Source organism: Leptosomus discolor, chromosome 20 (assembly GCF_034619465.1).
Source record: "Leptosomus discolor isolate bLepDis1 chromosome 20, bLepDis1.hap2, whole genome shotgun sequence".
NCBI lineage: Eukaryota > Metazoa > Chordata > Aves > Leptosomiformes > Leptosomidae > Leptosomus > Leptosomus discolor.
Window position 1 is genome coordinate 5,357,690 of NC_141410.1, and position 140,670 is coordinate 5,498,359.

Sequence of the window (140,670 nt, forward strand, 5' to 3'; positions counted from 1 at the left end):
AGGAGCTCATAAAAAGGTGGCAAATGAACTTCTACATCGATTCACACAAGACAATACATTTAGGGAAAAATACTCTAAACCAGGCGTACACAGTGCCGAATTCACATCTAGCAGCCATCACCTGGAAAAGCAATCCTAGAGCCCTGTCTGATGGTTCTCTGAAATCATCTGCTTAGTGTGCAGGGGCAGCCAAAAAGAGCAAACAAAACGGTGGGCATCATCTAGAGGGGTATTGAGAACAAAATAGAAAGTAACATTTTGCCACTATTTAAGACCTTGGCCCACCCCTCTTCTTCAGTGCAGTGCGTGGTTCTGGCCTCCAGATGTCCAGAGGAATGTAGTGAAATTAGGGAAGATGCACAAGAGGTCAACTAAAATGACCAAGGCAGTGGAGCATCTAACTGACATGAGAAATACAAAAAGATGGGAACTCAGCTTGGAGGCTGAGGCGGAAACAATCAGGAATTGTAAAAGCAACTCAGTATTGCACTAAATTCTGTAATACAAGAACTAGTGGCACTCACTGAAATAAGAGGTCGGTTTAGAAGTGGTAAAAGTACTTCTTTACGCAGTGAATGGCAGCTCTCTGTAAGCTGTTGCCACAGGTGCTTATGGAGGCAGATTGTACCAGGAAATTCAAAAGAGAGAAGAAAAATTAACGGCAATATGAATGAACACTAAAGGCTGGGACAACGTTTTAACATCCTCAATCCAACTACAGCTGATGCTGCAGAGCTATGAGGAATGCCAGCTGCAGATATTAACCAGGCTTATGTGCTCTTTCTACATAACATCTCCTACTGCGACTGTCAGAGACAAAATGTGGGGCTTGTACTACTAGTCTGGCCCAAGAAGGTGTTTTTTATGCCCTTATGTTCCTTTTGTGTGTTCTAAGAGAAAAGACGCTGAAGTTGCACAGCTGCTATTACAGTACTCTGTCCAGGGTAAAACTGCAAAGCAAGTAACTGGTTTTGTGGTTCTGTTTTTTGACTATTAAGGCACACTTTGTCATCTTGTTTTCCATTGTCCTGTGCAAAAATATAGTCAGCACTATTACATTTACAGCTATCGACATGAAAGACTGAGAAATAGTGTAACACAAGTTGACCACAAAAGAGATTATTTTTAAAAGAATAGATATGCAAATCAGTGTTACCCTGATGATTATGAGTGATTCTAAGACAAGCAGATATTAACAATGCTATAGGAAATAACTGCTGTGCCTGTTTTTCTGTCCTTTCTTTTTTGTAGAAAACTAGTTTATTTTCTTCTTTTCCCTTTTTAGAGAGTCCACTCTGGGCTAAACCCAGTTCATCCAATATCCAAATGTTCAGCCAGTCTGACTTCCACCAGAAGAGGCCATTTTGTACACTTGCCAATGATCTGAAGTAGTCAAAACCCATGAATCAGACTTCAAAACCTAGCAACAATGGCCTAAAGTAGGGTGGACTTCAAGTACTTTTATTTGCTTATTTTCTGAGACTGTGTGGCACCTTTTGATCCTATTTCCTCAAGAAGCATGAAGTCCACAAACTTTAAGAGTTCCGTTTGTGTTGGGGAAAAATGAAATTGTCATTTCAGTCAAGACCTGAGGCCTTAAGATTTTGCAAAATATATGACAAAATTGGAAGTACTGGTAATACTGGAATAGAAACAACATATGAAACATGGTTGAGTATCAAGCTTAACTCTGAATTCTAGCCAGAATTTTCATAGCTAATAGAAATAATAGGACATAGTTTTCAATCCATCCCTTCACGCAGAGAAAGCAAGCTGTGAAACTTGAGTTGGCATCCAGATGTCCTTTGGATTTTGTAGCTCTGATTCAAATTTGTTTCCAGCGTGACACTGGGAGAGAGAAGGAAAGAGAAACCTTTGACATCAGCTATGAAGGCCAACGGTTTGGATGATCCTCTCATTTGGCAGACGAAATAGGTCTGGCACTCCTTGTTTGGATGCGTTTCAGTGTTCTATGGGTTTTCAGATGCTCTGAGGCACTATGTGTTTACCTCCCTTGTCACAGATTCAGCCTTAGTGTCACACTGGATGTTTCTGTTGCTTCACACATCTGCTCCGTGGGTTATCACTTTTCAGTGGCAGTGGTGGGGTGATGAAATTCCTTTCCCTCCTCTTCCACAGGAACCATTACATCATTCCCTGGAAAAGACTCTGTCTCCTGCTCCGGATAGTGCATTGCCAGTTCCTCTTCCATGTTTTCCTGGGCATCAACATTACTTTCACATCCTCTAGCAGCACAGTTCTTGCCACCAGGCACTTCTGAAATGGACCCCACAATAACAGTGTCGGCCTTCATGATGTATATTTTTTCTGAGGAAGGAAAAAATAGTGCTGAGCGTAGTTAACAATCACTGCTGACCCTAGAGATGGTTGCTTTTCCTGCAAAATTTTTCTTTGATACTCATTTTTTCTTTTTTTTTTCTTCCCCCTGTTTTTTTTTTAATCAGAGGCATGCAGATCAAGCCCATCACTGTGAAAACACAGAATTCACTAACCCACAAAGCTTTTGGAATCCACACATTATACATTGTCTATGTCATGTTTATTTATAAGGTGCTTTTAATTTTGAAATCAAAGCACTGAATATACTAAGTGACAAATAAGGCCTGCACATTTCATACTACACTGGTCTGGTTTTGGACCACTGTCAGTGGGACTCAGGGCATTTTAGGTCAAGCAGATCCATGGTGAAGCCACTGTGCTATAGCCAGGACTAGAGGAGAAAGGCAAGTTAGGAAAGGCAGTAAGATATTCACAAGAGTCTGGTTAGATGAAGCAATTAATTGAGACCTGGGGAAGACAGATATAGAGAATCCAAAGTTTATGCTCCTGCTGAGAAGCAACAATACCCGCATTAAAAGCAGCCTTTGGGCACGGATCAGCACTGTACAGAAATTGTGGGTGTTATCTGGGGTCTTAGGACCAGCAAAAAACCTAGTTTCTTTCTGGCAGAGAATCAAATACAAAATTTTCTGGGATAGACTTGAACCTTGTGTCCAACTTGTTGACCCTACTCCTTTACAAGAGGTAAACAAGGCCTTTGCTACAGCTCGCACCACTACATTTTATTCAGAAGGATGCTGCAGATCAGGTACTGTAGGTTATTGTTCACCATTGCTTGGAGATGTTGGGTATGGTAAGTCAAACCATGACATTCATCCCAAGTCCACCACTCACAGAAAAAACTTAAAAGTCATTTAGTAAGGAAAGATCAGCTCCAGTAACACCAAAAAAAGCCCTTCAAATAACCTCAGAATTGGGTTTGGACATGTTGTCAGAATGTCTCATGCAGACTGTGCCTCAGGTAACGATTCTCCCTGCTGTGAGTAAGCTTCCTTGCCTGACTTTATCTCCTACCCTGTGCCATGGCCAAAGACTTTATGCGAACATACAGGAGACACATTTCAAGCTGTGAAACCAAGAGAAGAAAATGATAGCTTGAGACATGTGAAGTACAACTCTCATTAAGTATTATAGCATCATTTCCCAGTTGACATATTTTGGATTTTAAATTTCTTCTGCAAATTTTCATCTTCTGGAATGAAAAAGAGGAAGAAGAGCATTTGTCTGTCAGGTTCGTAAGTGACTAAGACAAATGTGAAAATAAGAAAGCATTGCATTCAAATGAATAGATATACCAGAATTTGTATGTCAAAGGTTCTGGAGATTCAGCTCCACCCTTTGTTAGAAAATTTGGACACTTTGCAGCTTACTAATAATCTCAGCATGACTTAGGTGCCCACGGCTGAGAAATGGAAAAGGCGAGAGGAAAAAAAAAAGAAGCAAGACTCACCAATTCGATTATTTGTGTGGTCTCTCACTCGAGAATCGATAGGGCAATCTGGGGCATTTCCACTGCTCTGTGTCACATCAGCCAGACTCAGATCAGGACTATGTGCTTTTTCTGTGCTGGAGACCAAGTTATTGTTGGTTTCCAAAGGGAGGGTTCTCTCAATTAACTCCTTCTCTTCTGGCCCACTGTCCGTAGTCAGTATGATCTTCTGCCAAGCAAAGAGGAGAGCAGAAGTGAGGTGAACGTAAAAACAACACTGTGATGATTGCAATAGGTCTACAGAATCCTTCTGTGCACTCAGAATAACACAATGTACTTCATAGCACCACTGTCACAGGGGGTAAAAAATTCCAAAGTGCCTAAGTGATACAGGAACTTCATTGTCTTTGAACTAGGTTCCTGCATCACTTAAGGCCATGCTTAAAAATAGCATTTCTGAGCTATTCATAGACTTTTTAATGACATTTGCAAGAATGTACCTCACTTCCATTGAAATCCAGTTTCCTTGGACCTGGATGCTTTGGTAAATTCCACTGCCTGTCCGCAATTTAGATGCCAATGAACCCTTGTAAATCCACCTTTTTGTCATTTTGACTTTTTGTCACAGGTCTTACACCGTATGCTGTGTTGCAGGGTCTGCTATCCCGCAATAGAGCAGCAGCTGCATTCTGTGGGGCTGAAGGTCAGTAGCACTTTTCAGCAGAGTATAACATCAGCAAAAGAGAGAGATGCTGGGGGTAAGAATTTGAAGGGATTTGCTCAGAAAGAACTTTAACAAGGTATTTTTCATATTCAGCTGTGAGGTAAGTATCAGGGGACAAACCTGTACAGATGTGTAGTCATATGGTGAGAGAGTCAAACAGTCAAAACTGAAAATACATGGTTTAACTTCCTCTTAGATTTTGCAAAGACCTACCACGCTTCTATGGAAGAACAAAACAAGCCAGAGGTCGAACTGGTTGAACTTCAAAATGGAATTGCCTCAGCAGAACCTCAGGTAGGAGAAACACACTCAGACTAGCTATAATGTGAAGAATTAACTACAACCAGTCATTTAAAAGAGGAGCCAGAATCTAAGCGAGGCTAAAGGTTCTGCATCACCAATTTCTAATGGTTCCTATCTCTGTTTCTGCTTCCACAAGGATGGAAAAGAAAAAAACCCAACGCAGTAAGATTTTGAAATGTGCTGTTTAAAACTCTTCCTCATGTCTGACTCACTGTGAAAACAAGAGTGGAAGCTCCCCCAATTCTGGAATTAGCAATGACACACTGATGGCAGCCGGATTTATTAGAATAGCTAGTATTTTGTATGTGTGCAGATGTACAACATTTAAAATCAAACTGTTTTTTTTTAAAAAATAGGAACAGTCTAAAGAGTGTTTTAGCAGATACGGACATTTAAAGAAAACAAGCCTAATAAACCGAGACGTTGCTGTAATTTCAGTGGAAGTGGGGGAATTAAACAGAGAGGTGATGATTTCAGCAGCTGGGGAGCTGTTGTAACCACATTGACTGATGTTTGTCTTGTTCATCTGCAAACTATACTGTTAAACCAGAAGCTGGTCCTGGTGGAAAGTCTTCCAGACAAACAATACCCATTGTGTGCCCATATTACAGTCGTGCCAAATCCTGCAAAGAGGGAAGGTGACACAGAAGGAGAAGAAGAAGAGTACAAATCGCACTTGTGTGACTGGAGCAGTAAGATGAAAAGGGACTGACAGACAAAGTTCTCCCAGAAGGCAGAAAAGGCATGTTCCTCCAATGATTTTGGATCTTGTCCCATAGAATGCAACATGAATGGCAGAAAACCAAACCAAATACTCCCTTCACAAGCAAGACTGGCAGCATCACATTAGTTAACACCACATTAAACAGCCCAAGACACGAAAGCAGCCAGCTGTAGTACATCTCATCACTGCATCTAGAGGATCACATGTGGCAGAGGAAAGTCAAAACAAAAAGACTGGCAGTCTTTAACAGGACATTTAAAAACACCATCATTTACACTGGAATGGAAAGTGATCGGTTTTGGAATATCGTTCACACTTACTGCACATTTGTTCACTAGGTCAGAACCTGCAATGGAGAGAGGAAAAAATATCAGCACAAAATTCACAGCAATCACAAGGATGTTAATGTTTGCTCTGAAAGATCACCCAGCCATGTCCTAAACTACTCTACTGTCCAACCCACCCGCGTTATGCTTTTTTTACCACGGAGGGCACACTTACATGACATGGCTGAGGTGAACCAGCAACATGTTGCTGCCAAGACTGTGAGGTCCTGCTCTCCCCAAAGCCTTTTGTGGCCATCCCTATTGCTCTCCCCATACCACAACTGGTATTCATCTAATGAAACAATGAATGATTAAACTTTCCAGATAAGCAGAAGACAGGCTTATTAAAAAAAAAAAAGTAAGAAAATGTTAGTAACTTGTTACTGGATTAACAAGTTCGATCAGTTCAGCAAGTGGTCAGACGAATATTAAGGGGATGGGATTTTATGCAAGGATGGAGGAAGGGAACACTGGGGAAAGAAGAGAGGTGAGAAGAAGGGAGTGTGCAGCATCCTTACGTGGTACCATGAAGCTAGATGGGCTAGGCCAATTATATAATTTCACCCTGACATGCAGCCACGTTTATTTTCAATGTGTCAGCTCTGTAACGCTGCACAGTAACAGCTTCTATTACGTAAGGCAAGTGAGGAACCAAAACCTCCATTTTGAGAAAATTAAGCTGCACACGAGAGGTTTTAAATCATATTCCTGAATAAATGAGTATAAAAAGCTCTGATGTATAGTGATTAGGAGAACCTAACATGACAGAAGAGAATAGATTGGTCGATGGAAATGGAAGTGCTGAGAGGGGACTAGTTACTTGGGCAGAATGTGTGTACTCTAGGGGATCCGTACAGGTTGCTACGGCTAACACCCGCTTTTTTTGGAACATGTCTCCCACATTTGAGTGCCCAGAAATTAATGGGGCGTTTTTTCAGTAGAGCCTCCCTGCACTGACACATGGCCCAACCATTCAGGTGCAGTGGGTGACAAGTGCCATCTAGTGGCTTGTCACAGCCAGAGCGTCACCTGCCTGCGCAGGACAGGCAACAGGACTGGCCTTTTGTACGTCAGCAGAGACATACATTTGACATGAAAAAGTTCCATGTTTTAAATTAAAATTCCATGAAATAAAGTTCTGTATTAAAACTATCCACTTATTCTTTAGACATATGGATTACAATTCCTGGTCCATCAGTCACTCACCTTGAGATTTGAGCCTGGATTTGTGTGAAGTGATGGAATGCAGATGCGCTGATAAAAGAAACCATTAATTTAGCAAAACTCATCATGGAGTGTACAGGCTTTAACAGCTTTACCACACCCACAGGTCTACAACCAACGTACAACGTGCACATCCTGCTTTCTCTAGCAGTGGGAATGTGGTTCTGCAGGCACACCCCACCTGTAACTCTAGGCGAAGCTACAGAAAGCCAGTATCAGTAACAATCACTCTTCCTCTCATGCTCGAAGTCCAACTCCACTCCTGGAACCAACAAATACTTACAAAACACTTCAGGTATCATTTAATATTAGTGTCTGTGCAGAGAAGAAATCACTGGTTACCCTTTCCCCACCCAGCTTGTAGTATCTTCACAAATTCACAGCTGCTTCAGTCTTTCATGTTCTCGAACATGCTGCACAAAATTTGCCTAGAACCCTTGTCTGGCCCACCTTCACCAGGCAGTAGTGAACATTCTCTTCCCCAACGACCTCCAAAAATTCTAGGGTATTTGTGTTCCCAGTTGGCATCTACTTGGAGATCAAATAGCATGCTATGTATTACAGCTTTAAAAACTCACGCTTTCCTTTGAGGATGAGGATCCGCTTCTTGCAAATCTTCCATTTCCAAAATAACAGCATGCCCACAAGCAGCACTATCACAGAGAGAACCACTCCCCAAAGAACTAGACCTGTAACACAGAAAGGGAAAGAAGTACAGGAAAGGCTAAGAAAAGGCAGGGGGGGAACTATTAGTACATCTATATGTTTGGACATCAGTCCATGGACATCATTTCACAAGTCGTAGGGGATTTGCAGGAAGCTCCCACATGAAAACTGCATTTACCAAAGATATATCCAAACAAAACATGCTAAACAGAGTAAACGCTTTATCTTTGTTACCTCCCGTTGTCATCTTCCCCTTAGCTGAGGTGGGAAAAGTGTCAGCCTCAGCTTTCTCCTCAGGAGTTGAACTGGGGTTTTCAGCTGTTGTGGCACTTAAAAGGATATTGTCAATGGTCACCAGGTTCTCCTCAAACCTCCTTAGGTCAGAGTTATTTGTTTCATTGCTGAATCTCATGGACAAAGTGCTTGGGGTGAGGTAGGTGGGCCGTCGGTCCAGACAAACCTGATCGTGTGTGGCATTTCCTTTGCTTAGTGCTACTTTGTTTAACCGGGCACAGCTAGGGAACCAAAGAGAACAGTGTATCAGCATCAGAGGAAACTGCCATGGTAAAAGATAAGAGTATTTTCCACGTGACAAACATCCCTTCGGTCATTTTTGTACAAACTGCATCTATTGCTTTCAGTGAAAAGGTCATTAACCTTCTTCTCAGCCCTGTGGCACTAGTTCTTGACCTGGATGCAAACCTGATACTCACATGCGTGTGAGTAATTCCACTGTACTTCGTAAACTAAAAACAAGGGGATTCCTTCCTTCCTCCAGTACAGAGCTGTGCAACAGGTATACAGAGGCCTTCTAAATTCTGCACTAGGCCCGAAGCTATCCCATTGCTTCCAAGATAAACGTGTATACTTTGCACTAGAAGTGACAGGTGTCCCTTTTTGTCCTTTATTAACTTTAATTAATTAGCTAGTCACTTTAAAGAACTGTGGACTTACTTTGTGTGGGGCTTGCAGATGTCAGTGCTGGAGTTTTGATCAGAGAAGGTCCCAGAAGGGCACTCTTCACAAGTAACATCATTTGTGGAGGTGCCTGCACAAAAATAATGGCTGAGGACCGACCAACCAAAATGCATCAGGTCCAGGCCTATGGCCAAGATCGGGAAAGGTAAGGTAGAAGGCAGGAATTCCTACCTCTGACTTTGACTCCAAAACCAGGTTTGCAAAGAGTGTGCTGCTGGCATCGCATGCAGGTGTTCACAACAGGGGTTTGACAGAACAGGCCTGGTCGGCACTCACACACGCGGCTAGAATTGAAGGAGCAGGGTTCTTTCTCCACAAGGTCAGACTCTGTGAGGAAGAAACAGATGTGGTAACAAAGGATCACCCTGCAAGCAAAACACAAAGCAGGGGCCAAAGCTGAGCCATATCGGTTCAAAGGCTCAGGAAGCAGAACAGGCTGCTGGCACTGTTTGCGATGGCAACTTAAGTCATAGATAATCAGAGAAGCCTGTAGGCAATGGCTTGTAGTATAAGACAGAAAGCAGAAATCAGACTGGGGTAGCATTGGATGAGAGAATTTGTAGGTAGTCCCAGGTCACACGGGAAGCGATATTGATTATGTGCAAGGTAGCATTCGGCTCTAAATCAATAACCAAGGATGGGTAGTTTTGCTGCTGGAAATTCTAAGTGAATTAAATATAAATAAAGTGTAAATAAAACATAGAGCGAGACCATAACTGAGAGGTACAGGTGAGGGAAAGCAAACCTTTTGTGCATGATACACAAGCATCACATCGTGGCTTTTGGAAGTCTTCATTCACATATTGTTCAGGTCCACATCTCATGCAGTCTTCATCTGGGTCTCTAGGACAGGCTTTCTTTTTAACATAGCCTGGAGAAAGAGAAACAAAATACGCAGGATACCTGTTCAGAATCACAGGAGACAACCATCCTGAAGTGTTCTTGTATGCTCATTTACCTGACACAACACCACTCTTTGTACCTGTCATTTGGTTTCTTTAGCACGTTTTTGCCTCTCCCAGGATCACAGCTGTCCTATTACAGCACCACTAGGCACGGTATTATCAGTCTGCATGGATTGCTGCAGAACGGGCATGTGGCAAGTCATTTGCTGACAGTTAGAAACGCCTGCCAAGTCTGCAGTGAAGGCAATATTGTCCTGCCATTACTAAGTACCCAGGCAATTGTTTTTCAAGTTTTCTTCTTGACTATAGCAACTGACTCCTGATATTTTGCTACCTAAGGCATCACTTTTCCTTTCAAAAGCTGTCAGAACGTGACAAGGATCCCGGCAGGGACAACACCACCTTGTGTGTTCAGAACGGGAGGTTACAAGATGGTACTTGAGCTGTGCCCTACACACCCCTAGCAGGGTTGCAGTAGGTTGCTTTCTGAGCAGTCCTGCTAGTTTTACAGTTGCCTTGACTGTTGTGGGTTTAATTTTCCAATCGTTTTCTTTTAAACAAATCAAGTTACATATGGATGTCTTTCTGATGCTGGATGTATATGCTATACACTTTCTTTACTCAACACTTCCAACTCACCTGGACTCATTGCTCACAGTTTGCAAGCAAACTACCCTGGATCTCACAGACCTTCTGGGTATATGCAGCATGCATGAAGTTGAGCAGCTGGCTGGATTAGACGACCTCTGGAGGTCTTTGTAAAACTTAAGCTATTCTATGACTCTGTGTTTATGTCTGGTAATCATTTTCTCCTGAGTAGCTTTTAAAAGCCTCCATCTGGCAAGCTAGGTACAATAACCAGCTAGGAGTGTTAAGAGATACTAGCTGTTTAGCTTAAATAAGTAAGTTTCAAATAGAATTAATCACTTAGAGTTATAATGTTGCATGATTCAGTATGCTGTTTGCATAGCTTTACTGACTTAGCATGAGTAGCTAAATATGCTGAAGCCTTAGGCCGCAAGCTGTGAACTTTCACCTAGATCTACTGAATGTGTACAGAACTTGTATCTATTCAAGCAAGACAAGGCCTCCAGAACTAGGGTAAATCAGAAGATAAGGAGGCTTCAAGGCTACAACCATGAACAGCAGCTGCAACTAGTCAAGACTATGGCCTGCCTGGAGACAGTGAAGGAATCCAATACGGAGTCAGAAGGTGTCAGAGGATCTGAGGCCAGAATCACCATCGGACCAAGGGCATGAAGGGCAGATGCACAGTCTGTAAGGGTATAAATGCCCAAGGATTTCTTTGTTCAGGGTCACTCTCTGGAGGCACCCAGCTTGAGCTGACCCTGCTGCTGTACTATTCTATTAAATTATTTATTTTTTGTAAGATTCGATGCCTCAAACTCTGCTTTGGGAAACGTAGGGTTTGGACTGCAAGGAGTATGAGAAAGGCTTGGGCAGAAGCACTCCTAATGTTTCAGCTCCTGAAGCAACATATGAGGTATTCTACCACTGGCCATAGTGCCAAAGAAACAGGAAGGTGCTGTGGTCAACTGTGAACTTGTAGCCTTGCCAGGGGGTAGAAATAACCACCAGAGGGTAAGGAACAGCAGCAGTTGCAGGAGCAAAAGGAAAAGCTAAAGCAGCAACACAAAGATACGAAGAGTTGAATGTTTCACAGGTGGAAAACAGGAGAGAAACAAATCCCAGTTTCAAGCATCCAGCTTGCATCACCCAATCACAAGGAGTTAACCACAGGGAGGGGGAACCTGGCAGGGAAATAACTCACTTACTATGCATTTTGGCAAGCATGATGTAGGACTGCAGGTAAAAAACAGCTGTGCTATATCTGGCCCACTAAATATCACCAGACAAGCCTGAACCACGTCACTCCCACCTCCTCAAAACTACCCATCTTAGACCATTCTTTTCAAGGTGGGGCTGATTGCTGAACCTCAGCACTCAAGCTGAACACATGTGTACCTGCACATGCGTGTCTTTTTTTCCCTTCTTCCCTCAACGACCCAAAAGCTTTAACTTGAGTTATTTGAGATTTCCTGTACACACGGGTCCCTCCCTTGGAGGATGTGTGCCCAGGTGCAGTAGCTTTGAAGCTTGCCTAACAGTGTCTTCTGGTGCTGTCCTCCACTGACTGTGTTCCTAGCTCAACAACCAGATGAAAGCCTGAGCAGGAATACCAACTGCAATCACCTGTACAGAAAAATGCACTGAAAGGAAGTAGATGAAATAAGTGTTTTAAGTGTTTATCTTTTGTGAATATGTGCACTCATTCACTCTCAAGGATCTGCTGTTAACTGTGGTTGGGAAAGTATGTTGAGTGTTGACTGCAGCGCTATCTTGTGGAGCTGGATATTTGATTTAGAGTCTAAAACGAAAAAAAAACCCCAACCAACCAACCAAAAAACCCCAACTAAACAAAAAAGGTAAAAAACCATACACAGAATAAACAGAAGTGGAATATCAACTTCTGCATAACACGAGCTGTAGCATATACCATTATTTCCCATGAAAGTCTCTGTTCCTCCCCTTGACAGAAGGGAAATATCTTGTTCTGTGATGAGAGAAAGAAAATATTCTTCTGGTATCCCAGGTATGAAGTTTTATTTTACTTGCACAAAAATTAAGTACATGAGAAGAGATGAGGCAACCGCAGAAATTGATTAGAATGATCTTTTGAGGTTTGGTTTGAAGGTTATCTTGAAATTGAACTTGAAATTAACTTCGAAACAGAGGATGGCTTGTATGTGGGCCAGTGTGCTCAGTTTGAAAGCTGTACATCTTGGGCTGGAACACCAAGGAAAGTAAAGCCAGGCTGCATCAAGAGTTCAATATGCTCCACTTTGATTAAACGGAATTTTAGAAAAGCTTCTCTTTCTTTGCCGTGAGCAGTTGAGTTAGTAGTGGATATGAACAGGTTATTGCTGGAAGGAGTAGGGGAAGATTAAAATAAGAAAGGATTCTTATGAGTTTCTGTCGTGAAGGAAGCCCTGGAAGATGTGAAGAGATGTCCAAGACTGACATAAGGATGTGGCAACAAAATGACTTTCACGAATAAGCAGAGGTGAAGTGACAGTGACTGGTGGCTCATTACAGCCAGATGTAAATCAGATCTCTGCTTTTCACTATGACGTCTGTCATTATGGGAGCTTTTGCAAAGTAGTTTTGAAGGAGAAAAGAGCTTTTCTTAACACTGGCTCAGAGTCAGATCCCCACCCCTTTTTTTCTTTTATGGGACCAGTTTCTCCATCCCTTGGTCTCGTTTACTTACGCAACTTCTGAACGATTCTAGTGGTGTGGCCAGCAGTACCAGATGTCCCAGTGGGAACCCTGATGCCACTGCATGCAAATGCTAGCAACCAAGTGCTAAACCCCTCTTTATCACTGAAGCACAAATAAATGTCAAAAATTTCCTTTAAAAAAAATATAGAGAAAAAGAAAACATTTCTATAAGAAGAGGTTGATGATGGTGAAGTACCCTAAAATGCCCCAAGCACTGAGGGGTTTTTTGGCCAATAGGGGGAGTTTCAGACATTTCCAGAACTCTTGTCTCACCGAGGTGTTTCCTGCTTCTGACTTCATGAGCCTCTGAGTCACAACTAGCTTGCGGCAAAGCTCACTGGGTCCCCTGACAAGGGGCTGTTCTCTTTCTCATGTGAGACACTCTAAACTGTTTAGACTATGAGGACAATGACAGATTTTCCACACTTTGATTTTATATTTTTTGTCTCTGATCAGAAACTTTTTTAGCCTAATCTCACTGAGCTATTTCACACCCTGAGGCAAGTTGAAATGAACTCTTAGACCTGTCTACTTCCAGCTACTTCAGAATGTCAAGCCAACCGATGAAAATACATTAAAAATTCTAGCAAGTTATCTTGTTTGCAATTTACAGATTGTTTGCATGCAGACTGAACAGGAGCAGGGCAGTAGAGAACAGGTTCACATCTGGACCCACGCTAGATAGCGATTCACAAAATTGCACTTTTCTTCAGGGACAAAATGCAATTCCATAGATAGACATGGCTCCTACTATCTCTACAAGAATGGCCCTATGTTAATTTGACTGAATTAGAAACATACTGACCTGAGGGACACTGGTAACAGCAGCTTCGTGAAGTTTCATCATAAAACCAATTCTCAAGTGTATCACAGGAATGAGATGGGGTTAATGATGTCTGGTAATTGAAACAGACAAAAGTCACAATTAGAAAACAATTAGTTCTGTACTAGAGCAGATCCCAATATCTGTCTCAAGGGATGGTAGTTGCTGACGGTAAGGGAAACCCCGTGGCTTTTTGAAAGTTCAGGTATCCCCAAAGCAACTAAATTACCGTTGCCTGTATGCTTAAGCAAAAATTGCAATATTCAGTGTATTTAGCAATAATTCAAGATGTAGCTTCGCTCAGCAGGCTCTTTTACCTGAAAGTCATTTAAACCTAGGAGTGGAATACTGTAAGCCCAACCCGTGTGTCAAGCATTTCAGTGCTCAGAAACTAACTCCTTGTTTCATTCCATGAAAAGCATACTGGCACTGCCCTACAAAAATGTTTTTCAGCCAATGTTTTTTTCACCCTTTAAAACCTAGCTGCAGGGTCACTAAGATCACTAAGAAAAGCTTGTCTATTTGTCTGCATCTCCTTTAGAATTCTCGTAGCAGTTAGCAAATAAAAAAAAAAGGCTAAAAATCAGTCCTGTAATGATCCCACATTAATTTGAGACGAAGCTTTTTTTAGAAAAGAAAAAAAAAAGAATCCCTCACATCTGTAATAGATTCCCAGCTCTGTGTGCACTGGAATAGGAGGTGAAGTCACGGTCAGCATCATCTAAATCTAGCTAGATTGGCTGTAATCCATAAAGAGAATTCTTCTTTGCAGCAAACAAGTCTTTCTGTTCAGTTATTTATGCAATCATAATGCTTGAATTTAGGACCTAAAGATGTTTTTATTATAAACCAATAAATAGTTTTACTTATCATTTAGGGACAAATCCTACTCTGAGAACAAGAGGTTTTCGCCTTGAAAAGAATGCTGAAAATACTCACACAACGAAGCCCTTATTCAAATAACTAATCCCACTTCTATTGTGAGTGAAGGTTTTCAGGAACAACCTTTGGTTTGACTACAAAGCTGATACTTGTTTAGTTAAAAAACTCCCCACAAAAGTTCTAATATTAGCTTAGAAAATGAGATTCAGCTATGAATTGTATCAAGAAGCACATAATAAGACTTCATTTTTGTATGGCAGGGCCACTACGTGCTCTGGGAAATTACAGTGCTACAAGTTTTCTGATGAGAAAATCTAATTTTTTAATTTGGCATCTCCCTTAACAATCCCCTAAAAATGTTATCTGAATTTCATTTTCGATATTTGCTAGAAGGTAAAAATGGCAATTCTTTGTAAAGACTCAATCAGCAGATTCCCCAGAGATTTTCCCACATGATACTGGTAGAGCAGTCAAATATTTCAGAAAACCTACATCTCACTTTGTGCAGATGGATTTCCCATTGGCCTTTGAAATAATACCTACTGTCTCCTACTGCCTTTGTATGCAGTGCAGAATCTTACTACCTAACAAATTTCACAGCCATATTCTCCCGTTTAATACGCTGCTCTTTTCACAACAGGACCATAAAACACACAAGTTATTTAACTCGCCCCCGGGCTACATCAGAAAACAGGAAGTTTCAGTCAAGGAGGAAATTAACAAAAGCACAAGAAATAGAAACATACTGAAACCATTAAATTTCATCGAGCTCCAATACTAGAACTGAGAAATCCTGCCTGACACATTTCTGCACTAACCACTGGGCCACACAGCCTCCCTACACGCTTTTTTCTAGCTTATTGTAGAGAGGAAATAGCAGATCTCTGTTTGCTCAGCCTGACTCAAATCAAGTTTACAAATGTGAACCCTGCATTTTGCTTTTCTGAAGAGGAAGCCCTAGGCTGCAGGAAAAGGAAGCGGAATCTCCTTGCCTCTGCGTGGAGAAGCACCCTGGTTAGGCAGGCGCTTGGAGGCCAAGCTGAATAACAGGATATGACACAACGAGACCAGGCACTAGACAAAGGGTCATGCAGGAGTCATGTCCGTGATATGAAGTGAATTAACTAGTTTTATAAAGAAAATTTAAGAAACAAGAGCATCCTGGCTGTAGCTAAATCATCCTGGTTTAGTTTCTCTGTAGGAGCTACGGGAAGTCACCACAAAAAGCTGATCTTCTCTTCCTGGTTCTCCCGGGCGAACAGCTCTGCCTGCAAACGACGTTGAATTTTAAATCCAGGAGGGAACAAAATTCTTGAATGATTTCTGCAGCACGTAAGCTTACAGCTTATTAAATTATCTCTTTTGGAATTTAAGTAAAGGAATAGTGTCTGTGTAAAAATGTGAGGGAAGGGCTGCTTTTTAAAGAGTTACCTTCTCTAAAATACTGAAATCAGGAGTTTAGGATTAAATTCTACTCTTAGTTACAGCAATGCAAATTCTGATTATTAATTTGACCTGATGCTAGTGTTGCAATAAATGATTGCATGAACTATGCATACATGCTACAAAAATTATGAAAACAGACATATGAAGGAGAGTACTCAACCTTTTTTTTTTGGACTTTCCACAAGAGGGCAGCTATATACTACAGCCAGCTACATAATACATGACATCCGTAGCTTCTCAACACATGCTGCTTGCAAGTACCCAGTTACGAGCACAGCTTTGTAGCCACCTTTACTGTTTACCGAGCCTAGCCCAGGGTGCTCTGCATTTTAACACATCGTGACACAATTTCTACGGCTGAGAAACCACCTTCTGAAGACCCCACCACTTCTAATCCGTAGCTACTGGCAAAACGTCTTTAAGAGTTGCCAACAGTTCAGTAGAGGTGTTTCGTGACTACAAACCTTTCTGTAGATCCTTTCAGTGATAAATAATCTACATATCTGCTCAGCACCAGTCATCATCTCCCGATTCTTGTAACTTTTTTCCCCTCTCAATCCTAAAGATGTTTGATTGCTAATGTGACCTGTAACAGCAACGCAATGATGCAAAGTTCTGCTCTTAAACTAAGCAGAAAGGTTGGCCCTTTGTAGACAGCATACGCTAAGGTAAGAACCTGAGTTTAAACTAAGTCCCCATACCTCTACCATTTCAGGCTTAAAAGCTCAAAATGAATTGCACAAGCAAAACCAGCAGTGTGGAAAGGCAAGTGCGACTAAAAATTATATGGGCTCTGCTTCTTAACTTATGCAAGGTATTTCGTAACCTGAATGTCAAGTTTTCATGCATCTGGAATAAAAAATCTTGTACTAAGAATCCACCAAAACTTCCATGAGTTTTTGAGGGACTGAAACAAATTGGTGCCTAAAAGCGAAGAATGTGCCTTGAAGAAACGGCAGAGGTGAAAGGCCAAGGTCTCAAAATGTTTTAAGTCTTCCATAAAATGATGGTGCCAACCCATTTTCTGCAGAGGTTTGACTACACTTCTTTGGGGAAAAGGGTGAAGGGAAGTCAGCCATACAAGGATAAAGTAATTTTCATTTTTCTGTCTATGTGTAACGAATATCAGGGTAACGAGTTAACTAAAAAACCAGCCAAAGATATGAAGTGAAAAAGGAACAAAAAATGTGCATCATTAGTGGGCAGCAAAAGGCTTGAACTGAGGTAATTTATCCACTCAGTGACTGAACATGTGAATTATCTCAGTTTCACCACCTGTAACTACTCTTCCCACATGTAAAATACCACCTCTGACATCTCATCTGCAATTAGGGAAATTAGGGTGCAAGTTTGCAGTAAAATATTGGCTTGTTTGATCTTTCATTTTGATGAGCTCGGTATTTGTAATTAGGAAGAGATCACTGGAACCAATCCACCAAGAAATGGAATTCTGCATTTCATATTTTCCAGTCCCACTCCCTTCACGACTCAGAGCTTCTGGAAAGACACTTTATGCATTTTCTTGATTTCACCAGTATCTTAGATCTCTGTGTGCAAGAAGACTCCAAGTGATATGATTGATGTGTTTGGCGGGTTTTTTTTTTTTCCTCAGCTGTTGGCTACTCCTTTTTAACAGCAGAAATCTAGAAACCAAGCATCAAATCCATCCAAATTTGGAGTGACTGCAAAATACTCAATGCACATTTGTCTTGCTGTTCCTGGACAGAATGACAACTGAGTGCTGGTGTTACGAAATATGTTAATGCTGATTAACCAATACTGTTAAAAAGCAAAAAATATTTCAGTGTCTTGGCCAAAAAAAACATTAGATTTCCACAGAATTATGGAAGCAACATATGTGCATAACTTCTCAGAAATTAAGGCTGTTGAAGCAGCATGTCTATTTTCAACAGCAACGCATCATTTCTATATAGTGGTAAGCCTGTTACAAACTGCAGCTGGAACACAAACCGGATTTCTAATCCTCACCTGGTAAATATCAAAATGACTTGGGTGAACTCCTGTTGTCTGAGAAGTCCAGTACTGAGCTTGGATCTCCAGGCTCCACTCTGTATAAACCCACAGCAACGTGACAGTGAGGCCACCACAAGGCTGAGGGCAGGAAAAGGTCCTGTGGCTTAATGTTCAAGATTGGTGGTTCCGTTCCCGGCTCTATCATTTCTCAGGCTTAGATGTGTTACTTTGAAGTCCTGGCTGTACTGGTCCAATGTCTATGTACAATTAGGGGTATTTTTGTGGTGGTAGCACCAGGGAACCCCAGACAGGCTCTGTAAGGGCACACAGGACATACAGCACTCCAGTCCCTCTGGGTCCTCAACTTGAGATTTGCTTGCTTTTACCAAATCTTGTCCAAACTGTCACCAATGGTGCTGTTAACACTTCTTATCCTGCCAACACTCGCAGTTCAATTGCTAAGGAGGGGACAACTGCTACCAGGATAAGTCAATCTGCTACAGCAGAACTTACAGTTCACGTTCTCTCTAGCTTTTCCAGTGAAACGTAAAAGCATCTTTCCACTCAAAAACTTGGACAAGCAGTTTGTTCAGGAGGACATCACATGCTGTTTGCAACCCAAACAGGCAGGGGAAAAAACTAGTTGTCTTCTAACGCTGTGGCTACAAAGGAATCTGGTGACAGCACAGAACAATCCTGTTTAGATGAGGGAAATTCTGAGAAAAATTCCCACCAAGAGTAGCAGCATTGATCTCCCCAGCACAGACACATACTGTTTTGAGCTGCATAGACCTGTTTTGAGCCGTGTTACCAACGGCTGCAAGTGTGGGAGCCTGCTACGTTCTGGTTTCCAGTATTGTGACCGAGATGATGGTAACCAACAGTGGAAGCTTTTAAAGAAAATGTCCTTCTTGTCACACCTTAATCACAACAGAGATCACCCAAAAGAAGGGAGGGAATCACAAGGGCAGCGAGGAGAAAAAGGAAAAATCCATGTAAAAAGCTGTACTTTACCATATGAGGGCTCAAAAAGAACAGAAAGAAGGAAAAACATGTGCTCTTACTGCTCTCACTGTCAACAAAAATCTCAGCATTAAGACATTTCTAATATATTTCTGGTTGTGAGTACTTGGACAAAATTAAGCATTATAAAATACTGAATAAGACACATAAGGTTTAACTGCAAAATAGTGAAAGTCTTCTGCCTTGGACCATTATCCCATTTGTTAGTATGAACTTAAAGAGAAAGAATCCTTTTTTAATACGTTCTAGTATGACAGTGGAAATTTAACCCTTTCTCAGAAAAAAAAACACCCAACTTAATTACTTTGACTCAGGATTGTGTGAATATCACTAATAAAACTCATTCTTCCAGACCAAAACCAGTTCCCCTAAATTAGGACTCTATTAGGCTGAAGCTGAGGGTTAAGGTTTGACTTAGCAGGTCCTAGTTGCTCATAAATAGCTCTTAAAATGAAAGGAAGGGATAAAGCAAAGGAGACAGAAAAAAGTTTCAGCCTTTCATTACAAAACTCAACACTATCACCTTCTTACAAAAAAGCATCAGCTGTGTGCGTTGAGGTGGGCTGGGGGGTTCTCCTGCTTGATTCCATGGTACCTGTGTGTAGAGGCCAACAAAAAAAGACAGCGATAAATTCTACACTTACAGTGTTGGCCATTTCTCCTGGCTCCAGCACGCTTACAGAAAATGTCAATTAGCCAGTGAGAGAAGATTCACTTCATTTTTGCCTCTTACTACTTATTTTGTAGGGAAGGATTTGTGTGTAAGAGGTTTCACTTCTGCCCATTCCCTCCTCTTCTTCCTGGAGTGCCTAGAAACACTGGAGTGTGGTATAATTCATACTCAGCAGCAACTATCATGTGGTTTTGCTTCGTCAAAGATATCTCCAATAAGTTTTACAGACCAAACTCTCCTCATCTCTGCAAGGAACAGAATGAAACGCAGTAACCTCAAAATGCTGTTTAATTAACATTCAAATTATTTTTCTCTCTCCTATTTTGACTGTCCCTCCTCCTTATCCACTCTTGTCTGACTCTCAAGACATACAGAGACAGAACTTAGGTTCTGACAGGGAAGTTCAAAATTCTAGCACAATTCCACTTTTTAAGGCATAATTTCCTAGTGTTTCCTGAAGAAAAGAGGAGACATCGTACATTTCCCTTCCCCCTCTCCAAATGAAAATCCAGTCTCAATGAAGAAATACCAATTTTACCCCAATGACATACAGTATTGTCCATTAGTACTTACAGTTCTGTTCATTAACATGTATTATAAAAAAACCTTTAAAATTCAAGGAAGATCAAAGAAGTATTGGTGAGTAGGGGCAAGGAACCAGGCTGAGGTGGACGTTAGGTCTTTGTCCTTCCCTCTGATTCTGAAGAAACTTGAAATGGTTAAGTCTGTACTAAGAATGGATTAGCAAAGTGGGAATATGTGTCTATCATAGCTATCCTAATCCTGTGGCTTTTTGCCATCCAAAGGTGCAATCCCGTCTCCCCTCTCTTTCCTGTAACCACGTTTTCCTTCCCCTCTAACTCCTTGATTGTTTAAGACAGAGCAATTGTGTTTCCAGAGGATGAATCAGTTCTAGGAGTTCATTGGACTGAAATCTCTGCTTTCTGAATTTGTGAAGCTGGTTTCCAGGGGGTTACTACACTGAAAGAGCTCACCCTGTGCCTGCACAGACACTTGCACTAAATCCAATGCAAGAAAGCTGGTGGCACTGTGTGGCCAGGAGCAGGCCCTGCCCTTGGTGCGACAGGTCTTGGCTGATGGGCACAGCTGTAACGGGAAACCTCATAGACGTTATTTCTGCATCTGTGCTAGAATCGATTTGATCTGGATCGGACATGAGGACACAACAGAGAGTTAATGCTGCTTTATGCCAGCTGCAGAGGAACACATAAATATTTAAACGATCAAGAAGGTAAACTGGTGGAGTAAACAACCACCAGTGGAGCAGAAAGCCTGCCACTACAAAGTTAATCTCTCTACATTTTTTAAACAAATTCGAACAAGTTGAACGAGTCTGTTTCTGACTAGCAATTTGCATCTGGTTTTGCTCTAACACACGGAGTTCTCAAATTGGATTCAGTGTTCTGTTCAACTGGAGGGAGATACAGACTGACTTTCACTAATCTTCTCCTGCCTGCACTTTAATATAAAGGATGGGTGTCAAGAGGATGGGGCCAGGCTCTTTTCAGTGGCACCCAGGAGAAGGGGCAATGGGAACAAACGGCAGCACAGGAAGTTCTGCCTCAACATGAGGAAAAACTTCTTTACATTAAGGGTGCCAAAGCACTGGAACAGGCTGCCCGGGGAGGTTGTGGAGTCTCCTCCCCCGGAGATACTCAAAACCCGCCTGGATGCAGTCCTGTGCAACCTGCTGTAGGTGAACCTGCTTTAGCAGGGCGTTGGACTAGATGATCTCCAGAGGTCCCTTCCAACTCCTACCGTCCTGTGACTCTGTGCTTCTGGTTTTGATTTATGAGGAACTGGAATCTTGTGAAAGAAAAGACCACAGTTCGTATCCTGTTTAGACTGCTCTGTAACAGGATGGCCAGGAATCCCTTGGCTTAGTGCTTTCATTGACCTATCCGGTCAACTATTTTTTCCTTTTTTTAAAGTGTTGCAGATCAAGGCCAAATTAAATAAAGCAAACATTTTATGCAAAGCAAAGTGCTTGCTTTTGAGAATTTCTTTTAGAAAATAGGCTTTTTATAGCTCTTTTCACTTTCCTTGTATCTACAAACACATCAGCTACTCAATTAACATAATGGCAATTATAAAGATGGTGCTGAATTCAGTGAGCTACTCTGCAATTCAGTCAGGGCAAGGTTTGACTCATTTATTTATGGTCTTCTGAGCTCATAGAGAAAAAGTGATGGTGAGGCAGAGGAAGAAATAAGCTTGCTACAAATGAGCTGTAAGTCAGGAAGAAAGCATATTACGGTAAAAAAAAAAGTCTTCTACCAGCATTGGCTATTCTAGAACTGACTAGTCTAGAACTGACTGTAGCAAAACAGTTGACTCCTTTTCAAGCTTCTATCCAAATTCTGACAGTACAAAAGAAGCTGTTAATCTAGGACTTCAAGTAGTAAAATTCCATCTGCTTGATAGTAAAGACATTATTAACAATTCAGTTAACTGAAACAAAACCCAAACTGCGGACTCAAATGAGGTGGAATATGGTTTAAAATACGACCAGTAAGCTGTGACTTGCTCACATTAAACAGTACCACTTGTACTCCAGTAGCAGTAAAAGCAAATGTTGCTGTGATAGAGACAATACAGAAAGACAGTGAAAAGCCAGTTGCTTATCCCAGCAAGATCTATATATTCATTCCAGGTAACTGATGATTTTGTATCAGAAAATATTCTCTCTATCCCTTTCATTTTGTGAACAAAACACCAAAAGCGATGTCAAAGAGCAAAAATACCATCTTTTTTTCTATTGCCTTTCTCCTAAAGCAGTTTGCATTCAGCAGACCAGACAAGCTTACCTGAATGCCCTCCTAAGTACTTCTCAGGTGTGTAAGGACTACAGACTCCAATCCTATAGAACAGTGATCCTTCCTGATTCAGGAAGGAAACAGTGGCAGGACAGATAACCAGGGCAAGCAGAGCAAACTTGCAACGTGGGAGGGGAGTTTACAACTACAGACACAAGGGCAAACTCCTACTCTTATCAAAAGAGCCAGGAGGATCTTTTTCAAATGTCAATGGAGAAGATGCAGGACTTGGTTATTCTCAAAGACGTAATCAGAGTCAGTTTCTTGTAAAAAAATCTCCTGACAGCCCAAGTGATGTGCTCTATCATTCAGTTGCAATGTACAGACAGGTGTCTTAGGCTGATATATGCTCATATTTCCACTGCAAGGGAAAATGGCCAATTTCAGGATCCAACAGTGTGCAGTTACTGACCTATTCGACTTTACCTATCCAAAGAGCCTCTGTGAGTGACCTTTTTTTTTTTTTTTAACGTGTGTGCACCAGTGTCAGCAAGGGAAATTACCTGGATTTACGCCAGGTGCTGAGGGCTCGTTGCCACGTGATCCACTATGGAGGAGGGTGTAAGTGGGGGGGTGTGGGGGGGAAGCAAACCCACAAGAGACGATACAATCTGAGCAGGGAGCTAGCTTGCATCCACAGCATCAGCTGAGTGCAACTAGTGGGCTATGTCTATTTTAAGTCAATTTGATGCAGAAATAACAGCCCATTCATGAGGAAGTCAGACGGGTGGGCGGTTGTAAAGAAGAAGGTATTTTATTGTTCTGTTTGCCTTTACACCTTTCAGTTTGCCAGCCCTGACTCGCATCAGCAGAGCGAGCAGAAGCCCTCTGAACCAAGCTCTGCAGGGCATGTGCCTGTCATAGAGCACCTGGCCATCCAGGCAAAAATAAAAGCCACTCACCCAAACAAATGAAACAGTCCCCCACTCCTGTCAAATATTTCCTCATTCCTTGGCTATGATGTGCCTGGAGGTGCAGTAACACTATCAATGTCAACAAAAAGATGCAGATTATAGCTCCTATTCCCTCCTTCTGCCTGCAAAGTTTTCAGAGAGTGCAAGCTCTTCTGGCTGCTCTGCTTTATACCTTTATCACCCTGTGTTGCACAAAGCCAGTTTCTGTGGACACCCACTACCCAGCACCCAGTCTATGGGCAGGGTAGCCCTGCACCCCAGGGTGCCCCCAGACCTCTCCAGGCTCCTGTGTCCTGAGAGCCTGCAGGATCCTGGTGCCACCCTGCCTTACCTGCGGGGCTGTCTGGATGTCCTGGAGAAGTAGCAGGAGCCACAGTCCTAGTGCCAGGCTGCAGGTAGCCATCTGCAGTGGTGTTAAACCTCCCGATCTCCCAGCATCGCAGGTTAGACAGCCAGGTTGCTCCTCCTGGAGGCTGAGATCCTCCCAGGGTCCAGTCCAGTCTTGCTCTGTGTCTGTTCATTCAGTCCAGAGCCATTCCAGCTGCTCAAGACAAGCAGGAGACAGGCTTTGAGACTCAAGCAAGCTGAGAAAATGATTTAGAAGGAAGGGGGAGGGGGGGCTGCTCAAAAAAGAAAAGTAAAAAAAGAACAAAACCATGTCAATCACTAGTCCCGGACCTGTCAGGTTTCTGTGAGTCAGTTGCACGCATCAAGGTTGTCACCCGAAGTACACGGCTGGCTGTGCAGAAGTGCAGGCTCCTGAGTCATCTAGGCTGCCCTCAGAGAGCACTTCACCACCCCAAAGCCTTGGCCAGGCATGAGTCCAAGCCCTGCCCCATCCATCCGCCACTCTCTCAAGAGCTGCAACCAAGCATCAAGAGAGTTCCCAGTAAGAAACACTCATTTTTTCAGTACAGTCATTTTACTCCTGTTTGGATGAGTGTGTGAAAACTCACAACCAACCAGGGTGACTCTATGAAGGTTTAGGCTTTACACATTGCCATTTAAACACAAACATACCACAGAGCATCCTCTTAAGAATCCTTCTCTTTCCTCCAATGCCACTAGAAATCTAGCCCTGTTGCTGACAATCATCCCTTGGACTGCTACTTGTCATTTCACTCCCTTTCATTTGTCACTCTGGATAACGTTTTTCGGCTCTGGTGCCTGGAAAGAGTTCAGTTGGTTTAAGGTGTCACAAAGCTTTCTTATCTGCCCAAAAAGTTTTGTCAAAAGTAAAAGTTAGCCACTTCAAAAAAGGGCAGACTGCCTTGAAAATCTCTCTGAGGTGCTCAAGAAAGTAATGAGAATTTGAATTCTCACACCCATGGTTTTTTACTTCTCACCCTTATCAGCAAGAAGAAAAAGAAGAACAAAAGAAATGAGAAAAGACTGAAAGTCAGATAGTTGATTATTTTATTAAAGACCGACAGCTACCTCACTGCCATCCCAACAGAGCACCCTGTGATGATGTAAATATCTTCTTTAACTCACCGCTGTAACTCTTTTCTTTTTAACTAACTGCCTCTATTTCTTGCTCCAAAATACTATCTTATAAAAACCAGGAATTTTCAGAACGTTGCACACTGTGTATTTGACACATAAATCTAACCTTCTTTCTTCACGCTGTCAGTTCACTTCTCAGTTACTAAACTCTTAGCTATAAAAGCTGATTGTGGTAGGTATGCCTTTAAGGTCTAGAGACAACTAAGTCATTTGAATGTCCAAATATTACATTCTCGGTTTTCCTAGTTAAATGATGGGCTAGAAAACATCTTAATCTTGTGTAATAATATACCATTAGGCAATTCTCCCAATTCATGAGTGCAGTTTCAAATTACACAGTAGTCAGGGCAATCGGTGAGCAATGTTTGACTTTTTTTTTGTTGGTTTTTTTTTTTCCCCTGATCAGGTCCTATCTAAGCTTTTCTAGCATAAGGACAGGAACAAACATAAGACACAGCCTGGAAAGTTTTAGCATCTGTAAGTTATCCTGCTGAGGTCAACATAACTGAATACAAAAAGTAAGTAACCGCATATAAAAAAATCCTGTGTGACAGACTTTCTCAAGACTGGCAACAGGGAGAGTTTTCTGGCCTGTTTTCCAGGAAAAACAAGACTGAAATTAGCATACTGAGTGTTTTGTATATATATGTATGTCAGTTCCTTTTTAATCAATAATGTCAACAAATTTTTTAACCCATTGGGTAATTTCAATCGAATTTGGCTGAGGATGCAATGGCGTTAAGTTTTACAAAGTTTCACTGAAGGAGACGACTTGGATAAACAGGAGAGATTGTAGTAGCACTCACTGAGGGAAAGCCTGTGGTGGGAGACCAGTGTTCCTCAGAAGTAAGAATACATCTCACATGTCCAAAGTGAAACCAGGCTTCCCAGCTGCCAGCATTCTTAGAACTTCTTATTCTTAAATTAATTCTTGATTGAACTAGATAGTCAAAAAAGGATGAGAAGTGGAAATTGCTTATTGTTGTTGCTGGCTTTTCGGAAAGGCTATTACATCACACAATTTTATTACAAGTCTGTAATAAAAGCAACAGTAATGAAAAGGGTGAAGAGGTTGCGTTTAATAGGAATGTTCCAACCTGCATGCATTTTAAACTGAACACATTAATTTCAGACTTTGTGTGTTTTGATTTCAAATACAATGAAAGGGGCTTTCCAAAAGAAGCCTTATCAGTAACTGGAAGAAGCACCTCCATTTTATAACAAACCCACACTACTGTTCTCTAAACGTTGCCTGTATTTCCTAGAAAATAATCCTCTATGTTAATATGAAAAAAAAATTAAAGCTGAAAAAATAGAAGGAAACAACCATCCCCCCTATTTCTCTATTCTCCCATCAGAGAACAATGTCTATCAGAAAAAAAGGGGAAAGCCCCTATGAGCATGCTATTATTATTTACAATGCTCATTTGATTGCACACATCTGTCTCTAACATCTGAATCTCCTTTTGGTTTAGGTGTTAAAGGTAGCAATGCCCAAAGACAAGGTTGCTTGGCATTTTCTATTTTAACAAATTTAGTTAATGCTGAGCTTAGCTAATGCTTAGGTAATTTTTACACTGGGCATCTGATCTGTGCTCATCATCCCTGTGTGCTGCATGAAGTTGAGGTGGAGAGGATTAGAGAAGGTCCACTAAGTCAGGGGGTTATTCAAGTGTCACTTGATACCTGGAGCAAAAGAATGCAGAGACCCAGCTAAGCCATGAGGGAAAGTCTCTTTCAGAGGTGCCCAAGGCAATTCCTTCAGCATTGTCTATTCGTTGTGCTGCTAACAGTGATTGCTTAGTAAAGGAAGTAGTAACAGAATGCTGTAGAAGTAGCATTGCACACACACGCTCAAGCAAAAGTACTCACGACATTTTCTAATTCTGCAGTGGCTGATTTTAGTCTCATATTGCACTTTTAGCACGGTTCCTCATGTTTTTAAATATGCATGCTCAGTTCATATATATCTAGCTGTATCGGTGAAAAAACACACTGAGAGAAGTGTCATCTCTAAACATCTGTCAAACAGATAAAGGAGACCATGAAATTTAAAAGGATACATACTAAAATAACCTTGTCTAAAATCTGTATTTCAGTGTCTGTCAGTGTTGCTATTCAGAGCATTGCAGTATACTGATGAAAAATCACTGAACTCTTGCTACTTAGCTAGATGAAACAACACTAGACACTAAAACTTCACTACGAGTCTCAGCAGTACCAAAGGCAGTACTCATTGGGATACATGCTACATACTACGGAAGGTACAAATAAAAGGTGGAATTCTTAACAAATTAAAAAAGAAAAGAAAAATGAAGTCATTTACTGTAATAAAACCCAAAAACCTCACAGTTAAAGGAAGGAACGCAAGTAGTCCCCAAGAATGACCTTCTTGACACTTTCTTGATCTCTTGATCTACTTATGCATTTTAGCCATTGAAGAGCTCTCTTCCTGGGGATCTTGGAAAGTGACACTGTGGTAAAAACAGACAGGGAGAGCATTCAGGATCCCAGCGACTTTAGGCTTTGTAAGTGAAGCCAACATACTGAACTTCCCTGGAAATCTTTCAGTAGCCCAAAGAGAAGAGACGGGAGGGAGTGCAACATCTCACTGAGAAACATCACTTAGTGAGCAAGCAATCAGAGTTCGAACTAGCTGTAGCTGACAAAGTATTTGAACTTGTCTGAATGCGTAAAAAGGAATAAAACCTCATTTATGCCTAGTATGCCACAGATTGGCAAAATTCTGTCCCTCTGTGCCACTCCGGTACTCATACTTATTTTCTGGCACATACACTTCTCTTATTCTTAATACGAAATATTTGTCAATCCATTTAATTATGTCACATCATCCAAACCACTCTGAAACATGTCAAATACATTGCAGGTGCTCTTGATAACATGATGCAGAGCTGTACTGATTTAGCAACTTACCTTGGTATATTTGTCCACCGTGATCAACAAGGAAGATAGCATGAAGCTCTCATTGCATACTTGTTGAAACGTATCAATGGCTTAGAACAAGAGTTCCCAGCAGGAAAAAAAAATGGTTATAATGAGCTGGGGTTATAATAAAATCCCAACACATAAGGGAAATCCCAAGTCGTTTCAGTAAATGTAGTTTCAGTAGATGGACATCCTCACAGGGTATTTCTGTTCTCTAGTAAATTTAATAGAAAAAGAAATCAGCTTCCTTGCTTTACATAAAGTTTCATACATATGCAAACCAGCAATCTAAAATAAAAGAACAGACTAGTTCTTGTTTGTTTGCAACTCAGGACTTCTGTGTCAATCAGCTGTGCTTTTGCTGAGCACAGAAAATTTCTTGGCAATTAGTAAACAACCAAAAGGAAGGAGATGCATCTTGGTGTGTTCCCGAGAAGTGATACATTACTTTTTTTTTTTTTTTTTTTAATTACAGAATTAAAGTACTTATGTGAAGCAGCCAATTCCTGACTGTGGGAAGCTCAGAAATAGGAATTGGTTTTGCTGATATTGAGCCACAACACAGTTGCTGGAAGAGTTCTCCGGACAGCAGAGAACCTAGACGTACTGGGAAAAAAAGAATCTTCTCAGCTGATATTAGTCTTGCTGCAAAAAGTCTTGCTTCAGCCAAGATCTATAAATCCGCCCCCCACAAAGCCCATTGGCTCCATTCATGTTCCCTAGTTTTCATTCCAATTACTTTCACCTGAACATATTCTCAGTTTAAACAGTACAATATATGGCAGTGCTACCTTCTGGCTTTGCAGAAGCAGCAGAGTCACTCTTTCACTCTTAATATTGTTATGTTTAAAAAGTGAAATTTTCTGGAAGTGTACCCATGCATTTCTGCTACCAGAGATGTGGATTCAGTGTTTATATGCAAAACAAGATATCATGATATGTCTGTCATTTTATTCGCTTTTTGATTGGGTTAAGTCATTCAGAACTTTGACTGAAACAGAAATTTAAGCAGCTAAAAAATTGTTACAGATGTCATTTATACAAAGTTCATGTGGATAACAATCTTATAGCTGTTTTTGTTATCTCAACTACTACTACTACCTTATATAGAGTGATAAAATAATGTAACAAAAAAAAAGAATCTGTATAAAGTGTCTTTTTCTGGTGCATAGTAGCTTCAAAACTAAAGTGCATTTTGAGTCAGACTGAAAAATGAGAAGAGCTGACAGAGAACTCAGTGCTCTCCGGAAAGGCTTGGCTTCCATGAAAGAAACCAAAACCATATCACAGAATTACTATGCCCACAGGCTGCCTGAGAGAGACACAACCATAGAAGAAAGATCACATCATGTCTGTACTTTCAGTAATTCTGACTACAGCTTCTGGAAGAGCGAGAGATTTACACGTTGTCATTCTCCATACAAAAAACTCTTGACAAAGATGTTATTATTTGAATGTCATTTGTATTATGCCCTTCCTCCCACGCCTTGCTAGAAATGGAGAGGCTCAAGGGTGAATCTTCCACGGTCCAGACAGGACAGCCACTGAATCATTACAGCTGTAAAGTAAGTGGTGGTTAATAAAGTTTGGACAGGTAATATCATGTGAAGGCTGAGGCATTTTAAAGATCCTTCATGCCCTTTCTTCATGTCACCTCCCTAGCACTGGTTTAATTTAAAGCAAAAGTCTTCTCTGCTGCTTGTTTGCTGGAGTAATCATACCCTAAGTCTAAATGACCCACAACTGCATTATTTGTTCTGGGCGCCCTCCCCACCCCCAGCCTTTGCACTGACACAAATTAACCCATGAGCAGCAGCTTTGACTTTAGCTCTGTCTTAACTCATGTCAAAGTCTTTGTCTGGAGTTCTACCAAGCTCATGGTTTTCCCTACCTAGCCAGAAAGTGCAGGAAGGCTTGTATAAAGCCATCAGTTACATGAAAGGACTGGTAAAAGGCAAGAAACTAAGTACATACTTGCCTTTAGCTAGCAAGTTTCTAAACGTAGGTATGTCCATGCAGAGAGCTGATAAGAAGCAGCAGCCAGTTTTCAGTCAATTCACACTTTTTTTTTTATCTCATAGTAATTCCCCCATGTAGAGAGACTACTTGAAATAATTTAGTTATAGGCATAGAAGCACATTCAAGGTTTACATTATCTGATTTTGACTGCATGAGTCTGGTGTTGAGATTTATCTGGCACTTAAAAGATGTTGTTTTTCAGCTACTTACAAGCTAGTTAAACTCTGAAGTGTTAGAGCAGAACATTGTCAAGGCAGACATTTGCCTGGATTCTTGAATTCCCCTTCTACAAGGTAACTCCTGTATCAGGAATGTGCCTTTTGAGAAGCCATGGAAGTCTGCCAAAAACTGACTAACCTAAAACCTCACAAAAATCCAAACCTTGCACAAACTCTGATGCATTTGATTTTCAGTTGGGAGATCTCTAAAAAATTAATTCTCTCTAGGCATTCTCAAGCCACTCACAGCTCCCAAAGCTGCCTGTTGTGCAACATCTTCACATAATCGAACTCCCACATGGAGTTTCAGAAGCAAAACCAGACTTTATAGCAATTTCTCCTCATCAGCATATGACCAGGAACTGGAACTGAGAAGAGAAAGACTATCTTTACTTTCAAGGAGACCTTCAAAGTGAATTTTTGTAAAGAAAGTGCCATATAAATCTTACAGAAGACAAAGACAGAATCAACTGAAGGGATCAAAAAACTTAGACTAGAAGAAACTTATGACTAGAACTGGAGAGGAAGGAGGGAGGAAGACAACTGGTGAGGAGCTTGGACTGATTTAGATACTGTAAATAAAATCCATGTTAGAGGGAGAGGGCACGTGCAAAGAAATTTTAATGCTCGCATTTCTAAATTCTGAGTAGCACACTGAGAACTTTTAATGGTGTTCTTGTACTCCAGTCTAGGTGTTAATTATTTGAGATTTGTTAAAACTAAAATCTAACCGATCAAATCCAGCTTTCACCTCCAGTTTTCGGAAGATGCTATTTAACTGTGAACAGAATCAAAGCAGAAAGTATACTCAGGCATTCAAGAACACCAGTCTGTAAACTCTTGGCAGAAGATGCTAAAGAAAACTTCAGTGAAAGGTACCATGAAGCAGCAGACTCAAGCATAGGACAGAAACAAAGTGAGAGGTAAAAGAAGCTTTTGCAGAGCCTTGTCATTTCACGAAAGATCTATTTTCAGATACTTTGTATGTGTGAACTGACACGACAGGTCTTTTGTAGCCAGGTTCAGTCAGTTCAGCAAAGTGTTTAACCCATGAAGTTCATCTGTAAGTCAATAAACAGTTCCCAAATAAACCAGCTGTTTCAGGATGAAACATTACTCTATCATTTACTGGAAATTACTTATGATCTTACTGCACTGCCTATATTAGCGTCTTTTTGTTTGTTTGTTTTACTTTGGGAATAAATACACCCTTTTAGAATTATGAGCGCCTAACTTCCTTCTAATAACAGGAAATTCTGCTCACATTTACACAAATATAAATCCAAACAAACTCTAGCAAATTCGAGAAACTCTGGATCTCTATTACTGGAAAGGTGAAGAATCATACTAAGTTTGAAATAATAAGGAGATATGCCTGAGTTTTCTGTGTTAACTACCCTTTGTGCAAATATTTCACATTTGTTCGTCGATATGCAATTGTTAATGCTATCATTGCAATTGAAATGTGCTCTGTGTAGATGCCTGGAAAGAAAAACAAATTGAAAAAGCACCAACAGTTCCAATTTTATACATTTTAATCCAAAATTATAAATAAAAGTGTTTGGGGAAGACTGGCCATGTGGTTAAAACACAGGAGTGGGAGTCATTAGTTCCCAGTACTGCCACAGACTTCTTGAGTAACTCATATCCTTTCTTGGTACTCTGGTTCTCCTCATCTAAAAGCTCAGAGTTATAAAGCTTAGCCATCAACAGAAGCAAGATATCTCCTATGCTGACACACATAAAAGAAAGTTGGGAAATATTAACTTTTGTGAAAGAAACAAATAGGAAGATTTTCAGGACACATTTTTTCCAAGTTTTTTCAATGATTACAGCTGAGCATCTCAACTCTGACAATTTAGGGCCCTATTTTCCTCTTCCTAGCAGCATGTTTCTGCTCTGCAGAAACCAACGGAATACACCAGCTGAAGCAGAAAACCAAGGCCTTATGTTTGATCTGCCATTACCCAGGAAATTGGTGAAATTGAGGTTTTTAACTCCAAAGAGAACGGCAGAATTTCTCTTGTGTTTTCAGATTTGACATACCCTGAAAACAAATTCTTCCAGGCTTTGAAAACTCAAGTTCCAAAGAGATGAAAGACCCAAAAATCAAGGTCTGCAAATCATTCAAAAAGCAAGCTCATGCCACTTGCAGATGTTCCACCTGAGGATGGTGGAGACAGTCATTCCTTGACATGCTGATAACTAAACAGAATGAATAAACCAGCACTACATTCATTCAAGACTCTTGATATTAATTCTTACAACGTACTGACAGCAAGAAACATCTGATCCTGAGACATCACCAAAACTATTTTACAATAATCTCAGGGAAAGCAGTCAAAACACTAATGGCAGTCTAACAGTTACTGAGCAGCAGATGGAGCTACATTTGAAAGGCTGAACTACACTTCTCAGTTAAAACCAAATCACAAATGCATCGCTTGCTGTTTCTAATTTGTTTAGTTAAGCAAAGCTGGATTTCCCAGCTTAGGAACCAGTGTTACATACATGCAATACAGTCAGAAAGGGGAACCAAACCACCAGCTTTCCCATCAAAGCATCAGGCAGTCATCTCTCATGCCAGAAGTGAACTAACACAAATGGGCACACACATTGGAGCCAGCCATCAACAGAAGATACAGCCGCACAGGCTAAACCAGTATGTTCCCGAGTGCCATGAACACACAAAAAAAATACTCCAGGTCAAGTCAAGAACGCTTAGCTTCACTTTGGCTACTCCAACTTCTAGTGGCATCAAAGTGTGAGCAACATAGTAGAGTCTAATTTTGCCAAATGCATACATTATTCTCCCAGTAAATTCTTCCACTGTAATCACACACACCAGTCACACATCAGAGTGAAGGATCTCTGCCTTCTCCCTGAGGGTTATTACGCCACATTGCAGAAGACCGTTGGGAACAGACTGCCACCCCTCTATGGCACATTTGAGTTCTCCCTTCCCACCTCTAACTGATCAAGATAAAAAAATTTCATCATAAACCATTACCACAAACACAGAATCACAGAATGGTTTTGGTTGGAAGGGAACTTAAAGATCATTTAGTTCCAGCCCCCAAGATTATTCCGTTCCAACCCCCCTGCCATGGCAGGGACACCTTCCACTAGACCAGGTTGCTCCAAGCCCCGTCCAGCCTGGCCTTGAACACTGCCAGGGAGGGGGCAGCCACAGCTCCTCTGGGCAACCTCCGCCAGTGTCTCACCACCCCCACCGTAAAGAACTTCTTCCCAATATCTAATCTAAATCTCTTCTCTTTCAGTTTTAAACCGTTACCCCTCATCCTATCACTACACTCCCCAGTACAGCGTCCCTCCCCACCTTTCCTTCAGGCCCCCTTTCAGCACTGGAAGGCCACTATAAGACCTCCCCAGAGCATCCTCTTCTCCAGGCTGAACAACCCCAGCTCTCTCAGCCTGTCCTCACAGGGGAGCTGCTCCAGCCCCCTTGTCTCCAATGGAATTGCATCTCCTAGTCTCTAACGTAATGACAACACAAACTAAGCCAGGCTTAAGCAGATCCTTCCTTACCAACTGTTGTAAAGAATTAATTCTCCTTGGGAATTACTGTGTACCTCAGGCATTAGGGGGACATATCTCCCTAAATCTTGGCCACAGGCCATACAGCAGCATGACTATCTCCAGCAATGGCAGACGAGGTACCCCAGAGCCCTGTGCCTGCACAACAAAGTTCAGTATTTGTATTATTTTGTGGCTAAGGACATAGCCCTGGAGATAATGGGAACGCTTCCTTATCGCACCATTTTGAATGCCAGATCAGCAAAGGTCTCCCCCAACCACACATCTTACATTCCTACTTTCCCATGCAGCCCTCCTCTTTATAGTCCCAGTATTTCATGCCCTCTGCCTCCTCCCAACACACCTCTCACCATTCTGGCCTCCTACTATATATTCCTACAGTCTCACCCCTGCTTAGCCTCCTGTCCAGAAACCCCCCCCCGCCTCAAAACGTTCCCCTATTTTCCTAACCCGCTATCCCAACATCCCACGCACACTACCCCCACCCTCTGTTCCTCCCTGGAAGTGCAGTTTCCAGCACTGGCTCCTTCACAGCTCAGGTTGCTGCAGAGTCCACAGTCCAAGTGCAGAAGCTGCTTCAACACTGGATGAAATGCAGTTTTTCAACCAGTAAACAGATGCATTCCTTTACAATGTACCCCCAGGTGACATCTCAGTCACCCTCCCCCTACGTGAAAGGGTGTATTATCTCAGATTGTGTTAAGGCTTACTGCAGGACAAAGCCACCACGCAAAACCTCGTTATGACACTGTAACTCGTTCATGTATCCACACCCAAACTACTTCTGGTTCAAAGGCACCTTCTGCAGGCCAGTTACTTACCAGTACTCTAGTCTGGATAAAACTTCCTTGGCCCATCTTTTGCATTGAGATTCTGTCTCATATTCAGGACCAAAAATTAAAACATCTGGTTCTCACAAAGCGTGACCTCACTTTCTAGAAATGACTTTTCTGTTGTTATTCCTTGCATTACTGATGCTCAAATTAAACTAATGAGGATTTGTAACTTTGACATCTCGAATACAATCAGCAGCCACGTTGCTTGGCACATAGCCTTACAGACCTCAGCAGTGGTTGTGAGAGAACAGATGAAAAGGGTACACACGTTTACCTCAGCTGCAGCTCACGTGAAATCAGAGCAAGTGTCTTTTTGGTAACTCTGCCTTGAAGAGAGATTATGATCACAAGCTTGACTATACGCGAATCACCGTCTTACTAGAAGTGAGGCCTCCGTGCACATCCATGGCCAGGTGTCCTAATTAAAAAAATAGGTGTTCACTTATTTTCAGATCTCCTGTCTCTCTCCCAGAGAAACAGTGCAGCTAAGAACAAAGGGTTCTAGATCAAATTCTGGATCACGTATCAACAATATTAACCAACCTCCAATTGCAAAATCTTTTATAATTTCAATTATGAATGGAAAGAGAAGACCAAGTTGACCAGCAGAAAAATCTGTTTCTGTATATTATCAACTACAAACTGACCTGGGCACTACTCAGAGCAGAAATTTCAAAACATACAGTTTGTTTAAGCTCTGCTGGAAAACAGGAGTACACTGTTTAGATTCTCTATGCAAAAAGGATCATGACATAAGCTTATTCTGCACTGATATGGAGACACTACTATAAAAAAACAACATAGAACCATCAGGTCACTCCCCAAGTTAATAGGCAAACCAGATTCTCTGCTCTGAAAGAGTAATAAACAAAAAGCAAAGGAAACAATTTCCTGTATCAGTTCAGACAAGAAAGTGGCACTAAGGTGACAGTATTTTAACATGGAAATTGAAATCAGTTCTCTTAATGTGAAAGTGAATTTTCTTTTTATTAGCAAAAAGGGCACATGGGATGGCTCAGGTAATTAAAAGAAAAGAATATTTCAAGACAGAGCATTTGTGAGAAGCTCCACCTGAAAGGGGATATGAGAACACAAGAGGAAGGGTGGAAAGGAGGGTGAAAGCTAGCCTGAAGTGCGTGCATGGGGAAAGGAACATTTTCTATTTAACATTTTCTATTTGCTACTCTGGACAAGATCTGGCACCATAAGGCTTCGCCTTGCAATGGTGAGATATGGAGGGAGATGGAGGGGAAAAAAAAAAAAATAAAAGAAAAAAAAAAAAGAGGTTCCATAAACGGGTACCATTTTCAGTCTGTTTCAGCTTGCAAATGAGGGCAGGATCAAACAGGCCAGAGCCAACTACAAAGAGCCAAATTGAGGTCAACTTGGGTAAGCAGGTGCAGTGTCACTGACTTTTCACCTGTTTCTAGCAGAGGAAGAGAGTCATAATCACACTTTCAACACTTTCACAAGTGTAAAAGATCGAATTTCTGGTTATCAAGAGACATGTTGAGCTCAACGTTGGTTCCACCATGCATTCACCAGGTAGATCTCACATAAGTTACTTAATCTTACAGTGCTTCATTTTGTCTACTTACAAAGTGCAGCAGGCTTACTGTAATTTATTTCAGGATAAATTAAGAAGAGGTTTATGACTTCTAATGTTTCGGGTTTGAAGGCAAGGTAGTAAAAATCTTGAATCTGCCCTATTTAGTACAACATTTGGCAGCTAGTGTTTTACATTCAGTGAATTAATTTCTTTTAAAATTAGTATTTTCAATAATGGAAATAACGTGACCGATTTCATTCACTTTGCTATACATACGGACAACCCAAAGCTAAACTCATCAGTGATGCTTTTCATTTTCCATTCTAAGTCTTTCATTAAGGTTTCATAAACCACAATATTCCTTTCCTTGCTTGAAAAAAAAAGTCTGTTGATGCATCCGATTTAATAAATAATGTATTTGGTATAAAAATAACAGTAAATGCCAAGAAACGGAAAACCAAGAAAAGATCATTGGTGTAAACCAAACTCCTTCTGTCAAGTTAACACCCAGAAATAAATTTAAGGCAGAAATTTATGTTTCAGGCTTATTCAAGGCAAAACAAAACATCAGTTTTATCATTTTTAGACAAAGATCGATCAGTCTATAAAGTTCAAACAAATCACACTGTATAATATACTTTGGTTTGGTATCATTTAAAAACTCCAAAATGTTTTTTGGTTTACCTCCAAAAAAATTGGGAAAAGCAGAGGCAAGTGTAACTTGCAAACATTTTAAGGCATTATCTAGCTTTTTGATTAAAAAAATCTCGGTTTACTTTAACATGCTTTTTCACATTCGTAATTACTCTGATGTACTGCACCCTGTAGCTACAGACATTGCACTGAAAATAAACTCGTTTTTTTTGTTTTGTTTCACCTAAATTCTTGAGTAACCTAAGTTTAAGGCGCCAGCAAATTGTGTTACGTTTCAAACATATTTGTACGCTTTCCACTGAACCAGGTCATTCCTCACCCTGGCATTTAGTTAACACTCCACTTCTGGTTTATTTAGTTGAGGGGGCAGATGAACTCTGTTGCTACGGCTGTCCTAGTGGTAACAGGACTAGTTAGTCATCCTGTACACATCATTCTATCCAGCCCTAGGTGGGAAAGCTCATGCATCTGCTTAGAAGTAGCTGCAAAAGGCAAAAAAGAAAAGCGAAAAAACACAGTTGAATGCACAACTCTCATACATGTGTATTGGTTGCTCACATACGCACACGACTAGGAAAACCAGGAAAAAGCTGTTGAAAGGCTTATTTTTATTCAAATAAGAGTTATTTCCACACCCTGCACCCATCCCTTCCCCAGGGCCACCAAATCAGTGGTTCACAGAGTTGAGGCAGGCAGATTTAAATTTGGAGCTGCTCTGTAGTGTCCAGGTTTGTTTTGCTCCCTCTGCTGAGAAGCACTGCTAAATCTGAAGTGTGTGTCAAGTGGGTCAGGTTCAGAAGCTGGTCAGTTCTGGTTCCTCCTGACACTCTGGACACCAAGTTCTGGAATCCAAACGAAGAGGGTATTAATCAAAGAATGCCAAAGTGACTTTTCCCATTTTGATGAAGATTGGTGAGCTGAGCAGGCTTTTGCCTGTTATCCAGCTCCATTTGGTTTCTTGTGTCTGTGCACACTAGTTTACACACCAGCGGAAGGAAAAAGTTTCCCTGTGGAGATGAGATAATCTTCCAGGCATTTTCATTTGCTCAGCCATCAATGATTACGATACCCTTTAGAGAGAGGGGACTGCAAGTCCCATCTGTGCAATTCGCAGCATCTCCAGGGACTCTTAATGGGCTGTTCTTACCAGGCGAGGATGGTGAGAAGGCTTCTCTTCCAGTGAAGCTCGCAGATCCAAACTGCTGAGCGTGGGGTTGCTGGAAGGGATGATATTTTCCCAGCCAGCCAGGCAATGCTGTGAAAAGAGATGGGAATGCTGCATTGGAGCAGTTTACCCTTTTTAACCTATTGTGGCCTGTTAGCTCTAAATAATACCTTCTGCACAGGGAGGTTGTAGCAGGTAATTGATTCATTTTTGAGGAGTTTTATATGACTAATAGGAAGGAGAAGAAACCTCTAATGAAGCAAAACTGCTTAGCTGTCCCCTCTTCCACCTTTCACTAATTATTTCTAAACTGATCTGCTTTCCATACTCAAGCACCTGACCTCTCTGAACCTCTCTCAACTGACTCGGCCAGTTCCCTAAACCTCAAAATCTGGCTTCTTTCTAACCTCTTCCCCGGAAATTTCTAGGCCAGGGCTAGGTCTGATTAGCAATACAGCCTGCCACATTGCCTAGTGGCTGGAACACGGGACCAACTCTACAAAACCAGTTTTAAATCCACCCTTGTCACTACTGATTTTGCCTGGCCCCTACACACTGGGAATACTTCACAGAAGCTTATCTTTTAGACTCCCTGACATCTGTGGAAAGAAATGCAGACACTTTTAGGTATGGTTCATCGTGTTCAAAGGTCAATGCCTGAAATAGGTCAGCTGAATCATGCCCCAGAAGTATACAGCTCTATAAGGCACTTTCTCAGTGTAAAGCATTTAGAGATAGGTCATACACATTACATCAGTTACACAAAGATATGAACTCAGAAGCACACACCAATGGTTTATCTTGCTATCTCAGTGATGCAGATCAGAAATTTTAATGGAAACCCTGTCAGGATGATGAGTCCCAGATTCTCTTTCCTTCTCGTGCTGTTAAACAATGCCCAGCCTTGGCTGTGCCATCAGCATCCGCAAGAAGACAGCAACTTACCGAAGGTAATGCTAGATTGTCCGCTGGTTCAAAGCTCTTCCTGCGATGGGCTTTGTATTTGTAGGCAGGCATAAGGGTAGATCTGGGAATGCTGACCCTGCAGTCACACAAGGGAAGCAATTGCCTACCATTTGACGGGGCAGAGGAAAATTGCATGCCTATCCCACTCAGAATCCAAGGGTCTAATCCCAAAGCGAACCAAGCAAAACAGTTTTGGATTAGGACATCAGACACTTAACATTCTGTACATTCAGATTCTGAACCACAGTCAGATAAAACATGCATTTCCCACTGACTTCAAAACTGCTTCTGCTTATGGAGAAGATCACTAGGGAATTTTTAAGCAAGCGGTATCTCTTGCCTTGAGAACAGCAACCTTCCACAGAGCTATTTTGACACTGTTTTCACCCTCACATGATCAGCTTTTTCTTCCCTATTTTTTCTTTGAGTTCTGCATATTACAAAGCAGTAATTCTTATCTACCTGACATAGGCTGGCTCTTCCAGAGTCTCTGGGGGCCGGTGAGCACGTGGGATCTTACACATGGGGCAGGCAGATTCTGAATCCACAGGGACAGTGAAGAGGCGCTGGTTTAATCGGTAACAGTAAACACCTGCCACAGAGTAATGAACCATCATGGTATTTCTAGTTCATCAGCAGGTTCCTCAACCCAGTTGACAAAGCTGTGTTCTACCACAGTGCCACACATGCATTCTATAGAAAGAGCTGCTTTTCCTGAAATATCTTTTACATTTCCTGTCCCCAAATAAGTTCCTAAAAAGCAAAACCAAAACTTCAACCTCCTCAGCTTAAAAGAGAACATTAGCCAATTACAAGAAACCCTGACAAAATAAGATGACACTGACTGAGAGAGGATCCCTAGAAGACTCAAGTATCTTTGGAGTAGGAAGTTGAATCTCATTTAGAAGCTGCAGCTAAAAATAACACATTTTTCCTTGTCTTGCATAATGTGGGGCTCTCTCAGAACTACAGGCAAAGAATGCTCAGTTGTTTTTCACATTAATTGGATTAGGAAGAAATCTGATCTTACACTTATGGGAACTGGTTATCAAATCTGGTTCTTGTTCAGGAACTATGTAATCCAGAGCCTTGGGCCTAAAGAAACATGCAAACAAAGCAGTTAGCAAGAGGGGAGCAGGCCCTCTGAACAGCCCCACCTTTTCCAAGCATACATTTCTGACTGGGAGGCCTACAAATCCACCCTTAACGATTTCCCACTCCAATCAGACCATACTTCTCATTACTCTAAAAGGATACGCTGGTGCTTCAGCCCTTCCCCCACACCCACTTACTCCAGGTGCTGCTCATGAACACACACTTCTTTGTTGGCCTGTCGGAACTCATGTAGCTCAGCAAAGTATTGGTCAGATTTTTCTGCTACTGAAGAGTTTGTATCTAGGAGCCCTAAGAATGCCAAGGAAAGAGAAAAGTTCAAGGATTTACCAAATCTGGAAAAGCACCAAAGAAAGCCTCATGCAAAACAGTCAAAACAACCAAAGGTCCGACGCGCCAAAATGGATAACGAGAAGAGCATGCCACTGCGTCAAGCCAGAGACTGACAGACCACCAGACTGTGTGGTTTGGGTCCCTTACTGTATTCATTCATTTCATATTTGGTATCGCCTCTGACCCCACTCAGCTTTGCCATTTGCTGCCTGGATTGGGAATGGCTTCTGACAAAACTGCAGCTCCCCTGCCGAGACCTGCTACGTGGGCTCTAGGTCCGCAGTTCTGTCACACCTCAACTTAAAGGGGTCATAAACTGTGTTTTAACTCTTCATATTACCACATCACGCTGAGAGCTTTGCTTCAGGTTTAGGACTCACCTGCAATCCAATCATAGCCCAGGAACGGACGCGCGGACCAGCTGCTCACAGGTATGGTATCTTCTTCAGGGTCAGACTGAAAAGTCACATGACGAGCTACCTTCTGGGAAAAAAACAGTTCACAACCACTTCCTATACATCCAGCAGGACATTCAAAGGTACAGCTTAGGAGACAACTGGCAGCTGTTCAAATGGGACAGCTGTGGCTTAGTTTGAGGCTGGATTTTATCTGTCCCTCTACCAGTAACTTGCTCACCAGCTCCTTGTCTTCTCAACTCATAGAACAGAAAAAGGCAGCGGGACTTGCCCAGACTAAGGTAGTATTTTTCAGGGCTTTAAACAAAATGCTGGCTTCCCTGTGTCACACATCCCCAAACATCAGGCCACCTGCGCTGCCTTGGAGGATGATCACGGGAATAGCCCTTCATGCTTAAGGAAACAAGCCATGTAGCAGCACCACTGCACCAGGCTGCTCTCCCTGAGCACATGAATCACATATGCAAACGACAAGGAGTCTTACAGCGACGTGCTGCAGCTTTCCAGTCTTCAGTTCAAGGGCTAAGAAAGCGGGGCCTGAACAAACTGCCAATGGCCCCTGGCTGCTAAGGCTGCGAACAGTTCTGACCCCAACTTCCAGTTTACAGAGTGGGAACAAGGCAGGTAATGTTCTCCTGACCCGTTCTTCCCATCCTTCTATTGACTTACGAAAATAAGTGAAGCATTTACCTTCGAGTCTTTGGACTGAGATGTCAGCAGGATTGATTTACGGATTATGGGCTCTCTAATGACCACATGCTGCTTGCTGCTCTCTTCACTTTGTATTCTGCTCAGTGACGGGTCCAGATGACCCTTAAGCTGTTTATTCTCATGGAAACCCTGTAGCAGAGTGGACTGTTTTCTGTTCTCTCCATGTCCCAGAAGGAAGGATTCTTTCTCTGGACTTCCTTGAGCACAGCCATCCCTATCCACTCCAGAGGTTTCTCTGCCACATGTAATAGTTGCAGACACTGGTGTAACATTCTTCTCTGTCCCAAGAATGCTGGAATCCAAACCTACTGCTTCCTCCATCTTCGCTGCTTGTTGCTGTACCCCTGTGTCATTGTTGCTCTGTTTAAGAGACGAACAGAGGGCTGCTCTGGCTGCAGAAGCTCCAGGTTCCACAGACACCAACATTGCAGTGTCAGCTGTAGACTTCACAGCATCAGCCTGATTTTCCTTCTGTAAGGACAGAGACTCTCACACCACATGGCATCATTCAGATTACAAACAGCTTTCGTTAGAACACTTCACTCACTAACAGAAAATCAACCTCTCATTCCAGTCTGCTCACCCCTTTAAATTCCTACGGTGAAAAAAAGCAAAATCCTTATATTATTCATGAGATATTATTAAGTGTTTGGAGAAGATAAGAAAGGGGTCTACTTCCAGCTAAATGCAGCTTTTCCCAATTTAAGGAACTGCTAAACTTTCAGCCTTTGTGCTTAGAAGAACTGAAAGGATTATGTTCCACAATGTCCGTTCCTATCTTAGATTAAGGAATCTACATTCCTTAGGCAGGAACTCAGCTCTGATCCTGTGCAAGGAACTGATCCTGAACCCTTTGCAAGAAGAACATATTGGAAACCACAGGATGAACAATAAACAAAGTCTAGCTACTTTTCTAAGAGACTCCATATTCCACAGTCCACTTTCCTCCATGTCCCTATGTCTCCTTTACCACACCACTCCATAGGCAGAGCTGCTGCCTATCATACAAGGCTCATTTGCTTCCCAGCACTTCTAGCACAGACACGAGACATACCCCTCTCTTGGGCAAGGGGAGGGAGCTTTCAGCAGCTGTTCTATTAGGAAGCGACGCTGGAAAGAGCGGCTTGCCGGGATGTCTTCTTCGAATCTCTCCCTGCTTCATTCTGAGCCTTTGCAGAAGGTCCTGGTTGGCCTGACGCAGCCTCTTCAGGTGTTCTGGCTCCATCCTATGAAAACATTTTCCTGTAAAGCCAGAGGAAGTGTGAACTATACAGATGGAAGCATTAAGCAAAGATGTGGACTCAGGAGAAACCACTTTCAGGGGACTTTTCACAAAAACCACTTACAGATGTTGGAACATTTGGAGTGTTGATCATTGGTCCTGAGAAATCAGCCAGTCTCAAAACTCTTTATGCTAAGAACTAGCACGACTGCATAATTCTCTCCCCTCAGATGTACTGCCAAATATTTTGCACCCAGAAACTGGTAGCTGACTGAACAGAGACAAGACACTTTTACAGAAGAAACAGTAAACATGAAAAAAGTCGCATCAAAAAGCCAAATAAGAGACATTTGATTCAGAGGCTGATATTTAGGTCAACCATATGTGATCCTGCTTTAATGTTCTTTTTAAGCATCAAAATTTATATTGTGATACCACCAGGATACTCATAAGTTCAAAATATGAATAATGAATATGAAGATATTTACTATATCCAATATCAATATTGAGTCAAAACTGTCTTGCATGTTCCCCAGGCAGGAACACTCTAAAAGGCTCAATTATGACTCAGGACTAGGGCTCGGACAATTCCAATTCCAGACATTAATCACTATGGGTTACTTCCCTTGTATCAGAAGAGGCAAAAAAAAGGAAGTTAATAAATAGATAGATAAATAAAGCTTAGTTTGACTGAAAGGCTCTCACACTGTTCAAAATGTTTACATCACAAACTCCTCTAAATCTGCAGAAAGTGTTTTTTTAAAACAAAACCAAACCCCAAACCCCCACGTTGATTTTGGCTAGAGCGATCAATTACGTTCTCAAGAAAACTATGTGCTTCTCTAGGAGCTTTTGCTCCGAAGAATCCCTGAACCCTTCTCCAAAGCTATTCTGGCTTGGTTTTGTGTCTGCTACCCTGGCAACTGGACGTGAGCAATAAAATGCACACGCTGCACAGCACTGGGAGGAACGAAGAGCAGTGCTAACTGAAAAAACTGCAACCTATCTTTTCGTTACCTGAAATAAGCTTAGAGGTGCAGCACTGGACATAGAACAGAAATGCCAGCCTTGAGGCATAAAATTTGAGATGATTTGAACACAAGTTCTCACAGTATTCACAGGACAAAGCTAACAGCATCCTCACACCATTGCTCATCGGAAAGCAGATACTCCGAAAATAACATTAGTCAAGGGACTTTCTGGAAGGGTTTTACCAGATGAGATCCACTCTCAGCATAATCTGCAAGCTAGTTAGTTCTTCATGCTCAACCCCAGGCTCTCAAGCTCATGCTTTAGGCTCCATCCTCTTCGCAGAGGAGCTTAGCTTCCCGCAGTTAAAAATAAATAACGGCTGTCTCGGGAGCTAAGAACTCTTATCTCTGCAAGAAAGTTGCCCAACCCCAGTGCGGAGCTCCCCAGCGCCGGTGCGGCGCAGACGCGCTGGTTCGGCTGCCCCATGCCCGTGAGGAAGCAGACACGGCCCCGGGCGTTGTAAAATTTCCCTCCCCTCGTCAGGAGACCCGTCTGGCAGCCGCCAGAGGACGGGTAAACCCTCCCTCCGGAGCGCGGCGCGGGGAGCCTGCGGGTCCGGGCGGCTCCAGGGCTGCGGACGTTCAAACTCCCCGCGCTACCCCCCCCCCCCCCCTCCCGCCGCCGCCGCCGCCTCCGTGTTTTCAGGCCCACCTGCGCCGCACCCCGCCGCGCCGCCCCGCCGGCTCGCCGGGCGATCCCGCGGCCGGGGGATCCCCGCCCTCGCTCCAGCCGCTGCCCGCCCCGCGGGATTCCCCCGGGCGGCCCCGGCCCGGCCGTTCCCGCAGCGGCGGCCGCGGCTGGGCCCGCCCCGCGGCTCCCGGCATGCCGAGGCGGCCGGGCCGGCCCGCCCAGGGCCGCGGAGGAGGCGGGGAGGCCCCCGAGTGGCGGGCCGGAGCAGGGCAGGCGGCCGGAGCCCGGGCAGGGCTTCTCACTGAAAATCTGCCAAAACTACACGCAGTGTAATCTATCAACCGAGAATACCGATCCGCCACAATTTCAGTCCATTAATGTGGCATTGCCGACCATTACTTCCTACAATATTCTCAAGAGATCACCGATTCAGTACCAGCATTTTAACTTAGGGAATCTCTCAAGCTCTCTATCAGATAATTCAGTAGCATGGGTCTCCTTGTTAATTTTCACATGGATAAAAGGTCCCTATTGTCAGACATGCAATTTACTACAAGACGGTAGCTGATCCTCATCTGACTATATCATACTTATACTTGAAGGCCTTGTACCACGACATGCAGAACACATCAGGGGAAACATTTTTCCAATTGATTTTTATTTTGGTTTCCAATTATTACAGCATTGATACAGGAATAATTCATGCAAATTTATCACCTTAAATACAGCAGAGAGAAACCTCACCGGTAAGAGCATTTCGAAGAGCTCCATCAACATAACACAATGAGAAAAATAAGTAGCAGCAATCAGATAAAGTGCATTTAGCTGGCCTTCTTTAATAAGAGTTTGGGGAAGACTGTTTTTGGAAGTACCTGTTCTAAGGATTAGTTTATCATACTTTAGGAAAATCAGAAGAGAACAGCCTCCTTGCTGATAGTGTTCATTCTTCCACCACTCTGAATTAAAGAAGTACAGCTGTATTTTGTTTAAGAGGAATCCAGCTCATAGGCCCTTCTGTTAAAAGGTTGATTCTCAATCACTCTGACTTCTAGGGACGAGGGTTACACACATACTTAAAAATTCTTCCCTCCCATGTTAGCGGTTTTGCTTCTTAAAAAATTCAAGTGGTTCTTTCCCCTACTCTATAGGTTAGGTTTCAGCACTACAGCGAGAATGCCTACATCACCAAAATCTGAACAGTGTCAGAACCACAAACACTGGCAAGACACCAGATTCTAAGAACCCATCAATCTCTTCCCTTTACAAATCAGACACTGGCTTAAAGATCAGCTCATTTATCAGATTTCCCCTAAAGGGCTGCTGAAGAGATGCTACACCGCACGTCTTCAAAAGCAAGGTCGGCATTTCAGGTAGCCTAGAGCTGCTGAGCAGTAGCACATCATCGTCTCCCTCTATCTTGACAATTTCCCGGTGTATTAGGGATGTTCTTAATAGTTTAACTCAGTAGTGTATTACACAGCCTATTATAAACGTGTATGTGATAGCTTGAGAGAGCAGAGATCCCAATTTATTCACGTAATACCTGCAGCAGAATAACAGTGGATGACTCCACTTACTCTGATACACTTCAACACAGGCCTAGAGAGCACATTTCCAAAGACAAGGACTCAAATCTCTTTCTTACTCCTTCTCAGATCCGACCCAAACTGTATTTATGTCCTGCTGGCTGTGTGAGGAAACCGAGCAAGGCCAATGAAGCCCTCTGATGAAAATGGCTTTTCAGCTTGGGCTGGATTCACAGCTGCCTACTGGAATGAAAGGTTTGTTTGCTTCCCGCATTCCAGGGACATAACAAGAGTCTCACTGCCAGCTCCTACATGACCAAGATACTTCGAGTCTTACTACAAATCTTAGAACAGGCAAAAATACTTACTGACATTTTGATATTTTTACTCCCTCAAGTATCAGGCAGCTTCTTCTCTCTGTAACTTTCATGACACATGAAACAGGGGACTTGTCACAGGCACATATATTCACACCTGAGCATAAATGAGAAATCCTAAGGCCAGCCGATACCATTTTCAAGTGAAAAGTCTCATTGTCAAGAAGAAAAAAATCCCCCTGATTAGTAGTTCTGAATTCAGCTGAGACCTGCTCAAAGACAGCCCATATTCTCTAAAGTTTAATGCTGAACAGATTTAGGTTGTTACTAACCTCAGAACTACAGGATCTGATTCTGGATTCCTCAGACTTTTCATGGGGAACAGAAAGATTATACCCAACCCAGCAAAAAAACCTGACCCATCAAGTGGAAAAGAATCTTTGCAACACAGGAACCTAGTCCTGGTGCTACTGAAATGAGTGGGAATTTCTTCTCTATCAATTCCAACAGGAACAGACTCAAGTCCTTACAATTCCCAAATCTTGTACTCCAAATCCAAAATCGCTTCAGGGCAAAACTCAACTGTTAATTTCATCTATTTGCAAATAAAGACTGTCTTAAAAAAAATAAACTGCCATAACCCATTCTTGCCCTGGCATGAAATACAAGGGACAGGTCTCCCCCTCTGCCCCAGGGGAACTGCACTTGCCAGCTCATTCTCATACTTTTAACAGAAGAGAAACAACATCAGATCATTACTGCACAGACTGTAACATCCTGCGGGAACTCGACATGAAGCAAAATCTCTTACAGCTTGTAACCCACATGCTGTTCTTGTGGCCAAACAGTGGTAATGGAATTCCGAAGGCCTGCTTCCAGAAACACAGCTGTGCATCTCCAAAAAAACCTCACATTCATCAACTTATCTCATGAGGCAGCTCGTTACATTCTGTCAACCAGCTTTTCTTTCCTAATGTTCTTCCTCAACAAGCTGCCAGATTATCAGCACTGCCTCCTTCACAGGAGATAGTTACGTCCTGGCAAACTATTTGTCCATGACATGAAATGGGCCAGAATGCATTATTAAAGAGCTCTTAAGAGGAAGAAACTAACTCCAAAGACAATAAGCTTACCAAAGCCCTCTTGCTCTATGGTTTGTTCATAGGTTTAAACACACTGACAGTTATAAACCTTTCTGTGAAGGGACACGGTGATGCTCTGTCACGTTCTATAACAACGGAACATTAACCTAGGGGGTAGGCCTGCTTGGGCTATAAACACATTGGGAAACCATCATGACGTCTGTGTGCACGGCATCTGTGTTGAGACAAACAGCTGCTTGTCACACATACAAAAACTTTGGGCTTGGAAGTCAAAAGTTCTGTCTTCATGTAGTAAAATAAATGACTCCATAAAGATGCGTCAGAATAACTTTTAACCTGACAAACATTTGTTTGTTTTAAATTTGTTACTGTACTTTATTTTGCTTTAAAAAGCCCCCTGTGAATGTATAAAGCACACATTCCTTCTGAAGTAGCCTAGCCTTACAAGAAGGGGGAGGGGAAAAAAAAAAAAAAGTTATAAACAGCTAGTGTTTAGAGGTGGGACACAAAATGGGGAAGCAGAATCCTACTGTTCACACAGCAACTGGAAACCTAGCAACGGGCTTTTGCTCATTCCCTTTAGGGAATTCCATCACCCACCATGTTCTCCGCAGTATAAGAGAGCACTGAAGGGAAACAGTGTTGTTTTCCTCTTCTTCCCACACTATCTGCTTTGCTGCAGGTACTGATTTGTGAACATGTTGAGTTCACTGTCAAGCCAACCCGCTTTATTCCTGCAAGGACAGAAAGTCTCCGTTAGGTGAGTAAACCAGCTCTTCCCTAGCCAATGTGAAAGAGGCGTGACTAGAACAAGCAAACAGCACGGCGTGGAGAAGAGTACCAGCGGTCCATTCCAAAATGCTGCTACCACTCCTTGCCCTTCCTCAGGCCAGGAACACTTGCCTGCTAACAGTCCCTAGGCTTTGAGGTTCAAACGGAGATCTTGGTCCTAACTTCACATTGATCGAATTGTGTAGATAAGGAATGTTTGAAAACTTCCCGACAGCCTTCGCACAGTGAAGAAAAATGTTGGGCAACTGTGTACAATGGGGAGGGTGGGACTTTTTGTATCATTTTATAATAGCCTGAAGGATTTTGTAGGAGTAAAGGACTGTATGGTTTGATAAACGTAAAGGAACTGTAATTTCAAACAAACCAAAAACAAGGAGGAAAAGGTGTTCAGTGAGACAGAAGATTTAAATGACTGTTGACAGTACATGGGAAAGTACACAGTGAAAGGGAACACGACTTGGTAGGGAAAGATGCTGATGTCTGCACATCAAAAGCTATGACAGAAGGAGGACTCCACTCAAAGATACGCCCTAATCTGAATATCTCGGGGCAATCACACAAAAAATGACTGTATGCAAATGTCTCTGTATATGGGATAGTAAAATCTCACCTGAGCAGTTTTGCTTTGCTCTGTAGTGAATCTAGAACTTCAATTTTTTTATTCATGGCAGAAATTTCCTCCTCAAGATTCTCCCGTGTGACATCCACTTGCTGACACAAATGAGCAAAGGTTCCAGCAAGCTCTCTATGAAACAAGAGCAGTTGGATAAGACAAAAATTAAGATTAAGCAGCAAATTCAAGGACTAAATCCCTTTGATGTACAGCGATGATGATACTGACTCAGATGTTCCATCTTCCCACGTCCGCACAAGACTATGTTAGAGCATCAGAGCAACTTGATTTGAGAGATGGAAGTACTGGAATTCAATACTCAGGCTTACCTTGCTTTAACAAGGAATATCGTTAAAAAAAAACCCAAACAAACCACAGAATTTAGGTAAGGTTTTAGCTGAACACAGGCAACTCACTGTTGGACTTGGTGGCTGCAGTTCGAACCCGTATAACTGACGATGAGCTGCAACTTCTCCCCAGCATACTCTACAAACTGCCGTTTGAAAGCTCGCTCTTTGGCTTTCGTGGTCCAGGTAAGGCGCTCATATACATAAAGGAGCCCATAAAGGCCAAGAGAGAGAGCAATCAGTCTCCAACCCACAGCCTTCCAGACCTAAAAAAAGCACAAGGGAAAACAAACGACATCATCGTCACCTAGGAGTAACGCTGACTCCTAACAACGGTGCACACAGCATTGCACTTATATTCTAGGCACATGAGCCAGTGAGATAACCTGCCTTGCAAGCGGTTTCCTTGGGCAGACAGCTAACTACTGATGTCCAGCCTACACAACAAAAATACCTATCCTCAGCTGCTGGGGTTCCGTATGGGTTAACTTTTCCAGCACATTTAAATTACACCTGCAAGTGCAAATTAACTTTGTCTGGTTCACAGAATCCCTGTTTCTGAAATAAAAGGTGTTTTTTAGCAACCATCTCCCCTTTGAGAAATCATCCACTCCCAGACACTGTGACACTAGAAGGTAGTGTCCATACTGCAGGTATGGAACTGGCACTATAGAAACTTAAGATCCTTCCTGCAACAGGAACTAGTTACCACGCAACTTGAGTTAGAACTCTTACGCCTCTGCAGTTTGGGGAGATTTGAGATTCAAAACATTTATTATTTTCAAAGGGCAGAAAAGCAGGAAGTGCTGATTTTCTCTGAAATAAATTAGGCATAGTAAAAATCTAAAATTCAGTGCACTCCTGCCCTTCTGGGAAGGGAGATACACATGACCAGAGGCTCTTGGTAGACATTTCTACCCTGATTGCTCTGTAAATGTGAAAAGAAAAATACTGAATTTTATTTTATTCTCACAAAAGATTCAGAGACTATTTAATGCTTTTGTAACATACTTGAAAGGGTTATCTTCACAACAACCCTGGCTCCAAGCCTGAAATTATGCAAAATAAGCTCAATATTAACACTCAAAGGAGAAAGTATTTCACTGTCTGTGAACAGCAAATATCTACAGGATTCAGGAGTGAAGAGCTTTTCAAGTCAGTGCTCCAACTTCACATATATAAATGCTGCTCAGATTGCCAACGCACCACACCACCAACCACGATGATCCCCATGGAAGTTCGGGAAGTTAATGAGGCCAATCCAGTCACCATCGATACCATGAGCTCTTCCTGGGTCATAGAGCCCTGAGGCAAAGGAGGCAGACTGGGATTTGCTGGTGTTAAAGGGCGTTGAACCTAATTAGAAAAGCAGTGACAAAACAAAACCAAAGTACAGAATAAGAGAAGGCAAGCCACTGCCCTTCCCACCAAAAAGACTTCAGCAGCCACTGAAATGATGAATATCTCATCCACACCGACCACTCCAGGTGGGACCTTACCTGGTCATTATAGCCCATCAAGGCCCGACGACCATTCTTTGGTCCCAAAAACCTGTTCACCAGCATCGTCCATCCAAGAGAGAAATGGAATTCTATGTCCTCTTGGAAGTCAGCACAAAGCTTGTCACAGTTCAGATCGTAGCTGAGCATGAAGCACTGTCGGGGAATTACCATGTCTATCTGGCCCCGCAAAGAGACTGGGAGAAGGGGTTTTAAACCATCTGCACAGACACAAAGTAAAAACATTCCAAAAAATGGCTACTGAGTTCACAAAAATGAACTGGATTGGCATTCTGTAATCAGGGTGGTTATGGATTGTTCCATTCTCCACAGCTATTTTTCTTAGTACCTTAAATTTCCCAAAGCTGAGCATGTTGCAAAGCAAGAAATACATCATGAATTATTACTCAATTCTTAGTTCTTCAGATCAACACAGAAGGAAACCTTTCCATGGGCCCTCCTAAATACAGGTAGCTGGTGAAGTTTACAGTCAGCCATAGCTTGGAGAACAGAATCCGAAAGCCAGTTCTAAAAGTGTTTAGGCACCATCCTCCTATTAAAGCTCATATTCAGACAGGCACCTAGTTAGGAGCCATTCACTCTTCATTAGGATCTCGGTCTGAGAACCTCTCAAGTTCCCAAAGCCATGGCTCCTTTCCCTCATAAAGATTAAGCTGATTGCATATATTCATCAGCAAATCACTGCACAAATTCAGACACAGAGTGGAAAAAGCAGCCCTCTACACAACAGCATTCCTAATCGAGATGGAAACTAAGATGATGCCAGCTGCACATCAGCCACCCGATTAAAGAGAAACCCAGAAGGCCTGCCTAGTTATTGTGCATTACAGTTAAAGGAAAGAGAAAGGGAAATCTCGCCTGCCGAACTGACCTATCATCTCCTGCTGCATTGTCTGCAGGGAAGCGGTGATTGCACTGGAGCAACGATCTGACATGTTACGGCCCAGGCCTTCCTCAATGTGTTTATGCAGCTCCTGACGAACAAAGAAAGGGTTATTAAGCTTAAAATAAACACAGGTAAGATGCAGGCTGCAGGTGTCAGAGCTGGCCAGTTAAAAAAAACCTCCCAGAACAGTAGCATGCATTCTGTCTGCCCACTGTTCTAACATTAATTTCATTCTTCCCCCCATTCTTCAGCAAAGGAGAGGAAAAAGCAAATAAAAAAATCTCACATGTACTCTGTAGTCCAGGCAAAGTTCTGTTTGATCTATACAATGTGACACACCATATGTGTATCAATTTACCACTGAACCTATTAAAAAATTTAAGATCTATTTCTTCCCTTTTTTAATTTATTTAAGATGTTCACTTTTTACAGAAGCTATCCAAACACAAGACACATTCTAACAAAAGATATTTCACAACATGAAAAGCTTAGATCATACCCTAGTTGGAAGAATGTTAAGCATCTCAAACAGCTGGCATAATTACTGACCCAGAGCAAAAAAAAGGCCTCTTTAAACTGCCTAAGCAACCCATAAGAAGCAAACATCACTTACGCTCTTGTAAACTTTAAGAACTACTTGAGATGGATGGAAGTCTGCTTGGTACTCATCTACCAACACTGAAAGCCGTCTGATTTCTTCTGCCATTGCATTTGACACCTAGAGAAACAGCACAGGAGAGAGTTTCTGTATGTCCTGTCCTAAGGACAGACAGAAAACCACCACTCAAGACATGCATGTCTTGGTAAGCGCTGTTGAACACCAGGCGCTGGGATTGGGCAGCGCCACGCAGCCGCTGTGTGCCAGCTGCAAAACCAACACCGGCGACTGGTGACGAAGACAACGTCTGAGAAGTACATAGATCCATGCTCTGTGTAACAACGCAGAGATACAAAGACTGAGGCAATCTAAGACTTGTGAAAAATGGATAGGTCTTTTCTGTATATGCATAATAGTAAAAATGGCATGTTGTTATTGATAGTAAGAAGACTGACATTATTCTAGATTGAAACAATAAGGAAACCTATCTGAAACATTTTAGTATTTTAGGAAGCACTGAAGAATGAAATATAGTAGCAATAATAATTCAAACATCCATCAAAGTCTCATTGTTTAAAGCATCTTATTTGAGTCTCCCTGAAAGTTTCCCCCAAGTATTCTACTTTTCATTTTATTATCTCAAGGGGAAAAAAAAGCCCAAGACTTCTTCTGAACGCGTTTCTTCTCTTCCCGTCTGTAACTCCCACTTTTCTAGCACTTCAAACCTTTGTTAGCACTTTGCATTTTTCCCACCGTGCTGGTAGCTGTTTCAGACAATCTACTTTTCTGCAGCCACTCCTCCTCACCTGCCTCTCCACTTCTTCTGTGATCTGTTTTATTTTCTGCTTGTAGTCTTGAGTAAGGAGCTCAAGCTGTTTGTCAATAAAACCTAAACGTTCCTGTCGTTCCTCCCGCATTTCCAAACAGTAAACTCTGGTGGAAAAAAAAGTGCCCATCAAAAAGCCAGATAAATGAATTTTTGACCTACAAATATCATTCCAGAAACAAGACAGATTCTCCCACCCAAGAACGTGTCAGTATCTACAATACGTTACACACACACGGCACAGGACAAAAAAGAGGTTCTTTTCCCAATACTTTCACAATTCACTAGAAGCAAGACTACCAGTACGCGTCCTTCCCGCTTCCAGACATGTTGTATTCTGCTTTGTATTTTAAATGTTCGTATTCCCTTAAAGTTCTCCCAGAACACGAGCTTCAGTTTTGCAAGCACCAGCTCTCCTCACCGCTGTTCCTGGGCAGCAATATGCACAGAATCCATGATGAGGCGAACATCTTCTGCAATCTGCTTTGCTCTCACTGTATGCTGCTCAAATTTTGTTTTTACTGCTGACTGCGAGATACATTCCTGCGCACAAAAGGCAGCCCAAGATTAGCAGCAGGCAGAAGCATACTAACAAAACTTCTCCTCCTCGTATAATCTGTTTCCAAAATGTGGTCCCATTCCATGTTTATAAACTCTAGCCCCCAACCTTTCAGGAGTAAAACCTAAACAGAAGGTTAGTACTCATCATGCTCACCTCAAATCTTCTCTCAAAGTTCTGAAACTCGAACATTCTTACTTGAAATCCATCTGCCAATGCTCCACCTGAAAGAAGGAAAGTACAAAACAACCACTTAAGTTTTGAGAAAGCAGTCAGATGGTGGACATCAGGAAATGCTCCTACTTTACTTTGAAGCCAATACAAAAGTGCTGCTAAGTCACCTCTCTGGTTTTGACTGCTCTATTAATAACCTGACCAACCCCGATTTTATCTGGTTTTTGGAACAAGATATTCTCTATTTTGTCCCCTATAAGAAACTAGAAAGTTTCTGTTAGCTTTCCTCACCTCCTTCCGGCATCCCTTGAGCCCTCTGAATCCTGGCATTCAGCACTTCCTTTGCCGACACAAAGAAAATTCGATCTCCTGCCTGGGCTCGATCCACCACACCCAGCTCATCTACCAGGAAACTGGTACAGCGCTCCATGTGCTGCCGGCGCACCTGAGGGATAAACAGGATAAACCCCACATGCAGTTAAATCCACTTGAGGCTCCATCTCCCAAAGGTCAGACCAGGCACCCCGATGCCCTCTGCTGGTCTAAGCTACCAACACAAGAGAGTAAGAAAAAACTTTGCTGCTTTACGGAATCTTCCAGAGGTTATCTAAATAATCTAACTTCAAAACGGCCCCGTGCACCTCTTGATTTCCAGGTCAGAATTTCAAAAGCCATGTCCTGATCCCTAGTCTGTACTCCCTCCAGTGTCCATACTATGGCAATAAAAATCCAAACTGTAAAGCGATCACATATAACACTTCATGATTCTACCCGCAAGGACCAGAGCCAAATATCCAGATATCTACAATATCCATGCCAAGAGAAGGAATTTAAACACATCACAAACCTCTTCCATGTATTCTGGTTCAGAGGCAGATGCATCCCAGCGGTTATTTAAAATAAATATATTGGGTCGAGACAGACGTTCATTCACCTTGTGAAAGAATTGTTTCTCCTAAGCAAAACGGAACAAAACCTCTTAAGATCAGTATGTCAAAAAATTTTAACTTTTAGCCAAATTCACTGAACAAGTGGACTTGAACATACAGTTTGCATCAATGTTGATTCAGAATTTGCCACCAGGACAAACACGTCAGCATCTAGACAGAACTTGTCAATCCAACTGTCCAGCTCTGTGGTTACATCGATGCCAGGGCTAGCAATAAAAAGAGAAGAGGCATTACTATGCTGTGGAAACAGCAAAAATAGAATTAAAAAAGTTAAAAAGAAATGTATTTCAGCCGTTCAGGGCATTGTTTTCCCATGACTGAGCCACATTGCCCTGAGGTGACACAGAGAACAGACCAAAAGGAAGTACCAATCACAAAAAACGCCGACTGCTAACTACAGCAAAGGGCTTAAGTCACTGTCAGAGATTAAAACAGGGTCAATTTCCTTGATGTTTGTTCAATTTGTATTTGAAGACATTTCTCTAATTAATCTGTCAGAAGCAGGAAAGGAAAGAAAGATATTTCACACCTGTCCATGAGCACGAGGTCATCCTTTAAGAGAGGACATTTGGAATTGGGCCACATTACGCTGACCAGGCTGCCGGCATTCAGAAGTTCATCCTGATGAAGGGCATGAGCCAGCTGGTTTACTGTCTATTAAAAAGATGGATAATTTATAACATTTCCTTTATGCTAACGCCCATTAACACAATTATCTCCCCTTCAGGGCTGTTCACAGACAATTTAAGATAAAACCCAACTCCAAATCAGTTTCTCCCTGTGAGGTTTTCCACACAAAACTTGCTTGAGTCTCCCAGTCAAAAGGCAACTGCCTAGTTAGAGTCTATGTGAAATTCTCCTGTCAAGAAAGGTTGCTGAGGAATTATCAGGAAGTCTGTGCCTTCTGTCAGTCATACAGAGCTCAGAACTTCCCGAGTCATCGTTTTGGTTCCCTGCTATCACCAACAAATACAACATATAAGCTTTTTCATAAAACGAACAAGTTCCATCCTGTAACTTCCATTCCTTCCTTCCTAGATCTAACAAAACCCTGCTGTTCATCTCTATTCCTTTAATTATTAATGTTCTTAACCGTGAAATTTATTCATAGTGCTTTAATTTTCTTGGTTTCTTCCATTTTCTGGCACTTCTGAAGAGCATTATCTTATGCTTAAGGAAACTGTACCTTAACACTCTTTTTTTCCTCTGAGCCTTCAGTAAGCAGGAAAGCTTCATGTCCATCTGTCCCCTCTACACGCAGGAAACAGTTAGTGGTGTGTCCAATTCCAGAAGGAAGGACTTTGTCCCATAGCATGGCATTTATCACAGTGCTTTTCCCATTGCTTGTCCTGAAGACAGATTAAAGAATGGTATAGCCAGGCTTCTGAGATTCAGGTAGACTCATCTGGATACTCCAGAAATCAAGTTCTCTACATCCAGCAGTATCAGAAGCATTAACAATTTAGGTGCCATAGGGCAACTTAAAAAAGACTTTTCTATTTTCTTATTTTAAGCATTCTTCCAAACCAAAGAATTATGTACTACAATATTTGTTTCCAATTTACAAGACAACTAGTACCAGGGACACGCATGTTACAAGCAAAAGCTGCAGCACTAGTGTTTCTATAAATACTTTTTACTGGCTACAATCCTACAGATGCCAGTTGCCTTACTGAGTGGGGAGCGTAGGCAACATAGGCACGTGACTCACCTCCCAAAAAAAGCAACTTTCATGTGTCGTCTTGCCAACACTTCACTAATGCCACTGACTTTTGACAGGTAGCCTTTGACTTCCAGTACCTGCTCTTCTGTGGTGACAGGATCAAGCTCGATGTTCTTGTGTGTTTCTAAAATCAAAATAAATCACGTCTCTGAATTCCAGAAGTCATCAGTACTGGGTGAAACACCTCTTCACAAGGTCTCACACATAACTAAATGTTTATCTGTGTCCCAAAGACCGTGTGGGTAATCTCGACACATGCAATTTCACCCTGAGGCAATTTTGCTTCAGCATTTATCAGATGGTCTCGTTTGCATATCTAATAACCACCCTCATCCTTAGGTCTGCCTTCAACAGCACACAGCCAACACTTCAAACCCTCCAACACCCTTTAAAAAAAACCAACTTCTGTCTGTGTCTTAAGCTGTTAAAGCCAATTATTGGCATATGCTACAAGTCACTAGCAAAGACATGTCTAGGCAAGAATATTGAAAGAATTATAAGCAAGAAACCTAAAGGGTCTTCTACAGCTCATTAAAAAACTCCCAAACATAAACCCCAAGCACGGCTCACTAACTAGCTCAGCTTCCTAACAGGCATTTAATTTGTCAGCTTTAAAATATGAATCCTGAACTCCACTCAAATTCGAGTAAATAATTTTCTGTTTTTCTTTTAAATATTGATATATAAACAGACCTGCCTGTACATATATGCACAGGCCTAGCAGCGCCATTTAATTGAACAAGGGGTTTTTGGTGTGTGTGTGTTTGGGGGAATTGTATGTGGGTGAAGCACTGTTACACGCCTGTGCTTTGAGAATTCAGCTTACCTTCAAGGAACGAGGAGCTCTCATTGATGTACGCCGCCAACTGTTCAAAGATACCATTGATTTTCTTCTTTGCAGCGACAAAATGTTTAAGCGGAGAAGCATTTACCTCAGCCATGTGTCTTTTATCCTTCTTCACTGCAACTATTGACTTCGAACGAGTAAACAACAGGGACATTGCACTACAGGGAAAAATCCAGCAAATAAAGGTGGCTCACCAAGTGCCAACAGCCATCCAGCTAAGCCTCCTACCAAGAACCAGATAAATACAATTTTAAAAACAACCTCCTTTCTTTCACAAAGGAATTGTCGCACTTTCTACACTTGGAAATTACTCATGTATCAGAAATAAAAATAAATCTTCTTTTCCTCTCCCTTGCAATAAACAGGCTCCCTGCGATTCAGTCCTCCCCTTCCTCCACTTACTTTCAGGGTGAGTTACGTTTTCACAAGACAGGCATGGTCAGCTCGAGTCCCTCTCGAACACCAACGACTGCAGTTTTCCCGCCTTCTCCCTCGCCCTGGCCAGCCTCCGTCCCGCAGCTCCCTCAGCGACGCCGAGCCCAGCTTGTCCCCGTCCCTGCGGCAGAGGCACCAAGGGATGAGGGGCGCAGGCTGCCCTGCTCACGGAAGGGCCAGGCTCTGCTCCCCCGCCAGCCCGGGGGATGCACTGCCCAGACCCTCCGGGCGGCCGCCGTCGCCTTCCCCTCAGCCCTCAGGGGCAGGTGGGACGGGTAACGGGCGGCGCGCGCCGCCGCGGGGCGGCAGGACCCTGCCCCGGCGGCTCAGCTCGGCTCGGATCCTCCCCTGCCCCCGCCCCTGCCCCTGCCCCCCGGGAGGCGTCCCCCGAGAGTCCGGCCGGGCCTCGAGCGGCTCCCACCTCCCTCACCGCCAGGCACCGCCCCACCTCTCACCTTCACCGCCGCTCCCGTAAGGCCGCCATGTTACCCCGCGGCACCGTCACCCGGCCGGCGCGAGGCGGCGCGTGTCATCGCCACGCGACGGGCGGGCCCTCTCGCGCGGCACCACGGGAGCTGTAGGCTGAGGGCTCGGCCCGCCCGGCCCGGCCCGGCGCCAGCGGCGGCGGCGGCCCCCGCCGCAGGAATGAAACCCACGGACGGCGTCCCGGTGGGGTAACGGTTTAATGCGCGTTCCCCCGGCTGGCACTGTACATCTCGTGTGACAGGCTCCTAATTCCCATCGCCACGCCGGCGGAGGAAAGACACCACAGCCTATGCGAAAAACATGCTGCTGAATAAATACAGACACCTTTCCAAACACCTCCGCGGTTGGCCCAGCAAGGCCCTTCCTTTGCTAACAGAGGGGTCTGGATTTCATCTCACAACATTTAGCTTGGTTTTACTTTTCAAACTGATTGTCCCTGCCTGGATTTTTCTCCCACGGGCACGCGCGAGCATTCAGCCTTGAAATAGACCTAGAAAGCGCATGGAAAGCGGAGGAAAAAGGTCTGTGTCACCTTCTTCAGGTCCATTCAAATTGTAGGAAGTCCCCTGCCAGAATTCAGACCTCTAAAGCTATTCTGCCTGCACTAGTACAACCCATCCTAGACGAAGGGGCTTTACACCTGACAATGAGGCATTGGAAACCAGAGACACAGAGAAATAAGAGGAAGATTTTTTTTTTTTTTCCCCCCTCATGGACAATCATGATCATGATGTGAGTTTACTGCTTGTGAAACATACTAGTCGGGCAGAGCCAGAGCCTAACGGTGCCTGTCTCTGCTAAGCAGAGCAGGTATCTCACAGGCAATGGCAGAAAAGGTTTCTCCCCTTTCGCTCTCTAACCATGGGTCTAGGCTAGACAGATTTTTACACCTACCAGTTCACCACAATCTCTCAGCATTTCCCAACCACTCACTTCTATCAGCCTTGACCCCACTAGAGAACTGTCTGCAGTGGAGTGGTCTGGTTTGGAATCTCAAATAACAGAAACACCGAATAATGATTTCATCTAAGTACCAGAGAACAGCTCTTTGAGGGCCCTTTCAAACTAGATGCAAAGAAAATTATCAAAACAATCTCTGAGAACTGGAACAAGGCCACCAAAGACCATGGGGGGTCGGGGTCTGGGTTGTTATCCAGAGATTGATTAGAGCTTTTGACAATCGTAACACGGGATAGCACAGAGACAACTCAGCAGTGAAACCCTCCTGGCTAATCTAGTTGTTCTCAGCCTTCCCTTTCTTAGATTTTATCTACGCATACCAACATGGTTTGAATTTGTCTGGGTATGCATGCTCCTTTCAGCTGCAGTACTAGAAGACAGGGAGGCCATCTTTTATCTCCTCAGTCTAATCCCAGAGGTAAAGTATCATTAGCAGACCTTCCTTTAGCTAACTATATTGCCTCTGCTGCTGCTCTGAACTTTGTGATATGCTTCCAAGGACTGCAAAGAGGTAAGGAATCAGATGATCTTCAGGCTCTCATTACCGAGTTTCATCTGGTATGACATTTAACTGCTATGACTCCTGGAGTCAGCTCCCTGATTGGTTTATATTTGGAATAGTAGCCAGGAATTGTTGTCCAGTCCCATATATGCTGTGGATGAAAATGGGCTTCCAGCTACTTGGAGAAAGACTCGTGATTTGCCTCCAAAAAGCTGGATTTCCAGTCCAAGAAAGCATTTTTGTAAAGCCAACCAATCAGTGAAGGTTCAAGTAAATCGCATTTCCAAGAAACAGCAGATGAGGAGCAGAATCAAAAATGAAGGCACAAAATCTCCTTCCAAATTCTACAGCAATATTCCTAGATATTATCTGCAGCATCAGAGAAGGAGATCTTCCAGTAGTGGAGTCTTAAAATATTGTTAAAAATCAATAGCCAAATAGCTTTGATCAATGCCTTAGAAACTCTCAGCAGCATTCCCTGTTTCCACTCAAAGTCAGCAGTGAGCAGGGCCAGGGAAAGGTCCTTCCTGTGAAGCATGGCTCTAGGGGTCAAGAAAGGACACTGCGATATAACGGGTTCCTTTGGTGGTTGGAAGGCCTTCATGATAGTGGGTCAGGCGTCCTGGATGCATAAGGGTCCACCCTTTCCGTGGAGCTCGAATGGAGCAATTGTAGCGCAGGAACCGGCAGCCTCCTCCCTGATGGAAACAAAACAGGAGACACATCAGCTTGGCAAGAGCACCTCGGGGAGAGGGTCTCTGCCTTCTCCTGGGAGCCCTTCTGAAAACGTGAGAAGGTGCTTGGGGCATCCCCTGTGTTCTCACGCATTCAAAAATCTGCTTTCTACCCTAGCCCAGTCATTAGTTGCAATCCTTAGTGTGCAGAAGCCAGATACAGACAAGGGAAGTCCAGCTGCCTGGACTGCTGAGAGGCTGTACTGCGTTCTTGGCACGCTGGCAAACACTCACCTCATAGTCTATCCCGACTCGGTTCAAAGCAATGTTGATGGTAAAGGTTGAAGCGTCGTGATGAGGCATTAAAGAGGGCTGCTCGTCAGGTTTGTAGCGAACTACAAAGGCTAGCTCAAACTGAGTCTGCAGGAGAGAAGAACAAAGTGCACATCTTTTACAGGGCTAGAATAGTCCGTGGCTACTGAGCTGCAGAGCAGGGTGTCATATTTAAATTGCATCCCACCGCTGAGAGAAAGGCAACAATAAGGCAGGAGAACGTCATTGGGACTCCGTATTTCCTGATGCACACATTTATGTCTTACTCCATAGTATGCTAGAGGATCCTAGCAGTCTTCAAAAGTTGCAACTGGAGGAGGTGCTGAGCTGACCGTGAGTTTTGATGCTCAGGTACACATACCTTGGTATAGTATCCTGGGTACAGTTTCTCTGTGATGGGTGCAATATAGTCCAGAAGAAACTTATACCATTCTCTTTCAAAGCCAATTTGGTTCATGTGTATGTCAATAGTTGGGACGTTCTCATATCCTCCTTGTATTCTGCTGTCCTGAAATAGAGTCATGGAAATACCCATAAGGATGGGAACCTTGGACTTCAGGAATGAAAAGCACTTGTTTCTGGTAACTACAAATAAACATGATGTTTCTTTATCAGAATTTCCATGTTGGAAACCTCATTTCAAACAATACTTAAAACCCAAGGTAAACAGTATTACCATCAGAATGGCTGAACACTGTAGCTTCAGAGGACACTAAAGAAGACTCAGAAAAACTAATTCACTTTTAGGAACACGGGAAAAATCACAGTTAAAGAGTATGGCCTCCAGTTTCCTGGTTTAACTGTGGGATCTAATGCCTTCCTACAGGATAATGATGTGACCCAGAAATCAAAAAGCTCCTGCTTTATCTTACCGTGTTGTCGCCTGTGGACCACTGGCCATAATGTTCCATTTCTTCCACCAGTTCATCACAGGCAGTGTCAGTGAATATGGGGAACCAGTAAACATCTGGGCAGGGCTGCAGAAAGTAGGCAGGTGAGAACAGCAGAAACAAGGACAGGTGAGAACAGCAGAAACAAAGGTCCTTGAGGCAAAAGGAGTAAGACTAAACTGACTGTAGATTGAGTCAGTTTTAAGAGGAAAGTAACTAAAATACTGAGGATAGAAAATTGTCTTCTGATTTATGTGCCCCACTTCCACTTAAGAGAGCTGGAGATGTACTTCTAGAAGAATGATTTGGCTCTAAAAATACTTTCAAGGTCATGTTTCCTCTAGATTTGAAAGACTACGAGGCCATGCTGAACTGCTTACTCCTGAGAATGACAATAGTGATGACACAAGCACTGTCCTGATGCTAATCTCCCATTCTGATGGATAAGAGCGATGTTTTCTTACCGTTTCTACCAATTTCCCTTTCAGAGCTGCTGTGTAGTTTTCATGGATGTACTTTTCTCTCCAGTCCTGCAGTTAAAAGATAAGCAAACCAGTCATTTCTGTGGGGCCTGGCTAACGAGGCAATGAAAGGCCAGGCACTCGTGCAGCAGTATTTCACAGGCTTTGAAGATCCAGATGAACCACATGAACACCCTCTCTTTAAATTCTGTGTCTACACTCCTCATCCCACCTGAGAGACATCGTTGTCACAAAGCCTGGACCCTCCTTATTGGGGAAGTTAGTCACGAAATCTTCATACGCCACACTGCTAAGCCTGCTGAGCATGCCGGTTATCTCACCTCAGGATTGCTGAATATTTGCCAGAGGTCATTGTGGAGGTGAGTTGTCTGATAATTCTCCAGGGACAGTATGTGTCCAAACTGATGCCGATTTGTCAGGTACATAAAGACTCCCTGCAGGACAGAGGGAAACAATCAAGCTTTGTTTCTGGGCCTCACATTTCTGTGAGCCACTATGAAATATAAGCACTGGACGGCTCCCCAGTGATGATGGCTCTGCCCAAGCTGTTCATTCATTACTCATTCTTTCTCCTGTGGGCCTTCAGTTTAATTTCCACCTGGATATGAGGAACTCTGAAAGGTTACATACAGAGCCAGCAATTCTGTGCCTCCTGTCAGTCAGAGCTGGAAGCAGAGCAGAGCAGCTGCTGTGATATTAGGTTCTTCAGCCTTACCCTGTCAATCCCATTAGACCAGCCCTGAATAGGCCCAAGAACAAAAATGTTCTCCCCATTTAGTGGTCTCTGGCTCTGTGTGGTTTCACAGCAAGACAGAAATCCCGCACTGTTCTAAGCCTGCACAGTACTGAATAATGCCAGTCCATCCTGTCCCATGCCCCGGGGGAGCTGAATGCCTTGAAACTACTGAATTTTGTCACCTCCACCCTGGCACGCAGTTCTCCCCTGCCAGGCTCTCTCCTCAACTGACCTGATTCCGAACATTGTGGCAGAAAGCCATGTCAGCGTCCAGCTTGCCACTGTGGAAGAGATCTCCCTGGTCAAGCTCTGATCGCAGAGCCTTAGCTTTAACCATGTAAACGCTGCTGATGTAGGGAACGTTCCAAAGCCCGCTGAAACACAGGAGTAGGAGAGTAAGATTGAAATACCACTAAGACAGAAACTGCTGGACTTGACAGGATGGCAGGCAGCACTATAGTATCAGCCAGGCTTGCCTAAATGAGCCAACTCAGAACAGTAGGGAGAAACTATACCAACAGGGATTGCTATTCCAGGAAAAATCACTTACATTGCCCAGACCTTTTAAGCTGCACAAATGCTAGTCCACTGTGAAAGCAATTAATTGCTACTGTGTGTTTTCGCTAGAGACATAATTAATGGCTTGAATCTCTTCCCAGAGAGATCAACGTTTTTTTTTTCCAGTGATTTAAAAAAACTGAACCAGCCAAAAGTACATAAGCTGATTTCCAGCATTTATCACACATATAATGGCCTAAACAAAACAGGGCCCCTCAAGAATAAGAATGAACCAACAACTGTATTTTGTGAATCTTCCATTCAAGGATCACCTGGTAGAAGACTATCTGGTAAAGATTAAACAGCACTTCATGGGATTTTAAGGATCACAATAACTATAATCCACAGGTGGGAAAACCTGACACGAGTAAGATGAAGTGATTTCAGCAGAGTCAGGACTCTCACACCCTTACTCTGATCATCAGAAAAGCTGCCCAAAGTATGTTATCATCTCTGCTCAGGGGAGAACACAGAGCAGTTTCCAAACAAGAGTACACAGTTCTTTTCCTTTTCTATACACAAAGACAGTTGTGCTCTCTGGTTCTTTGACATAAGCTAGTTTGATGATAATGTGCTGCAGCAAGCTTTACATTTGAGGGCTTATATCAGTAAGAAGCTCTCTTTGCATACTCACACCCTCCGCCTTTGAACAATATCCACATAATCTTCTGAGCGGGCATAGTATCCATCAGGGCTCAGCGCTCCCCAGAAATTTGACCACAACTTCTCATGACGGCTTACTAGTGGGGCAATCACCAGCCTATGAGCACAAAAGAAAAAAGAATTGCAGGACAGGATGTTACCACAGGAAGAAAAGGAAAAGATTTACAAACCACAGGACCGTAAGAGTTAAGATTCTCCCTCATTTACAGAGTTGCTGCTTCTGTTAACTCTGTTGGAATAAAATTCCACATAAGAAACAGTAAATACAGTCACCATCTCCTAACTGCACCCTGCAGCAGGCCTCAGAATTCCATTTGTTCTAGTGACTGTATAAAGACAAAACTAGGGATGGTGTACATCCACTGCCTAGAACCCAGGGATTACAACTACAGAAAAAAAAAAAAAGACCAACTAAAAAGCGTTTGTCTAACATTCCATCTCTGATGTAGTTCTCCTAGTGCCTTACACATCTCAGTGATAAAAGAGCTCACTGTATTCCTCATGTGAAAGGTGACCAGTAAGGACTGCTCAGACCAAAGCACTCACTTGTTCTGCTCGATCAGGATCCTTAGAGTCTCTGTATTCTTCAGAACTATCTCAGCATCCAGGCTAAAGTAATAGTCACAGTCAGGATCCTTTCTGCACAAATCCCTATAGCCAGAGAACAAGAAAAGTCACACCAAAATCCTCCTAGAACAAAGCAAGACAAGAGACAGGACACCAGGAATTCCTTCACCTTGTGATCTAAAGGTCTTCTTTGGGTGGTCAGAAAAGTTCAGTTTAACGTAACAACCCAGAGCACTAGCATACTACAAGCACATCAGATTCAGTATCAAACAGCAGACACTGAGACACAGCCAAAATCACCTTTAGCAAACTGTTTCCTCAGCTCAAGCTGAAGAGGTTCCTGTTTATTGGCCCAAATCCAGACCTGAGCTCAAACTCACAACTCCTGATCACAGACAGGAAGATGCTCTAGGTGCATATTGTTTGTGCTCTGTGACTGGGCACATAGACTGCTTGATGAGGGTGGGAGGTACAGGGCTATCCTTCTGACAGAGCAAAGGACCAGTGGGAACTTAGTTCCTGAAATTGGGAGAAAGGGAGCTGGTATTGAAGCTGATTTTTTTCCAAATATATAATGGGCATGGGGAGTTAATGCTAGGAAAGAAAAAAGTGACTGAAGAAGAGAAGCATCCAGTTGTCAGTGATGATCCTCAGAAAAAACAGACTGCCTTAGTTTGGACACAGGCTGACTCTGCTGGCTATCATGTATGGCCTCTTGACTTACATGCCCAAGTTACGCGCCTCAGCATTCTCCACCTCATCATCTGGTCCAATCACTTTGATGGCGAGATATTCTTTGCCATGCTCTTTCACAAAAGAGTCCACCTGCATCAAGTGATGTTGCTCCTATGCCAAGGGAAAAATAAGGGAAAACAGATAAGATGGGCTCATCCCAGGCTGCCCAGCCTCCTGTTCTTGAAAATGCCAAATCAGACAAGCAACAGCTCTTCCCACTTCCACATCTTTACAGCTGGATGGAGATATCTTATACGTGCCATTGCAGGTTAAGTACTGGGATTACAGAGTCTGGAAGTCTAGTCAAAGGTTCAACGGTGCCTAGAGTACAGGAGGAGGTATACATTTTCCACACATTTGCTAAGACCATCACAGCCCCACTCTACTTACATGGTTGTGAATGAAGAGCTGGATTCGTTGCTTTGGGTAATGAAGGTTACGAAGCCGCAAGAAAAACTGGGAGAGGAATGGGGTGGGCTGCTCGATGAAAATGCCGATCAGGATCATTGGCAATGCCTCATCCTACGTTCAGTGAGAAGAGGAGAGAAGGTGTGGCTCATGTGCCACATCAGACACGTAAGATCCCATTGTAATTTTGAGATTTGTCTTGAGAGCTTTGAATAGACACCAGCCTTACCTTAAACCCTGTGAGGCTTCGCAGACCTTCATCACACACAGTGCAGCCAGTCTCAAACGTCCATATTTGAGGAACATAGTTTCCCAGGTAGTTCAGCTGCAGCTGCAAAAGGCAATTTGCCACGTTACGCATTACAGGGCAGGGGAGCTTCTTTGCATCCACCCCCAGTGTAAGATCACGTTTCATCAGAACTTCACTTATTCTTGCACTAAAGAATCTGAAAAGCCTGACAGCCTGAGGGTCCACTTACACACTGATCTTTGAACCAGACCCACCTTGCTGCTATGGACCTGGACCATTTACTGCTTCTCAACTATAAAGGCACACAGGAAAAGTCAATATATGGGAAGACAGCAACCTGATACACTCAAGCCTAAAGGGTCACTTTGCAACAAACACATACCAAATCTTTCTCTCAGGCCACCCACTTACCTTGGTGGGTCCATTCCCATGAATCACCACAGGTAGAGTGTCATACAACAAGTTTCTTGCTCTCACTCGTGAGTTTTCAAACTTCAGAACCACCTCATCTGGAAATGACATTGCCATCATGTTATCAGAGGAAGGCTTTATTGATAATTAGCAGCACAGTGCCTCATTTCTGCTGAACAACTGCTGAAAGATGAAAGCATGGATGTGGATAACCACGCACAAGCAGTTTAAGGGCTACAGATCATATCCAGAACGGAGAAAAAATGTTCAGAATGATCCTGTGGGGTAACAGAGGGATGGCTGGGAAGCTAGACAAAGAACGCAGTTTGCTGAGCTGACAAATATGCCTTCTATGGGGAGCTGGCAGAAGCCACACTGAAACAGCCTTTCAGAACTGGCATTGACAAATTGTGCAGTGAGGAACAGCTACTGATAGCCAGGGAGGACTCAGGCTCTTCTCACCTAAACATTCTATGCACCTGCTGTCTCTTTTTCACCCCTGACAAAAGGCCACCCTCCTGGCAGAGACCATCCAAGATGTCTGCTCAACACAAAACCCTTTGGGAAACAGACCAGTACAGATCCAATCTCCAGCCTATCATTGTTGTAACGAGCACAGGAGCCAAAAACTACACTGCCAGTACCATTTTTTACCTGACTGGAATAAAGACAGAGTGGTGCAAGACTACAAACTGACAACATTACGCAGTGGTGTCAGGAGAGTAAGTGAATCGCTTTTGCCAGGACTAGCAAAATCAATCAATCAGCAGGTCAGGTCAGAAGCCTGGTATGGTCAGTGAGCGCTCACAGGCAGTATCTGGCTGCATCTCACCTTCTACGGCATTCCAGACACAGTTCTGAAGCGGAAAGACAGACAAGCCCTAGGCAGGGTTCTGTTATTACTTGCACTGAAAGTCCCTGCTGGTTTCAATCCCCAAGGCTAATGCAATCCGACGTGCTTGGAGATCAAAGTGGCAAGGAAGGGCAAGATGGAAAACCTGACCTGCATTCCCCCAAGTGAAGAGGGAATTGCAATGAGAAGCTAGTCAGTCGCACTGGAATTGCAAATACTTTGCAGCACTCTGGCAGAGGCTTTTTACTGAAGCTTATTCTGCAGGGACAGGAATTTCTGAAATTTAATCTTTTCAGCCACAACTTTGTTTCTGGTGTCAACATGCAGTTGCATTCCAAGGAGAAATGAGCTTCCTTCTTCCATCTCACCTAATGCTCCATTTAGGTTTTGGAAGATCCGGCTTCTTTGGTCTAGACTGATGTTGATACTTTCCTTTAAAAGAATGAGATAGATAACCTTAATTAGAACACAAGTGGCCATCCATTCTTCACACATGACAGACCCTGTGCTGAGCAAAGATATGTCACATTCCTATAATCATTTCCATCCTCCCCAAGCTTTGAAACCTAAACCACTCCCAGCTAATCCTCATTTTCACTCGAATTTGGGACAATTCCCCATTTTCTAAAACAATTTAAACATGTTATATTATATTAGGGAAAACCATGCAAATAAACATTTCAAAGCTGCTGTGCCAATAATAATACACAGCATATTAATGAAGTACACTTGCAGCACAATCATACAAAACCCACATATAATATGCAGGAATGCCAAGATAGCAAAAACACCTGCTGTGAAGACAGTTTCTTGCCATTTATCCACAGGGCAAGCGTTACCCCAAGTGTTGCCCCAGGTACCAGAACACAGTAGGAGTGCAAGGCCAGCTTGTGCAATCTTTGTTTTTACTCCCTGCTGCAAGTCACACTCTGACTGGATTTTTGTCAGACTAAAATCTAGCTCTGATTTAACTGAGTTCAGTGTCCCTCCAGGCATCTGTTAAGATTGATTACTGGAAAGGACAGCAGGGTGCTAACATCCGCTGTCTGAATGCCAAGTCAGTGGAATTACTCAGCCTTTGTGTGGCACAGGGCCAGAACTGCAGATGAGAACATTAAAGGAACTGTTCACGTTAAAATATCATGGGCCATATTCAGATTTGGGGAAGTAAAAAAGCGCAGCTGTTCTGAATTTTTTACCAGCCCTGCTGGCAAAAGAGTACAACTCCTTCTCTAAACAGTCTGAAAGCAGTTTCCTATTTCTAACGTTTCCTCTTGACTTCACTTTACAGTTTGACTCCTTGGCTCCCGTGCATTCGTGGTGTCCCTCGGGGACAGACTGCACGGCCTAAGGCAGAACTGGGCAGTGGCAACAGAAGCAGAATCACCCTGTGGGTGGATGATTCAGCCAGTGCGCTACATGGTGCTGGAATGGCAATGCTGCTTCCAGGGTCCATCCCGGCCTTCTGTTTGATGTTTTGTGGCGTCCTACATAGGCTGACACAAACCTCGCCAGCCAGGACCTGGAGGTGTTTGCTGACAGCAGTGGCAGCCTCTTTGTTCCAGCAGGGCTACCTACTGGGATGCCTATGGTCCCTGTCCCGTGGCAGAACAGTGGCTAAAAGGCTGTGAACCTTAGTCCCTTCCATCACCTCAAATCTGCTCAGGCCTCATCTGCCCCTTCACCTAACAGGTACCTTAGCGCTAGGCTGGATATCTCGAAGTCAGCACTGAGCTCTGCAGGGAAGACAGACACCTGAACTCTGGGTTTCACAACCCCTGGGAGGAGGCTGCTTAGTTCTGCCATACTCAGTAGCTTTAAATATCAGCACATATGGATACTGGTATGAGTTTCCAGTAAGACTTGTTTTAAGACATCTATCCTCCCATTCACACTTTTAAGTTTAAAGACAAAAATTGCTAATAACAGAACAAGAGGGTAGTGGTCAGAATGCAAATTTTCAGAAGGGAAATGTGTAACTAGACATACTGCTGGCCTTTTCCATGTAAGGATGCCAGAGCAGTAATTAAGAGTCAATATGTATGTGATTAACTTCTTTTACTCTCAACAGGGATACTGCACAGAGGATTAACAGCAATGTTTCTCCAATAACTCCCCCTAATCCCAAAATCTAACTACACCTACTCTTTTTTCTGGATCCAAGAAGATATTTGTATAGAAGAGCTGGTCACTGTCATCGTCCTGTCCTTTCCAGTCCTCCACAAGCTTCTTCAGGTTTGGAGCATAACCTATGAAGCCTGTGGGAATAAGTATGAAGAGGGGTTTCAACCCAGACAACCAAAAAAGGAAGGTACTCCTGTATACATGTACTCTCACTTCTTTCACACAAAGTCTCACTCCACGCTGTGTGGCTGCGGATACACCAGCTTTCAGCAAAGGCACGTACAGACTGCACTTCCCAACACGGAATGACACCAGGCCAAACCCGTAACCTTTAGCATTAGAACAGCTCAGATACGCACACCCTGAATGACAAGTCTCCCTGAACAGGGAGAAGGGATAGGGAGCAGGTTCCTACCCTCTCCAGGCAATTCATAGCCTCCTGCAGGTGAAAGACAGAAGCATTGTTAGTCTTGCCATTATGGCCAGTTATGCACAGGGCTCCAGTTTGCCCCATCTTCTATACAGATGCTTTCCACACCTGGTCCCTTGCTATTTCTCCCAAAGGCCGCCTAATAGGATGAAAAAGCAGCGAGAGGTTCTCACTGAAAGAAGCTTCTGTGTCTTACCTCCAGAACCCAGGAAGCGCTTTCCATCTCGCACCTGAGGGTACTTGGCTTCCAACTTTCTGTCAGGATAGATGTAGTTCTCTGCCGAGAAGACCACCTTGCTCTTGGCTTGTTTGAACTTCTTCAGCAGTTCTGTGGGGCCCGAAGCAAAGAGTACATCATAGCTAGAGTAAAAGACGGACAAGAAAGGGACAGAAAAACATGTCAGTGTGAAAAGTTTCTAGAAACAGCTAATTCTTTAGGAATCCTTTTCTTTTAGTTCTGCTTCAAAGCGCTACTTTTTTTTTGTCATCATTTAGCTAATCAAAGCGCAATCTTATTCACAGAGTGGAAGATGTTACTTTCCACTGCAGAAGATTCCACACCAGCTTGGGGCAACTTACACCCATTCTTATTTTCACAAGGTTTTCACTGGTGATAAAACCAAACCTTCCAAGTTGCAAAACATGCTGATCTCTTCTTGCTTTTCCCATTTGGAACTCTGAAGCCCTGGTACCCTCACTGTTGTTAACAACTTTTTATAAAGTGGAGGAAGAATTACTCTGCCATTCCTCTCCAGATTAAGCAAACCCATCCGTCATGGTTTTTTACATCTTTTGGCATCCTGCCACTCTCCACTGAGCTCCCTGCAAATCTTCAGGAGGAACCTATGCTGGACACTAGTCACTGGATGCTGCACTCCAGCCACTATCTTCAGTGCTGGGTAAAGTGACTAATTCCCAGGCGACACTCCCAGAACGAGACTTGCATTTTCTGCAAGGGATCTATGTACTTCAAACTCATTTTGGTGAGTGAAAAAGTTGCTCATTCCAGAGATTAATCATTCCCAACTTCCCTAAACATACACAGACACTCAGAGCTGCCAAAGATAACCACCCTGCCATGGGAGCTAAAGACAGACACAGGGATCCCAGTCCTGCCTGTTGCTGAGCGTATGAAAAGGTGCTGAGACTCCAAACCGTCCTTTTCCCTCTTCACATTTCTCTGGCAGACTAATTCTTGGCTCTCAGGATTGTGTTGCAGCCTGCCTCACCTTATAAAACAAATAATTCTGGTAAGAAAGGCCTGCCTAGATCCACAGAAATTGTCTGCTCATTCTCTGCAGTTAGAGGCAGCCAAATTGCACCCTGGCAGAACCAGGTATAACACTATCAACTTTATGCAAGAGCTGGAATCGGCCTATTCTGATCAGACCTTCCCAGCTGCAACGGATGCAGCTCTGAGCAGCTCTCAGGCAACTGCAGAGAGTTCATGGGTAAAAAAACCAGAGGACGTCTGGACACACCTTCCAAAAGCAATCTACTGCACAGTTAATTTCTTTTTAATAAGAATCTGCCCAAACAGCCTTATGATTCAGTTCATGGCAAATACTTTCCAACCCATTACCTTTCTACGAAAAGGATGATCAAGTCTTCCTTATCCGCATACTGCTTCAAAGCTGATTTCAAGAGACGGACCTTCTGCCCACCTCCTGCTGGCTTCTGGTCATCTCCACCCTGCCATTCCTCATCCAGCCCCAGCACCTAAAGAACGACAGGCACAGGGTCTACTGAACAAGTCACTTTCCCAGCAAGACTCACAGGAAAGGACCAGAACCCACAACCTTACTAGTCCTGATAACTCCCAGTGCAAACCACAACAAAACCCCCAACAACATCAGGACAGATGCACTAGGTATATACCTATATATGCCTTTCAACCATTCTCTGGGACAGACAGTCAGGGACAGGAGCGCACTCTGTACTGTGTGTTTTGGCACTGCAATGGAAAAGTGCCTTGGGGCTCCCTTGAGCAGGAGTTCTGGATCTCATCTCAAGGATGGAATAAGCGACTGCTGCAGAAATGCCCCAGTCACAGTATTTTTCAGCTAGCTGAGTAGGTGTCCCCTCTCTTGAGTTTTTATTTAATCACTTTGTGGCAAAGTCTTATCCATTCCACGCTTCAAAATATTCCCTTTTACCAACCACCAAGGCTGCTGGCCATCACCTGGACTTTGTAGCTGAAGAATTGGGCTGATCTTCTAAAGCGCTGGAATCCCTCAGTCTGCTTGGTGGCAACAGTGAGAACCAGCAGGTTTTCTGCATACAGGAGAAAGCACAAGAGACACATTCAACTTGCGTTGTTTTCACAACCAAATGTTCCAAACCTAAGGAAGAGGCTTTGCTATCAGATACTGAGCCAAGGTAGGGATCAATAGTCTTAAAGGTACTTGACAGATTTGACAAAGAGAAGTCAAAATCCAGCCATTGAGAAGCAAAGTGACTTTCCCAGTACATTATTTAAGCTGATCATGAATCCAGCAATAGAATCCAGGAGTCTCAGGTTCTGCGCCGTCACTGCTGTTCATGGACACAGGTTAAGTCTGTTCTATATGACACTGACAGGTGCTCAGGTTCATTTTAAATCAGGCAAGGCAGGTAGCCTAGCTGTGGAGCTACCATAACCTGCTGAGAAGAAAACAGCTTGCTTACACCTCACCCAATTATCTCTACACTGTATAATGTTAAGCACTATAGGTGTTCTTGCTGCCACAAAGCTCCAGCCTCAGGAAGAAAACCAGCTTCAAATCCTATTTATTTGCTACCTGGGTTTTCTTGGCACCAAATCATCAAAGATTCCTGGAGGGAAAAAAAGAAAGTGTGGACATAGCCAGTGTTTTACTGGAGAAACTAACTATCACAGGGGACAGAACATGGCAAAGGTGCTCTCAAATTTCAGTGTTTGATTGACAAACCCAAAACTAACTGCAACAGAAGCAAGACTGTTCCTCTGCAGCGGAGATTTGAACTTGGTCCTGGGTATAAAATGACAGATTATGTAAAGATGCAATTTCATCGCCTGAGTTACGAGTTAGGAAAAAGAAAATGTAACGTATTAAGTGGTTTTTTGCCCTGCTATTGAAAGCTACAATTCTCTTCTCTCACATAGAGCATGAAGGAAATTAAACTTGAAGATAAAAAATAGAACTCATACAAAATGCCCATTTGGAAGTTGTCCATTTAGTGCAATTGGCTTCCTGTTCCCCACAGAGTTGCTTCTTTGTCACTCAGCATTGACTGGGTGTAGGGAAGACCAAAATTAAGCTGAATGTTATTATTCCTGCTTCATGGCTGCTCCAATTTTCTGCTGCATTCCTGAGGTGTTTTCCAGATTTTTTCATACATACACAATATGAATTTAATTCTGCCGTAACTTTCATTTACATTCTTCTCTCAAACTTGCTTTTCATTCCCAGTCCCTTAAAAATGGCAAAGCTAAATCCTGAAGTTCTCTTTCAGTTTTCCTATAGTACCACTGGAATATGATTTATATGCGGAAGCCCTGATTTCTTCAGTGTCATGATTAAATGCTACACTTCATCTTAACATTTCCGCTTAAGTAGGAATCTGTATAGGCTCTGGCAACACTGCTTAAATGCAAATCCTGGCCATCCGATTTTAACATTAGAAAATACCAGGAAAAACTGAAAGCACATTTTCTTGGCTTGAGGAGGCCTCTTTTGGAACAATGATTTTTTTCAATGGATGTACCAGATACATCTTCCTAATGTACCCAAACTCATAATTCTGTCTGATCTTAGAGAAGAAGGATCTAGGAGCTGGAGTCCTAGATAGACGTAAGAAAGGCAGCAAAAGTATAAAATAAGCCTAAGACTCCAAGTTAGGAAGAAAGAGGGTGTTCCCAAGGAAACTCCTAAAATCTTTACCTGCATCAGAATAAGAGAGAGGAGAGGCTGAGAACAGCCAATAGAAGGTCAAGTCTAATTGTATTTTGTTAGACACTCACACAGACAGACAAAAGGAGGGATAAATAAAAGAATATGAACCCTGCATTTGTGCAGTTTTTAAAGGCAGATTTTTAGATGTATGAAGTGCATTCCTAATCCAGCTCCTCCAGCACACTGCAGTTCCTTGTGTCCTGTCCAGTCAGGGGGTGCAAACAAATGAGCAAAATATTTATCTCCTCGGGGAATATGTTAAAGCCATTTAAGTTTCTAGCCATACAATGGCATGCAGAAAACCATGGCAGCTTTGCTAAGACAGCTCTGAGCTCATGGTTTCCAAGAAGGTAAAGATCATACTGCCATGAATACTGGTGAAGAGCGGCAAATGTGGGTTTGCCAGAGAGGAATGTAAAGACAAACATCAAATTCTAGTAACCTGAAAGTAGAGGAGAAAGCATATGATAATGAGGAAGGAAGGGAAGGCCTGACTACTACGCAATTATTTCAGCCTGAATTCTCAGGCATCTCACATTAAGTAAATCACGAATTAATTTTCATGCTGCCACCCCAAGAAAGCAACAAACAGTTTATAATATGAGCACCAGAAGTTTGCTGGACAAGATGTGAGAGCTAAAGGCTCACAGGGATCAACAGGAAGCAGTGTCCTATTTCTAAGACAGAAAAGGTTTCACCGTGCAGCATGTGAACTCGGAAAAGCCAGCGCAGAGACAATTATCCTCCCCAGCAGAATTCCAAGTTACAGATTCCCTTCTCATCACGGGTCTGCAGGGGCAGGACTCTGAGAGACATTACACTCAGTTTCTGTTCTGAGAAATCTCTGCAGTAGCGAGAGCTTTCCATCCCAAGAGACATTCCTTCACTCCAGTACTAGAAGCTCATGCTGAGCTACGCTGCCTCCACTCCCTCTCCTTTAACCCTTTTTTCTCTTCCTCAATGATTTCACTGAACACTGATGCAGCTGACAGGTATTTCCAGAGACGAAGCAGTAAACCCTTTTAATGCCAGTATCACATGCAGGCACTTTAAAACCTCCAAAAGCAGATTTATGCTTCCCTATTTTCCCTGTCACAGTTACTTTTCATATGTAGAAACGGTAGCCTGTTCTCTTAAGCTGGGCCTCCTGGGCCCAGAGACTCCTTGGGCCATGCTGGCAATCAGAAATCATATAAATACACTTAACAACGGTATGGCTGCAAAATACGAACACGGTGTGGTTAACAAAGCAAGCACTGGACTAGGAACGAGGGAGCTGGACTGTACTGCTACCTCTGTGTGCAACAAGGAGCCAATCTTGCTGTCCCTCTGTAGAATGATAATAGAGGAGATTTACCACTTTTGTGAGGGTTTTTGAGCACTATAGATGCAAAGGATGCTGTAGGGACAAAGCACTGGAACAGGGACTCTGATAACATCACAGTGAAAACAACTGAGTTCTCTCAAACAGTAAAAATCAGTGACAAGATGAGTTCAGTAACAAAAAATTTTAGAGTTATTTACTTCTGCCCTGACTCTACAGGGAAAGCACAGCTGCAGCTGCATTTTAGGACAAGGAATGAATTTATCCCTAGGCTGTACTTTGGGAATCCTTACTGTGCCACTTCCTGTTAAGACGGTGTCCAAGAAAGCACTATTAATACAGTGATCAAATAGAAAAAATCAGTGCACAATTTAAAAGTGGACAATATAATCTCTGTATTAAATTTACATTTACAAAAGTTGTTGTTTTTTTTTTTTAATATTCCATTAACCACAAATAACCGTGCTTAGAGCTTTTGTAGAGATCTAAAAGAACATACAGGAGAAGATAGGTATCATTACTCTCATATTACTCCAGGGAGGCTGAGGCACAGAAAAGGTAAGGCATTTTTTCTTCAAACCATGCCAGAAGTGACTGGTTCAGAAAGCAGTTAACCACAAATCCCTCTTCCTAGCCAACACACCTAATTTTCTTTTCCCAGCACCCAATTTCACATCTTTAGTGTGCTCTAACATCTTACTAAAAACATGGAAGATTTTAGGTGTGTAATGAAGGCAGGACAGCACAGAGAGATTAATTTCTTTCTTATATTTGTCTAATAGTTATCCTAAATGCTGAAATTATTTTGCTTTAGTTATGCCACTATAGCTAAAGAACTCCAAACACTCCCTTGGATACACATTAACTTCATTATTATTAAGTAATATATATAGTAAAGGTAATTACACCAGAATCACATCTTGTGAAGGAAAATACTCTAGGTAACAAGATGAAATTTCCTTGTAATTGCCAGTTCTCTAATGAAGACAGAGATAATTATCCAAACCTCTTGGCAGAGCGACAGTGTCTGAACCTCTTTGTCAGCCTGGCTGACACTCTGTAGCTGCCCTAATCCTCCGCTGTTCTACCAACTACTCTTAGAGCATCTACCAACTGTTTACGTGGGGCCAGACTGACGTTTGGAGCATCCCGGATCTCAGGTCACAGTGTGGCCAGCCTGGGATCCAATGCTCTCTGTTACCTAATCCTTAAACTGTGGAAATTCCAAAGCAGGAAGAACTGACCGAGGCGGGATGCAAACCAAGGCGCTGTGAGTACTCTACTGGGATGAAACGGTGCCCGAGGCGGGTCTCACAACTCAGACCTGGGAGCGCCCGTCTGGTGACCGAGGTGCTCAAGCAGCCTGTGCAGAGGACAGGCTCGGAGCTCGGCAGCAGCCTCCAGCTGCCGCCCGGGGGCTCCGGCTCTGCCGCGGGCACAACTCTCGGGTCGGGCGATGCCTCCGAGCTGGAGCGGGGCGCGAAGGACAGCGGTGGCACCAACAGCGGACGTCCCCGTCCATCAGCCCGGCCACCAGCTCCCTGTGCTGCCAGTCCCCACCCTGCCCGGGAGCAGAACCCCTTACCTTCCTGCTCGGAGGCACGACCGCCCTCCGCCCCGAGCAGCGCCAGCACCGCCCAGGGCAGCAGCACCGCCGGAGCCACCATGGAGGCGACTTCCCCGCTTGGATCCCGGTCCGGGAGCCGGTACCGACCCGGGCCGCTGCCTGCAGGACAGACCCGGTGGACGGCGGCTCTAGAACGCTCCGGGGCTGCCGGAGCCGCTGCCACGCACCAGACCCGCCCGGCGGGGACGAGCGGAGGAAGCGGGGAGGCGGCGGCTCCTCCTCCCGGGCCGCCCCGGCGCCCGCAAGAGGCGGGGAGGCAGCTGGGGCCGGTCTGGGAGAGGGAGCAGGAAGCTCTGGGGCCGAGGGGTGGGCAAAGCGGGGGAACCTCTGCCTTCTGCAGGGACGCGAAGCTGCGGGGGGGGGTTGATCCCGGAGCTGCAGCAACTTTACCTGGGGCGCGGGGTGCAGCGAGCCTTGCTGCCGGGGGCGCCACCGCCACCGCCGGGGGCCGCTGGGCAGGGGGTCTGCGGGGGAAGAAACGTGCGTGGAGCGAACGTGAGCCTGTGCGGCAGGAGGGGGCTCCCTTTCTCCGGCCGCAGTTAGTGCTGGGCTGCATCTGGTTGACACAGGCATGAAGTGTGAAAACAGCAAAACCGAAATGGATTATGCACAGCTCTGGAAACTGGAAGCCCTTATTCAATACCTTCTTTCCACTTGTCGTCTCACTTCATCTGTTTCCTTGGCGAACACAAAACTGCTGTGGTCTTGTTTTCTATGCTATTTTTCTCTGGCCATATACATGTCTTTAAGTCTTACATTTATCTCTTTGTTGTTGTGCTGGGTTTTCTTGCTGTAGCCCTGATGACTTATCCATGCATCTGCGCCTAACTTTGATGAGAACAGGCAAAATCAACCTGTCTTATAAAATTACACTTTTTTTTTTTTTTTTTAAATTGGTTTATGGCCATTTTTATACTGCAGTGAATGTAAGATTTAGATGTAGAGAAACCCTTTTGAGCCTGCAGGACACCAGATGAGGAGCTACCACTGACACATCCCTTGCGTGAGGCCTTGAGCAAAACACATTATTTCTACTGAAGCAAACACCTAGAAGCAACAATGCCATTTACTGAGGCACTGTGTATAATTAAACCCAACTTTGCTTCCATTACTGACAGCAACATTAAAAGATTACTTATTTTCTCCCTTGTAATGTGCGAACAATAGATTTTACTTGTCTGCAAAGAACTCACAGACTGACAGAGGCTGTACAAACGTTACATACTGCTCTGGAAGACATTAAGTAGGTGGGAAGCAACACTGCAGTGTACATCTGAAGGCGTCACTCAAAGAGGCACCGAGCACCTCAGCCACACCTGAGCTTGGCCCACGCAGCAGATGTCATCATAGGAAGGTACGGTGTCAGGGAGAAAGGAGCAGCCCTGGGTAGTTCAGCAGAGGCATAAAAAGCGAAGGACACGTGCTGAGCAACGGTGTGGTGTGCGCACCGAGATAACGATGAAACGCAGTGCCTCGACGCAATATAGATCGCTCCGCTGGGCTGGGGCTATGGAATGCACAGCTGGAAACATCCAGGGCATTGTAAGAGCACTGGGATAATACAGAAGCCTCCCTCATTGCAGAGTGCAGTTTTAATTAAAAAATTGGCCGTATAAAATTCTGAGGTCCTAGTCTGCTGTTTTCAGTAAACCACCTCTTTAAATTAACAGAAATCACAGATATTATAGGATTCAGATTTTCAAAATAAAAACAAGAAGGAATGATCTTAGAGGAGAAAAAAAATTAGCACATTAGAAGGGCCACACTGTAGCTTACCAATATTCTCCATGCTTCATAATATCATCCTCCCAAAGAACTACCATTACTATTTGTTTGTTCACTGAGAATATTCCTGAGTGTGTTCAAAGCACTTTTGTTTCCATTCCCTCTCCCCAAAGCAGGAATTCCCTCATAATTACCAAACAGAACAGTCCTCATGCTCAAACGATGTACTACAGGCAACAATCCAAGGAAATACTAGTTCTCCCTAAGATGGTGATTTCAGGAAACTTCCTTTTGCAAAGCTGCCAGTTTCACTAAGTAAAAAAAAAAAAAAAACCAAACAAAAAAAAACACCAAAGAAAACAGACTTTAATTTTAGAATTCTTCAGTACTTTGCAGGCCTGGACAAAGCCCCTCAAAAATCTTTAGCAGCCTCAACACTTTAAGCCAGGAGCCACAGCAAAGGTGTTCAGCCCCTCCCCTTCAAACATCCGACTGAGATCTGCGACCCAATCTAGAATTTTAAAAATTTCAGGTTTCTCATTTTAATGGAGTTAAATGTCCCCATTCTAAAGGGGGTTTGCACGCTAGAAATCATGAATGCACCATTGTTTACACTGCTGTACTCAGACTGCCCCTGTTTGACAGTTCTGTTTGCACTCTGCAGCTATGCCAACCCAGCAAGCACATTTTTCCCTGTTTCTATGTTTGTACCGCTTCGTGCGCTCTGGCTGGAGTCAGCTGCCTGTCTTTTTAAACAGAGGCAGCTGCCAATGCAGATGTTCCAACGAGTACGTGCAACACGTGCTCCAAGCAAAGCGGCAACTTCCTAAAAACTGGAAGGATCAGAGCTCCATTTTTAAAGCAGCCTCAAAACACACCAGCCCCACCGAGACGTGCGAGGGACAGGGTCTCACCCACCACTTTTAGATATTCCAGTGCCCCCCTCGCCCACCAGCTCATTCGCAGGAAAAGGTCAATATAAGCGCCTCGCTGCTCCCCTTCACTACGCTGGTTCTCCGGCTCTGTCTGGTCAGGAATTTCACGCTTCGTTTTAACTCGCAGTGTTTGTGTGGGGCTCGCCACTGCCTTTGGAGAGCTCCACTGGAGGACGAAGCTTTCCGTGGCCGGACGTGCACATCTAAGTCACATCGTAAAGTTTGTTCCTCTCTTTACTACGCAGTGGCATGAAGTTGGATAGATTATAACTTGCTTTTCCACACTAGGCTCTAACAGGCGTAAATTGCCACTGGAATTACGGAAAACTCCTCCAGGCCCGCTCCAGATTGTTTCCATTGGAGCGGGCACCAGGGCGGGAGAGACAAACACTCCCCCCCCCACCCCGGCCCGCTGACAGGAGGCTGGAGCTGCGGGCTACGGCGCCGGGGGCGTCCCGGCCCTTCCTCTGCCGGCAGCGGCGGCCCGGAGCCAGCGGGGAGGCCCGGAGCCAGCGGGGGGAAGGCCCAGCTCCGCGGCGGCGGGGCGGGCCGGGGCTGCCGGCCAAGCGCCTCCTCAGGAGGGGGGCGGTGAGACCGGGCTGTCGCAAAGCGCCGCAAAGCACGGCGGGGCTGCCGCACGGCGGCGGCGCTTCCGATCGGCGGCGATGGTGGCTTGAGAGTCGCAGCGCCGCGGCGGGATCGGGACCGGGGCGGGGGGGGGGGGGGGGGGGCGGCGCCGAGGCCGCGGGACGGGACGGGACTCCCGCGCCGCCCCGCCGCCGCCGCCCATGTGGCTGCAGCAGCGGCTGAAGGGGCTGCCGGGGCTGCTCTCCAGCAGCTGGGCGCGGCGGCTGCTGCTGCTGCTGGCGCTCCTGCTCGTCGCCTACTGGTACCTGGGGGCGGTGCGGGCGCGGCGGGGCGCGGGGCGGGGGGCCGAGCCCCGCGGCGCCGCCGCCCTCTGCCTGCAGGCGGCCACGGGCGCCTGGCGGGCGCAGGCCGAGCGCGGCGATGCGCTGCCGCTGCCGGAGGAGGCGGCGGCCGGGGGCGGCGGCGGCGGCGGCGGCGGGCCGGGGCTGGGGCCGGGGCCGAGCCTGGCGCTGGCGGGTAACGGCTTCCTGCTGCTGGACGTGGCCGCCGGTCGCCTCTGGGTGTCGGCGGCGGGATCCGGCGGCGGCCCGGCGCTCGCCACCGAGTACCCGGCGCTGGTGCGGCTGAGGGCGCTGGGCGGGCGCGGCGAGGCGCGGGCGGCGCTGGCGGCTCTGCGGGACGGCGCCGTGCGGCGGGTGCGGTGCGTCCAGACGGGGCCCGGGGCGGGCGCCGGGGACTGCGTGACGGTGCGGGAGGAGGTGGTGGCCCACCGGAGCCGGCCGCACCTCTACCTGCAGCGCATCCGCATCGCCAACCCCACCGAGCGGGTGGCCGCCTTCGAGGCCTCGGCCCCGGCTTCCGCGCCCTCGCTGGGCGGCCGCTTTGCCACCAGCCTGGAGAAGGTGGAGGAGCGGCAGTTCCTGCTCTCCTCCGGTCGCCTGCTGCTGGCCGGGAGCCCCAAGGTGGTGCTTATGGTGGTGGCTGCCAAGAAGCTCGTGAGCCGGGTGCAGGTGGCACCCAAATCTCACTTCGACGAAACCGTGCTCTCTGTGGTGTACACCTCCGAGCCCATTGAAGTCTCCAGGCTGGAGGAGACCTTCAGCAAGCTGAGGGAGTCGGCCAAGAAAGAGATGCTGGAGGTGATGCAGATGGGGGTGGAAGATCTTTTCCAGGAGCACCAACAGACCTGGTCTGATCTGTTCATTTCAGGTAAGGAAAGGGATGCTCAAATTCCAAAGGGTTGCTTTAGAGGGCAGCTGACAGGTCAGAGACCTGGGTGCTGTAAGGTCTCCAGATGCTCCACTCTTCCTGACGCGTTTCTCTCAAGGGAAATGTCATGGGATAATAAAATGTTATGGGATAATAAAACAACATTCCTGGTTTGGAACCCAACCTATTTTACAAAAGTGGAATACTCCTTACTGCACGAAGGAAATGATAGAAGAACATTTCTAATCATAACTCCGGATGTGCTGACTTTCAGGTCTTCAGGAACTTTACTGATTTGCCCAGCATGTCAGCTCTGAGTTGGAGATAAAGTTGACCTCTGGTGACAGTATAAAGGACAGATTTCTTTGTGGAAGTTAAGGACTGTCCCACAAGGATTCTTTTTCTTAAGATTTCAATGGCCTCGCATAAAAGAGTAGCTGCCCAAGTAATGTAGAACTTGCTGGTTTATAGCCAGCAAAAAGATAGATGTTCCTTTGACAGATGATTCTTGTGGAGTCAGGGTGACAGTTCCATGAGGCATCTGTATATCAAAGTAGCTTTGCCTTTAGTGGGAGCTTGGCTTTCAAACTCCAAGTAGCAAAGAGAGCGTCTAAGAAAATACAAGGAAAAATTTCACTTCGGTGTTTTGTAGGCAAAGGTTTCTTAGCTGTTCTAAAGAAAGCCTGTCTATTGAATGACAACGTGCACGTTTGACCCTCATTTTCTCCTAGTTAATGTCATGTTCTTGTGTGATCCTCTGACTCTTGGTTGTTTTCTTTTATTACAGGGGTTGAAATGAGAAAGATCACGGATTTGCATACACCATCCAGTGAGACTGTTAACATGACCCTCTACTATGTGCTGTCGAGCATGCCAGCTCCTCTGCTGGATCCACTCATCAGTGGTGAGGACAGAGAAAAAATGGAAGCCAGCTTGAACTATGCTGACCACTGCTTCAGTGGCCACGCGACCATGCATGCAGAGAACCTGTGGCCAGCAAAGCTGACCAGTGTCTCCCAGATCTTGCAGCTCTCAGACCTGTGGAAGCTAACTCTCCAGAAGCGGGGATGCAAGGGTCTCGTGGCGGCTGGAGTCCATGGACTTATGCAGGGAATGGTGCTTAGTTTTGGGGGTCTGCAGTTCACAGAAAACCATCTTCAGTTTCAGGCTGACCCTGATGTACTTCATAACAGCTATTCCTTACGTGGGATCCATTACAATAAGGACTTGATTAATCTAGCTGTTCTGCTGGATGCTGAAGGAAAGCCCTTCCTGCATGTGTCTGTGAAATTCCAAGACAAGCCAGTTAGACTCTATGCGTGTGAGGCAGGCTGTATGAATGAGCCTGTGGAGCTGACCTCAGAGGCACGAGGTCATACGTTCCCCGTCATGGTGACTCAGCCCATCACGCCACTGCTTTATATATCGACAGATTTGGTCCACTTGCAGGACCTGAGACACACACTCCATCTAAAAGCTATTCTGGCTCATGAGGAACACATGGCCAAGCAGTACCCAGGCTTACCCTTCCTGTTCTGGTTCAGCGTGGCCTCATTAATCACGTTGTTTCACTTGTTTCTGTTCAAACTCATCTACAACGAATATTGCGGGCCAGGAGCCAAGCCGCTCTTCAGGAGTAAGGTATAAGGCTGCTGCTTTTGGCTGCTGTCCACTGCGTGTTGTCAACCTGATTTTGTGTCGGCTGTGCCTAGGGAGGTTCTGTCTTGGACTGTGAGGTTCTGTCTTGGACTGTGAGGGTTTTCAGTCTCTCTTGCAACAAGTGGTCTGTGACCTCTTCTTGCAAGAAGTAGGATTAGGGCAGGGATTGGAGCGGTAGGGCTCACAAACATTGGAAAAGATAAATCCATTGTCTGTCCTTCTTAAACATTTGTAAGGCTGCCGATCAAGGCAGACACAGCTTTTCTGTCCCTTTTCCACACACGGGTGTAGGACATTGCTTGCGTTTAAGCCAACAGTGGCAGCTGTGTCACCAGATGATGTTTTTTTGTTCCACAGTACCCGAATGCTTGTGAAAGAGCTGCTATACTTGTCTTTACCACTGTGTGGGAGATGTGCACCCTCGTCTGCCTGGTTTGAACGTGTAATGTCATACAAGAACACACAAATGCAAGCTAGTGTTCTTAGGTGAAAGTGCTGACTTGTTGGGACTACTGGTCGTAAGTTTATAGACACTGCAGTCCTCCGTCAGACCACATTTACCACCATCATTTTGGGAAGGTGCTGAGTTCGTGTTTCTCCCATTCAGACAACATACATAGCTATGTTAAGAAAAGTACTGAGTGCTTTTTACTGTGAGTTGGGGGTTCTGACTTAAAGCTCTACTGCATCTCGCTTTGGTGTAAAGAATTTGAAATTCTTGTTTTGAGTTGCCTTAGAAAACTTAGTTGCTAGTAAAAACTTAGCACAGAATAGACAGTAGATGGTGATTTCTGCTCTTAGTACTGGTACTTTCTGGTTGCGTGTTGATACGGAGTGGAAATGAAAGAGAAGGCTGGATTTGCTGTGTGAGCTAGCCGTATTGCTTAGAGGCATCCCTCCTCAGGGTTGAACAGAGTAAAATGTAGCTGGTGTTTTTGAAAAAAAAGTAAAAAAGGAAATAAAAAAGGACATAATTAAATGGAGCTGTCAGAGGAAAAGTTCTAGCTTTAGATTGACCTGTTTTTCCAAATTATAAAAGCAGATTCAGTTTTGGATAGCTAAGGCTGGCCAGAAGGTACTGGACTAAACAGTCGGTACGTAAGAGGTGGTTACAGTGAGTTGGCAACTTTCCTCTCAGCTCACTGGCTCTGTAATGTAGAGCATGGAGGTCAGGCAGGTCTGAGTACCTGTCATCTGTTGAAAGAATGAGAGTGGAAGGTGCTCGCAGCTGGACAAACTAACCTAGGACGAGGTAGGATAGATACGTGTATCAGGGACAACTGCAGTTACAAGCCTGTGGTCATGATCAAAACCTTAGTGCAAAAGGAGGAAGTGGTCAGGAAGTGTTTCAGTTACTGTGTACACAGCTGTGCCCTGACATGCACCCTGAGAGATGTCCTTGAAATTATAAAATTACGTCCTGTTTTCACTGCTGTCTATCTGGTTGCCTTTGTCATCTACAAGACTTGCCTTCTGCTTTTTACAAAATGACTTGTTAACCGTTACTACAGGTAACTGTCCCTGACACTGTTCCCTGAAATGCCGAGAAGCTTCACAGCTACACACCAGGGCTGACGTAACACCTCTTCGTTCTTGACGCTGCAAAAAGCCTTGCAGTGTACAGCAAACCCGTCTGTTGCCTCATCTTAACTGGACCTGTGTAACATGAAGATGGTGCAGAACTTGATTCCAGAAACAGGGATGAAGTGGAAGCCAGCTGAAGTTCAAAATCTCTGTAGCAGTAAGCAAGGTTAATGGTGTTGAAAAAACATCGTGTTTCATTAATTGAATGGGAACGTCCCAGTGTCCAAGTGAACTTAGTCCTGCTTTCAGCCTCCATTTGCACAAGACATCTGACAATTTTGCAGCTGAGAACAAGGACCTTTTGAAAGCAACAATCCCTTTGTGCCTTGTTAAGAGAGGAATCTGAGACTTGGAAGGTGTGGTTATTCAAGAGTTTATCCCAGAAGGTTGTGTAACAGATGTTTCTTTTTCCTTGTAAGCTGTTCAGTTCCCTAAGAGTAATCCATTTGGTGAAAATACTTGAAGATATACTAAGTACTTTGATATTTTGATTTGTTTTTTAATTTTACAGGAAAAGAAAGAATGATGATTTCCTTCAGAGAGTTAACTAGAAAAACCTTAGTCTTAACTTCCTTTCTGGTATACGTTTTTTAATTTATTGCCTGGGGGGAGGATGTTAATTTTGCCTCCACTTCAGTAAAGAATCAGTCAATTGAACTGTAGGTATCTAAGTGCTGGTAACTGGTTTTTCAGCCTTTATGACTGTAGAGTGCAAAACCAATTTAATGAAATTGTTTTCTGGATTTACACTTGGAAATGCTGATCTGCAGGTTTCCTATTCTAAGCATATTGAGACTTTGTGCATTGATTTGTTTTGGCTATGGGGGGAGACATCCTGTGATTTAAAGGTTGTTTGGTTTTAAAATACCAAAGCTGTTGTTTCTAAATAAATACCTTTCAGTCTAATCTGATCACTAAAGTGTGGTTGGTTGGTTTTTTGGTTTGGGTTTTTGTTTTGTTTTGTTTTCTGATCTGTGTTCTCTCCTCCCCTTGCTCCCCCACCCAGTTAAAACAAGCAGAGCCTTATTTTACATCTGTGGCCAGTATTGACTACAAAAGTGCTTGGATTAAAAGGAAATGCAGTGTCGAAAATAATACATAAATGGATTTAAGCTGGTAACAGACAATTTGGAAGGCACAATAAGAGACAAACACACAGGGTGGTGCTAATCTCCATTTCCCTGGCTCTCTTCTGTCTTGAGGCATGCAGGCCAAGCTTTAGTTTGAAGAACACAGAAACAAACCCAGGGAAGAATCAAGTAGCAGATTTAATGGCCATCCAGCAAGTAATGAATTTGGCACATTTGATGCTCCCAATGAAAAGCTAGGGCAGGATTTAACTTTGAATTTTGAAATAGGTTATTGTCTAGTTTCAGATGAAAAACCTCCCTCAAAAGTAGATTTCGGTGTCTGTTACTTACCTGCAGAGCTTTCTACTTACTAATTGGTCTAGCGTAGTTCCTACCCTACAGAGGAATAAAGACAGGGAGGCAGTGGAATATGCTGTAAATTGTATCCTGAGTACACTGTGTATTGACAGAGATACTAGCTATTGTGGTTTAACAGAACATACCAAAAGTTCCCGCTCTTTCTTTCTGAAGTTCCATGAGCTGCTTAGTTTCTGTGAAGCACCTGGCTTGAAGATGATAAGAGCTTCCAGGGTGCTGTTTCCAAGCCACCACGGTATCAGCTGGAGGCTGAGCCTCTTGGTGTTCACTTGCAGAACTGCCAACATACGATGTCCACTGACTCCAAGAAAGATATTTCAGCCTATTTAGACTAGACCTGGAAAATACGGGTAAGCAATCATTTCAGAAAGCAGGAGTGGAACAACAAAATATGATTCTTATGAGTGTTCCCCCCATATCATAAAAGAACTGCTTCAGAATTCCTTTACAAAGAAGAAAGGGAAATAGAACAGGGTTTCTCTGTTTACAGCATGCAAGATAGCAGAAGGTTATCTTTGAGAAATCGCAGAAATGCTTAAAAAAACCAAAACAAAATTCCGTGTTTACAAGCACACCCAGAAACCAGGAAAGTTGAAATAGTAACAGAACATTGAAAATTTATACTTAATTTTTAGTTGGTATTTGGTGATAACGGCATGGAAGTTAAACTGAAAAGCGTAGTATGTTGTTTAGCTTGCAAATTCAGACATTAAGAAGAGAGCCAACTGATGAAAAAAAATTTTAGAATCTCAGTTCTGCGTTTAGTTAATCCTGATTTAGGCTTTTGTCAGATAATTACTTCAAGATGCTAGAACAGAGTTTGGTTGATTCCATTTGAAATTCAGAATGTGGCTTTCTCAAGTGCTATTGTTTGGGTAGGATAATGCATTCTTGAGAAGCAGACAAAACAGCAAAGCATTATGTATTTCTGCCTTCCACATATGTGCTCCAGGTGTCTTTCATCCAAATCAGTACCTACTGCTGAATGGAAGCGATGAAAATCAGGGATTCTGCTGCTTGTTAATACTGACCTCAAACAATAGATTTATTTCAGCTTGTTTGAAACCTCTAGTTTGGTCTGTGTGTACAGTGCAACTCTGGTTACAAAACTGGCATTAGGATATTTGATTCTGTTCTAATCTGTTTGCTTCCTAAGTGTGATCTGGCTTATGGGATAGAGATGTTTGTTTTTTAAATAACCAGTAACAGTTTTTCAGGTGAAGTGGAGGCAGATGGAAATGTGACAAAGGATGGAAAATTCCCATAGTAGAAGAAAAAAAAAGGAAGAAAGAGCCACAAGGGTGTGTTCATATCAAGTCATTGGTAATGAATTAGGACACTTTCTTTTATGGCAGCAGCTCTGTAGTGGTCTAAATGCCTGCTCTTTCCTATTAGTGAAAATGGTTTACCCTTTTTCATTAACAAGCTCACACTGCATGCTGATTTAGGGTGTAAAAATGCTCATTTGCAATGCTACAGGAACCCTGTTCTCTTCCACAGACGTGTTACTGATCTGACAATTAAGAGTAAACAGGAAAGAAAGGAAGTCTGGCTCACCGTGCTACACCAGTGTTTCTCCGTCATCATGGACAGCTGGTTCTTTGCATTGCTTGAAACATCTTCCACTTCAAAGTGATTACAGTTTGTTTTGTTGAAGAAGTATGGCATGCTAAAACACATGCAACTCGATCTAGAAAAGAAGGCACAGGTTTTCAGTCAGTACGAAGTCGTAGCTGCCATTCAGTCACAGAACAAACCAGAACAAAATAAAATTTCAAGCAATCAGGATCATACAATAATTAAGGTTAGAAAGGGGCTTCCAGAGATCGTCTAATCCAACCCCGCTGACATGTCTGAATCTATCACTGTCTGAACGTATCAGGCACTGTTGCTGCTGACATACCATCGACACTTGGAATAATTCATTTAACGTTTTCCTTCTGAAAACACCTTTGTGATGAACTTTCAAGGCAATGGGAAAGCAAACAGCTGCTACAGATAATATGCAACTTAGTTGGAATTTTTTTTTTTAACAAGTAGTTTTTATAGCCTGGATCCAAGGTCCATCTAAACTGGGGTTTTTTTTAGGCACATGTGCAGGTAAAAAATTGTTCCACAATTACACAAGTTTTCCATTGGTATCAGAATAGCACTGCATTTTAAGTCATGTGTTCCAGAGATAAATGCTAACATATAAAATGGCTTGCAGAGCAGAGCCTGCAGCATACAGCTAACCGGCATCATGCTTGGAGTCCTCTTTGCTGTGCTGACTCTGGCAGCTGCAGGTACGTACCCAATTTCAGCATTAGTTCTAAAGGAAAAATGAATTAAAATCTAACAGCAACTTTCTTTTTTTGAAGGGAAATTAGACATTCTGCAACAAAGCAGAAAGGGATACAGCATAGGCAGTTAATTAAAAGTTCTCTCAAAACAGTAACTAGGTGCTGCACTATTCTGTTCTTATTAGCATTCGACTAGCATTACTGCTCTCAGCCTTTAGCGAGTTCAAAGTTATTTTAATTAGCTTGAATACACTGAAATACAGTTAATCCACGTCAAATTGTTGCATTGGCTAAGAGCTGCATCTCAGCTGACACATGAGAATTTGATTAAGCCAACCTGATTTGATTATCTGCCAGAAAAGATGAAACTGTTCAAACAGGCTTTATACACCATTGGTCAGTTTTGACTGATGTCTGTATCTTCACTTCCATCACAGAACGGCAAGGGTTGGAAGGGACCTCTGGAGATCATTTAGTCCAACCTCCTGCTAAAGAAGGTTCACTTGAGCAGGTTACACAGGATGGCATCCAGGTGGGTTTTGAAATCACAGCCTATGTTTGTACTTTGCAATGCTCTGTACAAACACAGGCCACGTTTTTTAAAAAGCCCCTCCCTTACAGGAATTTTTTAAAACCTCCTACTTTCAAAACACACTTATCCTATTTTGTATGTCTTCTAGCCTTTGGCTGTGGGGTTCCTGCCTACCCACCCGCCATGTCTAGAGTTGTTGGAGGGCAAGATGCACGACCGTACAGCTGGCCCTGGCAGGTTTGTCATTTTGTGCTTTCCTTGGAACGATGAGGGTTGCGCTGTCCTCACCCAACATGGCTGAACAAAACCAGGTCTTACGTTTCACTTGGTGCATCTTGCCTGTCATGTCTTAGGTTTTGAATATTACATTCTGATCAATCCCAAGTTTCCAGTCTTTTTAAGAAAGCTCTGAATGTGTCACCTCTTGCTGGTTATGCAGGCTTTCCTGTTCTCTCAGTAGTCTTGGGCACTATCCCATATTTAAGCAAGATAACTGTGAAATTCAGAGGAGATACAATGCCTGCTGGAGCATTGTTGTACATGGAGTTCAAAAATAAATTTCTGAAGCTAATGCTCTATTTGGGCAGGCTTAGTGAGAGCTTTGGAAGAAACAACATTAAAAAAAATAATAAAATCAAGCTTTTGGATGATAGGGAAAGAGGGAAAACTTTTCTGTGGCCAGAAGCTGGAAACCTGTTGCTTAAAAGCCTCTGGGTATGGGAAGAAAGTGCAACAATGAAAAATCAGTAAGCAAAAATCTGAGCCTCACTTGATACGTTGATCCTAGGCCTCCCTTCAATACAACTCAAATGGCAAATGGCGTCACGTCTGCAGAGGAACCCTCATAGCAACCAACTGGGTGATGGCAGCTGCACACTGCATCAGGTAAACCGTGGAGTCAAAGTCTGTACCAGCAAGCAGTGCATGACCAGAGACAGAGGAAGCAAAACAGTATTAATGCCCCTTCTCCCTTTCCCAGTTAAGAGCTCTGAGTTTCGCATCATATCTTTTGATTATAACTAACAGTTCAGAAGAAGAAAGGCACCTTGTCTTAACATAAAAGTTGAGGGGAAAAACCCCCGCATGTAATTACCTGAATTATGTACTCTTCATTTTCTGTAAATAACTACAAACATCATTATGTTTTCAAGTTGCTATTAAAATTCAGCTGTGTTGCCCATTTCTGTAACATAGGTGGCAGTGAGATCCACAGATTAACTAATCAATCCACTCCCTGAAGAAACAATCACAAATATTTTGAATATACCAGTAATTTTCAGTAAGCTCTTCATATTATGGAGCAGTGTAACAAAGAAATGATCAGGTACAGCTATGCCCTTTTGTCATCAAAACTGTTTCAACAAGGACAACACCATTTTGGTTTGGTAGCATATGTCCTTAAATATGAACGTACAGTTCTTGCTTACCATAACACCAAGCTGTCGAAAATAACATAATATGAAATAAGAAGGATTTTCTGCATGTTATTATCATAAATCCTACATATTATATCTATCGTACAGTTGTTTATGAGCGAAGCTGTTTATCGTTGTCAAAAAAGCAGTCCAAATTGTTTACTGCATTGAAGAATACGAGCTGAATTCTGCAAAGATCGGAGGCATCTTGAGTTTGTTAATGAAGCCTTAAGCAGGAGTTGATAGGACGCCTTGGAGATGAAATGGTTACTAAGCCTAGTGCACAATGCTTCGTCCTTAGCAAATTGGACACTGTCTGTGCTCCAGACCAACCATGCATGTGATGTGAGATTACAGTCTTAAGGGTACTCTTACTGAATATCTCAGGTGGCAATGATGCAGATGTCTAAGCAGCAAGCCAGCAGCTGCATAACTGAGTGCTAGTCCTTTCCTTGCCCAGTTCTTCCAGGCAATACCGAGTATATCTTGGAAAATACAACCTGGCAGCTGTGGAAGAAGGATCAATTGCACTTTCTCCAGAAAAAAATCATTGTCAATGAGAACTGGAATCCACAGAAAGTTTCAAATGGGTAAGTTGGTGACAAGTATTTTTCCAGTTATTAGATGCAGGGCAAAAATCAAACTGCCTGAATCCAACCCACCCTGAGTTGTGGCAGCTAAATGTGTAAGTGTTTAGAGCCTCCTGTTACGGCTTGCAGTGGTACTTCTAAATGTTTGCTCATAGATGAGAGTTGAGCCTCCAGTTTGTACCTTTCCCCCAAAGAGAGGATGAAGAACTGTCAGTATTAATCACTTATTGATTAATTGTTTTTTCTGATGCCATTGTGCATGTTCATGCTTGGGTGGGCAGCTGTTCAATGCAATGATTTCTTTTGTACAGTGGAAGGGAACAAATTAATTTACACAACACTCTCTGAAGCTCTTCTATGAGCAGCATGAACACCGAGTATTATTGATCAATGGTATTAATATCTTTGTTGCTGAAGGACTCCTATGTCCTGCTGCAGGCTAAGGGCATTAGCAAAGAAAGCCCCTCAGTTTCTAGGTCCTTGCAGTTGCTCCTAATACATGCTTGGTTTTGGTGAAAAGAACCTCTGAAAGGCAATTTCCAGAAAGCTTCCAGGAGGAAAGCGGACAGTTCTGCAGGGAACAGTCTTCCAGTTCATGGATTTCCCCATTGCTTTGAAGGTGGAGGAATCTCTACTGCTTATGTACTGGCCTCCTTTCTCCCTTGTATCTGTTTTGAACAGCCCACATGCTGTATAACTGCTAAGGATTCATGCTATTGTGTCTTAATCTATTTGCAAACCTCTTCATCCCTTCCTCACTCTCAAATATGTACGTATGACCACAGGTATGACATCGCTTTGATCAAACTCACTGAACATGTCACCTTAAGTGACCACATTAAGCTGGCCTGCCTCCCTCCCACACAAAGCACCCTATCATCCAACACTGCCTGCTATGTGACAGGATGGGGGCTACTGCAAAGTAAGTACTTGGACATTCGCAAAATTGTGTGACAAAATCTTTCAGCACTGCCTTTTCCTATGAGATTGATTGGGAAAAGGCTGTTGATGGTGCTCAGGACCCCCTCAACCTCAATGCGGTGAGGTAGTTTATCAGGCCCCAGTTCACTCACACAGTATGGTTTTTCCCTGCCGTTCAAGATAATTTTGCTTGTAATGGGGCTAGTAATGCACTAGAGGGCCCTGTACTGAGCTTTTAGAAGCCATTGTAACACAAATGTTTAATAGTGTGCAGACTGGTAAATTTGCTAATCCTAACACAACCCCACTGCATAACTGAAAAGACACATAAGAGAATAGAAGTAAAGTGAAGAAAATCTCAGAAATGTCAGCTTGGCTGAAGAGGCAATCCACAGAGTGATAAGTAAACTGCAAACTCCTGAACAAAAAGCAGCCCTTTATTTGCCTAACAACAAGACTTTTTTTAATGGAAAACAAATTATTAGTAAGTTAAGGCCTTTTTGAGAGAGAGAGAGAAAAGAATAGAGCTAAGGAATGGATTATACAGCTTCTCCTTTAATACAGCCCCCATAGAGTTTCTTACCTGGAGGGATAGTACCCAGATTCTGGGAGGAACTTAACAATGACATTTTATTCTTTCTTCAGTGCCAGTTGGTACCATGACTCCTTTGTTTCTGTTCCCTCCCAGCAAATGGAGCTCTTCCAGATGTCCTGCAGCAAGGCCTTTTGCTGGTTGTAGATTATGCAACTTGTTCCAAGCTGAGCTGGTGGGGAAGCACAGTGAAACCCAACATGGTCTGTGCTGGTGGGGATGGAGTCACCGCCAGTTGTAGTGTGAGTCCAGAGAACACTGCTCTTAGGGCTTGGTTTCAGACATAAACTGGCCTGATAGGAAGGAAGGCTTACCAAAAAACCCAAGGAGGAGCTATTCACGCTGTGACTGCCATTAACTATGTTCTCCCTTCCTCCCAGGCAGACTCTGGTGGCCCACTGAACTGCCAAGGTGCTGATGGCAGGTGGGAAGTGCACGGTGTCGTCAGCTTTGGCTATGCTCTTGGCTGCAACTATTATCAAAAGCCTTCTGTCTTCTCTCGGGTCTCTGCTTTCTCTGCTGGATCCAGCAGGTAAGGTTCTAGGCATTGCTGTGAGAGAACACAGACACTTGGCTGTTTTGGAAATCTCTAATGGAGATTTCTGCTGCCTACTCAGGGAGCTGTATCACTTTTGATTCCAATGCTGCTTTACATACAAGTAACCTCTGTAGACAAGCCCTTACCAGTGCAAAAGCAGTCTCTGCAGCAAAAATAAAGTACCCGCTTCTTAAATAGTCATCCAAATTATTTTCACTTTTAAATAAGTCTTGATGTTTAGGAATGCATTTTCCCTTCATTCTAGACCTACATTTATAGTCATAAAGATTTTACTGGTATAACTCCAGAAGTGATTACTCGAATTTGTATTCATCAATAACACTGATTGTTGCAATTGCATCCTAGAAGGCAGCGCATGCTGCTCAAGTCTGAAACATCAATTATTTTTCTAATTTAATATAAACTTTGATCTAAAATGTAACTGAGAAGCAAAAATATTTTTTCAATTATTTAAATCCTGCATCTTGGATGCAACATATACTACTCACAAATTCCTGGGTCTCATGATCTGGTTTTTCACCTGTTTTACATTTTTTGTAGGTTATGGCAACCAACTAATCCAAAGAGAACTGGATGATAGATGCCAAGAAGGAAAACAGTCTGAATAAAGTCATAATCGTGACACCTTTGATCACAAAGAGCTGGAAAATGACGCTTTTAACAACAAAAGTATTATACCTAACCGTACTGCAATAAACACAATCTTTTGCAAAATGAAAGAAAAACATGTGTCCCTGTCACTTCTTCCCGTGTACTGTCAGGACCAGAGCCTGTATTTAGTGATAATGCTGGAGACCTTTTGCAGCCTTTCCCCTGCCTTGGGCTGGAGCTTGCTACCCTCACCTGGGGGAAGATGTGAGCCTGCTGTGAAGAGGCTGGGCAGCAGGAAGAGTTAGCGAGCCACAGGAACAACTCCGGGGGGTAGAGGGTGAGAAAGCGAGGCACTGGCAGGGCTGAAGGCAGCAGGCAGCTGTGGGGACCCCTGAGTCTGCGAGCGGGACTCACCAGAGCAAGCAGCGGTGATGCCCAGTGGGAAGGCAGCACGCGGGCGAGCAGGTCCACGCAGGTGAGTGCTGCAAAATGCTTTTACAGCGAGGTTTTTAGCACCCTGTGGTCTTGAGAGCTAGCAAGGGGAAGGGTAAAATCCAGCAGTGAGTGCCAGCAGCATCCCTGCAGACCCATCTCCTTCATGTCGCCATTGCTCGTTTTTAAGTTGCCGGGTGAAGACCTCTGAACTGCCGCCATCAGCCGACACACAGACACAAATGGGGATTTTTCACAAAGCACAAGCAGAATCACCACCTTTTAGCCTGGTACTAAATCAAAGCCCCTATTTATATTTCTTTCATTGTAATAAAAGGCGGGCAGTACAAAATCAAGGTGGAATTTTGTTATGTTTTTCTTCTCCCTCCTGGCACACCTTCAGGTGGATTCAAGAGTAAAACGATTAATTAAAAAAGGGGGACAAGTGACTCAAAGGTAAGCAGTAGACAGAGTAAGGAAAAGATTAGAAGTTTGTTATGAGAACAGAAATGCATCTGGGTTCAAAGACAAATTTTTCTAGGCTTGTGGTTCCTTTCAGTCAGAAATTTTGCAGTTGCAACCTTTGGATTGAAAAAAAGTTTTTTTTTTTTTTAATTTAAAGATAAATTGTATTATTGTATTATTGTCATCTTTGGGGACTTTACTTTTATTACTTTTCTTCCACTTTACAACCATTAACCACCACTTGGCTGCAAAGAGTCCAGCAGAACCTTGTTTTGCCTAGTATCAGCCTGTGCTGAGAAATAGCAGGCTTTATTGGGTTTTTGTTTATCTTATTAAAAATGTAATTTCACCTATCTGAAAGAGCAGGGGATTGGAGGAGGGCTTTTTTTCAATCGCCTCCACTATGCAGAGGAAAAGAAAAAGGAAAAAAAAAAGACTGAGCTGAAAGCAACCCAGTCCCCGGTTTGTTCTTTATCAGTGGAAATAAGGGTTGCTCAGTTATTCAGGAGTCGCCAGCTTCAGCATAACACCCTGAGTTGTTTTCGTGAGTGTCATCAATGTAAGATTGTAAATGATTGATAGTTCTGAAAATGAAAATCGTTAGAGGTTACTTTGCTGTGTGGAGCATGGATGTCAATTATGTGCAGCATGAAAGGGCAGAAAAGGTAATTGTGAAGCTCAAACAGTAAAAATTGGATATGCACATGCTTCTGTAAAGCTGAAACAAAACTGAAATTTGATTAATTTTCCTTTTGAAATATTTAGACAGTATTGTGGAAACATCTGAGCTCATTTGAACTTATCAACACAATTTAGTCACCATCTGCAAATTCCTGTTAAGAACAAACTCTGAAAATTTGATTAAAAACATTCAACAGTTCCAGTTTGGAATAAGTAACCCATCTTCTCATGGGCTTTCTTAAGATTTGGATAGAAGTACCACTGAGAATAAAACCTACAGCAAATTATTTTATCAGTCTTACTACTCACAGAAAAACTGTGTGTTTTTGCAGCTCTGAATGTGTCATGGAAACAGTTTCTTTACTCACCTTTTCTTTTAAAATAAAAGGTCAGGTGGAACAAAATATAATATAATATGGCTTTCAATAACAGTCAGCTAGTGCATGTTCCTGCACTTTGCTTCAGAATGCATGTGAATTTTTAAGTCACTACTAGCCCCAGCTATGTTTTAGCAGCTGCAAGGAACACCCCAGGGATCAGAGGGATCAGATATCCACAGTCTTTGACATCCACAGTCTTTTTTTTTTTTTTTTTCTTAGATGTCCTCCCTCCTCCAATGCTGGTGGTAGAAAAACAGTTCAAAGGATTTTGTCAGCATGCATGGTCTCCCTCTGCAGCCTCCTTGGAGCCATTTCTTTTGATTTGAGCAATAGCTTGGAAACATGGAGAAACACAGGGGAAGCCCTTCAGGAACTTGCCTCCTGTGAAAACCTTTGGGCTGTTCGCCTCATCTATCTCCTGCAGGAAGAAAGACACAGCTGGCTGTTCCCAGCAGCAGACAAGAGGAATAGATCATTTCATGCTCAGCTATTGGGGAATTTAAACTCCCTCTGTAAGGCAAATGAAGCAGAACTGTATTGTGAGAATTGCCAATGCAAGGAGGAGAAAATCTCCATTTGTAGATTTTACATCATTGACATGAGACAAAAATTAAATAGCACAGGGAATAATGAAGCCAGGCAGGTGCTATCCAGAGCGATCTCTGAACTGCTGGAGCGTTTTAGTAGTCCCTATGAAGACCTCAAAGCTATGAAATACAATCCCGACTGGGCAGACGTAGTAGCTTTTAAACTCATCCTTCAAATAAGAGAAGCCATGCTTAAAGCTCATTTAATTCCAGCATCTACAAGCTTTCAAACAATATTACATCAATTTTTTGCCATTCTGAACTATGCGATCTTCTCATCAGAGAGCGTACATAAGTGCTGGATGGATAATGTCAATCTATCACTTCATCTCACCCACTATGAAGGAATCTCTTTTTTCATCCCAGTCCTAGGCTCAGATGAATTTGTGTCCATTGAAGCCTTGGTAAAGGAACTGTATTATGCACAGAGCTGCCTCCTGCAGAAGGGACAGGAAAAGCTCATCAAGAAATCTAAAGAAATCCTGTCCACGATGAGCCTTAAGATCAGTCTGTTAGCGATAGCCTGTCTCATTTACCCCATAATCCTGATATCCTTCAAGAAAATGACAGATTGGATACACAATTATGCCAGGAACCTCAAGGAAAAGACAGAGGATTTAAAAAGGGAGAGGCGGCTAGCTGAGGACCTCTTACACCAGATGTTGCCAAAATCTGTGGCCAAGCAGCTAAGGAAATACCAAAAAGTTGAGGCAGAAAACTATGACCAGGTTAGCATACAGAAAGGATGTTGTCACCAAGCATAGAAAAGTATCCGCCTAAAAAAGCACCTACCTTGCCACTGTTTTGAAGAACCTGGTTTTGCACCCATAGTTGGATGGAAATCCAAATATCCACGATGGGTTTTAGAAAGAGCCGTGCATGAAGCACTTAGGCTGATGGGGAAGGAAGAAAAGCTGAAATTTCCAGAAGTGTTGCTTTAGATGTCAAAGATCCTATATTGGCAAGTTGTCATCTTTGGGTTTAAGAGCCTTCTCATGAGAGCCAGCCACTAGATCACGAGTACACAGGAGCAAGAAACGAGTTTCCTCCTTGTAAAATGGGAAGAATCCTGAAAAAAACACGTAGGACAAATCCCATCTGTACTTGTCAGTATGATTCTGTAAACATGACTGAGAGCATGGGGCTTAGAGAAGGACGAGAGGGATGGATGATCTCGTAGCCTCAAGCGCGTAACTCTAACGAAGCCCGTCAACACAAAAACAAGGGCAGAATTGGGCCAGGCACCCCTTTATTTGCAGCTCTGCCTCACAGCACGCGTGCTGCTGTCAGTGCCGAATTCAGCAGCTGTCCTGCATAGCCCACAGCCAAAATCCTCAAGCTACAGTAATTGCAATTCTAGTCACTCTTTTTCCCCTTGATGCTCCACTGCTTTCAGCTGTGAAACACAATAATAAATGTTTGCATTTAATTTGTAGGTGTCATTATCAAAACAGCAACCTGTAATTGCACAATTAATTATAATTCACAATAGTCATGACGTCAAAAGTAACTGAACCAAGGCAAGGGGTGAAAAGGTGGCTCTTCTGGATTAATTGGTATTGCCAAAGACAAGTGAAAGAACATTTTATTTTAAACACTGACACGGTTCAGGCAGCACAAAGAAGAAACAATTTGCCAACATCTATAACACACATTTCCCCTCCTCAATTCAGCTGTTATAGTTTCTGTTGTTTGTTCTTTTGTAAATCTGATTTTTTTAAAAAGTGAATTTCTCTGTAAATTACTTGATCATAACAAAGATAAACATAATTTGAAGAGAAATGAAATCCAGTTAATATTTCCTAATTTGAGTAGAGACAGCAGCTGAGTTTTTATTTTGCAGTTTGTTCGGATACCTAGTTTTGATCTCTACCACAGTTTAAATCACTTTAAAAGAAAAATCAGGATCTACTTCTATAAGTCATCTGTTGATTACTGCATTTGACTTTCAGTATCCCATCTAGCACAAGGTATTCAGAGAAGTACAGATGATAAACTGTGGACATAAGCATGACTTATCTCCAATGCAGAACCAGAACTTAATTTATGATTTTATCTACTCGGTTCTGCAACACCGGTTCTATGTGCAGCCTGTGCCTTAGGCTGTTCTGCTCAGAATTTCACAAGTCCCCAAACTTTTCAAAGGCTCTGCCACTGTTGCCCCGAGATCTTAGCTTCGCGCTTTTCTTCTCCCTGTACCAGGTGACTATCTTTTTCTCGGACATCGTGGGGTTCACAAGCATTGCTGCCTCCTGTACTCCCTTGCAAGTTGTTGAGATGCTCAACAATCTGTACGTCTGCTTTGACAGCAGGATTGAGTCTTACGACGTTTACAAGGTGAGTACAAACCTGCTGGCAAGGAATCTGGAAGCTGCTGAAGTCTTTCTTACTTTGTTCCCTGGTGAATACCAAATACACCAAGCCAGCTGGCTGCAAGCCATGAAATCCAAGACCAGCTATCGCACAGGGACTACAACTACACCATAGTTTGGCAAGTGGTGGACAGCTGAGAGATATTTTATTCTGATCTTCTTTTGAAAGAAAAGCTTAGTGACACGTGCCCCTTCCCATCAGGTGGAAACCATTGGTGATGCCTACATGGTAGTGAGTGGCCTGCCAGAGAGGAATGGCACCAAACACGCTGACGAGATCGCTAAAATGTCTCTGGACCTGGTGGCAGCAGTTCGTCAGGTTGTGATCCCTCATATGCCGATGGGCAGACTGCAGCTGCGGGCTGGGATACACACAGGTACGTGTGCTGAGGTGGAGGCATGGGAAAAAGAGAATAGGACACAGTCTAATCGTGTGAGGAGAAAGGAATTCTGCATTTCTGTATGAGCCATTGAGTCTTTGCAGGACCTCGGGATGAGTACTTCTCCCAGTTCCAGCGGTAACAGTGGGGTGAAATTATTTTTTCTTGCATCAGTGTGGAAAGGGCTGTAAAATAATTCAGTATTGGCAAAAGGCCCTGATATCAGCACCAATTAGCTACAGTGAATCAAATCGTGACTTCCAATTCCCAGGGCTCTCTGAGCATCCAAAGTGACTAGCAAAGGTGTCTGCATTTGGCATCTCCCTGCGCTTTTTCCACTTGTTTCTTATTAGGGTCTCTCTGCCTTCTATTTTCTCAGGACCCTGTGTAGCTGGAGTTGTGGGGTACAAAATGCCTCGTTACTGCCTTTTTGGGGACACTGTAAACACAGCCTCCCGCATGGAGTCCACCAGCTTGCGTAAGTGAGTCAGGCACAGTCTGTGTGTTCCTCATGTGCCAGTCAGGCTCACACCTGCATTCTATCTCTCTTAGGTACTGCAGGGAAAGGAAAGCCCCTAACAGCCCCTCACGTTGGGCATGGCCAGGTGTGAAATAAGGTTCGTACAGGAGAAGGAGCATTCTCTGCAGCATAGCCCAGGCTAGAGAACTAATTACCATAGATCTAAAGAACCGGCACATTCATGAACTGCAATCCCCACTATTTCTGTACATAAACTAGTTATCAAATAAGCAAGAGAAACTCTTGTGTATCCACATGGGCAAGTAGAGTCACATCCCTTATCAATCACCTCCTTTCCAATTGCCATTTCCAGAAAGCGATGGGAAATAAGACGAGAGAGTTACAAAAGCCAAATAGCACGAGGTAAGCTGAGGCTGATTTTAAGGACTTTAACACAAAGGCATTAGGCAGGAAAACCATGGCTACATAGAAGAGGGCAGTGCATGTTTTCTTGGTCCAGCCTTTTATGCTGCCTTTGGTACCAAAAGCACCTGTTTTTACAGGTGCAGATACCTGGTGCAGCACTGCACGTTCAGTCAGTGGGTCAGTCAATCTGCTGAACTGCTTCCACATTTTAGCTGACACCTCTGTACAGTGTCACAGAGTCCTCAATCAATGTTTAAGGCATCTTCCCCTTCTTTGTGCTTCTTTCTCAACCTGACATTTTCCAAAGAGGAAGTGGAACACTGGGCTGATAAATGCAGGAGGGCTGGTGCGTGGTCTCTGGAAACAGGGAAATCATTCATTTCTAATGCTCTGTTCTGAATCCTAGCACAGAAGATCCATATCAGTTCTGCTACATATGATGCTCTTCTCACAGATGATGCATATGAAATTGAACTAAGAGGAGAAATTGAAGTCAAGGTAACAGCTTTTCTGTAATTTTGCAACTGTAAAGGCGTTTAATGAGATAGGAAGGAGATACAATAAATTTGGCCATTGCTCTTCTGTGAATTGCAAGTCAATTTTTAACTGTGGCCCCAAGGTTCTTTTGCTAATTCAGTTGGAAGTGGCTATACATTGCTACTCCTAATCGTGTTACTGTGTGCTTTGAAATCATGCAGGTGCAAGCTTAGCAGCTGTAACCACATGAACATGGGTGAAAGTGCTAGGATTCAGTTACGAAGACACATGGGTCTAAGGCTGATTTTAAACCCTTCGCAACACTGCTAGTGACCAGCAAGGCCTTTCTCTGAACTGAAAGAATCGTTAGCACCCAAACTGCATATAAATTACAATTCTTTCCCCAAACAGCAGCCATTTTTGAGAGAAGCAGAGATAACAAACGCAGTACAGGTAGCAGCCCTGGCCACAGTGATTCTCTGCTCTGCTTCATATCCCATGAAAACAGCTGTTTTCCATTCTCTCCTTTTCTTGTCCCAGGGCAAAGGGAAAATGAAAACCTACTGGCTTCTTGGTAACAAGAACTATAGTGTCCAAAATGACAGCCTGGTGTGTCACTGGAATCCAGCAATGTCCAAGAAAAAGAAGATAGAAAGTAGCCAGGGATCTGTCCAACAAGTAAGCAGGTGAACGTGTAGCAGGGTGAGACTTCCTAGATAATGAACCATTCACTAAAGGCTAAGACATTAGACAAGACCAGGTTGGATGGAGCCTTGAGCAACCTGGTCTAGCGGGAGGTATCTCTGCCATGGCAGGGGGGTTGGAATGAGATGATCTTTGAGGTCCCTTCCAACCCAAACCATTCTGGGATTCTATGACATGTAGAACTTGAATCTTTCTCCTGCAAGTAGAGGGCTGTGCTGTGCACAAACACAATCTCTGATGTGTGTTCCTCTCTGTCAATAGCGTAGTACAGGTGCTGCGGGAGAAGCACCGGCTGAGCAGAGCCCTGCGACACCCTGGGATGAGCTGAGCCCTAACAGTCACACTCAAGGTTGTTCCAGACCAGCTTGGACCCCTGACAGTGCCACCCATGGCGCGAGCCAGAAGCACAGGAATGGCTTTCATCAAAGCTCCCACCAGAGCCTCCAGGAGAACCTTACTTCATTGGACTCATCTGCTTTGGGGGAACGTGACGAAGGTACCAGTTTAGATGACAGGGCACAGCTTGGACACCATGGTATTAAAACAGTGTGGAAAAATGAGTTTCTCCCTGGTTTTGTAGATGAGATGTGATAGGATAAGAAATGACTGGACTGCCCCAGGCACACACATTTCTTTTAAATAACATTCTCTTTTTGTTCTTAGCCGTAATTCACATTTTTAACTTTTAACATTTATTCACATTTTTAATTTTTAACAAGTTTACTTGGGAACCTAAAGCATCAATAGAAATTTAGAAAGCTGTCTCTAAACAAGGAGAAGCTACAAAAGTGCAGGTGGGGTTCCACCAGGAGCACAAGCGGTAGATAAAAGATGTACAGCAACGTGACTCCTTTCACTCTAGTAAAGCTATTCTAGATTTGTATTTGTAGGTGACACAGAATTTAACCATTAAAGTCCAGACATAGTGAGGAGACTTTCAGAACCTGAGCCAGCTTATTTCAAGCTAGCCTGTACATCTGTCCAGTAATCTAGCGTTTGCAAGACACGTATAACTGTAGATAGCAGGAAAAGGAGTAAGACCCTGATGGAGAAGAGGACAGGTAAATAACGTTTTGATCATTGTTTCAGAGATAGAAATGAAGTGGGAACAAAAACTACTTCTATTAAGTCTCTGCAGCACTTTGTCTTTCCAGCTCTTCTCCACTACAGAGGAATCTCCTCTCCATCTATTTTTTTATGGTGAGACAAAGATGCAGTCTACCTGTGGGAAGACGTTAGAAGGACAAACTATTTCTTCCATCAAATTGTAGTTTACTTTTCTTTCCTTGTTGGAGGAAAAGACACCACTGCAGTGATGAGCAGAGCATAGTAATTTCCTCTTCTGTGTTTGACTCCGATAACTCAGAGCAAACTGAATCACTTCCTGACACTGGCACTGGGTAACTCTAGACAGAGTTCAATTCGCCTGTAAGTGCATATATTTGTTGTCACTAACCCTGTCCTGCTAGTCGTCGCTTTTGAGCAATTCCAGGGTGAGGGAACAATTCTGATGGGAACAGAAGCACAAGTGTGGGGAGAGGGTTTGGCCTGTCTCCTCTCCCAGTCGACAGGTTCCTGTACAGCACTACTACTGCATATGAGGAAGATCTTAGCAGATTCAAGTTCTTTCTAAGGGGGGCAAGGCAGTGCTTAATGGTTGCAAAAGGCAATAAAAATAAAGGTACGTGTTTACGAGGAAGTCAACCTTGGAAAACTGCAACTGGTCTTTGTTTTTAATTTTTTTTTTTTCTAAAACAAAAGTAGCTTTATGAACTCCAAAAGAAGCTGGTCGGGGTATCTCTTTGTCATTCACTTGGCTAATAAGAACAACTGAAAAACCTCATATAAGTTGTCTCCTTACAGAATGAAAGCCAAGAACTGCTCCTTTCAGCCAGCTCAGAGAAAGTCACCGTAGGAGCATCTGTATGGCTCTGTAAAGCAAGCTTAGACTGAGGTGATGAGGTCAACTTGCTTCAAGGGCTGGGGATCTCTGAAGGTCAGCTAAAGAACTATTCTGTCTTGCAGATAAGTAAGCCAAAATTGGAGGCTGAAATATTGATGATAAAAGTAATATGAATGTTTCTACATGAAAAAGAATGACCTACAAATCTAACACTAGCACTACGGTCTCATGAAACAAGATCAGGTGGTGTTCGAAAAATATATTCACCGGTTCAAGCAAGCATTATTTCAAGTAAATTCAGTGGTTCGACTCATGCAGGATTTTGCTTCAACTACCACAATGGTCACTCCAGTCTCACAACTTACAAAAACCTAGCACGACATTTTGCCCATCCCAAGCACAACTTCCCTTCCCTCCTCCCCAGATCTCAGATGGTGTCTATACAGAACATTTGCATGGGTGCAAATACCATTTCATTTCTGTTAAAAGGTATCTGCAAGCATGTGATTAAGATTTTCCCATTAAGGTAACTGGTAAATTGCTCCAACACTTTCACACCAAAGAAAACAAATGTAAATCATATTGGAGCAAGCTGTATCGCAGAAACCCATGAGGAATACAAATCAAACACGTAAACCCATCCCAATTCTTTTTAAAGTCAGCCTCTTGAATCGAAGTGGATGGTGGCATGTTGTTTTTTTTTAAATGCTTGATGATGGTATTACTGGAGATGCGTGGAAGCTGCACAGGCATGCTTACACAGTGTTAAACAAACACACAACCACATGTACTCAAAACCATATATATAAATCTAGGTTGATGCCCAGTGCTGATACTGAAAGGCTGAAGTCCTTTTGTCTGGTTCCTGTCAGCACTCAGCCAGTGGGATCAAATGTGGATAAAAAACAGGAAAGAGGGGACAGAGATAAATGTTATTGAAGAGCCACGACTTTCAAGTCAACGAGGGAATATGCCTCAGGTGCACATATCCCCTCACAAGCAGGCATGAAAGGAACACCACTGGGGAGAGGGACAGCTGGGTACCGCAGGGCAGCTCAGAGCCACAGGAGCCCACGCTGTCTCTAATTGTTATGAAAATCCTGGGTCAGGATCAGAGGCAAATTATTTGCATGGAAAATTGAGCCTGTTCTGATCTTCATCACTTCAGAGGCTTCAGTGTGGATTATTGATTTAGAAAATAGTAGAAAATGGCCCTGTGTGCTTGATGATAGACTGTAATTAGTGTTTATTAACGAAACATGCTTTGGTTCAACTCTGAACAGTCCCTCTCCAGAGAGGAAGGAGGAAGCGATAAGCTGCTTTCTATGCATACAGCTGATGCTTTGATATGCTGTTTCATTTCCAAAAATTTTTGCGTTGTCTATGCCTAATACACCACAAGCCTTGGTGCGGATGAAGGCTGAGGCTGTATCAGGTTGGCTGGCCTAACTCTGAGACTGACTTTTGCCAAGATGAAACATTTTCTGGACTGAAAACCTCGTTTTCATAAAGATCATGCAGATTATTTTAGCCATCCTCCACCAGCCATACGGCTGAGTTACATGGGATGCAGAGTCTGGAAAATAAGCTGTCCCAGTCCTCTTGGCAGATCTAGAAACAAGAATCGTTGCTTCTCCCTTCAGCCAGCCTGTTCACATCTGTATTCTCACAAGGCCACAGCAGGTCGGTACAATAATCAGCATTTTCCCAGACTGAACGCCAGGTGTCATGACAGGTCTGCTTGATAAGTGGTGCACGCACAGTCTTTTGAGCATCCTTTTGGGTTGCCAAGAGAAGGCTGGAATCTAGTCCCACACACGCTTTGTCACAAGCAGTGAAAGAAGAAGAAGAGAACGTTACCGAGTTGCCACCGCATTTTCGTCTTGAGATGGAGAAGGACAGAGAAGCTAGAAGGGCAAAGTAAGTCATTTAAGACAACGGAGTAAATGGAAACAGGCCCTTGAAACAAGAAAGCGGGTAAAAACCATTGAACAGTGGGCCTGCATTGCCTCTGGTGTTGGTTTTGTCTGCAGCGTATTTGAAGAAGCCCTTTCTGTTGTCCTTGACCTCCCTCGCAAGGCTGAACGCCAAGGAGGCCTTAGCTTTCCTAGTTGCCTCCTTACATCCTCTGACAACAGTCTTAGAGTCCTCCCACGTGGCCATCCCCTCCTTCCAAGTCCTATAGACTCTCCTCTGCCACTTGAGTTTGCCCATTACTTCTCCGTTTAAGCATGCGGGTCTCCTGGCTCCCTTTCTTGATTTCCTACCCACTGGGATGCTCCAATCTTGAGCTTGGAAACAGTGCTCCTTGACTATAAACCAACCCTCTTGGGCCCCTTTGCCTTTTCGTACCCTGTCCCATGGGATTTCCCCGAGCAATTGCTTGAAAAGGCCAAAACTGGCCCTGCTGAAGTCCAAGGCCATGATCTTGCTTGGTATTCTGATCCTAGCACAGCATCACCCCGGGTGAGGAGGACCCATCTGTGCAGCAGCTCACCTTGCTCCAGTCAGTTCTGGACTCTTCTAGGATGTGCAGAGTCTTGTCTTGCAGCTCCACGTGCCTCTTGGCCAGTGACGCCTTATTCTCCTGCAAATCCTCGAGCTCCTGCTCCAGCTCCTCCACCTGCTGCTCCAGGAGCTTCCTAAAAGCACGTTGGGGTGACGGTGAGATGCTGATGTGGAGGCCTGCCTCCATGAATCTAAGGCTGGCTGGGATCTAAACCCAACACCACGCTGCTCTGCACCTGCCCTGGGCAACACTGAGGGCAGAAAGAAATCAGGACGTCCTGGCTGTCCCCACGTGCCAGCGGCATGTGAAAGGTGCGTGCTGTGTCTGGGATCAGCAATGCCAGCGGCACAAGAAAGGGCCCTGCCAGCATCTGGAGGGTAAACCAAATCACTGGGCTGGCAGGAGGGGCCACGCACCTTCTGAGGCAGCTGAAGCCTCCAAAGACCTTTTAAATCTGAGACAGAGGGGATGGGGGGAGCTCTGCCAGGGACACTGGCAGGCCCAAAGGACACAAAGGAGGTAAAACCCGTGCTGCCCTGACTCCTTGAGCCCGCCTAGGGCCAGCCGTGGAGCTGCAGCAGGGAGCTGCAGGCTGGCCCAGCAGCATTTGCTGGCACACGCCTCCCCTCCGCACCCAGCACAGCCCTTCCCCAGCTCTGGGTACCTGTTCAGCCGCTCCTTGTGAAGTTCTTGCTGCGCACAAGCTTCCTTTGCTCGGGCCTGCTTCAATTCCTCCTCCAGGAGTTTCTTGTCTGAAACACAGGCCTCTGCCAGCTGGAGTTGGTGTTGGGAATCCTTTAGCTTTTGCTGGAGCTTTAAAATCTCGGACTAAAATTGGACACAGATTAAGTCTTCTGAATGTGTAGGCCAGGATCTGATTCAGATCCCTTTGGTCCCTCACTACCTCAGACACATGAACAAAAGGTTTCCGTGCTTCTACTCAAAGCACTTCTGCACGTCTTTGTGTCAAAGCCCACGAGAAGCACAACCTCTCCAATGGCTACCAGACACTTTATCAGGAATTAACAATAATCCTTTTCTGCACCTCATTTGATCCTGCACACTTCAGAACCCAACCCAATGATTAGTGCAAGAACACGGCAGAAGTGATGCCACGGAAAACACAAACTTTTGCCATTTACCAGATAGCAAACTGCAGCACATCTCCTCGGCAAGAACGTGGTCTGGGCTTCCTGCGCCCACCAGCCCTACTGCCAGTATTTTCAGAGACACCGAGGTTTAGAGACAGGAGCAGAGCCATCAGATTTGGCTTCTATTGTCTTGGGTATGCTCCCACAAATAACAGACCTTTTTCCTAAAATATTTTAGGAATATTAAGGGCATTTAAGTAGGAAGCTGGGTAAAGCCAGTCGGTGCATACACGTACATATAGACATGATAGCGCATCTCAAGGCTTGCCAAAAACTTTGCAAGTCCAACACAACGGGTCAGTGCTCACCTCACCCCTTTTTCTACTCTGACAGCCTCGTATCCTTAGGCATCACTCACCGCTTGTGCTTGGGCGGTCTCCTGCACCTCTCCCAGCTGCTGACGGAGGAAAAGGTTTTCACTTCTCAGCTGGGCCACTTCCACCTGCAGTTCTTCTCGCAGGGTGAAAGAAGTTTAGGTGAAAATCAAAAGGACTCCAACATAATTTAAGTTTCAGGAGTCGTTGCACAAGCAGAGAAGCTCTAACTGCAGGGGACCACGTGCCTTGGGAGAAGGTTCTCTGAAACTGTTTTGCGATGGGTGTAGAGAGTAGCCCGAGTGGAGAGCAAGATGACAAATGCCAAGCAAGTGCCTTTAACGCTGGATTTCAGCACAGATGCAAAAGAGCGGGGCAGATGTGGGAAAAATAGGGGGTTTTGAAATGTGACTGGAGCCAGGTAGGTTTTGACTAAACCTCAGCGGACCTGTGCTCAGATCCTCTTTGGGCTCCTCCAAGATCCTCTGTCCCTTCCCTTGGGAGAACTGCTCTCTTCCCACTGGGGGCTGCTCTTACCCCCACTGTGGCCCTCTGGGCCACTTCAGATCCCTTCCGGGCACGCTCAGGTGCCCTCCAGGCTGATTCCCTATTTTTGAGGACCTCTCCCCTTCCTCCTCCGAGCACTCGGGTTTCCTTGGTTCCCCCTCATGCAAACTGTGACTCCTCCCATACTGTGTCCTCCTGAGTAGGCACAGATCTCTGCCATTGACGCTCGCCTGCGGTCAGATCCCTTCTCTTCCCCACAGCTCACACTCTGATCCTTTCGGCTTCCCTCTCCGCATGCACAGATCCCCTCTACAGCCCTGCTCTGCAGGACCTGATCCCTTCTGCTCCCACCCAAGCAGCCCCAGAGACCCTCCATCACTCTTAGCGAGCATTCAGGATCTGCCCTCTTTCCTCCTCTGGATGTCCAGCTCCCCTCCTTGCTGCTGCACCTATTCCATTTCCCTCGCCCCCTCCCATCTCCTTCCTGGCCCCTGGACCCGTCATCCTTGTGCTCAGAGCCCCTCCTTCTCTACACGTTTTCATCCCCTCCCTCAGTGCTCGGGTACCTCTTGCTCCCCTCCGCAGGCTTGCACGAAGCAAAGTGGAAGGGGTAAGAGCAGGAGCAAAGGGGAACAATCGGGTCTGAGTAGAGATTGAGGGGAGCGGAGAAAAGTGGGCACGTGGTGGAAGGCAACTTCTCCGAGTTTCATTTCCAAAGCATGTAGTTTCGGACTGGGCAAGGAACTGAGGTTCAGGGGGAGATCAGGTGGCTTCACCCCCCCACTACCCCCTTCTTCCATTTTCCTGAGTTTGTCTACAAATTCCAGCCTCCGGCTGGATCTGGGGTGACACACGCACACACTGACACTTGGGCAAGTTGAAAACTTTAAAAAGTCCCTATAATTTTACTAACAAAAAAAAAGGGCCATTGGAGATGAAGCAAAGGGTGCAGAGGGCGGAGCAGCCAAAACACTCCACTTCTCCTTCACCACACGCAGAGAGGCATCCCCTGACCCACGGCGCCCGGTACGGGGAGACGGCAACACCTTACTCCGCAGCTGGCGTTCAGAGAGTTAACACTCTTCGGGTCCTGGAAGGGGGAACAGAGACTTTCAAAGGAGGAGGTCCATGCCAGACCCCGAATTTCAACTTATGCTCTTGGTCTTCAAAGTGCCCCCGGCTCCACTGAGACTTCTCCCCATGAACTCCAACCCCACCGAGGTACTAACCCTAGACTTGTCCTTTGGGCCAACGACATTGGCTCCTGTAACCTGTCTGCTGAGACCAAGCCCTCTCGGAGTCTCACCTCCATGTTGGGAGCGTGGATTCTCCTTGGCACAGGCTGCGAGGTGGGCACATGGCCCGAGAGCTGCGTTCGCTCTCGTGCAGCCGCACGTTCTCCTCATCCAGCCGCACGTTCTCCTCATCCGGGATCTTCGCTCTGAGCACGTCACACACACAAGGCATAAGTTACTTTCCTTCCAGCCACGCTGCGTTTTCAAAGGGGCATTTTCTCTTGCGACCTCAGACCCTTTGGCCTGCGCAGCATCGGCTCTATGCCGAGGCCTTTGATGGGGAAAGGGGCTAATTGCATCCCACAGCAATGAAAGGCCTCAGCACTAGTGACTGGGGCGCGGTTCAGGCTTCCCTGTGCCCATTTCTTAAGAGGAATGGGCATAAGACCAGAGAAGCACTGGGAAGAGGCAGGCTCCCAGAGGTGTGGACATCGTTAAGCACCTACCTGCTCTGCAGGGTGGCGGCACTCGTAGACGGGTTGCTCCAAGGGGGCTCCCCTTGGTCAGTCATCTCCTGGAGGAGCCGTCTTCTTTCCTGGAGTAGTTTCTCATTCTCAGCAGCCATCTCTGCAACCAGCGCCTTCCCCTGAGCAGTGTTGCAGAAGGAAATCACCACCAGCAGTTACGCTTCGCTCTCCCCTGCCCTCTGTGCGTCTGAGAGCGCTTTACCAAAGGGGTCACCGCCAAGCACGTTCACTCCTAGAAGTGATACGCTCTCTGATGTAACACACCCCAAAAAGAGGCTTTCGAGTCCCTTGCCAGCAGCAATAGCTCTGAGGCCAAAGCAGACGGAGCTTAGGCAGGTTCTGAATGGGATTTGGGGATAGAGGTTCCCCGAGGGCACCCCTGAGCCAGCAATTCCCTTGTGGCCTTTTGTTCCTACAAGGACGGGCTGGAGCCCCTGGCACTGCAGCCGTTTCCCAGGGCAGCGTCAGTCCTGCGCACAGCGCAGGAGCAGCACGTCCGGCAGAGCCCCCCCTGCTCCCTCCGTCTGGTCGTTTAACGGGGCCAGCCCGTTGCCTGCAAACCAGCTCTGCCCAAACCTCGTTTCCTTTTCTCCTAAACAGCATGCTGTTTGGAAGAAGGGGTGCTCCCGCAGCCACGCTCTAGCCTGCTCCCCCGCCTTCCCCCGCGGGAGAAGCCCTTCGTGTGTTCTCTCACCTTTTCCACTTGGAGCTTTGTCTTGCTGAGCTCTTTTTCCAGCTGCTTAATTCTGCTCTCCCTTTGTTTCCCCTCGTGGATAAGGGTCTCCTTGGCTCTGCGGATCTCATCTTCGTGGCAGAGCTGCATTTCGATATATTTCCTGAGGAGGCAGAGAGACAAGCGTCAGTCTGTGAAATGCTTTGGTGTTCTGGGCCAAGAGCGAGGCAGGAGGTGTCCTGCATTTATTCGGGCTCTTCACAGCCCGGCCTGGGAGCCTCAGCCATCTACCCCGCTGCTGACTCCCAGCTTTACAAACCCTTGTGCTCGCCCCGCTCAGCTCTTTACACCAAACAGGGTTATCAAGGCACCAACTTTGGAAGCCACAGGGAAAGGGCGGGTTGTTTGTTAGGGTGGGGCTGTGGGTGGTTAAGGGGGCGTGCTTGGGTATGGGGGAGGAAGGCCAAAAAAGAATCCTAAACAGCAAGGGTCAGGCAAAGAGCCTGCAGAAAGAGCTCCTTCAGCGGGCGCTGCTTAGAGCTGCAGCACTGGCAGCTACAGAACAGTCACGTCCACTGTCACTGCCAGGCACATCGAGGGCAGTTCCTGGGCGGGATTTTTGTGCCTATACGTCCCTTGCTGCTGCAGTCCTTACCTGACACACAGATGCTTCTTGTTCAGCAGACGGACTCCGTGCTCGTAGAGGGCTTTGTTTTCCCCCTTCAGCAGCGAAAGCTGCTCTGACAGCTTCTGGTTCTCCTGCTGACACTGGAGGTGCTGGAAAACATCGACTGGTTATTTGTCTGTCCTCAGCTGTAGGGGCCCCTCTGCCTCACTTAGGTCTGGTCTCCAAAGCTGCTCTGTCATCAACGCCGGTGGTTCCCGCTACAGACAGTATGCACCCCTTCTGCCCCCCAAGGCCACCGCCTCCTGCCCTTAAAGAAGGGGGAGCGTGGATTTCTGTGCTGCTGGGGGAGGCTGAAGGCTTCAAGAGGGCGCAGGCAGCTAATGCATCCTGCCGGGCAGCGCGCTCTGCCAGAATTTTCCTGCAAAAAGCTCCAAGCTCTGCGAGAAAAGGGGAAGGGAGAGGGGAAGAAGCCGTCAAGTCCTCCTTCCGCGCCCTCAGAGCTGCGTCCCCAGGAAACCCAGGCGAGATGAGGTGGTGCTTTTCCTCCAGCTCCTCTTGAAATCACGGGGATCTGCAAGGGCTCAGCACCTGACTGCATTTGACCCCATTTCAGCAGTTCCTGGGTACAGATTTCACACCGGGATGGTCCCATTTCCCTCTAGAGCTCAGTGGTCTGCTCTGGAGTCAGCTACCACGGAATCACGGAACTTCAGGGGTGGGAAGGGACCTCGAAAGTTCATCCAGTCCAACTCGCCTGCCAGAGCAGGACTACCCAGAGTAGGTCACACAGGAACGCTTCCAGGCGGGTTTCGAATGTCTCCAGGGAAGCAGACTCCACCACCTCTCTGGGCAGCCTGTTCCAGGGCTCTGTCACCCTCACGGTGAACAAGTTTTTCCTTATGTTCACGTGGAACCTCCTGTGCTCCAGCTCGCACCCGTTGCCCCTTGTCCTGTCATTGGCCAGCACCGACAAGAGCCCGGCTCCATCCGCCTGACACTTGCCCTTTACATACTGATAACCATCGATGAGGTCACCCCTCAGTCTCCTCTTCTCCAAGCCAAGGAGACCCAGCTCCCTCAGCCTTTCCTCCTAAGGCAGATGTTCCACCCCCTTCATCACCTTTGTGGCTCTGTGCTGGGCTCTTCCCAGCAGTTCCCCGTCCTTCTTGAACTGAGGGGCCCAGAACTGGGCACTCTCTTCCAGATGGGGTCTCACCAGGGCAGAGGAGAGGGGGAGGAGAACCTCTCTCGACCTACTGACCACAGCCCTTCTAATCCACCCCAGGATGCCATTGGCCTTCTTGGCCACCAGGGCACGTTGCTGGCTCGTGCTCATCCTGCTGCCCACCAGGACCCCCAGGTCCCTTTCCCCTACGCTACTCTCCGACAGCTCAGTCCCCAACCCGTACCGGGACGCGGGGTTGTTCTTTCCCAGATGCAAGACGCGACGCTTGCCCTTGTTGTACTTCATCACATTTCTCCCCGCCCAGCTCTCCAGCCCGTCCAGGTCTCGCTGAATGGCAGCACAGCCCGCTGGGGTGTCAGCCACCCCTCCCAGTGTTGTGTCAGCAGCAAACTTGCTGACAGTTCACTCTGTTCCCTCATCCAGGTCATTGATGAATATATTGAATAGTGCTGGCCCCAGTACCGACCCCTGAGGGACTCCACTAGATACAGGCCTCCAACTAGACTCTGTCCCATTGACCACAACTCTCTGACCTCTTTCCTTCAACCAGTTCACGATCCACCTCACTACCTGATCCTCCAGACCACACTTCCTCAGTTTAGCTGCCAGGATGCTGCGGCAGACGGTGTCCAACGCTTTACCGAAATCAAGACAAACCACATCCACTGTACTACCATCCTCTATCCACCTGGTTATGCCTTCATAAAAGGCTATCGGGTTGGTCAAACATGACTTCCCCTGGGTGAAGCCACGCTGACTGCTGCTAATGACCCTCTTATCCTCGACAGGCCTAGAGGCAGCGCCGAGGATAACTTACTCCATCACTTTTCCAGGGATGGAGGGGAGGCTGACGGGTCTGTACTTACCCGGGAGCTCCTTCCTGTCCTTTTTGAAGACCAGAGTGACATTTGCTTTCCTCCAGTCCTCAGGCACCTCTCCTGTTCCCCACGACTTACCAAAGAGAGTGGTCTAGCAATGACTTCCGCCAGCTCCCTCAGCACCCGCGGGGGCACCCCATCAGGGCCCGTGGATTTACGTATGTCCAGCTTGCTGAGCTGATCCCTAAGCCAGTCCGCATCAGCCAAGGCAAACTCCTCCTTTATCCTGACTTCCTCTGGGGCCTCAGGGCTCTGGGACTCCTGAGGACAGTCCCCAGCAGTACAGACAGAGGCAAAGAAGGCATTCAGTAGCTCCGCCTTCTTTGTAGCCTCTCTCACCCGCCTCATTCAACAGTGGGCCTGCATTGCCTCTGGTGTTGGTTTTGTCTGCAGCGTATTTGAAGAAGCCCTTTCTGTTGTCCTTGACCTCCCTCGCAAGGCTGAACGCCAAAGAGGCCTTAGCTTTCCTAGTTGCCTCCTTACATCCTCTGACAACAGTCTTAGAGTCCTCCCATGTGGCCATCCCCTCCTTCCAAGTCCTATAGACTCTCCTCTGCCACTTGAGTTTGCCCATTACTTCTCCGTTTAAGCATGCGGGTCTCCTGGCTCCCTTTCTTGATTTCCTACCCACTGAGATGCTCCAATCTTGAGCTTGGAAACAGTGCTCCTTGACTATAAACCAACCCTCTTGGGCCCCTTTGCCTTTTCGTACCCTGTCCCATGGGATTTCCCCGAGCAATTGCTTGAAAAGGCCAAAACTGGCCCTGCTGAAGTCCAAGGCCATGATCTTGCTTGGTATTCTGATCCTAGCACAGCATCACCCCGGGTGAGGAGGACCCATCTGTGCAGCAGCTCACCTTGCTCCAGTCAGTTCTGGACTCTTCTAGGATGTGCAGAGTCTTGTCTTGCAGCTCCACGTGCCTCTTGGCCAGTGACGCCTTATTCTCCTGCAAATCCTCGAGCTCCTGCTCCAGCTCCTCCACCTGCTGCTCCAGGAGCTTCCTAAAAGCACGTTGGGGTGACGGTGAGATGCTGACGTGGAGGCCTGCCTCCATGAATCTAAGGCTGGCTGGGATCTAAACCCAACACCACGCTGCTCTGCACCTGCCCTGGGCAACACTGAGGGCAGAAAGAAATCAGGACGTCCTGGCTGTCCCCACGTGCCAGCGGCACGTGAAAGGTGCGTGCTGTGTCTGGGATCAGCAATGCCAGCGGCACAAGAAAGGGCCCTGCCGGCATCTGGAGGGTAAACCAAATCACTGGGCTGGCAGGAGGGGCCACGCACCTTCTGAGGCAGCTGAAGCCTCCAAAGACCTTTTAAATCTGACACAGTGGGGACGTGGGGAGCTCTGCCAGGGACACTGGCAGGCCCAAAGGACACAAAGGAGGTAAAACCCGTGCTGCCCTGACTCCTTGAGCCCGCCTAGGGCCAGCCGTGGAGCTGCAGCAGGGAGCTGCAGGCTGGCCCAGCAGCATTTGCTGGCACACGCCTCCCCTCCGCACCCAGCACAGCCCTTCCCCAGCTCTGGGTACCTGTTCAGCCGCTCCTCGTGAAGTTCTTGCTGCGCACAAGCTTCCTTTGCTCGGGCCTGCTTCAATTCCTCCTCCAGGAGTTTCTTGTCTGAAACACGGGCCTCTGCCAGCTGGAGTTGGTGTTGGGAATCCTTTAGCTTTTGCTGGAGCTTTAAAATCTCGGACTAAAATTGGACACGGATTAAGTCTTCTGAATGTATAGGCCAGGATCTGATTCAGATCCCTTTGATCCCTCACTATCTCAGTCGCCGGAACGAAAGGTTTCCGTGCTTCTACTCAAAGCACTTCTGCACGTCTTTGTGTCAAAGCCCACGAGAAGCACAACCTCTCCAATGGCTACCAGACACTTTATCGGGAATTAACAATAATCCTTTTCTGCACCTCATTTGATCCTGCACACTTCAGAACCCAACCCAATGATTAGTGCAAGAACACGGCAGAAGTGATGCCACGGAAAACACAAGCTTTTGCCATTTACCAGATAGCAAACTGCAGCACATCTCCTCGGCAAGAACGTGGTCTGGGCTTCCTGTGCCCCCCAGCCCTACTACCAGTACTTTCAGAGACACCGAGGTTTAGAGACAGGAGCAGAGCCATCAGATTTGGCTTCTATTGTCTTGGGTATGCTCCCACAAATAACAGACCTTTTTCCTAAAATATTTTAGGAATATTAAGGGCATTTAAGTAGGAAGCTGGGTAAAGCCAGTCAGTGCATACACGTACATATAGACATGATAGCGCATCTCAAGGCTTGCCAAAAACTTTGCAAGTCCAACACAACGGGTCAGTGCTCACCTCACCCCGTTTTCTACTCTGACGGCCTCGTATCCTTAGGCATCACTCACCGCTTGTGCTTGGGCGGTCTCCTGCACCTCTCCCAGCTGCTGACGGAGGAAAAGGTTTTCACTTCTCAGCTGGGCCACATCCACCTGCAGTTCTTCTGCCTTCTCGATGGCGTCTTTTCCCTCCTGGTCTTTCTCACCTACATTAAATGCACATGGTTTGGGAACCAGAGTGAGCTCCTACAACTCCCTGATGCCCACGGTGCTTTCCGCACCCTCGTGCTTCCAGAGACAACCGGAGCACAAGCACACGCCCCAAGCCCCTGAGAGCCTGGCGAGCGCCCTACCAAAACGCAGGGTCAAGACGCATCTCTTGTCCTGCTTGGGAATGGGTTTCCTCCAGCGCACACGCCTGTCCCGTGTGCCAGGGAGATGGCTCCAATGGTCAGAAAGGAGCCCGCAAGGGACCAGCGCCTCGAGACTTCTGCTCGCCAGGGACAATGCCCGGCAGCGCCTTTTCTCCTGGCTCATACGCAAGACCACGCCGCCCTTTTCCAAGTGCCCTCTCTCGATGGCAGCCCAGCAGAAGGGCGGGCGACAGCCCCTTTCCCCATCACCGCCCTCACCCCGAGAGTCCTACCTGCTCTCCCCAGAGCGGGTGCAGGCTGCGTAACTCCAGCAGCTCCTGCCCGATGGCCAGCGTCGTCCTTGCCCCAGCAGCCGGTGTCGCGCTCCTGCACCAGCGGCAACGGGGCCCAGTCGATGGTGGTGGACGCAGGGTGCAGCTGGTCCTGGCCGTGCGGCCGGAGCTCATCGGCACCACGGCTCCCGGAGGGCTCGGGCCCCTCCCACGCCATCATGCGCCACAGGAACTGCCAGATGCTCTTCATGGCCCGGTGGGAACGGGCACTGCACGGCCTCGCCTCCCCTCTCCCCGGGCAGCAGGGGCCGGCAGGACTCGGCGGGCGCTGCCGGGGGCTGGCTGCGAGCGGCGGAGCCGAGCCCCGAGGATCGGCAGGGCACGGGCAGCCGCCTACGGGCTGAGCTCCACCACCAGCTCCACCAGCACCAGCACCACTGGCACCGGCAGCACCACTGCCACCAGCTCCAGCAGCACCACCAGCACCACTGGCGCAGCACCAGCACCACCAGCACCACTGGCGCAGCACCAGCAGCACCAGCAGGTACGGTGTGTGCAGGGACTGTGCCAGCGCCCCAGGTCTAGTGGACCTGTGCGCTGACGTCATAAACGGCTGAGTGACATCATCGGGCTCTGGGGGCTGGGCGGGGCAGAGGGGCCCGCACGCCCAGAGCCTCTCTGCACACACACAGCCCACGCGGCCAAGGGGAACAGCCTGGTGTGCCCAGCCCCCCTGCGCATGGATTTGGGCGCACCCTGCACCCCTGGGTGTGATGCTGAATCTCCCCGCGCCCCTCAACGTGCCTTTCAGTGCCCCCTAAACCCCTGGGTGTGTGGGCGTGCCCTTTGGTACACCGTAGAGACTTCTGTTTGTTTGCCAGAGGGCTGCCCCAGGCCACCCCAGGTACATTTTGGGCTGCTCTGAGACCCTTGCTCGGCCTTTTGGGCTTTCCCTGCACGTGTCAGCCTGTGTTTTGATGCTCCTGCCACCCGTGGCTGTGCCCTTCGTGGTGCCCCAGCCCCCTAGGTGTGAATGTCACGATCTCCATGGCAATTGCCCTGCCATTCGGAACAATAAAGCCCCTAAGGATGCCTTTCTGAGCAGCCCAAGGCCCCGCGGTGTGCATTTCGGGCTCCCCCAACTCCTTGCTGTGCCCTTGGCTGCATCTCCAGGCCCCGCGGTGGGCTTTCTCCTGCAGCCCGTCTCCCTTGCTGTGCCTTTCACGACAGCCCAAGGCAATCGCTGTGCCTTTTGGGGCGCCCCTGGACCCCTGGGGGTGCCTCTCAGTGCGTCCCTTGCCCCTCGGCATCCCTTTAGGCGACATCCCTGCACGCCCTGGCCTTTTGCCATTTTGGGGTGGACGCCGGGTGAACCTTTTGCTGTGTCCTTGCTGAAACCATCTGTCTTCCTTTTGGGGCATCCTGAACGCCTTTGGTTGCTTCTTGGGGCTTCACAGAACCCTCCCCGTGTGGCTTTCAGCGTGCCCTGGACAACTCCGTGTACCTTTAGGGGCGTCCCGGTCACCAGGACGTACCGTTTGGGACAGCCCGGACCGCTCGGGCTTCCTTCTGGTGCAGCCACAACCCCCTGGATGTGTCTGGCTGTGCACCCCAAGGCATGCTGGGGGCTCTGGGGGCGCACGAGAATCAGAGGATTGTTTGGGTGGATGGGACCTCCAAAGGTGCAGTGAGCAGGGACATCTGCAGCTATGTCAGGTTGCTCAGAGCTCCCTCCAACCCGACCTTGAATATTTCCAAGTGTCCTAGGTTACAGTGTAAAATGTGCCCCCCCCCAAAAGTAGTCGATTACCATCTTCAGGAGCTGTTGAGAGCAGGTGGGGCGGTGCTCCCTGCCTCCCCCCTCTGGACTATCTTCTGTTAATGGGCACAACAATGCCTTACTGCATGACCCATGGATAACTCCCTCCTGGACTATCTCCTGTTAATGGCCCATCAAGGAACGGCCTCACGACTCCCCATCCCATTGTGAGATGCTCCCCCCGGGGGGAAGGAGCCAAGCAGTCCATGCTAAATAAAACCTGAGATCTCCAACACCCTAGCAGCCTTCTTCCACTGGATTCCCAGAGGAGTTTTCCCCCCACTGGAGTTCCAGAGGACAAGAGCTACCTACCTACCACTGGACCTTCGGAGGAAAGACCAGACCCCTTTACAAGATCGCTGCTTCAACAGAACTACATCCATCACCTCAGGAGGACTGCGGTCACCATCTAATCGGTCTGAGTACAGATCGAGGGGAGAGGAGGAAAGGGAGCACGTGGTGGAAGGGAGTTTCTCCAAGTTTCATTTCCAAAGCTTGTAGTTTTGGACTGGGCAAGGAACTGGGGTTCAGGGGGAGATCAGGTGGCTTCACTCTCCCCCCCGCCCACGCCCACCCCTTCTTCCATTTTCCTGAGTTTATCTACAAATTCCAGCCTCCGGCTGGATCTGGGGTGACACACGCACACAATGACACTTGGGCAAGTTGAAAACTTTAAAAAGTCCCTATAATTTTACTAACAAAAAAAAAGGGCCCTTGGAGATGAAGCACAGGGTGCAGAGGGCGGAGCAGCCAAAACACTCCACTTGTCCTTCACCACACGCAGAGAGGCATCCCCTGACCCACGGCGCCCGGTACGGGGAGACGGCAACACCTTACTCCGCAGCTGGCGTTCAGAGAGTTAACACTCTTCGGGTCCTGGAAGGGGGAACAGAGACTTTCAAAGGAGGAGGTCCATGCCAGACCCCGAATTTCAACTTATGCTCTTGGTCTTCAAAGTGCCCCCGGCTCCACTGAGACTTCTCCCCATGAACTCCAACCCCACCGAGGTACTAATCCTAGACTTGTCCTTTGGGCCAACGACATTGGCTCCTGTAACCTGTCTGCTCAGACCAAGCCCTCTCGGAGTCTCACCTCCATGTTGGGAGCGTGGATTCTCCTTGGCACAGGCTGCGAGGTGGGCACATGGCCCGAGAGCTGCGTTCGCTCTCGTGCAGCCGCACGTTCTCCTCATCCAGCCGCACGTTCTCCTCATCCGGGATCTTCGCTCTGAGCACGTCACACACACAAGGCATAAGTTACTTTCCTTCCAGCCACACTGCGTTTTCAAAGGGGCATTTTCTCTTGCGACCTCAGACCCTTTGGCCTGCGCAGCATCGGCTCTATGCCGAGGCCTTTGATGGGGAAAGGGGCTAATTGCATCCCACAGCAATGAAAGGCCTCAGCACTAGTGACTGGGGCGCGGTTCAGGCTTCCCTGTGCCCATTTCTTAAGAGGAATGGGCATAAGACCAGAGAAGCGCTGGGAAGAGGCAGGCTCCCAGAGGTGTGGACATCGTTAAGCACCTACCTGCTCTGCAGGGTGGCGGCACTCGTAGACGGGTTGCTCCAAGGGGGCTCCCCTTGGTCAGTCATCTCCTGGAGGAGCCGTCTTCTTTCCTGGAGTAGTTTCTCATTCTCAGCAGCCATCTCTGCAACCAGCGCCTTCCCCTGAGCAGTGTTGCAGAAGGAAATCACCACCAGCAGTTACGCTTCGCTCTCCCCTGCCCTCTGTGCGTCTGAGAGCGCTTTACCAAAGGGGTCACCGCCAAGCACGTTCACTCCTAGAAGTGATACGCTCTCTGATGTAACACACCCCAAAAAGAGGCTTTCGAGTCCCTTGCCAGCAGCAATAGCTCTGAGGCCAAAGCAGACGGAGCTTAGGCAGGTTCTGAATGGGATTTGGGGACAGGGGTTCCCCGAGGGCACCCCTGAGCCAGCAATTCCCTTGTGGCCTTTTGTTCCTACAAGGACGGGCTGGAGCCCCTGGCACTGCAGCCGTTTCCCAGGGCAGCGTCAGTCCTGCGCACAGCGCAGGAGCAGCACGTCCGGCAGAGCCCCCCCTGCTCCCTCCGTCTGGTCGTTTAACGGGGCCAGCCCGTTGCCTGCAAACCAGCTCTGCCCAAACCTCGTTTCCTTTTCTCCTAAACAGCATGCTGTTTGGAAGAAGGGGTGCTCCCGCAGCCACGCTCTAGCCTGCTCCCCCGCCTTCCCCCGCGGGAGAAGCCCTTCGTGTGTTCTCTCACCTTTTCCACTTGGAGCTTTGTCTTGCTGAGCTCTTTTTCCAGCTGCTTAATTCTGCTCTCCCTTTGTTTCCCCTCGTGGATAAGGGTCTCCTTGGCTCTGCGGATCTCATCTTCGTGGCAGAGCTGCATTTCGATATATTTCCTGAGGAGGCAGAGAGACAAGCGTCAGTCTGTGAAATGCTTTGGTGTTCTGGGCCAAGAGCGAGGCAGGAGGTGTCCTGCATTTATTCGGGCTCTTCACAGCCCGGCCTGGGAGCCTCAGCCATCTACCCCGCTGCTGACTCCCAGCTTTACAAACCCTTGTGCTCGCCCCGCTCAGCTCTTTACACCAAACAGGGTTATCAAGGCACCAACTTTGGAAGCCACAGGGAAAGGGCGGGTTGTTTGTTAGGGTGGGGCTGTGGGTGGTTAAGGGGGCGTGCTTGGGTATGGGGGAGGAAGGCCAAAAAAGAATCCTAAACAGCAAGGGTCAGGCAAAGAGCCTGCAGAAAGAGCTCCTTCAGCGGGCGCTGCTTAGAGCTGCAGCACTGGCAGCTACAGAACAGTCACGTCCACTGTCACTGCCAGGCACATCGAGGGCAGTTCCTGGGCGGGATTTTTGTGCCTATACGTCCCTTGCTGCTGCAGTCCTTACCTGACACACAGATGCTTCTTGTTCAGCAGACGGACTCCGTGCTCGTAGAGGGCTTTGTTTTCCCCCTTCAGCAGCGAAAGCTGCTCTGACAGCTTCTGGTTCTCCTGCTGACACTGGAGGTGCTGGAAAACATCGACTGGTTATTTGTTTGTCCTCAGCTGTAGGGGCCCCTCTGCCTCACTTAGGTCTGGTCTCCAAAGCTGCTCTGTCATCAACGCCGGTGGTTCCCGCTACAGACAGTATGCACCCCTTCTGCCCCCCAAGGCCACCGCCTCCTGCCCTTAAAGAAGGGGGAGCGTGGATTTCTGTGCTGCTGGGGGAGGCTGAAGGCTTCAAGAGGGCGCAGGCAGCTAATGCATCCTGCCGGGCAGCGTGCTCTGCCAGAATTTTCCTGCAAAAAGCTCCAAGCTCTGCGAGAAAAGGGGAAGGGAGAGGGGAAGAAGCCGTCAAGTCCTCCTTCCGCGCCCTCAGAGCTGCGTCCCCAGGAAACCCAGGCGAGATGAGGTGGTGCTTTTCCTCCAGCTCCTCTTGAAATCACGGGGATCTGCAAGGGCTCAGCACCTGACTGCATTTGACCCCATTTCAGCAGTTCCTGGGTACAGATTTCAAACCGGGATGGTCCCATTTCCCTCTAGAGCTCAGTGGTCTGCTCTGGAGTCAGCTACCATGGAATCACGGAACTTCAGGGGTGGGAAGGGACCTCGAAAGTTCATCCAGTCCAACCCGCCTGCCAGAGCAGGACCACCCAGAGCAGGTCACACAGGAACGCTTCCAGGCGGGTTTCGAATGTCTCCAGGGAAGCAGACTCCACCACCTCTCTGGGCAGCCTGTTCCAGGGCTCTGTCACCCTCACGGTGAACAAGTTTTTCCTTATGTTCACGTGGAACCTCCTGTGCTCCAGCTCGCACCCGTTGCCCCTTGTCCTGTCATTGGCCAGCACCGACAAGAGCCCGGCTCCATCCGCCTGACACTTGCCCTTTACATACTGATAACCATCGATGAGGTCACCCCTCAGTCTCCTCTTCTCCAAGCCAAGGAGACCCAGCTCCCTCAGCCTTTCCTCCTAAGGCAGATGTTCCACCCCCTTCATCACCTTTGTGGCTCTGTGCTGGGCTCTTCCCAGCAGTTCCCCGTCCTTCTTGAACTGAGGGGCCCAGAACTGGACACACTCTTCCAGATGGGGTCTCACCAGGGCAGAGGAGAGGGGGAGGAGAACCTCTCTCGACCTACTGACCACAGCCCTTCTAATCCACCCCAGGATGCCATTGGCCTTCTTGGCCACTAGGGCACGTTGCTGGCTCGTGCTCATCCTGCTGCCCACCAGGACCCCCAGGTCCCTTTCCCCTACGCTACTCTCCGACAGCTCAGTCCCCAACCCGTACCGGGACGCGGGGTTGTTCTTTCCCAGATGCAAGACGCGACGCTTGCCCTTGTTGTACTTCATCACATTTCTCCCCGCCCAGCTCTCCAGCCCGTCCAGGTCTCGCTGAATGGCAGCACAGCCCGCTGGGGTGTCAGCCACCCCTCCCAGTGTTGTGTCAGCAGCAAACTTGCTGACAGTTCACTCTGTTCCCTCATCCAGGTCATTGATGAATATATTGAATAGTGCTGGCCCCAGTACCGACCCCTGAGGGACTCCACTAGATACAGGCCTCCAACTAGACTCTGTCCCATTGACCACAACTCTCTGACCTCTTTCCTTCAACCAGTTCACGATCCACCTCACTACCTGATCCTCCAGACCACACTTCCTCAGTTTAGCTGCCAGGATGCTGCGGCAGACGGTGTCCAACGCTTTACCGAAATCAAGATAAACCACATCCACTGTACTACCATCCTCTATCCACCTGGTTATGCCTTCATAAAAGGCTATCGGGTTGGTCAAACATGACTTCCCCTGGGTGAAGCCACGCTGACTGCTGCTAATGACCCTCTTATCCTCGACAGGCCTAGAGGCAGCGCCGAGGATAACTTACTCCATCACTTTTCCAGGGATGGAGGGGAGGCTGACGGGTCTGGAACTTACCCGGGTCCTCCTTCCTGTCCTTTTTGAAGACCAGAGTGACATTTGCTTTCCTCCAGTCCTCAGGCACCTCTCCTGTTCCCCACGACTTACCAAAGAGAGTGGTCTAGCAATGACTTCCGCCAGCTCCCTCAGCACCCGCGGGGGCACCCCATCAGGGCCCGTGGATTTACGTATGTCCAGCTTGCTGAGCTGATCCCTAAGCCAGTCCGCATCAGCCAAGGCAAACTCCTCCTTTATCCTGACTTCCTCTGGGGCCTCAGGGCTCTGGGACTCCTGAGGACAGTCCCCAGCAGTACAGACAGAGGCAAAGAAGGCATTCAGTAGCTCCGCCTTCTTTGTAGCCTCTCTCACCCGCCTCATTCAACAGTGGGCCTGCATTGCCTCTGGTGTTGGTTTTGTCTGCAGCGTATTTGAAGAAGCCCTTTCTGTTGTCCTTGACCTCCCTCGCAAGGCTGAACGCCAAAGAGGCCTTAGCTTTCCTAGTTGCCTCCTTACATCCTCTGACAACAGTCTTAGAGTCCTCCCATGTGGCCATCCCCTCCTTCCAAGTCCTATAGACTCTCCTCTGCCACTTGAGTTTGCCCATTACTTCTCCGTTTAAGCATGCGGGTCTCCTGGCTCCCTTTCTTGATTTCCTACCCACTGAGATGCTCCAATCTTGAGCTTGGAAACAGTGCTCCTTGACTATAAACCAACCCTCTTGGGCCCCTTTGCCTTTTCGTACCCTGTCCCATGGGATTTCCCCGAGCAATTGCTTGAAAAGGCCAAAGCTGGCCCTGCTGAAGTCCAAGGCCGTGATCTTGCTTGGTATTCTGATCCTAGCACAGCATCACCCCGGGTGAGGAGGACCCATCTGTGCAGCAGCTCACCTTGCTCCAGTCAGTTCTGGACTCTTCTAGGATGTGCAGAGTCTTGTCTTGCAGCTCCACGTGCCTCTTGGCCAGTGACGCCTTATTCTCCTGCAAATCCTCGAGCTCCTGCTCCAGCTCCTCCACCTGCTGCTCCAGGAGCTTCCTAAAAGCACGTTGGGGTGACGGTGAGATGCTGACGTGGAGGCCTGCCTCCATGAATCTAAGGCTGGCTGGGATCTAAACCCAACACCACGCTGCTCTGCACCTGCCCTGGGCAACACTGAGGGCAGAAAGAAATCAGGACATCCTGGCTGTCCCCACGTGCCAGCGGCACGTGAAAGGTGCGTGCTGTGTCTGGGATCAGCAATGCCAGCGGCACAAGAAAGGGCCCTGCCGGCATCTGGAGGGTAAACCAAATCACTGGGCTGGCAGGAGGGGCCACGCACCTTCTGAGGCAGCTGAAGCCTCCAAAGACCTTTTAAATCTGACACAGTGGGGACGTGGGGAGCTCTGCCAGGGACACTGGCAGGCCCAAAGGACACAAAGGAGGTAAAACCCGTGCTGCCCTGACTCCTTGAGCCCGCCTAGGGCCAGCCGTGGAGCTGCAGCAGGGAGCTGCAGGCTGGCCCAGCAGCATTTGCTGGCACACGCCTCCCCTCCGCACCCAGAGCAGCCCTTCCCCAGCTCTGGGTACCTGTTCAACCGCTCCTCGTGAAGTTCTTGCTGCGCACAAGCTTCCTTTGCTCGGGCCTGCTTCAATTCCTCCTCCAGGACTTTCTTGTCTGAAACACGGGCCTCTGCCAGCTGGAGTTGGTGTTGGGAATCCTTTAGCTTTTGCTGGAGCTTTAAAATCTCGGACTAAAATTGGACACGGATTAAGTCTTCTGAATGTATAGGCCAGGATCTGATTCAGATCCCTTTGATCCCTCACTATCTCAGTCGCCGGAACGAAAGGTTTCCGTGCTTCTACTCAAAGCACTTCTGCACGTCTTTGTGTCAAAGCCCACGAGAAGCACAACCTCTCCAATGGCTACCAGACACTTTATCGGGAATTAACAATAATCCTTTTCTGCACCTCATTTGATCCTGCACACTTAAGAACCCAACCCAATGATTAGTGCAAGAACACGGCAGAAGTGATGCCACGGAAAACACAAGCTTTTGCAATTTACCAGGTAGCAAACTGCAGCACATCTCCTCGGCAAGAACGTGGTCTGGGCTTCCTGTGCCCCCCAGCCCTACTACCAGTACTTTCAGAGACACCGAGGTTTAGAGACAGGAGCAGAGCCATCAGATTTGGCTTCTATTGTCTTGGGTATGCTCCCACAAATAACAGACCTTTTTCCTAAAATATTTTAGGAATATTAAGGGCATTTAAGTAGGAAGCTGGGTAAAGCCAGTCAGTGCATACACGTACATATAGACATGATAGCGCATCTCAAGGCTTGCCAAAAACTTTGCAAGTCCAACACAACGGGTCAGTGCTCACCTCACCCCTTTTTCTACTCTGACGGCCTCGTATCCTTAGGCATCACTCACCGCTTGTGCTTGGGCGGTCTCCTGCACCTCTCCCAGCTGCTGACGGAGGAAAAGGTTTTCACTTCTCAGCTGGGCCACATCCACCTGCAGTTCTTCTGCCTTCTCGATGGCGTCTTTTCCCTCCTGGTCTTTCTCACCTACATTAAATGCACATGGTTTGGGAACCAGAGTGAGCTCCTACAACTCCCTGATGCCCAGGGTGCTTTCCACACCCTCGTGCTTCCAGAGACAACCGGAGCACAAGCACACGCCCCAAGCCCCTGAGAGCCTGGCGAGCGCCCTACCAAAACGCAGGGTCAAGACGCATCTCTTGTCCTGCTTGGGAATGGGTTTCCTCCAGCGCACACGCCTGTCCCGTGTGCCAGGGAGATGGCTCCAATGGTCAGAAAGGAGCCCGCAAGGGACCAGCGCCTCGAGACTTCTGCTCGCCAGGGACAATGCCCGGCAGCGCCTTTTCTCCTGGCTCATACGCAAGACCACGCCGCCCTTTTCCAAGTGCCCTCTCTCGATGGCAGCCCAGCAGAAGGGCGGGCGACAGCCCCTTTCCCCATCACCGCCCTCACCCCGAGAGTCCTACCTGCTCTCCCCAGAGCGGGTGCAGGCTGCGTAACTCCAGCAGCTCCTGCCCGATGGCCAGCGTCGTCCTTGCCCCAGCAGCCGGTGTCGCGCTCCTGCACCAGCGGCAACGGGGCCCAGTCGATGGTGGTGGACGCAGGGTGCAGCTGGTCCTGGCCGTGCGGCCGGAGCTCATCGGCACCACGGCTCCCGGAGGGCTCGGGCCCCTCCCACGCCATCATGCGCCACAGGAACTGCCAGATGCTCTTCATGGCCCGGTGGGAACGGGCACTGCACGGCCTCGCCTCCCCTCTCCCCGGGCAGCAGGGGCCGGCAGGACTCGGCGGGCGCTGCCGGGGGCTGGCTGCGAGCGGCGGAGCCGAGCCCCGAGGATCGGCAGGGCACGGGCAGCCGCCTACGGGCTGAGCTCCACCACCAGCTCCACCAGCACCAGCACCACTGCCACCGGCAGCACCACTGCCACCAGCTCCACCAGCACCACCAGCACCACTGGCGCAGCACCAGCACCACCAGCACCACTGGCGCAGCACCAGCAGCACCAGCAGGTACGGTGTGTGCAGGGACTGTGCCAGCGCCCCAGGTCTAGTGGACCTGTGCGCTGACGTCATAAACGGCTGAGTGACATCATCGGGCTCTGGGGGCTGGGCGGGGCAGAGGGGCCCGCACGCTCAGAGCCTCTCTGCACACACACAGCCCACGCGGCCAAGGGGAACAGCCTGGTGTGCCCAGCCCCCCTGCGCATGGATTTGGGCGCACCCTGCACCCCTGGGTGTGATGCTGAACCTCCCCGCGCCCCTCAACGTGCCTTTCAGTGCCCCCTAAACCCCTGGGTGTGTGGGCGTGCCCTTTGGTACACCGTAGAGACGTCTGTTTGTTTGCCAGAGGGCTGCCCCAGGCCACCCCAGGTACATTTTGGGCTGCTCTGAGACCCTTGCTCGGCCTTTTGGGCTTTCCCTGCACGTGTCAGCCTGTGTTTTGATGCTCCTGCCACCCGTGGCTGTGCCCTTCGTGGTGCCCCAGCCCCCTAGGTGTGAATGTCACGATCTCCATGGCAATTGCCCTGCCATTCGGAACAATAAAGCCCCTAAGGATGCCTTTCTGAGCAGCCCAAGGCCCCGCGGTGTGCATTTCGGGCTCCCCCAACTCCTTGCTGTGCCCTTGGCTGCATCTCCAGGCCCCGCGGTGGGCTTTCTCCTGCAGCCCGTCTCCCTTGCTGTGCCTTTCACGACAGCCCAGGGCAATCGCTGTGCCTTTTGGGGCGCCCCTGGACCCCTGGGGGTGCCTCTCAGTGCGTCCCTTGCCCCTCGGCATCCCTTTAGGCGACATCCCTGCACGCCCTGGCCTTTTGCCATTTTGGGGTGGACGCCGGGTGAACCTTTTGCTGTGTCCTTGCTGAAACCATCTGTCTTCCTTTTGGGGGTATCCGGAACGCCTTTGGTTGCTTCTTGGGGCTTCACAGAACCCTCCCCGTGTGGCTTTCAGCGTGCCCTGGACAACTCCGTGTACCTTTAGGGGCGTCCCGGTCACCAGGACGTACCGTTTGGGACAGCCCGGACCGCTCGGGCTTCCTTCTGGTGCACCCACAACCCCCTGGATGTGTCTGGCTGTGCAACCCAAGGCATGCTGGGGGCTCTGGGGGCGCACGAGAATCAGAGGATTGTTTGGGTGGATGGGACCTCCAAAGGTGCAGTGAGCAGGGACATCTGCAGCTATGTCAGGTTGCTCAGAGCTCCCTCCAACCCGACCTTGAATATTTCCAAGTGTCCTAGGTTACAGTGTAAAATGTGCCCCCACCAAAAGTAATCGATTACCATCTTCAGGAGCTGTTGAGAGCAGGTGGGGCGGTGCTCCCTGCCTCCCCCCTCTGGACTATCTTCTGTTAATGGGCACAACAATGCCTTATTGCATGACCCATGGATAACTCCCTCCTGGACTATCTCCTGTTAATGGCCCATCAAGGAACGGCCTCACGACTCCCCATCCCATTGTGAGATGCTCCCCCCGGGGGGAAGGAGCCAAGCAGTCCATGCTAAATAAAACCTGAGATCTCCAACACCCTAGCAGCCTTCTTCCACTGGATTCCCAGAGGAGTTTTCCCCCCACTGGAGTTCCAGAGGACAAGAGCTACCTACCTACCACTGGACCTTCGGAGGAAAGACCAGACCCCTTTACAAGATCGCTGCTTCAACAGAACTACATCCATCACCTCAGGAGGACTGCGGTCACCATCTAATCGGTCTGAGTACAGATCGAGGGGAGAGGAGGAAAGGGAGCACGTGGTGGAAGGGAGTTTCTCCAAGTTTCATTTCCAAAGCTTGTAGTTTTGGACTGGGCAAGGAACTGGGGTTCAGGGGGAGATCGGGTGGCTTCACCCCCACCCCCCCTTCTTCCATTTTCCTGAGTTTATCTACAAATTCCAGCCTCCGGCTGGATCTGGGGTGACACACGCACACACTGACACTTGGGCAAGTTGAAAACTTTAAAAAGTCCTTATAATTTTACTAACAAAAAAAAAAGGGCCCTTGGAGATGAAACACAGGGTGCAGAGGGCGGAGCAGCCAAAACACTCCACTTGTCCTTCACCACACGCAGAGAGGCATCCCCTGACCCACGGCGCCCGGTACGGGGAGACGGCAACACCTTACTCCGCAGCTGGCGTTCAGAGAGTTAACACTCTTCGAGTCCTGGAAGGGGGAACAGAGACTTTCAAAGGAGGAGGTCCATGCCAGACCCCGAATTTCAACTTATGCTCTTGGTCTTCAAAGTGCCCCCGGCTCCACTGAGACTTCTCCCCATGAACTCCAACCCCACCGAGGTACTAATCCTAGACTTGTCCTTTGGGCCAACGACATTGGCTCCTGTAACCTGTCTGCTGAGACCAAGCCCTCTCGGAGTCTCACCTCCATGTTGGGAGCGTGGATTCTCCTTGGCACAGGCTGCGAGGTGGGCACGTGGCCGGAGAGCTGGCGTTCGCTCTCGTGCAGCCGCACGTTCTCCTCATCCAGCCGCACGTTCTCCTCATCCGGGATCTTCGCTCTAAGCACGTCACACACACAAGGCATAAGTTACTTTCCTTCCAGCCACGCTGCGTTTTCAAAGGGGCATTTTCTCTTGCGACCTCAGACCCTTTGGCCTGCGCAGCATCGGCTCTATGCCGAGGTCTTTGATGGGGAAAGGGGCTAATTGCATCCCACAGCAATGAAAAGCCTCAGCACTAGTGACCGGGGCGCGGTTCAGGCTTCCCTGTGCCCATTTCTTAAGAGGAATGGGCATAAGACCAGAAAAGCGCTGGGAAGAGGCAGGCTCCCAGAGGTGTGGACATCGTTAAGCACCTACCTGCTCTGCAGGGTGGCGGCACTCGTAGACGGGTTGCTCCAAGGGGGCTCCCCTTGGTCAGTCATCTCCTGGAGGAGCCGTCTTCTTTCCTGGAGTAGTTTCTCATTCTCAGCAGCCATCTCTGCAACCAGCGCCTTCCCCTGAGCAGTGTTGCAGAAGGAAATCACCACCAGCAGTTACGCTTCGCTCTCCCCTGCCCTCTGTGCGTCTGAGAGCGCTTTACCAAAGGGGTCACCGCCAAGCACGTTCACTCCTAGAAGTGATACGCTCTCTGATGTAACACACCCCAAAAAGAGGCTTTCGAGTCCCTTGCCAGCAGCAATAGCTCTGAGGCCAAAGCAGACGGAGCTTAGGCAGGTTCTGAATGGGATTTGGGGACAGGGGTTCCCCGAGGGCACCCCTGAGCCAGCAATTCCCTTGTGGCCTTTTGTTCCTACAAGGACGGGCTGGAGCCCCTGGCACTGCAGCCGTTTCCCAGGGCAGCGTCAGTCCTGCGCACAGCGCAGGAGCAGCACGTCCGGCAGAGCCCCCCCTGCTCCCTCCGTCTGGTCGTTTAACGGGGCCAGCCCGTTGCCTGCAAACCAGCTCTGCCCAAACCTCGTTTCCTTTTCTCCTAAACAGCATGCTGTTTGGAAGAAGGGGTGCTCCCGCAGCCACGCTCTAGCCTGCTCCCCCGCCTTCCCCCGCGGGAGAAGCCCTTCGTGTGTTCTCTCACCTTTTCCACTTGGAGCTTTGTCTTGCTGAGCTCTTTTTCCAGCTGCTTAATTCTGCTCTCCCTTTGTTTCCCCTCGTGGATAAGGGTCTCCTTGGCTCTGCGGATCTCATCTTCGTGGCAGAGCTGCATTTCGATATATTTCCTGAGGAGGCAGAGAGACAAGCGTCAGTCTGTGAAATGCTTTGGTGTTCTGGGCCAAGAGCGAGGCAGGAGGTGTCCTGCATTTATTCGGGCTCTTCACAGCCCGGCCTGGGAGCCTCAGCCATCTACCCCGCTGCTGACTCCCAGCTTTACAAACCCTTGTGCTCGCCCCGCTCAGCTCTTTACACCAAACAGGGTTATCAAGGCACCAACTTTGGAAGCCACAGGGAAAGGGCGGGTTGTTTGTTAGGGTGGGGCTGTGGGTGGTTAAGGGGGCGTGCTTGGGTATGGGGGAGGAAGGCCAAAAAAGAATCCTAAACAGCAAGGGTCAGGCAAAGAACCTGCAGAAAGAGCTCCTTCAGCGGGTGCTGCTTAGAGCTGCAGCACTGGCAGCTACAGAACAGTCACGTCCACTGTCACTGCCAGGCACATCGAGGGCAGTTCCTGGGCGGGATTTTTGTGCCTATACGTCCCTTGCTGCTGCAGTCCTTACCTGACACACAGATGCTTCTTGTTCAGCAGACGGACTCCGTGCTCGTAGAGGGCTTTGTTTTCCCCCTTCAGCAGCGAAAGCTGCTCTGACAGCTTCTGGTTCTCCTGCTGACACTGGAGGTGCTGGAAAACATCGACTGGTTATTTGTCTGTCCTCAGCTGTAGGGGCCCCTCTGCCTCACTTAGGTCTGGTCTCCAAAGCTGCTCTGTCATCAACGCCGGTGGTTCCCGCTACAGACAGTATGCACCCCTTCTGCCCCCCAAGGCCACCGCCTCCTGCCCTTAAAGAAGGGGAAGCGTGGATTTCTGTGCTGCTGGGGGAGGCTGAAGGCTTCAAGAGGGCGCAGGCAGCTAATGCATCCTGCCGGGCAGCGCGCTCTGCCAGAATTTTCCTGCAAAAAGCTCCAAGCTCTGCAAGAAAAGGGGAAGGGAGAGGGGAAGAAGCCGTCAAGTCCTCCTTCCGCGCCCTCAGAGCTGCGTCCCCAGGAAACCCAGGCGAGATGAGGTGGTGCTTTTCCTCCAGCTCCTCTTGAAATCACGGGGATCTGCAAGGGCTCAGCACCTGACTGCATTTGACCCCATTTCAGCAGTTCCTGGGTACAGATTTCACACCGGGATGGTCCCATTTCCCTCTAGAGCTCAGTGGTCTGCTCTGGAGTCAGCTACCACGGAATCACGGAACTTCAGGGGTGGGAAGGGACCTCGAAAGTTCATCCAGTCCAACCCGCCTGCCAGAGCAGGACTACCCAGAGTAGGTCACACAGGAACGCTTCCAGGCGGGTTTCGAATGTCTCCAGGGAAGCAGACTCCACCACCTCTCTGGGCAGCCTGTTCCAGGGCTCTGTCACCCTCACGGTGAACAAGTTTTTCCTTATGTTCACGTGGAACCTCCTGTGCTCCAGCTCGCACCCGTTGCCCCTTGTCCTGTCATTGGCCAGCACCGACAAGAGCCCGGCTCCATCCGCCTGACACTTGCCCTTTACATACTGATAACCATCGATGAGGTCACCCCTCAGTCTCCTCTTCTCCAAGCCAAGGAGACCCAGCTCCCTCAGCCTTTCCTCCTAAGGCAGATGTTCCACCCCCTTCATCACCTTTGTGGCTCTGTGCTGGGCTCTTCCCAGCAGTTCCCCGTCCTTCTTGAACTGAGGGGCCCAGAACTGGACACACTCTTCCAGATGGGGTCTCACCAGGGCAGAGGAGAGGGGGAGGAGAACCTCTCTCGACCTACTGACCACAGCCCTTCTAATCCACCCCAGGATGCCATTGGCCTTCTTGGCCACCAGGGCACGTTGCTGGCTCGTGCTCATCCTGCTGCCCACCAGGACCCCCAGGTCCCTTTCCCCTACGCTACTCTCCGACAGCTCAGTCCCCAACCCGTACCGGGACGCGGGGTTGTTCTTTCCCAGATGCAAGACGCGACGCTTGCCCTTGTTGTACTTCATCACATTTCTCCCCGCCCAGCTCTCCAGCCCGTCCAGGTCTCGCTGAATGGCAGCACAGCCCGCTGGGGTGTCAGCCACCCCTCCCAGTGTTGTGTCAGCAGCAAACTTGCTGACAGTTCACTCTGTTCCCTCATCCAGGTCATTGATGAATATATTGAATAGTGCTGGCCCCAGTACCGACCCCTGAGGGACTCCACTAGATACAGGCCTCCAACTAGACTCTGTCCCATTGACCACAACTCTCTGACCTCTTTCCTTCAACCAGTTCACGATCCACCTCACTACCTGATCCTCCAGACCACACTTCCTCAGTTTAGCTGCCAGGATGCTGCGGCAGACGGTGTCCAACGCTTTACCGAAATCAAGATAAACCACATCCACTGTACTACCATCCTCTATCCACCTGGTTATGCCTTCATAAAAGGCTATCGGGTTGGTCAAACATGACTTCCCCTGGGTGAAGCCACGCTGACTGCTCCTAATGACCCTCTTATCCTCGACAGGCCTAGAGGCAGCGCCGAGGATAACTTACTCCATCACTTTTCCAGGGATGGAGGGGAGGCTGACGGGTCTGTACTTACCCGGGAGCTCCTTCCTGTCCTTTTTGAAGGCCAGAGTGACATTTGCTTTCCTCCAGTCCTCAGGCACCTCTCCTGTTCCCCACGACTTACCAAAGAGAGTGGTCTAGCAATGACTTCCGCCAGCTCCCTCAGCACCCGCGGGGGCACCCCATCAGGGCCCGTGGATTTACGTATGTCCAGCTTGCTGAGCTGATCCCTAAGCCAGTCCGCATCAGCCAAGGCAAACTCCTCCTTTATCCTGACTTCCTCTGGGGCCTCAGGGCTCTGGGACTCCTGAGGACAGTCCCCAGCAGTACAGAGAGAGGCAAAGAAGGCATTCAGTAGCTCCGCCTTCTTTGTAGCCTCTCTCACCCGCCTCATTCAACAGTGGGCCTGCATTGCCTCTGGTGTTGGTTTTGTCTGCAGCGTATTTGAAGAAGCCCTTTCTGTTGTCCTTGACCTCCCTCGCAAGGCTGAACGCCAAAGAGGCCTTAGCTTTCCTAGTTGCCTCCTTACATCCTCTGACAACAGTCTTAGAGTCCTCCCACGTGGCCATCCCCTCCTTCCAAGTCCTATAGACTCTCCTCTGCCACTTGAGTTTGCCCATTACTTCTCCGTTTAAGCATGCGGGTCTCCTGGCTCCCTTTCTTGATTTCCTACCCACTGAGATGCTCCAATCTTGAGCTTGGAAACAGTGCTCCTTGACTATAAACCAACCCTCTTGGGCCCCTTTGCCTTTTCGTACCCTGTCCCATGGGATTTCCCCGAGCAATTGCTTGAAAAGGCCAAAGCTGGCCCTGCTGAAGTCCAAGGCCATGATCTTGCTTGGTATTCTGATCCTAGCACAGCATCACCCCGGGTGAGGAGGACCCATCTGTGCAGCAGCTCACCTTGCTCCAGTCAGTTCTGGACTCTTCTAGGATGTGCAGAGTCTTGTCTTGCAGCTCCACGTGCCTCTTGGCCAGTGACGCCTTATTCTCCTGCAAATCCTCGAGCTCCTGCTCCAGCTCCTCCACCTGCTGCTCCAGGAGCTTCCTAAAAGCACGTTGGGGTGACGGTGAGATGCTGACGTGGAGGCCTGCCTCCATGAATCTAAGGCTGGCTGGGATCTAAACCCAACACCACGCTGCTCTGCACCTGCCCTGGGCAACAGTGAGGGCAGAAAGAAATCAGGACGTCCTGGCTGTCCCCACGTGCCAGCGGCACGTGAAAGGTGCGTGCTGTGTCTGGGATCAGCAATGCCAGCGGCACAAGAAAGGGCCCTGCCGGCATCTGGAGGGTAAACCAAATCACTGGGCTGGCAGGAGGGGCCACGCACCTTCTGAGGCAGCTGAAGCCTCCAAAGACCTTTTAAATCTGACACAGTGGGGACGTGGGGAGCTCTGCCAGGGACACTGGCAGGCCCAAAGGACACAAAGGAGGTAAAACCCGTGCTGCCCTGACTCCTTGAGCCCGCCTAGGGCCAGCCGTGGAGCTGCAGCAGGGAGCTGCAGGCTGGCCCAGCAGCATTTGCTGGCACACGCCTCCCCTCCGCACCCAGAGCAGCCCTTCCCCAGCTCTGGGTACCTGTTCAACCGCTCCTCGTGAAGTTCTTGCTGCGCACAAGCTTCCTTTGCTCGGGCCTGCTTCAATTCCTCCTCCAGGACTTTCTTGTCTGAAACACGGGCCTCTGCCAGCTGGAGTTGGTGTTGAGAATCCTTTAGCTTTTGCTGGAGCTTTAAAATCTCGGACTAAAATTGGACATGGATTAAGTCTTCTGAATGTATAGGCCAGGATCTGATTCAGATCCCTTTGATCCCTCACTATCTCAGTCGCCGGAACGAAAGGTTTCTGTGCTTCTACTCAAAGCACTTCTGCACGTCTTTGTGTCAAAGCCCACGAGAAGCACAACCTCTCCAATGGCTACCAGACACTTTATCGGGAATTAACAATAATCCTTTTCTGCACCTCATTTGATCCTGCACACTTCAGAACCCAACCCAATGATTAGTGCAAGAACACGGCAGAAGTGATGCCACGGAAAACACAAGCTTTTGCCATTTACCAGATAGCAAACTGCAGCACATCTCCTCGGCAAGAACGTGGTCTGGGCTTCCTGTGCCCCCCAGCCCTACTACCAGTACTTTCAGAGACACCGAGGTTTAGAGACAGGAGCAGAGCCATCAGATTTGGCTTCTATTGTCTTGGGTATGCTCCCACAAATAACAGACCTTTTTCCTAAAATATTTTAGGAATATTAAGGGCATTTAAGTAGGAAGCTGGGTAAAGCCAGTCAGTGCATACACGTACATATAGACATGATAGCGCATCTCAAGGCTTGCCAAAAACTTTGCAAGTCCAACACAACGGGTCAGTGCTCACCTCACCCCTTTTTCTACTCTGACGGCCTCGTATCCTTAGGCATCACTCACCGCTTGTGCTTGGGCGGTCTCCTGCACCTCTCCCAGCTGCTGACGGAGGAAAAGGTTTTCACTTCTCAGCTGGGCCACATCCACCTGCAGTTCTTCTGCCTTCTCGATGGCGTCTTTTCCCTCCTGGTCTTTCTCACCTACATTAAATGCACATGGTTTGGAAACCAGAGTGAGCTCCTACAACTCCCTGATGCCCAGGGTGCTTTCCGCACCCTCGTGCTTCCAGAGACAACCGGAGCACAAGCACACGCCCTAAGCCCCTGAGAGCCTGGCGAGCGCCCTACCAAAACGCAGGGTCAAGACGCATCTCTTGTCCTGCTTGGGAATGGGTTTCCTCCAGCGCACACGCCTGTCCCGTGTGCCAGGGAGGTGGCTCCAATGGTCAGAAAGGAGCCCGCAAGGGACCAGCGCCTCGAGACTTCTGCTCGCCAGGGACAATGCCCGGCAGCGCCTTTTCTCCTGGCTCATACGCAAGACCACGCCGCCCTTTTCCAAGTGCCCTCTCTCGATGGCAGCCCAGCAGAAGGGCGGGCGACAGCCCCTTTCCCCATCACCGCCCTCACCCCGAGAGTCCTACCTGCTCTCCCCAGAGCGGGTGCAGGCTGCGTAACTCCAGCAGCTCCTGCCCGATGGCCAGCGTCGTCCTTGCCCCAGCAGCCGGTGTCGCGCTCCTGCACCAGCGGCAACGGGGCCCAGTCGATGGTGGTGGACGCAGGGTGCAGCTGGTCCTGGCCGTGCGGCCGGAGCTCATCGGCACCACGGCTCCCGGAGGGCTCGGGCCCCTCCCACGCCATCATGCGCCACAGGAACTGCCAGATGCTCTTCATGGCCCGGTGGGAACGGGCACTGCACGGCCTCGCCTCCCCTCTCCCCGGGCAGCAGGGGCCGGCAGGACTCGGCGGGCGCTGCCGGGGGCTGGCTGCGAGCGGCGGAGCCGAGCCCCGAGGATCGGCAGGGCACGGGCAGCCGCCTACGGGCTGAGCTCCACCACCAGCTCCACCAGCACCAGCACCACTGCCACCGGCAGCACCACTGCCACCAGCTCCACCAGCACCACCAGCACCACTGGCGCAGCACCAGCACCACCAGCACCACTGGCGCAGCACCAGCAGCACCAGCAGGTACGGTGTGTGCAGGGACTGTGCCAGCGCCCCAGGTCTAGTGGACCTGTGCGCTGACGTCATAAACGGCTGAGTGACATCATCGGGCTCTGGGGGCTGGGCGGGGCAGAGGGGCCCGCACGCTCAGAGCCTCTCTGCACACACACAGCCCACGCGGCCAAGGGGAACAGCCTGGTGTGCCCAGCCCCCCTGCGCATGGATTTGGGCGCACCCTGCACCCCTGGGTGTGATGCTGAATCTCCCCGCGCCCCTCAACGTGCCTTTCAGTGCCCCCTAAACCCCTGGGTGTGTGGGCGTGCCCTTTGGTACACCGTAGAGACTTCTGTTTGTTTGCCAGAGGGCTGCCCCAGGCCACCCCAGGTACATTTTGGGCTGCTCTGAGACCCTTGCTCGGCCTTTTGGGCTTTCCCTGCACGTGTCAGCCTGTGTTTTGATGCTCCTGCCACCCGTGGCTGTGCCCTTCGTGGTGCCCCAGCCCCCTAGGTGTGAATGTCACGATCTCCATGGCAATTGCCCTGCCATTCGGAACAATAAAGCCCCTAAGGATGCCTTTCTGAGCAGCCCAAGGCCCCGCGGTGTGCATTTCGGGCTCCCCCAATTCCTTGCTGTGCCCTTGGCTGCATCTCCAGGCCCCACGGTGGGCTTTCTCCTGCAGCCCGTCTCCCTTGCTGTGCCTTTCACGACAGCCCAAGGCAATCGCTGTGCCTTTTGGGGCGCCCCTGGACCCCTGGGGGTGCCTCTCAGTGCGTCCCTTGCCCCTCGGCATCCCTTTAGGCGACATCCCTGCACGCCCTGGCCTTTTGCCATTTTGGGGTGGACGCCGGGTGAACCTTTTGCTGTGTCCTTGCTGAAACCATCTGTCTTCCTTTTGGGGGTATCCTGAACGCCTTTGGTTGCTTCTTGGGGCTTCACAGAACCCTCCCCGTGTGGCTTTCAGCGTGCCCTGGACAACTCCGTGTACCTTTAGGGGCGTCCCGGTCACCAGGACGTACCGTTTGGGACAGCCCGGACCGCTCGGGCTTCCTTCTGGTGCACCCACAACCCCCTGGATGTGTCTGGCTGTGCAACCCAAGGCATGCTGGGGGCTCTGGGGGCGCACGAGAATCAGAGGATTGTTTGGGTGGATGGGACCTCCAAAGGTGCAGTGAGCAGGGACATCTGCAGCTATGTCAGGTTGCTCAGAGCCCCCTCCAACCCGACCTTGAATATTTCCAAGTGTCCTAGGTTACAGTGTAAAATGTGCCCCCCCCCAAAAGTAGTCGATTACCATCTTCAGGAGCTGTTGAGAGCAGGTGGGGCGGTGCTCCCTGCCTCCCCCCTCTGGACTATCTTCTGTTAATGGGCACAACAATGCCTTATTGCATGACCCATGGATAACTCCCTCCTGGACTATCTCCTGTTAATGGCCCATCAAGGAACGGCCTCACGACTCCCCATCCCATTGTGAGATGCTCCCCCCGGGGGGAAGGAGCCAAGCAGTCCATGCTAAATAAAACCTGAGATCTCCAACACCCTAGCAGCCTTCTTCCACTGGATTCCCAGAGGAGTTTTCCCCCCACTGGAGTTCCAGAGGACAAGAGCTACCTACCTACCACTGGACCTTCGGAGGAAAGACCAGACCCCTTTACAAGATCGCTGCTTCAACAGAACTACATCCATCACCTCAGGAGGACTGCGGTCACCATCTAATCGGTCTGAGTACAGATCGAGGGGAGAGGAGGAAAGGGAGCACGTGGTGGAAGGGAGTTTCTCCAAGTTTCATTTCCAAAGCTTGTAGTTTTGGACTGGGCAAGGAACTGGGGTTCAGGGGGAGATCAGGTGGCTTCACTCTCCCCCCCGCCCACCCCCACCCCTTCTTCCATTTTCCTGAGTTTATCTACAAATTCCAGCCTCCGGCTGGATCTGGGGTGACACACGCACACAATGACACTTGGGCAAGTTGAAAACTTTAAAAAGTCCCTATAATTTTACTAACAAAAAAAAAGGGCCCTTGGAGATGAAGCACAGGGTGCAGAGGGCGGAGCAGCCAAAACACTCCACTTGTCCTTCACCACACGCAGAGAGGCATCCCCTGACCCACGGCGCCCGGTACGGGGAGACGGCAACACCTTACTCCGCAGCTGGCGTTCAGAGAGTTAACACTCTTCGGGTCCTGGAAGGGGGAACAGAGACTTTCAAAGGAGGAGGTCCATGCCAGACCCCGAATTTCAACTTATGCTCTTGGTCTTCAAAGTGCCCCCGGCTCCACTGAGACTTCTCCCCATGAACTCCAACCCCACAGATGTACTAATCCTAGACTTGTCCTTTGGGCCAACGACATTGGCTCCTGTAACCTGTCTGCTGAGACCAAGCCCTCTCGGAGTCTCACCTCCATGTTGGGAGCGTGGATTCTCCTTGGCACAGGCTGCGAGGTGGGCACATGGCCCGAGAGCTGCGTTCGCTCTCGTGCAGCCGCACGTTCTCCTCATCCAGCCGCACGTTCTCCTCATCCGGGATCTTCGCTCTGAGCACGTCACACACACAAGGCATAAGTTACTTTCCTTCCAGCCACACTGCGTTTTCAAAGGGGCATTTTCTCTTGCGACCTCAGACCCTTTGGCCTGCGCAGCATCGGCTCTATGCCGAGGCCTTTGATGGGGAAAGGGGCTAATTGCATCCCACAGCAATGAAAGGCCTCAGCACTAGTGACTGGGGCGCGGTTCAGGCTTCCCTGTGCCCATTTCTTAAGAGGAATGGGCATAAGACCAGAGAAGCGCTGGGAAGAGGCAGGCTCCCAGAGGTGTGGACATCGTTAAGCACCTACCTGCTCTGCAGGGTGGCGGCACTCGTAGACGGGTTGCTCCAAGGGGGCTCCCCTTGGTCAGTCATCTCCTGGAGGAGCCGTCTTCTTTCCTGGAGTAGTTTCTCATTCTCAGCAGCCATCTCTGCAACCAGCGCCTTCCCCTGAGCAGTGTTGCAGAAGGAAATCACCACCAGCAGTTACGCTTCGCTCTCCCCTGCCCTCTGTGCGTCTGAGAGCGCTTTACCAAAGGGGTCACCGCCAAGCACGTTCACTCCTAGAAGTGATACGCTCTCTGATGTAACACACCCCAAAAAGAGGCTTTCGAGTCCCTTGCCAGCAGCAATAGCTCTGAGGCCAAAGCAGACGGAGCTTAGGCAGGTTCTGAATGGGATTTGGGGACAGGGGTTCCCCGAGGGCACCCCTGAGCCAGCAATTCCCTTGTGGCCTTTTGTTCCTACAAGGACGGGCTGGAGCCCCTGGCACTGCAGCCGTTTCCCAGGGCAGCGTCAGTCCTGCGCACAGCGCAGGAGCAGCACGTCCGGCAGAGCCCCCCCTGCTCCCTCCGTCTGGTCGTTTAACGGGGCCAGCCCGTTGCCTGCAAACCAGCTCTGCCCAAACCTCGTTTCCTTTTCTCCTAAACAGCATGCTGTTTGGAAGAAGGGGTGCTCCCGCAGCCACGCTCTAGCCTGCTCCCCCGCCTTCCCCCGCAGGAGAAGCCCTTCGTGTGTTCTCTCACCTTTTCCACTTGGAGCTTTGTCTTGCTGAGCTCTTTTTCCAGCTGCTTAATTCTGCTCTCCCTTTGTTTCCCCTCGTGGATAAGGGTCTCCTTGGCTCTGCGGATCTCATCTTCGTGGCAGAGCTGCATTTCGATATATTTCCTGAGGAGGCAGAGAGACAAGCGTCAGTCTGTGAAATGCTTTGGTGTTCTGGGCCAAGAGCGAGGCAGGAGGTGTCCTGCATTTATTCGGGCTCTTCACAGCCCGGCCTGGGAGCCTCAGCCATCTACCCCGCTGCTGACTCCCAGCTTTACAAACCCTTGTGCTCGCCCCGCTCAGCTCTTTACACCAAACAGGGTTATCAAGGCACCAACTTTGGAAGCCACAGGGAAAGGGCGGGTTGTTTGTTAGGGTGGGGCTGTGGGTGGTTAAGGGGGCGTGCTTGGGTATGGGGGAGGAAGGCCAAAAAAGAATCCTAAACAGCAAGGGTCAGGCAAAGAGCCTGCAGAAAGAGCTCCTTCAGCGGGTGCTGCTTAGAGCTGCAGCACTGGCAGCTACAGAACAGTCACGTCCACTGTCACTGCCAGGCACATCGAGGGCAGTTCCTGGGCGGGATTTTTGTGCCTATACGTCCCTTGCTGCTGCAGTCCTTACCTGACACACAGATGCTTCTTGTTCAGCAGACGGACTCCGTGCTCGTAGAGGGCTTTGTTTTCCCCCTTCAGCAGCGAAAGCTGCTCTGACAGCTTCTGGTTCTCCTGCTGACACTGGAGGTGCTGGAAAACATCGACTGGTTATTTGTTTGTCCTCAGCTGTAGGGGCCCCTCTGCCTCACTTAGGTCTGGTCTCCAAAGCTGCTCTGTCATCAACGCCGGTGGTTCCCGCTACAGACAGTATGCACCCCTTCTGCCCCCCAAGGCCACCGCCTCCTGCCCTTAAAGAAGGGGGAGCGTGGATTTCTGTGCTGCTGGGGGAGGCTGAAGGCTTCAAGAGGGCGCAGGCAGCTAATGCATCCTGCCGGGCAGCGCGCTCTGCCAGAATTTTCCTGCAAAAAGCTCCAAGCTCTGCGAGAAAAGGGGAAGGGAGAGGGGAAGAAGCCGTCAAGTCCTCCTTCCGCGCCCTCAGAGCTGCGTCCCCAGGAAACCCAGGCGAGATGAGGTGGTGCTTTTCCTCCAGCTCCTCTTGAAATCACGGGGATCTGCAAGGGCTCAGCACCTGACTGCATTTGACCCCATTTCAGCAGTTCCTGGGTACAGATTTCACACCGGGATGGTCCCATTTCCCTCTAGAGCTCAGTGGTCTGCTCTGGAGTCAGCTACCACGGAATCACGGAACTTCAGGGGTGGGAAGGGACCTCGAAAGTTCATCCAGTCCAACCCGCCTGCCAGAGCAGGACCACCCAGAGCAGGTCACACAGGAACGCTTCCAGGCGGGTTTCGAATGTCTCCAGGGAAGCAGACTCCACCACCTCTCTGGGCAGCCTGTTCCAGGGCTCTGTCACCCTCACGGTGAACAAGTTTTTCCTTATGTTCACGTGGAACCTCCTGTGCTCCAGCTCGCACCCGTTGCCCCTTGTCCTGTCATTGGCCAGCACCGACAAGAGCCCGGCTCCATCCGCCTGACACTTGCCCTTTACATACTGATAACCATCGATGAGGTCACCCCTCAGTCTCCTCTTCTCCAAGCCAAGGAGACCCAGCTCCCTCAGCCTTTCCTCCTAAGGCAGATGTTCCACCCCCTTCATCACCTTTGTGGCTCTGTACTGGGCTCTTCCCAGCAGTTCCCCGTCCTTCTTGAACTGAGGGGCCCAGAACTGGGCACTCTCTTCCAGATGGGGTCTCACCAGGGCAGAGGAGAGGGGGAGGAGAACCTCTCTCGACCTACTGACCACAGCCCTTCTAATCCACCCCAGGATGCCATTGGCCTTCTTGGCCACCAGGGCACGTTGCTGGCTCGTGCTCATCCTGCTGCCCACCAGGACCCTCAGGTCCCTTTCCCCTACGCTACTCTCCGACAGCTCAGTCCCCAACCCGTACCGGGACGCGGGGTTGTTCTTTCCCAGATGCAAGACGCGACGCTTGCCCTTGTTGTACTTCATCACATTTCTCCCCGCCCAGCTCTCCAGCCCGTCCAGGTCTCGCTGAATGGCAGCACAGCCCGCTGGGGTGTCAGCCACCCCTCCCAGTGTTGTGTCAGCAGCAAACTTGCTGACAGTTCACTCTGTTCCCTCATCCAGGTCATTGATGAATATATTGAATAGTGCTGGCCCCA

General features: G+C 47.0%; 7 protein-coding genes across 7 annotated transcripts; 2 read left to right on the forward strand and 5 right to left on the reverse strand.

Moving 5' to 3' along the window:
* Positions 1-2,083: 2,083 nt before the first annotated feature.
* TNFRSF8 (TNF receptor superfamily member 8) lies at positions 2,084-23,235 on the reverse strand. Its single transcript, XM_086476252.1, has 11 exons — positions 23,198-23,235; positions 14,281-14,311; positions 13,749-13,839; positions 9,481-9,606; positions 8,907-9,062; positions 8,712-8,805; positions 7,992-8,272; positions 7,670-7,780; positions 5,862-5,887; positions 3,812-4,016; positions 2,084-2,328 (listed from the first exon to the last, which is right to left on the reverse strand). The coding sequence occupies exons 1-11, from the start codon at positions 23,233-23,235 to the stop codon at positions 2,084-2,086; spliced, it is 1,404 nt and encodes a 467-aa protein (XP_086332378.1).
* A 14,154-nt stretch (positions 23,236-37,389) lies between these two features.
* MIIP (migration and invasion inhibitory protein) lies at positions 37,390-42,741 on the reverse strand. Its single transcript, XM_086476346.1, has 10 exons — positions 42,560-42,741; positions 41,485-41,976; positions 40,759-40,861; positions 40,234-40,336; positions 39,963-40,027; positions 39,395-39,524; positions 38,912-39,008; positions 37,949-38,056; positions 37,691-37,808; positions 37,390-37,601 (listed from the first exon to the last, which is right to left on the reverse strand). Exons 1-10 carry the CDS (start codon positions 42,728-42,730, stop codon positions 37,477-37,479), a joined length of 1,512 nt encoding a protein of 503 aa, XP_086332472.1. The 5' UTR covers positions 42,731-42,741; the 3' UTR covers positions 37,390-37,476.
* A 5,060-nt stretch (positions 42,742-47,801) lies between these two features.
* MFN2 (mitofusin 2) lies at positions 47,802-57,324 on the reverse strand. The gene is made up of 17 exons (XM_009959148.2): positions 57,150-57,324; positions 56,312-56,447; positions 55,787-55,949; positions 55,130-55,254; positions 54,698-54,806; positions 54,498-54,605; positions 53,942-54,095; positions 53,633-53,700; positions 53,339-53,460; positions 52,898-53,024; positions 52,107-52,211; positions 51,479-51,581; positions 50,587-50,807; positions 50,294-50,443; positions 49,157-49,353; positions 48,738-48,872; positions 47,802-48,069 (listed from the first exon to the last, which is right to left on the reverse strand). Exons 1-17 carry the CDS (start codon positions 57,322-57,324, stop codon positions 48,000-48,002), a joined length of 2,268 nt encoding a protein of 755 aa, XP_009957450.1. The 3' UTR covers positions 47,802-47,999.
* A 2,268-nt stretch (positions 57,325-59,592) lies between these two features.
* Positions 59,593-76,572, reverse strand: PLOD1 (procollagen-lysine,2-oxoglutarate 5-dioxygenase 1). The gene is made up of 19 exons (XM_086475964.1): positions 76,491-76,572; positions 71,850-71,941; positions 71,250-71,386; positions 69,864-70,027; positions 69,259-69,371; positions 67,482-67,545; positions 66,261-66,358; positions 65,829-65,930; positions 65,582-65,713; positions 65,181-65,302; positions 64,436-64,540; positions 63,861-63,986; positions 62,901-63,042; positions 62,253-62,366; positions 61,915-61,980; positions 61,433-61,537; positions 60,922-61,068; positions 60,522-60,647; positions 59,593-60,251 (listed from the first exon to the last, which is right to left on the reverse strand). Exons 1-19 carry the CDS (start codon positions 76,570-76,572, stop codon positions 60,096-60,098), a joined length of 2,193 nt encoding a protein of 730 aa, XP_086332090.1. The 3' UTR covers positions 59,593-60,095.
* Positions 76,573-79,980: 3,408 nt separating this feature from the next.
* KIAA2013 (KIAA2013 ortholog) lies at positions 79,981-85,143 on the forward strand. The gene is made up of 3 exons (XM_086476004.1): positions 79,981-80,989; positions 81,777-82,630; positions 84,160-85,143. Exons 1-3 carry the CDS (start codon positions 79,981-79,983, stop codon positions 84,184-84,186), a joined length of 1,890 nt encoding a protein of 629 aa, XP_086332130.1. The 3' UTR covers positions 84,187-85,143.
* Positions 85,144-87,922: 2,779 nt separating this feature from the next.
* Positions 87,923-93,129, forward strand: LOC104350811 (chymotrypsin-like elastase family member 2A). The gene is given in 10 exon segments (XM_086476005.1): positions 87,923-87,965; positions 88,643-88,731; positions 89,282-89,379; positions 90,370-90,451; positions 90,453-90,499; positions 91,285-91,421; positions 92,109-92,254; positions 92,393-92,525; positions 92,528-92,544; positions 93,112-93,129. Coding segments are annotated over 10 exon segments (810 nt in total).
* A 24,221-nt stretch (positions 93,130-117,350) lies between these two features.
* Positions 117,351-124,931, reverse strand: LOC147414070 (coiled-coil domain-containing protein 30-like). The gene is made up of 9 exons (XM_086476031.1): positions 124,682-124,931; positions 124,105-124,241; positions 123,260-123,423; positions 122,584-122,728; positions 119,689-119,810; positions 119,055-119,196; positions 118,340-118,479; positions 117,905-118,039; positions 117,351-117,438 (listed from the first exon to the last, which is right to left on the reverse strand). The coding sequence occupies exons 1-9, from the start codon at positions 124,929-124,931 to the stop codon at positions 117,351-117,353; spliced, it is 1,323 nt and encodes a 440-aa protein (XP_086332157.1).
* Positions 124,932-140,670: the final 15,739 nt, after the last annotated feature.

What these genes read in the sequence shown, in the direction of transcription:
- TNFRSF8 (XM_086476252.1), bottom strand. Translation starts at nt 23,235, where the DNA reads ATGCAAGCTAGCTCCCTGCTCAGATTGTATCGTCTCTT. An exon ending in CTGTTACCAGTGTCCCTCAG is followed by an intron (nt 9,607 to 13,748) that starts GTCAGTATGTTT and finishes CTCTTTCTCCAG; the next exon opens with GCTATGTTAAAAAGAAAGCC. An exon ending in CCACACAAATAATCGAATTG is followed by an intron (nt 2,329 to 3,811) that starts GTGAGTCTTGCT and finishes TTCCTTCCTCAG; the next exon opens with AAAAAATATACATCATGAAG.
- MIIP (XM_086476346.1), bottom strand. Translation starts at nt 42,730, where the DNA reads ATGGAGCCAGAACACCTGAAGAGGCTGCGTCAGGCCAACCAGGACCTT. An exon ending in GATAACCAGTTCCCATAAGT is followed by an intron (nt 39,525 to 39,962) that starts GTAAGATCAGAT and finishes ACTCTGTGGCAG; the next exon opens with GTGTTTACTGTTACCGATTA. An exon ending in CTTCTCACCATCCTCGCCTG is followed by an intron (nt 37,809 to 37,948) that starts GTAAGAACAGCC and finishes TCATCTCCACAG; the next exon opens with GGAAACTTTTTCCTTCCGCT.
- MFN2 (XM_009959148.2), bottom strand. Translation starts at nt 57,324, where the DNA reads ATGTCCCTGTTGTTTACTCGTTCGAAGTCAATAGTTGCAGTGAAGAAG. An exon ending in ATTGCTGCCCAGGAACAGCG is followed by an intron (nt 53,025 to 53,338) that starts GTGAGGAGAGCT and finishes TTTTTCCACCAG; the next exon opens with AGTTTACTGTTTGGAAATGC. An exon ending in CAGAAGAAGTGGAGAGGCAG is followed by an intron (nt 52,212 to 52,897) that starts GTGAGGAGGAGT and finishes CTGTTTCTCTAG; the next exon opens with GTGTCAAATGCAATGGCAGA.
- PLOD1 (XM_086475964.1), bottom strand. Translation starts at nt 76,572, where the DNA reads ATGGTGGCTCCGGCGGTGCTGCTGCCCTGGGCGGTGCTGGCGCTGCTC. An exon ending in AAATATTCAGCAATCCTGAG is followed by an intron (nt 61,981 to 62,252) that starts GTGAGATAACCG and finishes TTTTAACTGCAG; the next exon opens with GACTGGAGAGAAAAGTACAT. An exon ending in GAGTCGGGATAGACTATGAG is followed by an intron (nt 60,252 to 60,521) that starts GTGAGTGTTTGC and finishes TGTTTCCATCAG; the next exon opens with GGAGGAGGCTGCCGGTTCCT.
- KIAA2013 (XM_086476004.1), top strand. Translation starts at nt 79,981, where the DNA reads ATGTGGCTGCAGCAGCGGCTGAAGGGGCTGCCGGGGCTGCTCTCCAGC. An exon ending in GTCTGATCTGTTCATTTCAG is followed by an intron (nt 80,990 to 81,776) that starts GTAAGGAAAGGG and finishes CTTTTATTACAG; the next exon opens with GGGTTGAAATGAGAAAGATC. An exon ending in AGCCGCTCTTCAGGAGTAAG is followed by an intron (nt 82,631 to 84,159) that starts GTATAAGGCTGC and finishes CCGTTACTACAG; the next exon opens with GTAACTGTCCCTGACACTGT.
- LOC147414070 (XM_086476031.1), bottom strand. Translation starts at nt 124,931, where the DNA reads ATGAAGAGCATCTGGCAGTTCCTGTGGCGCATGATGGCGTGGGAGGGG. An exon ending in CACGAGGAGCGGTTGAACAG is followed by an intron (nt 122,729 to 123,259) that starts GTACCCAGAGCT and finishes ACGTGCTTTTAG; the next exon opens with GAAGCTCCTGGAGCAGCAGG. An exon ending in CCAGAACTGACTGGAGCAAG is followed by an intron (nt 119,811 to 122,583) that starts GTGAGCTGCTGC and finishes GATGTTTTCCAG; the next exon opens with CACCTCCAGTGTCAGCAGGA.